The sequence below is a fragment of the Lepisosteus platostomus genome, chromosome 11, assembly GCF_059453375.1.
Source record: "Lepisosteus platostomus isolate fLepPlt1 chromosome 11, fLepPlt1.hap1, whole genome shotgun sequence".
Lineage (NCBI taxonomy): Eukaryota > Metazoa > Chordata > Actinopteri > Semionotiformes > Lepisosteidae > Lepisosteus > Lepisosteus platostomus.
The window spans coordinates 26,672,291-26,812,138 of NC_142621.1; the positions used below are offsets into that span (position 1 = coordinate 26,672,291).

The 139,848-nt window shown below is 39.2% G+C and overlaps 3 protein-coding genes and 6 long non-coding RNA genes across 12 annotated transcripts; 4 read left to right on the forward strand and 5 right to left on the reverse strand.

Moving 5' to 3' along the window:
- Positions 1-7,750: 7,750 nt before the first annotated feature.
- LOC148652304 (uncharacterized) lies at positions 7,751-9,225 on the forward strand. Its single transcript, XR_015925274.1, has 2 exons — positions 7,751-7,830; positions 8,274-9,225. It is a non-coding gene; the product is annotated as an uncharacterized LOC148652304 (long non-coding RNA).
- Positions 9,226-23,028: 13,803 nt separating this feature from the next.
- Positions 23,029-27,361, forward strand: LOC148652305 (fibrous sheath-interacting protein 2-like). The gene is made up of 6 exons (XM_088598949.1): positions 23,029-23,142; positions 23,736-23,897; positions 24,255-24,344; positions 25,791-25,930; positions 26,268-26,355; positions 27,233-27,361. Exons 1-6 carry the CDS (start codon positions 23,029-23,031, stop codon positions 27,353-27,355), a joined length of 717 nt encoding a protein of 238 aa, XP_088455075.1. The 3' UTR covers positions 27,356-27,361.
- A 579-nt stretch (positions 27,362-27,940) lies between these two features.
- On the forward strand, positions 27,941-29,353 carry LOC148652306 (uncharacterized). Its single transcript, XR_015925073.1, has 3 exons — positions 27,941-28,362; positions 28,529-28,603; positions 29,159-29,353. It is a non-coding gene; the product is annotated as an uncharacterized LOC148652306 (long non-coding RNA).
- Positions 29,354-31,562: 2,209 nt separating this feature from the next.
- LOC148652307 (uncharacterized) lies at positions 31,563-107,448 on the forward strand. Of its 4 annotated transcripts, none has more exons than XR_015925290.1 (4): positions 31,563-32,813; positions 35,803-35,968; positions 36,057-36,222; positions 107,064-107,448. It is a non-coding gene; the product is annotated as an uncharacterized LOC148652307 (long non-coding RNA). The 4 variants fall into 4 exon arrangements; XR_015925291.1 differs by lacking the exon at positions 107,064-107,448 and adding an exon at positions 105,888-105,946; XR_015925292.1 differs by lacking the exon at positions 107,064-107,448 and adding an exon at positions 36,843-38,002.
- On the reverse strand, positions 47,297-48,896 carry LOC148652308 (uncharacterized). The gene is made up of 2 exons (XR_015925075.1): positions 48,798-48,896; positions 47,297-47,530 (listed from the first exon to the last, which is right to left on the reverse strand). It is a non-coding gene; the product is annotated as an uncharacterized LOC148652308 (long non-coding RNA).
- Positions 62,061-63,334, reverse strand: LOC148652309 (uncharacterized). The gene is made up of 2 exons (XR_015925076.1): positions 63,266-63,334; positions 62,061-62,273 (listed from the first exon to the last, which is right to left on the reverse strand). It is a non-coding gene; the product is annotated as an uncharacterized LOC148652309 (long non-coding RNA).
- On the reverse strand, positions 79,568-89,231 carry LOC148652310 (fibrous sheath-interacting protein 2-like). Its single transcript, XM_088598952.1, has 6 exons — positions 89,118-89,231; positions 88,361-88,522; positions 87,914-88,003; positions 81,047-81,186; positions 80,622-80,709; positions 79,568-79,741 (listed from the first exon to the last, which is right to left on the reverse strand). Exons 1-6 carry the CDS (start codon positions 89,229-89,231, stop codon positions 79,619-79,621), a joined length of 717 nt encoding a protein of 238 aa, XP_088455078.1. The 3' UTR covers positions 79,568-79,618.
- On the reverse strand, positions 101,630-104,192 carry LOC148652311 (uncharacterized). The gene is made up of 2 exons (XR_015925286.1): positions 104,110-104,192; positions 101,630-103,767 (listed from the first exon to the last, which is right to left on the reverse strand). It is a non-coding gene; the product is annotated as an uncharacterized LOC148652311 (long non-coding RNA).
- A 7,697-nt stretch (positions 107,449-115,145) lies between the features above and the next one.
- Positions 115,146-120,270, reverse strand: LOC148652312 (uncharacterized). Its single transcript, XM_088598951.1, has 4 exons — positions 117,748-120,270; positions 116,706-117,137; positions 116,338-116,404; positions 115,146-115,358 (listed from the first exon to the last, which is right to left on the reverse strand). The coding sequence occupies exons 1-4, from the start codon at positions 120,151-120,153 to the stop codon at positions 115,267-115,269; spliced, it is 2,997 nt and encodes a 998-aa protein (XP_088455077.1). The 5' UTR covers positions 120,154-120,270; the 3' UTR covers positions 115,146-115,266.
- Positions 120,271-139,848: the final 19,578 nt, after the last annotated feature.

A 139,848-nucleotide genomic window follows, 5' to 3' on the forward strand; every position in this document is an offset into this window, starting at 1 on the left:
TTAGATATGCGATTCCATATTCTATTCCCTATTGATCAAATTCTAAAAGTATGCTTTTGTTTACTCAGATAACGAGCTTATTCGCAGAAAAGGTTAAAACGATCAATTTTCACAAAGTATATAAAACTACAATAATATGGTCAGAAGCAGCACATAAAACCGTTTCTGAAATAACCACATGTAAGACTTTGATGCTTAAAATGTTTAGGGAGAAATGGAATACTGGTGTGTATTTGTTCTTTAAACTACCAAGACCAGTCATATACAGTATAGTTTACATACAGTGATCTGTTTATGTTCCTAAATTAGTATCTTTTATGAGCACGTGAAAGGCATAGTGAATCGGTGATTCTCAAGACTTTGTATGATTGAAAACGAATGTGTGATCGGATCAACGAAATGCTGTGGTGCTACTTTTTGTCAATGAAAAAATAAAGTCTTTTCGTTTACAAAGACGATTACAAAGAATGTGGACCAGGGTAATACTTTGAGTTTAAAGCTTGTCCGAAGTCATTCATTATTAATACTATTAGTAATATCTTGGTAAAGACTTTGATTAATAAAATATTTCTGCATAATTAAAATAATTTATTATAAAGGTGGTAGGCTGCGTACTCTTGTCCAACTGACCAATCTTGCTTTCATAAAATATACCAACTTTTTAATGTCTAATGATTAACATGCTGTAATACACAGTTTATATTTGAAAGTCTAAAGAGTATACAACTTAAATTCTTAACTGAGTAAAGATTGTCCTTCAGCAGTGAGCAGGATTCGAAGCCAGTTTTTTTCTGGTGACAACTCAAATGCTGTACATGAAAGTTTTATTAGCTCCACCTGCCAGTTTTACAAGGTGATTCTGGATACTATTAACATATTATAATTTGCATACGGTAAAGGGCGGTATGACGCGAAATGACGTGTTATGACGGTATTTGATGCGATATGCCTACCGCGTTGTACCGCAGCGTACCCCGCTCATTTTGAATGGCTGCATCTGTAGTTATATAAATCACCTTTTGTCATGTGCCATAGTCCATTAGGATTGTATTGCCTTTTGAGCACTATTTAATTTTGTTTTACAAAAAGGAACAATAAAAACAAAAAAAAGTTCTGGAGCTCAGTTTTAAAAAAGCAAAAAGTTCTATTCTATGAGAACCAATGTAGACAAAAAATATACAAATTAGTCACATTGTGCAATGAAGTTCAGATTGCACTTAGTGATATACTGTATACTGCACATCAAAAGACAAATATGATAAATTGCATGTTTTAGAAAAAGTGTATAGAATTTGGATATTGAATAAATCTTTTGTATTATCGACTTCAGTGATCATGAGTAACCGTGAACACAGTTGAATCATGGTGACTGCTGCATAACCATTAAGTTGTCTCTATCTGAAAAAAACATATATAAAAGAACCACTGTGTCTAGCTTATGAAATTTATTGACAAGCTGGGCATAATGCCGAAGTACAGAGGCACCTTTGTGTCAGCAGTATTATGGGAGATGGATTAAGTAAGTGCATTTTAAACTGTAAGTAAACAAAAGGTATCTAACCTGGCAAGATCTTACAGTGAAATGAAGTCCATACAGTGATAGGCTACCATCATGCAGACTACGAGTCACACATCTTGCCAAGAGTTGCTCATCACTATCAACTGTGCTGGTCTGGAGAGGAGTGTCTAGTCACTACAGAACTCCACTTGTAGGAACTGATGCCAGCTTGACTACATGGACATGATACAGCATTGATGAAGTCCTGGCATCACACTTGCTTCCCCTCCAGTGACCTCAATCTGATGCGATCTGTTGTCCTGCTGGAATGTCATGTCCTCGTGCTGCTCAGGGAGCGTCTGTTTTCTCAAGTGCTGGGAATTGGACTGTTATTCTGTGGATGCCTTTCTCCCCAGACCCATGGAGCCCCATGGAACATCTGTGGGATGACTTTAGCATCCAGGGCAACAGAGATCAATGAACGGGCACATGCTTTTCCAGGTATTATGTGAGGAATGGGACAAAATCCCACAACACACCACCAGGAGCTGGAGCAAAGCATTGTCTTCAGCTCATTTTGCTTTCAACAGCACCAACACTCCTGTATCCCGAGGCTTAACAGTAGACACCCTGTTGATCAACCCAATTGGTTACAAATATTAAACAGCATAATTTGTAAATCCATAAATTGTCATTTGACTTAATACAGAATTTTTGCAATAACTTTAACATGAAAGTGTACATTCCAAAAAAATATATACAGTCGTTATCTACAACAAAAGCCATGAACATGACAAATGAATATTACAAAGACAACAACCCAGTGGTGTCAGATTCATTACTGTAGTGGGCTAGATTTGATTGATGTGCTTCAAGCAGGTCACACATACAATACATTAATGAAGTACTAGGTACCATTACATTATATTTGTCATGTTTTGTGGTTTTAGTGTTTATACAATGACATACCCCACCTTTTAAATCCTATTAGACGTCAGTGTTTGTTACATGCTAATTTAGAAAAAGTTACTCATTCTTCAGGTATGAGTAACTGAAGTTTTTTTAGCTTTATTCACTGTAATTATTTTAAATGTTAAAGTCATGATAAAGTTTGGTAATTCAGGAGCCTCATTCACAGTGCTTTAGTGTTGAAGTCAACGGTTTCTGTGACATAAAGACATATATCGTTTCCAGCATTTTTCCTGGAGATGACATGTGGTGAAGATAGATAGATATGACTTTATTGAACCCAAAGGCAAATTGATGTGTTACAGCAGTCCAGCCCAAGACAAGCAAAAACAGACATCAGAATAGTTATAAAACAAAAGACAACAAAATCAATAAATAAAAAATAAATACATAGGTGTGTGCAAAATGTGATGATCATAGTCACTGTAAAAACAATAAAATATGTGCAAAATGTGCATAGGTTTATACAGACTGATTGTCCAAAAAGTACAATGGAGCAAACATGCTGTCCATAGACGAGCAAATGAAGGGCTAACAGTCCTAGCCTAGGGCAGCGTTATACACCCTGACAGCCGCCGACCTGCGGAAACTTTCCCTTGAACACCGTAGCTGGAGCAGTCTGTTGCTAAAAGTACTCCGCTTTTAATAACAGTCCCATGAAGCGGATGAGAGGCGTCGTTCATGATGGCTGTGAGCTTGGTCAGCATTCTCCTCTCAGCCACCACCTCCATGGGGTCAAGGCTCATCCCCAACACAGAGCCAGCCTTCTTGATAAGTTGATAAGATCAAGTCAGTTGTGCCTCTTGATGTTATAACTCTACACTGAAGCTCAACCAGGCATATTGTGAGTAATGGTGTAGTGCTAGGGTGCACAACTACTAGCTGGAGATCCACAGTCCACCTGTTCTTTTTCAGTAGGTCTCTTTAAATCACCACCGAAACACCTGGGCACAGGGGTTAATCTGGTTTGTTTAGGCAAATAATTATGGCAATTTGCTAGTTGGGAAATGAAAGCCTTTAGACATTTCAAACCTTCAAGGCTGGAATTGTGCTACCCTGGCACAGAAACTTAAGTGTTATAAGGAGAAAATGAAAAGCATTTTGAAAAACAAAAAAGGGTCCCTCTTATTTGGATTAATAGTTTCAAATACAAATGTTTTACCTTTGTAGTTTTTAGCCTGATTGAAAACTAGATATTTAGGAAAACATGAGACGTGTTACTGGAGTGCTGGGAATACTCTTTCTCTGGAACAGGCTGCCCTGCCAGATTAATGAGGCTGCTAAGCAAATAAATGCTCTGGGTGGGCCAAATGATTTCCTCATATTCGTGACTTTCCTTACATTGTCCAGAACCTGATGAAAACCATTAACATTTCCTAGGTGCCCAATTCAAAATCTTATTAGCCTGGAGTAAAGCATTCTGCATTTAAAAGAGAGAATAGAAGAAAACGTTTTAGCCCAAGAGTCAATACATGTATTACAATGTATTTTTTTAATCAAAGGGTTGCTATAAGAAGAGATCTGTCACAATAGTAAGGTTCTTAAATAACAGTAGGTTTTACATAGTCCTGAATATAGGGATCTATCCTCTTTCTCTATCACAAGTGTGTGTGCAGCCTGGGCATTTTTGTTCCTTTCCATTCCCTAGTCCTTGTTGATGCAGATCCTTAATTCTTTAAGCAGTGAGTTAAAGAGTTAATCACTGGTCAGCTAAGTAAATCAAACAGGATGCAGTTGTTCATCCTTGCTATAGGAAGGAGGGGCACAATAGCTGCAAACCACAGTGATGCTGATAAGTCTTTAACACCTAGTCTTATTGTTAATGAGACCAAAATACCTGTAAATGTAACAAGAACCCACAAAAGAATGCATTAAACAGAAAGGTCTCCAGTTAAAAATGATTTTGCATCAGGTGGTTTCACCCTCAAATGACAGCTTGGAATCACTGGGCTTTGGAGGATCCCTTGGTGGTCTGTGATTAAAACAAAACACAACCACCCAAAACAACAGTCACAAGTGTGCTCTTTACATACCAAACTGCCCCCTGCATGGGCTGATGGGATTTCATGGCTCATCAGCCCTCCAGTCAGAGAGAGATCCTTTGTGGTGAAGCTCCCTCCCACCCTCTGGGAACCCCTGACCACCTGCAAACACAGCCCACTCCCCTGACACCAGGCTGCCTCCTGACTCCCTTTGCCACTGAACGCAATTAACACTCTCCTAATCTCCTGCCTGCTGTATGATTGTGCCTGTCGAACACAATTAGCATCTACAGGTCTTTGTCCTGACCAGAGCTATAAGGCTGGGGGCTTGCTGACAGAGTGTTGTGCTGTCAGGTCGCAGGGACGGTACACATTTCCTCCCCAGCAGATCAGAACCTGGCCGTTTTTCTTCTTGACCTGTTAACAGATTGACGTTATCTGTAGAGGCCCAAACAGAGGAAAAGGTGTAAATGCATTGTGCAGGTTCAGTAATTCACCTGTTAAATCTCAACGAAGTTCACCTTGGCGGATTTATTGTGGTTTTTGCACTTGCACTTTGGTTTTAAATCGTTTTGCTTCTGTTTCCTGTGGTTCTGACAAGGTTTCACAGTGCTTTATTATATTGGTCCATGGTATTACTACAGAGCACATTCCTTAAAAAAGTATACTGTAGCATGGTATTCCCATAGTTCTGTGTAGGAAAGCACCATTCCGCATATTAAAACTACTCCAAAACTATAGTGAAGCCATTATTCTATTACAGCCTCTCTCATTTAATGCTAACCCTCCGCATTATGTCTGAACAATATTTCTTAAAATCAAAGTTTTAGTGAGAACTAATTAACCTTGTTTAATGGCTGCTTTTCTCAGCACTAGGCTCACACAGAAGTCAGGAATATTCCTGACAGGAATACACTATTAGGCATAAAATGTATATTGATGGAGTTGTGTTGACGTTGACAGAGCTATGAAAATGAGTGTCCACATGTTGCATCACATATTGTTTAATCCACTATGCAGTATAGATATAAAAACATGAATGGAAACAGATACCATTGTGAAATAACTTATGTTAATGTAAGATTGTTTATTATACTTTATAAATTAGAGAATAACATTGCTGGAGGTGGAAGGGAACGATGATAATGTGAATGACGGTGACTGGGTGTCTATCTTTCTCTGGCATATAGATGACAGTTGCTAGGGGAAAATTGTATTTGTTTAAAAGTTAGCTGTGTTAAGCCTAGGACACAACCTGTTATTTTCTGTACCGTCGTGCTGGCACAAAAAAATGGATGCAGTCTCTTTCTCTGTCTGAGGATGCATACTCGAAGTTATTTATCAAGAAGTCCCAATAACGATGTCTCTGAAGTGCTGACTTGTAGAGTAGAAGCAGGGTAGTTCAGATTTTGATCCAGAGGAAGATGAGGGAACATCAGTAAGCCGTGAAGTTAAAACCTTTTCTGGATTCTCCCTTTGCTTGAGGGCTAACCCCCACATTTGTAAATGGTAATATATGAATCTGTGGTGCCCAAAATGTGGGTCGGTCCTTGGTTTAAAGTCTCATCCAAAATACGGCTTCTTCTGCAGCGTTGTACCTTGTAAATCTGTGAAGAAAAGGGTTTGGAATTTCTGAACCAGAAGAGTGCATCACACCATCAGCAGTGGTGGATCGATCCCAGTATTGTCTAGTTGGATCCTTGCTTGCTTTAAGAGATCTGAGGATATCTGGCTCTATAACAGAATAAGCTGATGACTACTGTAGTTGTGTGTGATGTCTCCAGGTACACGCATGGTAGAAACATGCCACTGAAACCCCCTCTGTGTGCGATTATGAAGGTTTTGAGGAAGTGCTTTGAGTCTCCTTCTTTCAGTTGTGTTGAGCAACTGCCTTGTTGTCATGCATGCTTGGGCTTGCTTTCATTTAGAGCTTTGCTTTGAAATCATTTATCCGGTAAATAATTCACCATTATTATAACAGCTTCTCACCTGAGACTGGCGATACAGTAACAGCTGACAATTATACAGTTACAGGAAAGGAGCAGAGGCTCAGAAAATAAAGAATGACGCTTTGCTTCTCGTTTTCCATTCCAGCCGCCAGAGTGGGTGCTTTTGTGAACAGTGGGCCACAGACACAATAGACTGAATTTCACTGCCATTGTGCTTGTGTTGTGTTTCTTTGGTGTTATTGAGGTGTAAAGTTGTAAATGGGTATTTTTGGAATGCCACATGAGGGATATGGAAATAGGGTCTGAAAACAAAGATCTAATTTCAGATCGCTGACTGCTATAGCAATGGATTTGTTTGGATTTTTGCCCCAGAAAAGTAGAGGGGAATTTTCCCCTAGAAAGATACAGTTCCAGGCTCAACTTTATAAGATCACAGTGTCCTTACCACCACATCATGTCGTCCATTTTTGTCTTTTAACAGTTTTTCAGTTATGCCTTTGTGCTATGTTCAGTGAACTGAATTTGAGATAATGATGTCAATATAAATATACTCAACATAATGAATGCATAATGTTATTTTAATTTGTTAATTTAAAAAAAGGTGTATTGAAACACCTCTTATTCATATTCATTAATGAAACCCTATACTGACTTTAGAAGACCTTGCCACTCATTTCAGGATATTGTTAAGAAATGCATTTATTTGCATCCCAGCCTGAAGTGGTGAATGGACATTGATGTAAAGCATTTAGACATAATGCCAAAAACAATTGAAGACTTAAGTACTGTATCTAAGTCCTACTGTCATCTGAACTGTGCCATGCTTCTAAGCCTGCAAAACTTTTCATGGGTATGGTAGTTCAGGCTTTGACTCTGTCTGCATTACCTTTGGAATACATCATTCCTGTGAATTTCAATTTCTATGCTGCCCAAGAATGCATTGATCTAATTTGGTGCATTATATTATGCATTATATGCACCAAATAATGATACATGTTCTTCCAACAGTCCTGTTTGTTGTGGTAATTTACAGGCAATGATTGGCAATCCACCCTGAAGCTTTTTCTATGTATTATTTCGCTTATATATTAGATATAAGCAGTTAGTCCGTTACAGTCAGTGCTAATTAGTGCTTATTTTCACAGATAGAAGCATAAACATCTGAAGTTGTAAACTAGGGCTCAGATTAAGTGAAAGCATTATGTTTGAGACTTGGTGGTCCTAAATTTGTTGTAATCTGCACTCAGTGGTGCACAAAATCACTAGACGTAGTTTTAACTAACATTTAAAATTGGCATCCCTTAATGTGACCTTTACCGTTGCTGGCGCAACGTTTTATTTCCACTTCTACCAGCAGGTGGCAGTAGCCATAACAGACAGGAGTGAGATCTGCAGATACCAACTGCAAGGATTCATTGTACCAAGGCAACAGGTATTTCTTTTTTCTGTGTTGTTGTTGTTGTGTGTTCCTTGTGGATACCTATATTTTTGCTCCTTTATCTACATTTATAGTGATGCTATCCTTTTTGTAATTGTGAGTAGCTATCGGAGTAATTCTGCATTTTTGACGAGCTGACTTTTTTGTCCGTAGTTGCATTGTTTACACGTTTAGGAGTCCCAAAAAAGGAATTATTAGTCTTTGGGCATAATGTAAACGTTCTTCCCTTGTGCTGACCTCAAACTGCGCCTCTTCAGACGTTTTATCTGTACAGCTGATGATTTCCTGCGGTCTCTGTACCGTCCATCTCTATTTTTGGAATACGTGTGTGTGGTATTAGTTGAAATGTACAGCTCCAGCATTCAGGTCTAAGCACTAGTGTTAAAAGTCCCTAGAAATAGGGTTTCATTCTTCCTTTTCTTTTCTCCTTTCTTCAGCCTGGACAACGGCTTCCACGTTTTCTCGCAGAGCTGCACACTATGGAACATCCTGTGGTCTACATCGTCGTTGGGAAACACAATTCCGGGATGTTTTAGGACGTTTATGCACTGGTCACACCTGCACTTTACATGAAATCTGTGTTTTTATTTATGTTTTGCATGTATTGCTGCTCGATTTCGTTACGTTTTCTGTGACAATGGAATCTATTTGCACACTTCTGTGTTAATTGTTCTTTCACAAATGACGGACTGATGACTTTGCAAGCTTTTCATTTTGCTTGCCTTTTGGAAGTTTCTATCTGTGATACATCGAGAAAGACCTTTATTTTTTAACATAAACCAGGAATCTTGTATGCCTACTAAATTCTGTCTCTAATAATTTCTTCCAACGACAGATTCGTTTACAGTGGTTTTCAGGTTTACTGTGTGCAGATAGGTAATGCTCTCCGCCTTCTTTCAGCGTTTATTAAACTTGTCATGTTCATGTACTGTAACATTGTGTTTTACTCACAAGGCGTTGAAAGGCCTTTAATTCATTGTCATACCTTTGTTTTATTTTTCTTCAGACAATATGAGTTTATGCAGGATACAGGAGCATTACCCTTCGTGATGTGAATAATGTTGGTGTGCGTGGAACCTGTTAACCATGCCTGTTGCAATTCTAAATCCTCTAAAGCTCAGAAAAATTAAGACTGCCCAAAAAGATATGCTCCTTTTCATTTGTTTTGTATGTTATGACAGTTTATTAATGCCACTAACCTGCAGGTTTGCAGGAATCCTTTATTTTGTATTTAGTTTCAGTATAATTTAGTTTCAGGCTTTATCCTTTGTGGTGTGTTTAATTTTCTCCTCTGGCTCCTCTTCTTCTTGCCATATTTTACCTATGTAATTTTACTGACCTTGCCTCTGCTAATTAAATGGCAACCATCTTCAGCATTCTCTCATACAACTGTTGGTCAGGCTTGTATTTTAGAGGTGCTGACATTCAAATTCAAAGTAACAGGGAAATGTTAATTCCATCAAGAAAGGTAAAGAAAAGAAACACAAGGTTTCAGCTGTGGAGCCTTCTTAAGATGTGAGGGAGAGAGGGAAAGTAGCAGATAAATGAGGCGCAGGAGAAAACAAGACAGAGTAGGCACAAAGGGGTAGACAGCTGAGGGAAAATGAGCACAAAGCAGGTGAAAAACAGTGTCCAAACTCAGGTATAACAAGAGGAGATGTGTGGAAAGCCAAAATCTGCAAATTAATAATTTTGGTTTTGGGTATCTTTCTGCAATAGAAGTTCTAAAACATAAAACTGAAAGATTGTGTCTTTGATACTCACAGCTCTGACATGTTCCTTAAATGTATTAAAATTCAGACTCTTATTGAAATAACCTATGGATTACAGTATTGCCAAAGCATTAATATTTAACTAAACATCGACAAATCTAGTACAATAAATCTACTAAACTAAACTATTTGGAGGTTTATTCCCCAGTAGGATTGATAGCTGTTCTGATTTTGGGGAAGTACTGTAAGTTTCTCTCCATCTCTGCTTCTCTCTGCCAGCAGTGGGAGCACTAAACATCTTCTTGCACTACGGCTACAATTAACCATTTTATTGCATCTCAATACACAATACAAGAAAAGTCAACCATGCAGGACTCAGACAGGGTGCATGGCTCCATTTAGCATGTTGTGGAAGGAATATTACTGAATGAAAATCCATTGTTTTGCCTCATAATTCATTCATAATATAGACAAAAGCAGGCTATTTCTGGTTAACCTTACCAGATTTTACAGTACAATAAGGGTTTTTCCTTTGTAAATGCATAATTATCTCATCTGATTGGTACTGTACACGTGTACAAATTATTTATTTTATTAGCCTATTTAAAGTAAAAAAAAAGTTATGAAACTATTTTTTACAGAGAATGATGACAATGTTATGTAATGTATTTTTATTTAATCTTTTATATCAAGCCACAAAAATGTCGTTTGTTTTAAGGCAATAAATGCCTTAGAAAGACAGTTATATGTTTTTAAATGTTTTTTTTCCTGTTAACTGATTACAAATTCTTTGCACAGTATGTAAAATAAACTTTCAGATGATACTTCAAAGTTGTTCTTTTCTATTTCTCTGTGCATATCCTGCTTCTATATGTGATTATATCTAATTTCTTTGTAGCCTGAGGGATGTTACATTTACCAAAAGGATTTTTGACACTTAATAAAAATGTAAACATATTATATACACCATATTGATCTAAATTTTTGAAAACCTACACCTATATTGAGCAGTAGTGCTTCATAAAATATTGAGTTCCAACATTTTAACATTGGACTCCTTTAAGCGATACACGTAAAAATGAAATATTCCAAAAAGCTGAAAGGTTTAACTACTAAAATAGAATTGTCCAATATGCACATCATAGTATTAATATTCAAATATTTTTTCCATGCTGAAAACATCCAGCATCTACACTCATTTTTTGTATCAAGACTGATTTTGCTGGACATTGCAGTTAAATACAAGCAAAGTTAATATTGTGTGAAATCTAAGGTATAGTAACATAATGTTACTTTTTACTCCACTGTGTAATTTGAGCTTTAGAATTCTGAATCCTGCAGTTTTTAGATATTCTAAGTATTGCAGTATGGTTTTAGCTTCACGTGAATTTAATAGTACTGTACTATTTATTATGAATAGTTATGCATTAAGCCTAATTAATACAGCTTCTAAACAGCTTAAACAGCTTCCTTATTGGGTATTAATAGTTGAAAGCAAATTTACAAATATGACAAAAAAAAAATAGAATTCAGCAGAACTCAGCTAACCTGTGATTAAGACCTTGGGTTCTTCCAGGACAAGGGAAGACAACCACTCTATTTAGTCAGCTATTGCTGTGCTTTTATATTTGCTGAATATCAGTAGAAGGAAAGAACTCTTGTACTATTTGGATTATGTTCTGGGAAAAGCAGCAGTTTGAGACTCTAGGAAAACCAATCCAACACTGTGAAAAGCCACAACCTTTTTAATCATACACAGTACCAGTGTAATTAAAAGCAGCACCAAATTGCCTCTTTCAAACTGCTTAATCCATCTAATTAAAATCTGCTTTGAATTTCTCTTGCTTTTAGTCTGCCATGTCTTATATTTTGTATACCTGTAATTACTGTTTTCATTATAGTAGGATATTAACACTCTCCATAAAGAGGCAGCAGGTTGCAGTTGTTGATGTGGACTAAAGGAGTGCCGGTCAGATTGAGAGAACCTTCCTCGCTCACAGACATCACTCTTCATCTGTTCATCAAGGCAGTGTTCTTGCACAGACCTGAAGCTATGCGGGGTGGTGCCACTACTCCACTGAGCCCATCACAGTATCCATTCTGGTAGTGATGAGCCCAACTAAGCTTGTGAGAGTCCTGTAGCTACTATATATTCGGCCCAATTACAGAAATATGAACACTTTTAAAAGGTTGAGGTGCACAACTCTAGTCATTAGGAACCACAATGCAACACATTTTCCAGGCATTCTTAAATCAACAGCTGGAGACCTTGCTGGAGCAGTTATTATCCGAATGTTGAATCCTGCATCATATTTTGAGATGTCTAAAGTCAGAGCATGTTTTGAAGTTGAGAAGGGAAGGGAGTTACACAGTACTAAGATGAAATAATACATCTTGCATACATTAAAATAATCCACTTTATTGAACTTTACCTCTTTTAGAACTGTGTCCATGACAGTATCTTCTTGAAGGTTAAAAGAAAAACAAGGCAGTGAAACAGTGTAATAACCACAGTACGTAACGGAAAGGAAAATAAAAACATTTGAGCTTACGATATTTTACACGCTAGTAATATCTTTCAAGGAATCATTCAAATATATTGAGCACACAAAAATATACCATTTCAAAGAATTTCACATCTGATGTTCTATTATTTGGTACATTAGCATGTTCTTGCGAATATCCTTACTGAAAAAGGCCACTTAGAAAAATGCACGTCTTTCAAGTTGAGGCCACAAAACTCATTTCATATTCTGAGGCCCTCTAATAAATATAACAGTTCAAAAAAGGCATATTCACACCAGGTCATTATCTTGTCACTACTATGCCCTAGTTTGAACAGCATATTTTTTGGTCCTGTGCACTTTGTCTTGAGCTTCACAGTTGCATGATGCTGCACAACGCCTAGCTCTATGTTCAGATAAAGGTTCTTGAGACACAAACTACATGAGCCCCCAGCAATCCCCACCCTCTTGGTGGGCAGAAGCTTACTTGCAACTGAAACTGTGAAAATGGGAAGGTAGTCAGAAACTGAGACAGCACTGCATGCTGCAACTGCTTGATATGAACAGAAAAATGAAGATGTGTAGAACAAGCGAAGTTCCAAGTCCTTTTCACTTTTCAATGATAACAAAGCCGCAAAAGAATGAACTGTTCTTGACCCACTGCATGTTGCTTTTGCACCCAAGAGCATCTATTAAGGCCTTGTCATGTACAAGCTTAAGAGGCCACACCACTTTTTCTGTACATCATTCTGACTTTTAATAAAGTCTGTCTTGGGTCAAAAGAGGAAAAGAGGTAAAGCTCTTAATGGGCTGAGTGTTCTCTAGTGAACCGATTGCACTTCAACCCATATTATCACACCTCTTCAAAGCAGGATGACTGACAAACACACTGTGTTCAGTAACATTCCAGTTCTACAAGGCACAAGTCCCTGGGTAAGCCATGCCGATGTAGAATTTATGACAAAAATGTATAAAAAATCCTCTCTAACTATATTGAATTCAATAAATAGAGCTATTGCAATAGTGCCTTTGGACAATTTTTAAATATATTACAAAATGGTACTCTTAACACTCGTGTTGAATTTCCATTACCTGGCATCTCCATAAATAAATAAAAAATGGCAGAATGATGTATCTAGAAACCGCCTGAGAAGCAACAGCGGTCATACGTTGCTGTCTTGTAAGAGTGGCTCCTTGGCCTCCCCAGGTGCCTGGGGGCTGTGGGGGTGGCTGTGGGCTGACAGATGCTTCTTCCAGGTGCTGCTCCGCGGGGCCATGTTAGTGTGCTCAGGGATGAACAGCGCCACCAGCAGGGCGAGCAGCACAGCACATGCCCCAAACAGGAACGGAGGACCAGGGATTATTGAACTCTGCGTGGACAGAAATAAATCACAAAGGGACGGTAATTAAAAAGTGCAGAATGAAGCCCGCCAAACCCAGGATTTTTAGGGGTATTATATATCTTAATCTTGAGACATTCAATGTGCTATGTGAAATGAAATATCCCCTGAAGACGTCTCAGCAGCTGAAATGTTGGATTTACCCCTATTTTTCAGGCTGGGATTAACCAATACATGTCTCCTTGCAGCTAACACATACCAACGCAGCTACTCACTTGACCACAGTTTAGGTAAGACTGCACAGGGGGACCATGAGAGTGTGACCTGTACCCATACACTCCACAGACATCACATTTATAACTCCTGATACCAGCTATTAGTTGGCCAACATCAACTGCAAAAAAATGTTAGTGCCTCACTAAAAGTATCTGAAGATCAACAGCAAAATCTGCATCCAAGTGTGTTAACCTAACCATTCTTACAATGTACTGCAAGTCATGAAAGACTCCTCTGGGATACTGGCATGACAGGTAACATGTCCTGCGAAGAATGATATTCCCTTTTATAAGATAGAGACAAGTTCTATGGTTACATAGAAACTGAACATCAAAATCCTACCTGTCTGGTTTCATATTTGTTTCACCATCTCATACCATTTTGACTACATTTCACATTCCAGAGCATAATTCTGAGAGACTGACAATTTCAATGACGAGTTTCAATGACAATTCCATGAAGCTGGACACTGTACGTTACCTGATGATTGTGTTGAGAGTGATGTGATGATTCAGACTCAGCTCCCAGGCCACTGTTACTCACTGGGAGTTCATTAAGCTCCACATGGAATATGTAGAAAATTAACCCGTACAGCGCCGGTCCCAGGCCATTACACAGCCCTCGAATCCCAGTGATCATCCCCTGAACCACACCTATAAGAGAACGAGACCGTCAGCCTTCCACACACCATTCACAAGAAGACTTAGGTAAGCAGAAATCTAGCAGGATCACATGAAGATACGTACAGGACAAACATGTAGGGTACATTTTAGTTTATTTTAAAAAGTCTTAACCCCCAATGCTGGCATTTAGCACAGGACAAGACATGGAACAGCCCCCTGACTAAAACTGCACCTAACCTCACTGACTGACTGCAAACATGTTGTGCTTCTCTTCACTGTCTCACCAGTTCTAATGAGCAGGGAGAGCTAAGAACGCACAAGCACAGCACAAACATTAGATTAGCTAGTGCAACGATCAAGACAAGATCTTCTGCTCCAGCTCTCAAGGCCAAAAAGATTTCTGGGTTTTAGATCCCTAAAACTCCTAGTTACTGTACTTAACAACTAATTACTAGCTTAAACTAATTTAATTAGTTTCACAGGCCAATCTTATGACAATCAAGAACCGTACTGGATGCCCTCTAATCTAGCCATTACACTTAAGACTACTGAGCTCTCTCTTAGTGGATGGAGCATTGGATATTTATGAGCTTTTCAAACAGAACTGTCAAACCAAATGGGTGAAAGAATAGATCTGTCTGACTTCACGACACAGCTTTGTGGCATAACAGAGAAGTTGCAAGATTACAAGTACAAGAAATACATAGTGCTTTCATTTTCAGATGGATGACAGAAACCAACAGCTGAGTTTCTGTACAAAGCGACTTTTTTCTTGCCCTGGGTACCTTGCTGGTCTGCTTCAGCTGTCCTGGATACAAGAGCACTGACTGCTGGGAAGGTATAGCTGCATAGCTGCAACTGCACCAGCAGCCCACATCATCCTGGGGAGAAACCAAGAAGGAAAACTAGTATCAAACTAGAAATATGCATAAAACAGCGACTGTATTTCAGGTTTATAAGATTAAATGTTTGGTTTAATAGTGACAGTACCTGCTTAATAATTTTAAATAACTCAGAATAGGACTGATATTAAAGGTTCACAAATTATGCTTGATGATCTGTGACCTACAGTGTCTGTTAGGAAAAGCTCCTGGGTTTTCTACTCCTACAGAATACAAGGCACATACCAGGGTTCTGATCCAAAGCTGTACCAAGCAAGTTGCAGAATCTGGAAGCCCAGGCCAAGTAAAATAGTGTTCTTGTTCCCAATGGACCGCATCAGTAAACTCAAGACTACAGTCTGTGAAGATAAAGAGGCAAGAAATCAATACTTTTTTACCTTGTTGAGCCACATGTTTGCAGAGAAAACCTCATGTTTTACCTGTGTTTCAGTGTTACTGCTCTGTGAGGAATGCTAAACTGAAGCCATGATTTCATTAAAGGGAACCTCTTATTGCATCCACCCCTGAGAGGGGGGAGAAATACACATTCACTTGTTCTCAGTTTCAGTTTGACGTTTTGGTAGCTACTGTAGTGCACTTCCTGTTTTTGGTTGGGTAGAAAGTGTGCCTGGGACAGATTCTAACATGGAACCTGTGACACTGTTCCATTTCAGATCTCTATTCAGGTTTGCTGGTTAACTATTTAGGAGACGACTTCTTTGCCAAAAGCTGGGGGAAGCTTCATCAGCCTCTGCCGTCAAATTGCTCTGTGGCGCACAAGGTGTACAACGTGAAGACTATGCAGCTGCCAGAGGCCAGGCCTTTCAGCATCATGGTGGACCACTCCAAGTGGTGTGTGACGAAGGGTGGGGGTCAGCACTGGACCTGCATCGCGGACACGAACCGAGAGATCGGTCAAACGAGAAGAGGAGGCGGGGCTGTGTGCACAAGCAGGCCTGGAGTGTGGAAGGCCTTCCTCACAGTAGTTGACACATTTGAGGACTGCCAGTAACACGTGGCTGGCAGAAATAGACAAAGGGCTGTTTTTCAAAAGATACTGCATAGTTTTTCCTAGTCAAAGCAAATGGTGGTAAGTAATATGTAAGAAAACTCTGCAGTTGCTCAAGTAGGTAGTGCGTCAACACGCATAGGCTGCAGAGGAACAAGTAAAGGTTTATTCCATGCTGAAAAGAGAAGAAAAGAAACTCAATGTTTCAGCTGTAGAGTCTTCTTCAGGTGTCAGTTCTTGTTTCTTTTCGTCTCTTTTCAGCATGGAATAAACCTTTACTTGTTCTTAAACTATTCAGTACTGACCTTAATAGCAAAAGTGAAATGTATTTAGAAAGGATATTTATCATGAGAAAGTCATGCATCTAAAAAAACATTTTTTAAATGAAGTACTGAATATATGACCCTCACTGTTGCTTAAGATCCAAAAGTCAGGAAACAACTTTGAACCTATACAGTCAAAGCCTAAAGTGGAGGGGGGGAAAAAAGTCAAATTATTTTTGCTGAGGCGATATACAATTATTTCAAATCATAAAAGTACATTCTGTTTGTGTTTCTTTAAAGGCTTGTTTGTAATAAAAGTGCTGGATCTGACCTGCCTTCAATTATTCCTGTGGCCCCATTAGGCAGTTCGTATCAAGCACATTATATTGATACTAGTATTCCTGTTCGGCACATATCTGCGACTTCTGTTTCTGTGGATGCGGCTAAAGGGTTTGTTTATCAGGAGTACTGACATCGCGCAGTTTAATAATGGAATGGTTATGCTGTATTTTGATTTTATGACTCAAATCCGACTCCTTGGAGTTAACAGTATACACCCATGGATAGGTATATCCAACTACACGTGTGTATTAGCTTTCAACGCTACACTTTTCTCAAAATATGGCAAATCCAAGTGATCTCCAGTGTCTTTTAAACATAATCATTCAGTTTGTTTTCACAGCAGTTTTGTAATAAATTAATAGTGTAATGCTGACAGCACTTTACACAGAAACCACGCAATGGATGAATATTAAATATATATTTTTACTAGCTAAATCAATAACACCACAGACTACGTATTCCAAAACACAAGACAACCTATGCTTTTCAGAACAGGTGGTTAAGGTTAAATAAAAACAATCACCACATCTTCATATACAGTACAGTTACTACATTATTGATCAACTTGAAGCATTGGATTTTATGACTGTTTACTCTGTGGAGCTGTCCACTTTGACTGGCTTTGTAATAGGCCTGTACAGTTTAAAAGAGAGAGTTTATGGTCACATTTCTATAAAGAATAAGGTTACAGTGCCATGCTGGTGTTTCGATCTGGTAAGAATATCTTAATTCTATTAAACCTTCCAGCATTCCTTAACGATTTACTGATTTTTAAGTCAAAGGCCATACGCCTAGCTGAAGTTAAAAAATATCTGAGGAACTTAAACCATTATCAAGATGGCACTTGAAAAAATAGGAATGTCTCTAATGTTGGGTAGTATTGAGTTTCCCCTTGAAGTCTTGATTTTCTGACCTGCTCAATGCCTATGACCTCACAGTGATGTCACTCACAGTCGTGTTCTTCTCCAGTGGGTTATCTCTCTTTTATAAGCTCAAAGCATGTCAAGAGGGGAAAGACTCTCTCTCATGAGCATGTCAGAGGAGTTTGTGCACATTTCCTCACCCTGTTTCAATTGTGTCATTTTAACCTTTGCTAATCCGATAGGTAAATATTAACGCACATATAAGCCGTGCCCGGGAATGTAGACAGTGGAAACTGAAAAATGAACTTTTCATGGCACAATTTACCAATTTAGACTATTTTAGACAATAGTCTAGTTTTTATATAAATAAAGGTAAATGTAAAGGTGCTTTTTTTTCCTGCACGAAACTGTCTTTCATAATGTAATATTATGCTGTGGATTAAAAACAAAAGATTCTTTAAGTATAAGTTGTTATAATTAAATGCCATTGTATGCTATATTCGTTTATAGCAGTGCAGATGGGTAGCTGTGTCAGCATGCGTAGTCTGTAAAGGAACAATAGGTTTATCCCATGCTGAAAAGAGAACCGAGAAAACACAAAGTTTCGGCTGTGAAGCCTTCTTCAGGTGTGTCTCACAGACCTTAAGAAGGCTTCACAGTCGAAACATCATATTAGTTTATAGCTGTATATTTAATTTGTAAAAAGACGTTTTTGAGCAAAAAATATGTATTTCTAATATCACACTTAAAGAGGGAGTAGAAACTCCATTGAAACAGATGCCCACAGCCACAATTTAACGGCAGCTGATTGTCAGAGCCACCTGAGAAGTGACTTAGAAAAGCCTAATTTCGCAGGGAAATGGTTGTTCTCTTTGAAAGATTCAATTGAATATATGGAATTAATATTCTGTTTGAATGTATCTCATGAATGCTGTTAAATGATAGTACCTACACAGTACTAACTACATGCTTCAAGACTAACATTGAGCAAATTAAATTCTAGAGGCTAAATACTGTATGCAGTACAGTGGGAAATATTGAATTGTTTTGGGAAATAAAAGACAAATTATATTTACAGTGACTACTGTTCAGGGGATAAAGTGAGCTCCTGAAGTGATTATCCAGAAATAACTAATTTATATACCATAAATATAGTGTTGCCAAAGCAGGACAGTTTAGTCCAAAAACCTACTGTTCCCCCTAGTGGAAATATAATGTTTGTACCGCTTCCCTTGTGCTACAAGAATATTTGCCAGTATTAAATGATCATAATGTATCTCTTCCAGGCTAAAATAAGGTCACTAGTCACTAGTCAGCTAGTAATAATAATAATTAATAATTGCTTACACTTATATAGTGCTTTTCTGGACACTCCACTCAAAGCACTTTAAAGGTAATAGGGACTCCCTTTCACCACCACCAATGTGCAGTATACACCTGGATGATGCGACAGCAGCCATAGTGCGCCAAAACGCTCACCACACATCAGCGGGGAGGAGAGCAGAGTAATGAAGCCATTTCATAGATGGGGATTATTAGGAGGCCATGATTGGTAAGGGCCAATGGGAACTTTGGCCAGGACGCCAGGGTTACACCCCTACTCTTTTCGAGAAACGCCCTGGGATTTTTAATGACCAGAGAGAGTCAGGACCTCGGTTTTATGTCTCATCCGAAGGACGGCGCCTGTTTACAGTATAGTGTCCCTGCTTAGCTTCAGTGGGTTGCCAGTTGTGAGTTGCAGAGTGATAAAATGGATTGTATGCTCTTTATTTACTAGGGATGTGAATTTGAAGGACTGTATCCACATCTTATTGCACCCAGCCTGACCGTGTGGCTCTGCAGATCAATCAGTGAACACACATTTAGTTAGCAAATTTGATCCCTCTGTCATCCACTGAGTCTTTTTCAGACGTTCCAATCTTTGGCATTTGTATGATGTAATCTTGGTCACAAATCCGAATGCAGATTATGTCCAAAAGAAAGGATAATCCTCTTGCAACTAAACAGATAAGCAGTATAATTGTTGATGACTGTAATTTTCTTTGCTCTCACACTGCAACAGAAATGAAGAAACTGACCTCTGGTAATTGCAGAGCCCTTCTCCACAGCATTGAATTGGATCAAGTGATTAGACAATGGATGGATAATATTCCATGTGGCATGCTGCTGTGACTGAGAATATTGAGGACAACACCTGTATAACTATAAATGGCTACAATACCATAATTTACCATGATTAAAATTGCATTTCTACACTTCTTTTCCATCCCAAAGGATCCCAAAGTCTGTCACGCATTGTTCACCATTATACCAGCAGATCCTCGGAGCTACAGATGAAAAGTGGTTGAAAAGTGAGAAATTTCTTTACCAATTATTTTAAGGAAAAATTTAAGGTAGGCCAGATTAAGAATTCCTGAGTGAAATCTAGCCAGAATATAGAGGGGTTAACACACCTATTCATATAAACGAGGATCTTAAATAACCAAGTATGAAATTTAAAGCACGGCATTGCTACCGTACAAATACCTTCAGCCAAACCGAAAACAACCAGAACACATCTCGAGACTGAGGAATTAAGAACCTCGTGAAATGGCCGTTCCGCTGTGACGTCATCCTACCGTCGCACCCAAAATGATGTCTGTACGTTTTCAATCCCTTTCTGCAGCTACCCAGCTACAGATACCATCTTTCCAATTTAACAGCTTCTTCCTGCATATTAGGTGTCGTTTTAGACATATCTAGAAAAGACACATACAGACACATCAACCGCCAAAAAGCAAGACTGGGCAGAGAGAGGGTGTTTTCATCCTTATTTCACCGGTGAAGCCCAACTGAAAGGAACTAGGAGACAGCAGAGTGCAAGAGTAGCATTATAAAACGCTTTAAAAAAAGGGTTTATAAGACTATAAAACCTACTGTATATACAATATACTTCTATAGGAAATTAAGTCTGAAGGTGAACCGGACCCCTCGTCACATTACGAACACTACAAAAAGTAGTTATTTTTAGGATATTTTCTTCAGCAGCTCCACTTGCTTTCTATAACAAAGTTAGGAAATGGAAGGGCACATCGCAGTAGTCACTGAAAACTAGGTCTTGATATACAGAAAAAATATATAGTTTTTAAATATAGTACAGTTGGAGATTTCCGTATGTACTGTGGCCACTGTCTTGTTATGTTGCTCTGTACAAATGACTAATCAGTCCGCGCTTTTAAAACAAGTGTTTATTACTTTGTATTATTATTATTATTATTATTATTATTATTATTATTATTGTTATTATTATTATTATAGGTGTAAATTATTAAAAGGCAAACCGTGTGTTATATTTTGGGGTCTCTAGGCTCCACTGGCAGAGCCAGACTGTTTGGGACGTGTGACCACACAGGTTTGATACCGTGAAGGCTTTGAGTTAGAATGGCGACATTCAAATTAAACATTAAATCGGACATCGCCTTTTTGTCTGGATTTTCTAATTAAAACCTAATTATAAATATATATAAAAAAACAAGTCCGTCCTGGGACGAATACTGTAGCTTCCCTGCTGCAGCTTTTAATGACGTCTTTACTTAACTTGTACACGCTGGATACGTCAGATAAGGCAACTGCTTTGCAGATCTGACGTTATAATAGACAACATTTTGGTTATACAGTGGTTTATGCTCAAGTCCGAATAATACAAAATAAAGTCTAAACGCTCACGAACACGACGGAATTGTTTTCTCAAAATAGATTAATTGATTAATGGATTAATGGAACGAGATCAGGGTTAAAATGGAGAGAAAGAAACCGGGATCTGGAGCTGTGAGTGTATTATCCATACTTTTAAATATTTGAACTTTTAGGTAGTGAATCGTAAAAAAATCAGCATTAGTTTAGCTTTAAAATGTAAGGGTTAGTAAAACAGTTAAAACATACACCTCGTAGTAATATTTCTAATACTGTTTTAAATGCTCTAGAAGGTAAAATAAATGGAACGTGATTTTAAAAATTCCAGCTATGTGTTCTGTATTTTATGGGAATATACGTACTGTACTTTTCTTTTGTTGTCTTAAAATGTCTCGGGTGAGAATATGCCTTCCCAATCTAAAACTCTAAACAGACTTAGAGAATCAACTCGTTTGTGCAGAAGAAAAAAAAAAGAATGTTATGAACTGATTTAGCCCTCTGAACACCCTAGGGTAACTCTTCTTACCTATCTATAAAAAGATATGTCAGGAACCGTGGCCCTTAAATGCAGGGACTGCTTTTAAAAGTTAGTTTTGTAGCTGATTATGCCACCTAGCAATTCTAAAGACCTTTTCCCCCAGCAACAAGTTCTTTTTATCTTCCAGAACCACTAGTGCATCCACAGACCAGAGAACACAGTCATCCTACATCATTTCCATTTTTATTACAGTACTTTGCAATTCCAGTATCTATTATAGCCTAATCCACAGAACACAGATTACAACTTATCCACTAGAGGTACTTACATACTCACAGAACACATTGCAGACCAGCTCAAGAGCCCCATTTGACCCCAGTTACCAAAACCAGAGTTCCAAAGGAAAAGTCCAGCTGCAAATATTCTCCCAAACCCAGCCCCAGTTGGAGACCTGGTGTGCCTGCTTCTGTCATAGCAAAGAAACTCTGTGTAGTCTTAGGGATCCTCCTCAGTCCTGGCTGAGTCCGTTTTTTAATATGCCCCCCCCATTTGTCTCTGAGTCAATTTTTTGAGTAGAGAGGGGAGGAAGACAATGCCTTCCTCCCTTGCTCACTGTAGAGAGTCCCTGGTGTCCAAACCCTCTCCTGGGTGCTGTGGTACAAATTGGTTATTCCTTTTTCTTCTGTTTCTGTGTGCTCTGGCTCTGTCACTGGGGTTATTAAAGCCCCCCTACCTTTCTTTGGGGGGGGGGGTTGATAGTTTTGGGTGTAAGCAGAGCTAACTTCTTGGGGCTCATTGATCAAATGGCTATATACAGATGGCCAGGTGTAAGATTGCTCTAGAACATTCTAGATTTTCTAGAATTGTTATGTTCTAGATCCACCTCCTCAGTCTGAGGCTCGGCTAGGCCAGTTTTGACATGCCATGTGTCTTCTCTGAACTGTGTGGTAATTAACAATGTTTGCAATAGCATCTTTATCAGTAGGAAGCCCCAGAACAAAGAAAGACACATATTACCACCCTCATTGAAGTCACTGGTCATTCTATACAAACTTCTATGCAAAGTCAACATTGTCCTTGATACCTGCTGTTGCCCCCACACCCATTTTATTTCACTCTGTGACAGATGAAATCATTTCTGCCATCAGCTCTGCTTGTTTTTTCTGGCGTTTTGGCTGTGGTTCTGTGAGGTACGATAGCTATGTTCTGTGTTTCAGGGCTGCTATACCATGCTGTATGCACTGCAGGGAGAGCAGCAGCTGTTGGAGAGACCCATCGGCACTAAACTGCCGTTAATCCCAGGGTCTAAACCTCAATTTTGCAGGACTGCTCTTTCGGAGAAAGTAAGTGTAACCTAAAATGAAAAGCATGAATACATTTATTCTTATTTAAATCCAAACATTTAAATTGTAAAAAATGACATGTTTATTCATGGTTTTCTTTCTTTTTAAGGGTAAACCAACATGTAAAATTGTATAATATGAAATGATACCTGGGACACATTAACACATTTCTGTGTGTGTTAGTATAATGTGGTTGCTGTAATGATAAAACTGTAAGCAAACTGTCTTCCCTTGACATCTTTGTGCATATAACATCAGGAGTAAGGTTATATATTTTTCTAGACGCAGTATATTGATCACATTATTGAAATTCAGCTGTACTGTATGCCTTAAAGCTTATTGTGCTTACTGTCTTTTTGCAATGTAGTCATTTTTAGTTGGCTACAATGACTGAGAAATTGGAATTTGATTTTCAAGAACATAGAAAAAAATGATAACAGCGATTCTGGAGTAGTCTTCCAAGAAACTGGCGACAGCCTTCGGAGGGGGGAGAAAAAAAACATTCTCATTTTTATGTTCAGAAACATAGGGGGATACATATCTGTTTACCTGTACATATCATGTTTTAATAAAATACTTACCTTCTATTTCAGCTGCACCAGCCATCTCCTGACTTCACTCTGACTGATCCCCACGGTTTCCTTTTGGATTCGAAGTACAACAGCCTCCATGACCCCCACCTGCGCACCTATTACCATCGCAAGGGCATGCAGGAGTCTCTGCAGAACAGAGGCTTAATCAATGAGCAGGAGAAAGTAAGGCTGTTTGGAGTTTGTGCAAAGAATGAGGCTTTTTTGGTATGGTGAAGGAGTGAGGTGTTGTAAAAAAAAATAGACCAGGTTCTAGCTCATTTAGCTGTAATAGTTTCCAGTAGCGTGATTTAACTCATGTCTGCACTCCAGCATAGATGTATTCGGTGGGCAGGGCTTTGGTTGTAATCAAAGCATGTAATAGTAGATGTAATCAAAGCAGGCCTATGGTTTGTGCTAAAGTCCTTATGCTCAATAAATATTCAAACACAGAGTACTTGACTGTGCTCTAGATTTGTAAAATAAAAATAAAAACATTTAACCTCCTAGACAGTACTTGAAACATGTTTTGTCTGTTTTCAGGTCCTCTGCTCTTTGAAAGAATACAATCAATATCATAACTACCTTAGCAATGTGAAGTTGCAGTATGACAAAAATTATGTGACTAAACAGGTAAGTGTGATGTTTTTAAACAACCGTCCATCTGATTCTGACTCTTCATCATAGACTTCTGCCTTTATCCAGCCCGCAATCAGTAACGTTTCTAGATGAAGGCTTCCATAAGATCTCTCCATTATGCACTTTTGAATATACTGCTGTCATCATGTCATCTTCAAGGAAGTCTCTACCTTGACTGTGTTTGTATTCTAAGGATCAATTTCAATGTTTTCTTTCAGTTTCTTCTCTAATTGCTATGAAGCTCATTTCTGTTTTAGTGTTTTGACGCTGATGATGTTGTTGCTTATGTTTGTCACTGCTCTAGCCTATTTTAGCTTCTTCTTGTTAGTTCAGCCATACTGTACATCTTTTCATGATACTTTGTGTTGTTTATAGCCCATATAGTCCTTTCAGCATGCAGGATATGGGTTTCATATCATAAGAAAAGTTACGAATGAGAGGAAGCTCTTAAGCCTGTTTGGTAATTACTTGTTAATTGGTCTGTGAGTCTCATCCAGCTGTTTCTTGAAAGAAGTCAGCGTTCAACAAGCAGACTTGACTGTGAGGATTTTGAATATTTGAAACAGGTCGCCTTGTAGTCTTCTCTGTTCACGATAACAGAGTTAAAAAAAGATAGTTTTTTTTATTCATTGAGGCTGGGCAATATATCTGGATGTTTTTCTTTGTGGTAAACCACTAATTGTACCACCCGAATCGGAGCATTCACTGCTTATCTGTACTGCGCTGTAGACTTTAATCCATTTTCAGTGCAAACAAATGTATTTTTCCAAACACATGTTAATACAGGCAGCTTTTGTGTGTAGTCCAAAACAGAATTTATAAGTCTTCTTTGCCAGACAAGGCTGAAAAACGACTTGAACTTCCATCCATCCCTTTCCATCCACGTCATCTAATCTAACCGCATAATCTAAGGGCTGCAGGGAGCAGGGGCCTATCCCAGAAAGCAACGGGCTTAAGGCGATATACACCCTTGACCAGAATTAAGTCCATTGCAAGACACACACAGACACAAATTCACTCTAGAACCAATTAGACACCTTTTTTTCTACCAGTATAGTATGGCTTTGGACTGTGGGAGCAAACCAGAGCAAACCGTGAAAAACCCATGTGAATATGGGGAGACCATACAAACTCCACACAGACAAATCACCTCAGGCTCAGAATAGAGCCCCTGGCCCCAGTGTTGCGAGATAACAAGGTTAACCACTGTATCCAAGATATACATCTTAAATTGAAATGTTTAGATCAACAAACTACAGTAGCTCAGCCTTCACTCTTATACATTTGCAAACACATTCTATCGGTGTGAGTTCAAATTAAAAATCTAATGGAAAAAGTCAGTGTTGGTTTTGAAGTGCACACTCGGCTATAATAGTGCTTAGGAGAACCTTGCAATGAAGGGAGTGTGGCACTCTAGTAAAAGGCTGTGCTGGCTTTCAGAAAACAATAGTGAAGAAGTTCTTGGAGCTCCAGGAGCAGAACGAGATTCCCAGGGATATCAGCTTCACCGATGTGAGGGAATGGCTCCTTGAGGAAGGATCCAAGAATATTTCAGACCAGTTTATGGCTAACAGAGACAGGTAATAACATATGGAAGCTCCTCACTCTTTAACAGCAAGTTCCTGCCTTTTGGATTCCTGATTTGTTGTATTTGTATCACATTTTTTTTTTGTTTCGCTGTAAATATGTGTAAATATTTTACTGTTATGCTTAAACATTAGATGTCAAGAATACAACTGTAAGTAAAGGTTTGCCTTAAGTTAATTAATTGTGCAAGCAAGTGGAAGTCTTGACTGAGTCAAAGTTTTCCAAAAGATGAACATTTGCTCTACGGAAATACCACATTCACAAATTCCTCTGCTGCTGTCTGACATTGCCTTGTGGATTAAGCTTTCTTTTCTGTTGTTGTTTATGAAGGCACCAGGCAGGAGCTCCGAAAACAGAGGAGATATGCAGTGGTGAAATACAGCATATGAGAGGTCTGCAGTACAGCAGACAGGATGAGGTATGAGAATACAGTTTGATTTATTTTGACCCAGGGCTGCTCCCGGTCATCACCTGGATGACAGATCTTTAATAGCTGGTTTCCTTCTGCATCTTAAACTGATTAGAGACATTTATATCAACTCTGGCAAGTGACCTTGTGACACCTCTGTAAATACAGCATGATTGGGGAGCAAGCAAAAGATAACAGGATCTCTAGCATAACTGTTTTAAAAGATGTTCTCTTTCTGACAAGTAATTAAGCATTTTATGTTGCAAAATGCGAATTAAAAAAATTCTCTCACCTTATACTTTATACGCCTCTTCCAGCCGAACAGATTTCTGCAGAGTGGATACCCTTAGTGAATCATGTTACTGTATCGTCACACTTAGACTTCAGACACTTTTTATATGCTTTTATGAATCTTACATTCCACACTGTAGCTTAACTCACTTTTAAAACACATAGTTTATTCACCCCTTTCATTGATTTATCAGCTTTCAAATCACCAGCATTATCAATATATAGTATTTAGCCTCATCGGTTTTCTACATCAGTTTAATCATGTTTCTTGTTTTTTTTCACATTTTCACTGTACATTGCTGTATGGTATGTTATTTTCCCAGTTATTTTGTCTTTGGGCTTCCCAGACCACATTCAGCTGCTGAATGCTCCTAATATGCTGAAAAATGCCCAAAGGCCTCAATTGCTAGATTGTAAAAAGGGGAGAGATTCAGCTCCACATGATCTAACAGAATCCTCAATAATTAATGTACCACCTATAAGCAGGTGACATATATAAATATAAATGTCTAGTAGCGTAGCTGTTTTGTGCTCAACACAATCTAGCTTTCTGCTGTTTCTCATCTGCTTTGCCTTTTCACTGACGGCTCTACAGATGTGGAAAATCAGAGAAAGGGCTTTACAGATGAGGATAGAGGAAGATGCCCGGAGGGAGGTGCGACAGGCCCAGCTGAAGAAACAGACCAGAGCTAGAAGGCACAAAAAGGTACTGGAGTAATGGATGTTTGGATTCATCCTCTTAAGGTGAACTTTTCTTCATGCAAATTCCGGACTTGACACTGACCTTGCAGGTATATTTTGTTGTATTTCCAAGATGACCACCTATAGGTTTAAATTAATAACCTAAACGAATACTTTTTGGATCCTCAGTGACCACAATGAGCATGGTATGTTGGCACCTCATTCAATTCATGGTTATAGCACTGCATCTCCAAAGCCCATGGTTTATCTCCAGCCTTGGGCACCTGCCTGTGGGGCATTTATTCTGCGTGTTGTGGATTTTAATTCCATGTAATATCCCAGAGACATGCTGCTTTGCATAATTGGCTGTTCTAAAGTATCCCTCAGGGGTATCTCCCCAAGAGGATCCAAGAGGGTGGTTGATGATCTCTCCTCTTCATTACCTAAGCATTAGAGGAGAGACATTGCTGCTTCAATCTCTTATACCCAGCCTGCAAGGTTCTGAACTACACACAGAGTCTTTCATCCAAGTAATGTTGGACCCAGCCTTTCTTCTTCTGAGCTCTGACCAGACCCAGCTTCCCAGCTTCAAGGTGCTGTAGATTGAGATGAGATTGGAGTCTCCTGTAGTTTTTACTTGAGCTGGAATTTCAGTGGTGCCCAACAGCTTCTGTCTGATACTAAATTAAAATGTGACCTTATGGACGGGAAGTTTTCTACTAGCAACATGTTGGGTTGCAAGCTAGTTCATTTGTCATTAAATACTAGAGTAATGGAAAAACATGTGCTTTTTAATACAAGATGTTCAACAATGAGATGGACCTTTTCATCTTTTGTTGAGAGGCTTTCCTTTTTCTTTAAAGAATAGCCACTTGTGAAAGGTTTTCTGTCATTCTCAGGCATTTGAATTATATGAAAGGAAGGTTGCTCTCCTGCAGCAAAAGCTAAATGAGAGTTTACAGGAAAGGAAGGATTTTGAGAGAGAAATGCAAGACAGTATTAAAAGGCAATATTTTAAAGAAGTACTTCAGTCTGGAAAATAGGGTAAGCTTCTAGATCCAATATTTTGCAGTGGTACAACTGAGATTTAGTTCACAATTTAATGTGTTTTAGTTTGTTGGCCAGAGGGAATGATGCAGGTTGACAACATATTGATCTAAACTATCTGAAAGGACTATTCAACTAAAAGGATGTTTTCTCTGTGGCACAGCTTCTACTGAGATCGTTAGCACGGAGAAAAGAGATGTTACCGTTGCTAATGAGAAGAGTTCTAAAATCACCAAAGGTCAGTATTTTAATTTGTTTCTAGAAAAAATAAAGGTTTTGAAAAACGTTATGTTTTGACAAATTTTCCAATGCAGCTGCAGAGAAATTAAGTGGGTGCTGATATTGGGTGAAAGATATTGTGAAAGACAATGGAACATATAATCCAAAAAATCAGTTTAATTAAATTCAGTTTTATTTGTATAGCTTACTCAGATAAAAACATGTCAATTGTTTTGTGTCATTTAATCAATATTAAATGATTAATGCACAAGTGTTGGGTTTTGAAAGCTTGGTAACATCTACTGTTAAGGTTGAGGAAGGTTCCAATTAAGTCTGGGGATCTCTGGGCAGCCATTGTGCCACAGTCTGGTGCAGTAAAATTGTTGTGAGCTAAGGTGTGAAAATTATTTAAATTATATGGGTAAACAGATAAATAAATCCTAATCAGCATCCTAATTTTATCTATGAATAAATACATGTTTTCTGCCTTTTTTGGATGTTAATTGGATTGATCACTTTTTTATGCATGCCATGAGAATTCTAATGCGGCAATAATTATTTTCTCTTGGGTCAGTTCATATTTCACCTGACTCCACTGAAGAGGTGACTACTGATTCCAACTGGTTTCATGAAGTCCCTCTGATCAGTCAGCTGTCTGATGGGTAAGTCCTACATGCTGCAGTTGTGGTATGTTAAGCATCAGTGCGTACAGAAAGTTTTTATTTTAATCATTTTAGTATGGTGATGTTTAAATGTTTAAAGAGGAACTGTTTTCTATTTTTAACTCACTTCCCCAGCTGCGTTCGTTAAATTGCTTTTTCTCTCTTTGCAAATGCATGAATCAGTCTGTTAACAGTACAGTACATGTGCACATTTTCGTGTTAGCTCATGTGCATTTTTCCAAATCCTAGATATAGTTTACCATAGACTGGCTTTGTTGTAATGACTAGAACATTGACTTTGAATATTGATATTGACAATGACTAGAGCAGCAGTCAAAATACACTAACTGAACCTTCGCAAAAATAAACTGTTGTATTGTACTTATGTATAACTCTGATCATACTGCATTACAACAATAATATATTAGTCATATTAAAACACATTTCTATCATAATAACTAACAATATGTTGTGGCACCAGTATAAAATGTGAAATTTAGCTGAAGTATTGACAGTGGGAGAAATGTCTGGTCGTGTTTGAATGGATGTTATGTTTCAATCAACAACCACCAGAGGGCAGTAACAACTAAGTAACACTTAGTCATCAAATGTGTTGAAAACGCATTTTGGGCTTTGTCCTGAATGATGCAGCAGCAACATACAGTTGTATGCAAAAGTTTGGGCACCTCTGGTCAAAGTGCATGTTTCACAGAATCTTTAAATTCTCTAAGGTCTAATTTCTATGAAGTTAACAGGGTACAAACATAAACATGACATATTTCTGCACATTTCAATGAAGAATTACTATTTATTTTCTGAATTTAACTGTATTTGTTATGTGTCAATTATGCAGTACCCAGTATGAAACTGGTTAGATACATTGCGCCTGACCAAGTAGTTGTTGTTGAAAACACAATGATGTAAAATACCAGTGATCTTGCTTCACATAGGAACACAATTGTACCATACTCGCTAAAGTGTTATGGAACAGTTGCAGATTGAAGTTTAAGATTTATAATTTCCAATGTGCTATTTTGTTGCGGTGATTTTTATTTTATAAGCCTCTCATATTAAAGTTAAAAACCTAAGCAAGTTTTAGACATTCAGTAGGTAAATTGAAAAAGTACGAACACAATCGTGGTTAGGAGGCCATCTTTTTTACACAGGAATATGCTTTAAAATAGATTAATTGTTCTGCCACTAGAAAAGATGCCTATATATTTTTAATTAGTCACCATTTTTTAATATTGCAAAATAAAGTTAGTATTTTGTCCATGTAGTAGCAATGTCACACTAATTATTTTTTATCATAATGTTTTTTAATTAAAAATTTACAATAACAATAACAATAACAATTTATATGGACAGGTAAGGTACACTGCTTGTAATGTCTGAATGTAATGGATGCATTTTATTTTTCCAGATAGCTTCTTGAGGTTAAAATGCACAGTGTCATAACTAAAGAACAAATGTAAAGAAATATGTTAATTTGTTCCTTCAGTACAGTAAATCCTGAATTTTAGTCCTAGCTGTTGCTTAGTGGTTCCTTCCCTGACATGTTCAGATCAGCTCCCACTAGGTTTTGATTGAGAGAATATTAAGCTGTCCAGGTTCCAAGGGGGTGACTTCACTTTCTACCATAGACTCGATGCCAAAAGAACCCTTTGACACTGCCTCCTCTGGAATGAAACAGGGGTCTGCACACTTAATTATTTATAAATTAAGGGATCCACTTAAAATATGCAATACTGACCATTCTATTTCTTTGGTTAGACTGGTATTCTGTTGTTCTTGCTTCATTTATATATTAGAAATACTGTACTGTATATATTTTTCTATACATACAACCTATATCTATAATAGATTTTTACTATACTGTATAGACAACAGTATATTTGTATTAGTTGCATCTGTGCTGGCATTCAAAATTTGGTTGCAAATTTCTAAATGTTAACATGGGAAACAACGAACCCTGACAAGTAAGTAAAAATAGGTCTTATATTGATAGGTGATAAATGTTTTGTTGGCACTGAATTGTATTGAAACAAATAAATATCTGCAAGAATCCAATAAAAATGTTGCTGCTGCTCCTCAAACTTCTAGAGGCAGCACAGAAACAGGATCCATTGATCGTACTTTTGACTTGAGTTCAGTTGCAAAAGGCATTGTAAGGACTTTATTTGGAAAGCTCAAATCTTTACTCACCCAGACTGAAGAAGATGTATCTTGTTCCAGTTCTCCTGCTCAAAGCAATGCAAAGAGCTCAAGTGTCAGCTCTTCACCAACAAATTCAGTGTTTTCTGATTCTGTGTCAGATATTTCAGATTTGTGCACCTATACAGTAGAAACTGCTGGAGCCATTTGTGAAGCAATGAAAAAAGAGTTAGACCAGGAGGTTTATTGCACAACAGTGGCAAAGAAGGCTTCAGATGAAAGCCTTCTGGCTAGAGAGGTTGTTACTTCAGTTTTGGAGTACCTTGAAGAGCAATATATTTTAGACACCATTATAAGCCCTTCACCATATCCTGAAGACTGGGAGAGATAGCTTTCACTGCATCTGTTCGACCAATAACAGGTGAAGGTTCTAACTGGTCCATTTTGGTGCACATGAGCTGCTCGGTGCTCCGGGTTTCCATATCATTGTCAGCTTGAGGAGCATCTGAAGACTCAATATCTGAATGTTGGAACTTCATAATTTCTCTCCCAAGAGAATTAACTATCTTTTTGGCCAGGTTCTCACTCTTGGCTGCTACTGCTTGCTGTAAGTTGTCTTTGGAACCAGCACTCTGCAGCAGTTCTCTGTAAATACAGCTGGCCACTTGTTTGACAGAAACCAGCTCACATTGGATATTGCTTCCCATTGTTGGATTACATTCTGAGGTATCTGGGGCTGTAAATAGTTTCTTCAGCACATTGTCAATAATGCCCACAGCAAATTCACTAAGCTCCCAACAAGATAAACTTTCCATAATCTGTTCTTGTTTCTCCTCCCCCCTTTGGAGAAATAGGATGAATTCTTAAGAGCAGCTTAGTTAAAATTTGTTTCACAATATCTGAATATGGTAGCTGAGTATAGTGAGTAGACATCGCGAGACAACGGAACGGGAGAGTAGAAGGCGGGAATATATGGTGTAAGGGAGTGATCTGTGTAGTTAATAAAATAGTTAAAATAATATAAGAACGACTCTTTATTAAGATACACAACATTTATTGCGACGAGAGATGAGTGCTTGGCGAACTCAAAGCGAGCAGAACACTGCAGATTTTAGTTCTCGTGCTGGTTGAAACGAACTTTTGAATTTTCGGACTGTTCGTTAAGCTTGCGCCATGGAAGATACGGCCGCCGCGCCGAGAAGTTTTGCTTATGCCCAGCTTTCTCCACCGCTTCCACTGAACCTCGGAGCTCCGGATTTGTATACGGAATACAAGACATGGATGAAGTCGTACAGATGTTTTGAAATAGCCAGTGGATCTACAGAAGCTCCGGATGCCTGAGACGGGCTGCATTACTGCACTGCATCGGGGCGCCCCTGCAGCGGATTTTCGCCAACCTCGCTGGAGAAAAAGGTACATATGAACAGACTAGCTGCCTTAGACGCTTACTTTACACCGCGGAGAAATGTGGTTTTGGTACGGCATAAATGTAGGAATTCGTCTCAGGACGAATCTGTTGATGCTTTTGTGAATTCACTAAGAGAACTGGCTAAATCGTGTGACTTGGGAGTATTGGAAGCTGACATGTTAAGAGATCAACTTGTGGGAAAATGTGCACATAAGAGACTGCGTGATAAATTGTTGTAGGAGGGCTGACTTTAGAAAGAGCTCTTACAGTCGCTTACAATTCATGAAGCTGCTCAAGCAGAATCAAGAAATGCTTTCTGACCACAGTGACAAAGCCAGAGAGAGTCATGTTTACTTCACAAGAAACAGTGAACGGGGCGCTCGTTCAAACTTTACAAACAAAAGCCGAGCAGCCGGACGCAGTCAAGCTAGAGATATAGAAGAACAGGGCACGGCTGACATATAATCATATAATCTCCAGGCTTCTCTCGGGTCCCAGAAGCTAACAAGGTGTCACACCAACAGCTGATGAGCAGGGCTTATCCATAGTGTCTTCTGGCTGGAAACTGTTTTCAAAACCACTTGGGAGTGTTGGAGAAAAGCCTTTTGGAGACTTTGTCATAGAAGACTGTCGTTTTTTTACTTCTGACTGTTCGACCAATAACAGGTGAAGGTTCTAACTGGTCCATGTTGGTGCACATGAGCTGCTCAGTGCTCCGGGTTTCCATATCAATGGCAGCTTGAGGAGTACTGGACTCAGGGCTGGAACAGTTTAGCTGGATGTTCTTTAGCAGATTATCTGTGACTCCATGTACTATTTCAGAAGAAACAAGAGAAACTTCAGAAGACAGAGCACTGGGTGTTGCCTCTTTGCTGTGCTCACTAGTTATTTTAATATCACCCATCACCTCATCAATGATCTCACTTGCTTCTCTGCTAATACTGGTCTCTGGTGAAAGGGATGAACATCGGGAAGCTGAATGTGTCAGCTTGGAAATGTTGGTCACCATAGAACTGATTATGGTTTTGACCACTGTCTCATTTCTGGTGGCTACAACTTTCTGTAGAACCTGTTGGGATCCAGTTTGACACAGCAATTCATTGTGAACAGAGCTGGCAACCTGCTGAATCTTGTGTGGTTCATGAAACACATCATTATCCTGTTTCACAACTGTTATCTCCTGGTTTTCGGACGAGTCCTGCAACACACTGTCAAAGAGGTCCACAGCTATCTGACTCAACAAAGACACTCCTCCTCTTTTATCAAAGTCGGGTATATCTGCAGTAGCAGGGTTTGGTTTTGCATAAGGGGCTATGCTAATTGGAGGAATTTGAGAGAGTTTTTGGGTTGTATTACAAATACTTCGTACAAGATATTGAGATTTGTTGTTTTGTTGAGATTTAACTCCACAAGTCTGAGTTCTTGTGTCCGTCCTATCCGAGCCCGAAAGTATTACAATATGTATCTTTATAGCAGGTGGTGTACAGCTTTTTAGTATAGATTACACTTTTCTAAAAAGTATTTAAAAAATAAATGCGATTACAATCTAATCTTTCCACGTTTGATCCCAAGAAAAATAAATCTAAACGGGGAGAAAGCTATGCTGAAAGTTTATTAAGATACTTAGTTGACAAAGATATCAATTTATGTTGCATTTGTCTGATTGTGAATAAAAAAACACATATATTTAAACCCGCGTTTGCGATTTAAATCAATATAAATGTTTATATTGTAACGCATAGGTGACTATTCATTGTTATTAAAATTACTTAAATTCGATCAGAGTGGGAGTCAGGAACCTAACCCACAGCGCCACCGGCAAGGTCATATGCAGAGTGCTGAAAAAGCACTACAGAAACATTATCAACAGACAATGTACAGCGTGTACTATTCTTGTGTTGCGGTACATGAATATAATGATATCGTTATTAATTTCTTTAGATACGCAATTCCATATTATATTCCCTTTTAATCAAATTCTAAAAGTATGCTTGTTGACTCCGGTATCACGTTAGTTAAAGACTTCGAAGCTTAAAATGTTTAGGGAGAAATAAAATACTGGTGTGTATTTTTTAGTACCGAGACCAGCCATATACTGTATGTTTATGTTCCAAAATTAATATCATTTATGGCCTTCACACATGTTACAGTATGCTTCTATTCTTTTTATGCTCAGCTACTAAGATTTCCCTTCAGTGGTAAAATTCCATATAAATATTCAATACTTAAACGGGCACAGTAAAGACATTTAAATCTTTCTACGACCGATCAACGCACCACGATTGCCCCTGTCGGTCAACCAATCACGCACCGCGGTATTTTGCATCATCTCGCGTCACGATGCGTGATGACGTAGCCAATTACCCCCGGTACGTGCCTGTGCCGCGCACTTTGAATGGCTGCATCTGTAAATCCAGGGTACAGTGTCTATGATTTTTTTTTGTCATAAAGAAATTACTATTGGATTTAAAAGTTTTTTTTCCTTTCAATAGTTCGTTTTGAAACGATTCACCAGAATGTATTCTTGAGGAGAGTAATGTTTGTGAGATGCTTGCCTTGCCTCGCTTCTTTTAGTCAACTGTTGACTTTTTGTCAACTGCTGCAGTTCAGTTCTACAGAGCTCTGCTGGTTTAAAATGCAGAAAATGAGCTCTAATCGCATAAGATTATTCCAGTTTTGCCACAATGCTCATGTCAAACATGGGCGACCCCTAAAAACAAGAGCTATTTTTGCTTTGTAGGCCACTACATCACCTAGAAATGATCAAGGCTGCTTGACCCTTCTTCTCTTGCCACAGGTTCTGTTCATCTCCCAGAAGCACCAGTGCACCCACAGACTGGCAACAGACACTAGTATTGTTTAAGTGCCCTTTTTATTTTCTAGTGATCTCAACAGTTAACACTGTCCAACACCCAGGACACATTGTACAGTGTCACAGTTCTAGAGCAGTATACAGGATGTGATACTCTTTTATGTGTTTTTGGAATCATACAGGTTTATTCTGTATAAGCTGCCAGACCACGATGAAGGAAGAGGTCTGCGATACCTCTACATGGATGACCATACCAATGGCTGGGTATATGGGAAGAAATTGGTGAATGACTCCAAGAGTGCAGTGGGGCAGACTTTGCAGCCTTTTTTGTCCTACATTCATTAAAAGGTAAGAAACCTTTATTTATTATTTGTGTCATCTCCCAGAAAGTGAGGTCAGGATATACATTGTCTTTTCGATTTGTTTATTTTCACAGGTTTCTCTTATAATTCAAAAGCCTTTTGTGCAATACAAATACAAACTTTGTTTTGGGATTTTTTATATTCCTTCCTAAAAGACTGTGGACATTGGGTATCTTCTATACAACGATCAACCTCCAAAGTCATTTAAACCTGCTCCTTCATCTTTTGGACACAGCAAAGGTAAGTAACATTTTATAATGTACAAGACAGAAGGACACAGAAAATGGGGGGGAAAAAAACATCATAGACAACACAACAAACAATAGAATTGTATCTGCAAAGGAACAAGTAATAGGTTTATTCCATGCTGAAAAAAAGAAGAAAGAGAACACAACGTTTCGGCCGTGGAGCCTTCTTCAGGTGTGACACGGATGCTAAAACGGGCACAGTAAAGACATTTACTGTAAATCTTTCTACGACCGACCAATGGACCACGAGTGCCCCTTTCGGTCAACCATTCAAGTACCGATGATGTTTTTTTGCGTCATCGATGCGCGACACCGTAGCCAATTACCTCCGGTACGTGTCTGTGCCGCGCACTTTGAATGGCTGCATCTGTATGGCTACTGAATATATGGCTTTATTCACTCATTCTCTCATTCATAGTCATGGCCTACACTATCTTGGTCTACATACATCAAAAACTTTTTAAAGATACAACAGATAGAAAATCAAGGTACTGTATATTTATATACAGTCACTACATTTTTTAACTTGTACTTCATAGCAACTAAAATGTTTATAGACTATTAAATGATTTGATTTGATTTCCTTCATAACTTGATTTTCACTGTCTTCAGGCTTCGTTGATAAATCACACGCAGCAGACAAAACATCCATGACAGACTTTACAAGCAAGCTGGAAAGCTGATTAATTGCATCATGGTACATCTGTGAACTGGGCACTGATGGTTCAGTACTTTTCTGTGGTCTGTGATCCTTGGCAGTCAGAGACATTTTCTCTGAAATCTTTTGGGAGACTTCAATTCCGTATTTGTATCACAGTCTTGAAAAAGTGAAACATCCTTCTCATTTGTGTCAAACATTGGAGAATCGGGAAAACTGAGGCACTGCTTCAACAGCCTTTTCACTGATTTCTCAGTAAATGAATACAACAACTGCATAGAAAGCTCTGAGGACTTTGGATGGGATAAATCCTGAACTACTAGACAGCTCTTTAAAGTTGGATCTGAATTAGATTTGTGAGCTGTGCCCAATTGTACTGTAATTCCTGATTTCAAAATTAAATGGAAAACATTTTTGACAAGTTCTTCTGAAAATACACGCAGAGATCCACTCGAGACAAGTTGTTCCACTTTCCTTTCAATAGGACTCATTGTAGAACTTTCTGTGGAGGTCATGACTTGGTCCTTAGGCTCTTCTGAAACCCTTGTCTGCAGTGGGGAGAGATTATGCTTTGCTGTGGCTCCTTGTACTTGAGATGCACAGGGCGCCTCTTCAGCTGAAAGGTTTTCAATGTTCAAATTAACATTATTGGAATGGGTTTGAAATGCTATATTCTCATTGACGAGACCAGCAGCACACCAAACATGGGACCGGGGAACTTAATTGCTTTTACATGTCAATTGATTTTCTTGTTCTGCTGTAGTGTAGGTTGATCCTGAAGCTTTGATGAAGCATCAGTCAGGACTCTATAGGGAGCGTCCCGACTCATGACTTCTGTGTCATCTGTATAAGAATCAATCAACATCCCAGGCACATTTGAACAGAATATTCTTTACGGTTACTTTTAGTGTACTCTTTATGGACAGTGTCTTCTCCACTAGACATCCTGTCTTTCCCATATTGTTCACCAGAGAGGTGCATTGTTTCATAATCTGGCGAGTTTGTTACTGACATGCTTTTCTTAGTCAAGTGTGGTTCACTAAAGCTCAGGTGTGAAACCTGGACTGAAGGAGGAAACATCTCAAGTGAATCTGCTGATCTCTGCTCTTTAGCAGATAAAACTTTCCTTGCTTTGAGCAAAGACAGGCTCTTCTGATTCCAAAAGTGTTTCAGTTTGTTCTTCACAGTTTTGAAGAGTTCCTCAGTCATTGTCCTAAGGTGCTCAGCTGTTCTAGTATCAGTTTTAATTTCTGATGTTCCTGGTAACAGGGCTGTATCACAACTTTCTCATTTAACTTTGTAGTCTGTTGAGAAAGAAATCTTCAAAATGCATGTAGCGTAATGTAGTCTTTCTTAAACATCAACAACAATATCTGAAGCCAGTTCAGTGGTTTGCACATGAGAAGAAGAGTCTGAGGACATTGCTTCTTGATCATGTTTTGTTGCATCCGGTGTTTTACATACATCATCAGCTGTACTGTTTGGTTGCTCTGGGAGATGGGCAAGTCCAGAAGATATACATTTTGCAGCTGCTTTTTCAATCATTTCACTTATTATCCTTGTTGCTGTACTATGGAATACAGAGCTGGAGGTCCTCAGCATCTTCTCTGACCCTTCACTTTCTGCATCTGATATGATGCTCTGTCCAGAAGAGGAAACACTTAAATTGTCCTCAACCAAGTTCATGTCCATTTTCCCAATTTGCTGTTTTGAAGAAATGTTTTCAGATAACACCACCTTTGGAGGATATCTACAAATCTCCATTGTAATTTGATTAGGGACTTGTCCTGTTGCCTTATCAATATCAGATAATATGATTTCTTCAACAGGAGATATCTGGGATTTTGATTGATCTGGAATATTCTCCTCTCTTATAAATGTAGAAGCATCTCTCTCCCAGTCTTTAGGATATGGTGAAGGGCTTTTAATGGTGTCTAAAATATATTGCTCTTCAAGGTACTCCAAAACTGAAGTAACAACCTCTCTAGCCAGAAGGCTTTCATCTGAAGCCTTCTTTGCCACTGTTGTGCAATAAATCTCCTGGTCTAACTCTTTTTTCATTGCTTCACAAATGGCCCCAGCAGTTTCTACTGTATAGGTGCACAAATCTGAAATATCTGACACAGAATCAGAAAACACTGAATTTGTTGGTGAAGAGCAGACACTTGAGCTCTTTGCATTGCTTTGAGCAGGAGAACTGGAACTAGATACATCTTCTTCAGTCTGGGTGAGTAAAGATTTGAGCTTTCCAAATATAGTCCTTACGATGCCTTTTGCAACTGAACTAAAGTCAAAGGTATGATCAATGGATCCTGTTTCTGTGCTGCCTCTAGAAGTTTGAGGAGCAGCAGCAACATTTTTTTTTATTATTTTATTTTTAGAGAACAAAACCAAACCATTTTATATATGAACATCCATTATTCAGCCTTACATTGCAGGCACAAATTCCTGTTTGTTCCCCTAATTTTTACAGTTACATAACTTTTTAACAAAACTATATACATTCAAAAGAAGGAAGATGTATACATTTATGAATATGAAAAGGAAGTAGACTATATAAATCTTATTACATTTCAGTTATTCTGTATCTCAACAAAATCTGACCTTAAAGGTTTAATGTGCTGAACCCATCTAAACCAATATTTGACCATTTTTTTCATTTGTAATTTTAGAGAAAATGTTATTTTTTCCATTAGATATATTTCTTTTATTAATTCAATCCAATCATTCATTGTTGGTAGAGCTGTGAGAAGCCACTTTCTTGTTATAGCTTTCTTCCCTGCTGATATAAGGACTCCAAACAAATATTCATCTGTTCCCCTCCAATCAAAATCCAGTTTACCAAAATATAAAGCCTCAAATGTAAAGGGTACATTCCTTTCAAATATAGTTTCCAGGGCCTCATGTAATTCATTCCAGAAAAGCCTTATTTTAGGGCAGTTCCAGAATATATGCCAATGATTACCTTGGTTTCCGCACTGTCTCCAACACTTAGAGTTTTCCTCAGTATGGTGCGCCTTCTGACCCGGAGTAATGAAAAATCGAACAATGTTTTCCCAGCAAAACTCTCTCCATAAATGCGAGTTAGTACATCTCCATTGAAATTCACAAATTTTAAGCCACTCTTCATTCGAAATTCTAACTTCACTTTCTTTCACCCATTTATCTTTTATATTCTCTGTAGAATATGATTTCTTTTCCATAAAACTTTTATATAATCTAGATTTAATACCTTTGCCTAATTCTGATTTGTAGGCTTCTATAACTATTTTCACTACTCCATCATTAACAATATCTAAATCTCCCCTTATAATCTCCTTATTAAAATAATGGCTACAAACTGAAAACTTTGTAGCTGATTCTTATCCATTATATTACAAAATGCAGTTATTCCTTTTGTAATCCATAATTTAAATCTATTATCCAATTTATTTGGTTTAAACTCTGTATCATAGGCGCACCATCTGAGTATCTTTATTGCCTCACCTAAATTATACTCTTTTGTGATCATATTCCATGTCCTTAATTGAAACTTTATCCATGGATTGAATATTTTTTCAGTAATTTTGTCTAAATTTCTATTACCTAATAGTGTCTGAATTGGGGGGCTATTTACAAGGGACAATTCAATATCTTTCCATCTGTCTTGATATTCTGGATTACAGGAATTAATGAGAGGTTTAACCTGAGATGCATAATAATAATCTTTTAAATTTGGTAAAGCCATACCCCCTTTATCTTTTGAAAGTTGCAATGTTTTGAAACTAATTCTAGATTTTCTCCCCTCCCAAATAAACCTAGAAATCATCTTATCCCATTCCGAAAATTGTTTTGTAGAGAGTTTTACAGGGAGAGCTTGAAATAGAAAGAGTAACCGAGGCAGCAGATTCATTTTTACAGATTCAATTATAATACCGAAATATCTTTTGGTAAATAGACTCCTAAATATCTCATTGAACTTTGGGTCCCACTTAAGGTGGTATTTGCCTTTTAAAAAATCAGGAGGGTTGTAATTAAAAGTTAGAATTTGTGTTTTTTGAACATTTAACTTATAGCCTGCCAGCAAGCCAAAGCTATCTAAGAGTTTCATTACTTCTAGAAATGAACTAGTGGGATCTTCCAGATATAATAAAACGTCATCTGCCTACGGTGCTATCTTTTGCTCATTACCTTGTATAGAAATACCTTTTATTTTGTTATTTTGTCGTATCCACTGGGCTTGTGGCTCTATATATAGAGCAAAAAGGAATGGAGATAAAGGGCAGCCTTGTCTAGTCCCTCTTTCTAAAGTTATTCTATCGGATAAATAACCATTTATTTTAATTTGTGCTGTTGGCTATCATATAAAGTTTGAATACCTTTAATAATATTTTCACAAAACCCAAACCTACCTAAAACCCTATAAAGGTATTTCCAACTAACAGAGTCAAAAGCTTTCTCAGCATCTAGGCTCATCAAAGAAGCTTCTAAATTATGTTGCTGAATATGGTTCATGATATGCAATGTGCGTCGAATGTTATCATGGGTTTGTCTATTTTGAATATACCCTGTTTGATCATAGTGTATCAAATGAGGGAGAATCTTTTCAATTCTTTTAGCCAGTATTGCTGTATACATTTTATAATCCACATTAAGGACTGAGATTGGTCTGAACGATCCACAATCCAATCTATCTTTCCCCTCCTTAGGGATAACTGAGATGATAGCCTCTCTCCATGATGGGGGCATTTTCCCATCAATTAATACCGAATTACAAGCAGAAAGAAGATTTGATATCAATTCAGCTCTGAAGGTTTTATACCATTCTGAATTAAAACCATGAGTTCCAGGTGATTTATTAGCTCTGAGGCTCGTAATCACTGAATTCAGTTCTTCTCGTGTTATAGTCGTTTTTAATATATTATTTGGATCTTCCGTAAGAGTTGGTAAACTGAGAGATTCCAGAAAAGTATCCATCTTTTCTTCACTTTCTGAATGGGGTTGTGTATATAATTTTCTGTAAAAATGTGTTAAAGTGTTTTGAATTTCTTCCCATTTATATAATACACCATTACAGTTCTGGTCCCTTATTTTATATATTGTATTATCGGTCTGTTGTTTTTTTAATTTTTTTTCCAACAGCTTTAGGGATTTTGACCCTGATTCATAACATTTTTGTCTAGTAAATATATATTTTTTTCAATTTCCTGTGTATGTAAGACATCTATTTTGTTTCTAAGCTTCTTTATTTCTTTCATGATTTGTGAATCCTGTTTTTCTTGATGTTTTTTCTCCAACTCTTTTAACTTTATAGTCAGATGATATAATTGTAGTTGCTTTACCTTCTTCTTATGACTGCTCAGAGCAATAATTTTCCCCCTTATAACTGCCTTTAATGTATCCCATATCATCTCTGGTCTCACTTCCCCATTATCATTCTCCTCCAAAAATTGTTTTATTTCTTGTTTTATCTGTTCTTTACATTGTGGATTGTTCAACAGACTTGAGTTCATCCTCCATGTTGTATTTTCCCAATTATTACTTAATCGTATGGACAATGACATAGGAGCATGGTCTGAAAAATTACTTCTACCAATATCACAATCTTGGATCCTATGTCTATCTCTCTTGTGTATAAAAAAATAATCAATCCTTGAATATTCCAAATGAGGGAAGGAATAGTGAGTGTAATCCCACCCACTTGGATAGAAATCTCTCCAAAGATGTATTATTCCCATTTCCCCCATCAGTACATTAATCTTTTTATACAGTGACTAATCTCTCTGAGAAGATATATTTGTAGAATCAAGCCTGGGGTTAAGACGCACATTCCAATCACCCCCACAAATCAGTATTCCTTGTGCATTAACCATCAAATCGACCATTTTTTAATAAAAATTAAAATCACTACCAGGTGGAGCATATACATTAAGTAATGTTAGTAATTCCCCTTCAATTTTTCCCAATACTAATACATATCTCCCCTCCTTATCTTTAACGTCTGTAAGCAACTCAAATTGAACCTTTTGAGATATCAGTATAGCCACTCCTCTCCTATGGCCAGATTTATATGAGGAGAAATAGATTTTTGAGAAACCCATTCTCCTTAATTTCTCATGTTCCAATACACTCAAATGTGTTTCTTGTAAAAAAGCAATATGAGCCCCTTCTTTCTTCATTTTAGACAAAATTTTACTCCTCTTAAGAGGGTTAAGTACTCCATTAACATTAAATGTAACTATTATAAGGTCTTGCTTGGACATATTTTATGTAAATGGTAAAACTTTCGAAATCTCTCCCATACAACATATGTTTCATATTGTTAAACATCCTCTTCCTATCATTTTTTTCTAATAATGCACCACAATCAAAAAACACAATAGACAAAGACATTAACCAAACAATCTTAAACAAAACTGTATCCATCTCCATCTCTTTCAGAGTACTTTCTTCCAACTGTGCGGTTCTTTTCAAACGAACCCTATGTGGGCTTCTCTCCTTTTTTTTCTTAAAAAAAAAAGGGGGAAGTCGATTAGGGAAATCCTCCTTCTCCTCTGGAGGAGGGCCTTTAAGTAGGGGGCAGTGGCAAATCCGAACTTATATTATAAAGAGAAAAAAAAAGGTGTGTAACCAGAAAAATAAAAAGTCACTCTGGTCGTAATCACCAAGTATCTGTCCCGACATGTACAAATTCTCTTAAAACATCGCAGGAAACTTATTTAAAAAATAAAAACCATTAACTATTAAATCACGACCAACTCACTGTATCAAATTTCATCAATCTTGCGAGGGGGGTCTTCTCCTGAAATTCTGTAATTTCTCCTGATATTGCTGTTTTGAGGATTGGTCTTTCCCAGGACTAATCCGTCTTCCAGCCTTCTGCCAAGTAAACAGTCGCTTGATGCTGCTGAATGGTATAGGCAGGTGCCGTCTTCGTAAAACACCCTCAACCTCGCTGGAAATGGAGTCTGAAATTTTATTTTCGGCGATTTCAGCTCCTTTTTTACTTCAGAATATTCCATACGTTTTTTTAGTACTGTTGGGGGGTAATCATTATTACCATAAAAGCGTTTGTTATTGTGGAATAGTTCTTTCTTTTGCCAAGCTTTACGCAACACTTCCTCTTTTATCTTGTAGCTTAAAAACGTGGCGACAATGGAGCGCGGTTTGGCGTCAGGGCCTTTAGGTCTCGGCGCTAACTGTCTATGCGGCCTTTCAATTCCCAGTTCCACGTCCTTCGGTAAATCAAGTTCCCCCCTTAGCAGATTTTCAAGGAAGGTGACCATGCAGCGACCCTCCGATTCTTCGGGGATTCCGTAAATCCGAATGTTTTCTCTGCGCGATCTTCCTTGCTGGTCTGTTAATTTAGTTTCTAAAGTAATTTGTCGTTGCAAGAGTTTCTTTATCGCAGTTTCTGTTGTTAAGACCCTTGTTTCCACTTCTTCGATCCGTCCCTCTGCTTTATCCAGTCTCTTATTAACCTTGCTCAGCTCCTGTTTAATATCCATAAGCTGCTCTTTATTATCCCATCTGAAGTCTCTAAGTTCGTATAATATTTTCTGAAGACTGGCGTCTGCGCCATCTTGTTCAGAGTCCGTTGAGCTACTTCGATTATGGTCCGAAATTGCAATTTCGACATTTTCCACGGTCGTTAGTTTTCTCCTGCTTCTCCTGACAGCCCCTTCAGCCATAGTTATTATTTTTTCAAACGTAACGTAGAAAAAACCCTTTTTCAAAAAACACTTTTTCAGGGCTTTTTTACAATGTTGCCGGGCGATCCGTATTTATGCTGCCTTTCCCGTCCGCATTCTAACCGGAAGTCAGCAGCAACATTTTTATTGGATTCTTGCAGATATTTATTTGTTTCAATACAATTCAGTGCAAACAAAACATTTTCAAAAACAGAATTTACAATGTCCTTGGCAATAACAGTGACCCTATTGTTGGGAATCTGAGATTTTGGACTTCTTTTTTCCAAAATGGAGATTTCTGCAGCTTCTGGGAGCAATAATGACTCTTTTGAGTTACTCTCATGTAAATTGTTACCCACAGGGGTGAAATCCCACTTTGTTTTTTCAATGATCTGAGATACTATCTGCTCAGCAATTTCAATGATTTTGGCTTTAGAGATCCCAAAAGCAATATCACTGTTTGCTCTTTCCATTCCCACACTTGATTCCGAGGAGTGAGACTTTAATTTGAAAGATGGGGGGCTACTGCCATTTGTTCTTTTCTTAGTCACTTTTGCCTCATCTCTCTCATTCTGCAGGGCATCAGGACTCTGAAGAAGGTAGTTCTCCTCCACAGATAAGCTGGAGGAGGGTGAAATCGTTTCTAAATTTTTCAGAATTGCTGACACAAAGTCACTCATTGACTGGTTATCCCCTGAAGGTGTTTCCTTCATGTCACTCATCTTATTTTCAGTATTTGCTTTGCAGAATTCACTCTTGACTTCTTGTAAGACAGTACTGATTATTTCTGTTGCCGTGACAGCTAACTCCGCCTCATCATATTGTTCTGAGTGGAGTCTCTGGGATTGTCCTATTACATGTAGGCCACCACCATGGCCACCCAGGAGTCTACAGGTTGACCCTGACTCAACAGCGCTTGTGAAAAAAGGCTGGAGTCTTCCAGAGACAACTTGTATAATCTCACTGGCAACCTCTGAGGCTACAGAGTCTGTCTGTGCTTCTAGATTAACACGCACAGTCTTTGGGGTGGGAATTCTTTGCTTATTTTCTGACAAAGCAGAGTTGACACGTTCAAGAACACCATCCACAAGTTCAGTGGCAAGGTTATTCGATCTGCAGCGGTAATCAAGACACCTAACGCAGAACACTGGGGTTCCATCAGCTGAGCAGGAAGCTGTGCTTCAATGAGGGCTCTGCTAAAGACATCTTGTACTATACGTTCTGCTTTTGTAATTATACTTGACTTAGCGATTCCAAAAAGGTCCTTCAAAGGTTCTGAGAGGGGCTTTCCAGCATCTTCTCCTCCATCAGCAACCACAATCTCCTTCGAGGGTGTTCTGGATTTTAATCTGCAGGGTGTATTTTTCCCTGTTTCTTCTCCTGAACTACCCGAGGACGAGAGGGGTGAAGGGAAGGGAGTGGAGATCCTGCATCTCGTTGACAAGAAGCTACTGCTCCTACTCTGGGACTGCCATGTGGACCCTGACTCAGTACCAAGCAGAGAATGAGAACTCAGGGTGGCCTCCTCACTACTGCTGAAGTAAACCGGGGACTCAAAGGAGCAGTGAGACACGCTCCTGCTCCTCTCTTCATTGTAAAGGGAGATGGCTGGAAGCAGCACTCTGATAATGGACGCTGCCACCCACGCCACTATATTCTCCGCCGTGTCATTAAGCTCTTCCATTGTTATCTGTTTTAAAGCAATAGTACAAAAGTAACCACAGAGCACTAAAATAGTTCAATATACAGTACACCTATCAATATAAGACCTACTTTTACTTACTTGTCAGGGTTCATTGTTTCCCATGTTAACATTTAGAAATTTGCAACCAAATTTTGAATGCCAGCACAGACGCAACTAATACAAATATACTGTTGTCCATACAGTATAGTAAAAATCTATTATGGATATACTGTTGTTATGTATAGAAAAATATATACAGTACAGTATTTCTGATATATAAATGAAGCAAGAACAACAAGATACCAGTCTAACCAAAGAAATAGAATGGTCAGTATTGCATATTTTGCAAATGGATCCCTTAATTTATAAATAATTAAATGTGCAGACCCCTGTTTCATTCCAGAGGAGGCAGTGTCAAAGGGTTCTTTTGGCATCGAGTCTATGGTAGAAAGTGAAGTCACCCCCTTGGAACCTGGACAGCTTAATATTCTCTGGCAAAGAGGCACAGACCTTTGGCATAGTGGAATATCTCTGCTCTGAGGAGTGGCTATGTGGCTCTGACGACAGGGCAGCCACAATCAAATCCTAGTGGGAGCTGAGCTGAACATGTCAGGGAAGGAACCACTAAGCAACAGCTAGGTGGACTACATTTCAGGATTTACTGTACTGAAGGAACAAATTAACATATTTCTTTACATTTGTTCTTTAGTTATGACACTGTGCATTTTAACCTCAAGGAGCTATCTGGAAAAATAAATGCATCCATTACATTCAGACAAGCAGTGTACCTTACCTGTCCATATAAACTCTTCTCAATCACCTTTCTTTCACTAAAAAACATTATGATAAAAATTAGTGTGACATTGTTACTACATGGCCAAAATACTAACTAGATTTTGCAATATTAAACAATGGTGACTAATTAACAATATATAGGCAACTTTTCTAGTGGCAGAACAATTAATCTATTTTAAAGCACATTCCTGTGTAAAAAAGATGGCCTCCTAACCATGATGTTGTGGGAAATCCTTCAACCAAGGAGCAGGACACAGTCTTTGTGGATTCAGTTGTTTTATTGAGCTCAGTAATGACATGAATGCGCGTTGGGTCTGCCCCGCAGGACAGACGAACCGCAAGGGTTTCCCAGCTCTTATATACAGTATGATCTCAGGAAGTTTTGTTTCATAGCTTCATGTGTATTCGTCTTGCCCTTTGATATGTAGCATGAGTTGACCGGTTGGTCCTGTCTGAAGTCCTGTCCTTTGATGTGTAGCTGTAATTGTTGGAGCTGCTTAAGAAATGTTAAAACAGCCGACATATTACACAATGTGCCTGAACCAACACTGTAGTGTTGAATACAGATAAATTATATATATTTTCCATCTATGATATATATATAAGTGTTTTTCTACTTCAATGATTATGTTCGTACTTTTTCAATTTACCTACTGGATGTCTAAAACTTGCTTAGGTTTTTAACTTTAATATGAGAGGCTTATAAAATAAAAATCACCACAACAAAATAGCACATTGGAAATGATAAATCTTAAACTTCAAACTGCAACTGTTCCATAACACTTTAGCGAGTATGGTACAATCGTGTTCCTATGTGAAGCAAGATCACTGGTAATTTACATCATTGTGTTTTCAACAACAACTACTTAAACATGCGCAATGTATCTAACCAGTTTCATACTGGGTACCTCATAATTGACACATGACAAATACAGTTAAATTCAGAAAATAAATAGTAATTCTGCATTGAAATGTGCAGAAATATGTCATGTTTATGTTTGTACCCTGTTAACTTCACAGAGATTAGACCTTAGAGAATTTAAAGATTCTGTGAAACATGCAGTTTGACCAGAGATGCCCAAACCTTTGCATACAACTGTATGTTGCTGCTGCATCATTCAGGACAAAGCCCAAAATGCGTTTCCAATACATTTGATGACTTAGTGTTACTTAGTTGTTACTGCCCTCTGGTGGTTGTTGATTGAAACATAACATCCATTCAAACACGACCAGACATTTCTCCCATTGTCAATACTTCAGCAAAACTTCACATTTTATACCGGTGCCACAACATATTGTTAGTTATTATGATAGAAATTTGTTTTAATATGACTAAAATATTATTGTTGTAATGCAGTATAATCAGGGTTATACATAAGTTCAATACAACAGTTTATTTTTGCGAAGGTTCAGTTAGTGTATTTTGACTGCTGCTCTAGTCATCGTCAATATCAATATTCAAAGTCAATGTTCTAGGCATTACAACAAAGCCAGTTTATGGTAAACTATATCTAGGATTTGGAAAAATGCACATGAGCTAACACAAAAATGTGCACATGTACTGTACTGTTAACAGACTGATTCATGCATTCGCAAAGAGAGAAAAAGCAATTTCATGAACTCAGCTGGTGAAGTGAGCTCAAAATAGAAAACAGTTCCTCTTTAAACATTTACATATCACCATACTAAAACGATTAAAATAAAAACTTTATGTTCGCACTGATGCTTAACATACCACAACTGCAGCATGTTGGATTTACCCATCAGACAGCTGACTGATCAGAGGGACTTCATGAAACCAGTTGGAATCAGTAGTCACCTCTTCAGTGGAGTCAGGTGAAATATGAACTGACCCAAGAGAAAAGAATTATTGCAGCATTAGAATTCTTATGGCATGCATAAAAAAGTGATCAATCCAATTAACATCCAAAATAGACAGAAAACATGTATTTATTCATAGATAAAATTAGGATGTTACTTGGAATTAAATCCCACAACACGCAGAATAAATGCCACACAGGTAGGTGCCCAAGGCTGGAGATAAACCATGGGCTTTGGAGATGCAGTGCTATAACCATGAATTGGAGGCACAAAACGCTAACAGAATCTGGTGCTTTGGCACCTCTATAGCATATCTTGGCATAGCCACCCTAGAGTAGACACACAATATAAGAGGTGCCAACATACCTTGCTCATTGTGGTCACTGAGGATCCAAAAAGTATTAGTTTAGGTTATTAATTTAAACCTATAGGTGGTCATCTTGGAAATACAACAAAATATAGCTGCAAGGTCAGTGTCAGGTCCGGAATTTGCATGAAGAAAAGTTCACCTTAAGAGGATGAATCCAAACATCCATTACTCCAGTACCTTTTTGTGCCTTCTAGCTCTGATCTCTTTCTTCAGCTGGGCCTGTCGCACCTCCCTCTGGGCATCTTCCTCTATCCTCATCTGTAAAGCTCTCTCTCTGATTTTCCACATCTGTAGAGCCGTCAGTGAAAAGGCAAAGCAGATGACAAACAGCAGAAAGCTAGATTGTGTTGAGCACAAAACAGCTACGCTACAAGACATTTATATTTATATATGTCACCTGCTTATAGGTGGTACATTAAATATTAAGGATTCTGTTAGATCATGTGGAGCTGAATCTCTCCCCTTTTTACAATCTAGCAATTGAGGCCTTTGGGCATTTTTCAGCATATTACAGTAGGAGCATTCAGCAGCTGAATGTGGTCTGGGAAGCCCAAAGACAAAATAACTGGGAAAATAACATACCATACAGCAATGTACAGTGAGAATGTGAGAAAAAAAAACAAGAAACATGATTAAGCTGATGTAGAAAACGATGAGGCTAAATACTATATATTGATAATGCTGTTGATTTGAAAGCTGATAAATTAATGAAAGGGGTGAATAAACTATGTGTTTTAAAAGTGAGTTAAGCTACAGTGTGGAATGTGAAATGGAAATCTAATAAGTAAATTGATTCTTAAAATGTAGAGAGCCTTGCAAAAAATATATGTTGGTGCTTTTAGAAAATATATTTCAAGGATGTGACCGCTACGGGCAGAATTTTAGAAAAAAGTGCATCAACAAAGTGCACCCTGTTTAGGTTACTTTAGAAGACAATGTACCAAAACAATATATGCTGTCTGGGTCATTAGATTAGCCGAAAGTAACTGATAAGCTTTGAAAAAGGGCGGAGCGGTGGCTCTGTGGCTAAGGATCTGCGCCTGTGGCTGGAAGGTTGCCCGCAGCCGGCAGAGGAATCCTACTCCGTTGGGCTCCTGAGCAAGGCCCTTAACCCCAACTGCTCTAGGGGCGCTGTACTATGGCAGACCCTGTGCTCTGACCCCATGCTCTCTCCCTGTCTGTGTGTCTGTGTGTCTCATGGAGAGCAAGCTGGGGTATGCGAAAAGATAATTCCTAATGCAAGAAATTGTAAAGGGTTAATAAAGTAATGTTATATATATATAATAAAACAAATCTAGTGGTGCTTCTTCTTTTGTTTAAGATGTAATCTGTTTTGTCTTAGGGAAAGGGGAAGTGTTGAAGGGACAAAGTGCTGAGCTTTCTCTTACAGCGCAACATCTTATTAAACCCTGTACTGCTTGTAACAAATTGAGTCTCTGATGCACTTTGCAGAGTGGCAACAGGGCTCCCAATATTGCAATATTGAAATAAAGACCTTACTCAGGTGAGAACTCTCTCTTGTGGCTTCCTTGAAAATTAATATTTCCATGACAATTTGGGGGCTTGTCCAGGATCACAAACCTGAGTGCGGACGGCTGCTGAAACTCCATCTGGACCCGGACAATTTTAGCAATTTGGACTAACCCAGGGGGATAAACTGTTTATCCTTCCAGAGATGCGTCTGGAGAATTGGCAGCTGTCTGACGTCAGTAAGTGATCCTTAAAAAGTTAATAGTTTGAAAAGCGAGCCACAGGGGTGTTCTCTTCGATAAGTCAGGGACTTACAGTATAACGGGTCTGGGACCCGGCGAGTCTGGGACTCGTGAAATGAACATATCTTAACACAGACGTGTGGTTTTTGCTCTGCGGAGTAGTTAATGTGATAAGGTTCTAAGTAAGGCACCGATCGGTAAAAATGGGGAATGAAAATTCAAAGACGAAAATGGGACCGAGCAGTCCAGCAAAAGTACATGTACGACAAATTCAGAGACGCAGGAATAGGTGTAAACGATTATAGCCCGGGTTAGAGTCCCGGCAGAAGGAAAAATGTGTATCTTCATGAACTGTAAAGCTAGGGTAATAGGTGTAAGGGAACTTGCACATAAATTATATATGATAATTAGGGGCACATAACTATGAAGGATCTTTGTAAGTGAATCAGAATGGACAGAGGAAAGTGGAATTAGGAAAAAGAAGTTTCCTGAAGAACAGGAAAATTAGAAGAGAAGTAGAAGAAAGGAAAGAAAGTGAATTGGAAATCTCCACCGAAATTAGAAAGCGGTCCGGAGCCAAAGCCTTTTCACTTGTTCGTGAAATGCCAATGTGCACTTTTCCAGGTCCAGAAGGAACTCCAGCATATGTACATTGACCTTGGTCTCCTAGTGAATTATTTGCATTAGTCAAGTCTTTTCCTAAATTGCCTGATGATCATAAAGAATTTAAAAGAAAGGCAAGCCTTGTTCTTGATTGTCTTAAGCCTAATTACAGTGACATAACCTTGTTGGTAGATCACATTGTTCCTAAAGGTTTACAATGTCCTCTAACAAGGAGGAGGCAGATTGGCGGATACATGACCCAAATGATGAAGAAGTATCCATCTAAATTAAACCACACGGAAATGGAGAGGAAAAGTTAGGCGGCTGCTTCTGAAAAGAGGTAAGGACTCCTCTTTTCTAAAAAGTCCCTTGTCCTCTCCATGTTGCTGTGGTGGGTTCAGGGTTTTTCTGAAGCTGAAGCGAGTACAACAGAAAAGTGAGTTTATGGTGTATGTGTTTGTAGATGCCTGTTTTGTGAAGGTGGGGTAGAAAAAGAGGGATGGCTGAAGGAATAGCGTCTCGCCCTGCCTGTGCGAAAAAATCCAGGTGCTGCATCCTGGTACATGACTGCAGTATGGCTGAAGGTAGTAACTAGAACTGTACTCGCAGAAGAACATGGTTGTGTGTTTAAAGCCAGGATTTGGAACCTGGTCCGTGTTCCCGAATTGTGAGAGTTCGTCAGTTTGTCTCGACTGGGGGATTCCTCGGGGCGCGTGGGAGACGTGAAAATGGTTTGGTGTGAAGAAAAAAAATTAGATTAATGCAAAGTGAAACTTAAAAAGAAATATGGACTATCAGACGGAATTTAGCGCTGCAAATGGGAGGTAAAAAGACTCCCAAGGAGGAGAAAAAGGAGCCGCCAGTTTGTCGCAATTATTGTGCGACTTTAATATTATACCAAGAAATAAGACCCCTTCAAGAAAATAACGTGGACTGGGATAAATCCCCTGATTGGGTATATCCAGATGGGGGGTGAGTTAACTAGCCCTGGGGGAAAGGGGGGCAAGACCCCAAAGACAAAACTACGAACAAGCTGGTGTGCAGTTACTAAAAAAAAGGGTGTTTTTTGGAGAAATTGTAAGAAAGAGGCTTGATTTCACAATTAAAGAACATGTCAGAAGCTGAAACGAGAGCCATGCGTGAACTAACAGATTTAATCTAGTAAACCCCTTTGTAGCCTTCCTAAATGTATCTCAGGGTTTAAATAAAAGTGAAATAATCTTACAGTGTGCGGGAACTGGGGGAGACAGGAGCACAGCTGTCCTGTTTTTAGACTAAAACAGCATAAAGATGTGATATAAAGTTTTCTAACGGGTAGCAGGAGGCTACAGGAGAAGGGGGGGCAAGGGTTGTGTTTAAAGCAGATACAAGCTGTCACAGTTTGCCTGGCAAAAGATGTACAGTTTCAACTACTGATGTGGGTGGGGGACACCCCAGACCTATTGGGCTGGGATGTCCTGCAGCATTTATAAGGAATTCCTGTATGAAATAGCATTTATGTAAACTAACTCAATAGAGTTATGTGATATTGTGATTGTTTTACCTAATGAGGGAATCCATAAGGCCGGGCTACTCCAAGTATTAGATCTTCAGACGAAAAAAAGGAGTATAAAACCAACTACATGATAAAGCCAGGGTGAATGCCCTCTCAGAACGAGCTCGTCTGGTGACGCATTGGCTTTAGGGGGTTAGTGCAGTGTAAAGACAAAATTGCCTTGACCCCTGTAGCAGAAACCGTTTTTAATGTTTTGAAACAAGCTCTTGCAGGCACTGGCCCTGGACTGGATTCCCTCAGACGGATCATCTGTATGTAATCTGTATGTAAGTGAAAGAAATGGGTTGTGAGCTGTTGTGCTGGTACAGGAGCATGGAGATAGGCATCGTCTGGTGGGTTATTATTATTCAGGACCCCTTGATGCAGTGGCCAAGGGGCCGTGTTTATGTGTTGTGCAGGCTACCTGCCTGGCTGTATAAACTGAATAATCTGGTGTAAAACTAGCAGACCGAATGAAAAGATTTAATTGAAACTTGTAAATATGCGAAATGGAAAATTGTAGCGATTTATATAGACTCTATTTTTCTATTGTTCCACACTGCTGACCCTTGATTGTTCTCCCTTCCCCATTGGCCCACCATCACTCCACTGTTTCAGTATGATGTCATCATTAATTAGCTCTCAGCCAATCAGAACACATCTTGTTCACTATTTAACATGGAGGCTTTCAGGAAGAGGGGGCCTTTTGTTTGACTTTGGTCCTGTTTCGCTTCGCTTCGCTTCGCTTCAGGTTATTGCTTCGGCTTCGTTTGTTGGTTTGTTTTTCTTTGTATGTGTGTGTATTTTCGTATAGCTTCGGCTTTGTTGTTTTGTTGGTTTTTTGTTAGTTTCTTTGTACTTTCGTTTGTGTGTTCATCCTTGTTTTGTCATTTCCTTGCCCCAGTGTTACATGTTCAACTTTTGTGTTCTTTTGTACCCTGCTCCTGTTTATTACTCTTGTTCTCCCTTATTTGTCTTCCTGGTTCACTTGTGTTTTTGTGTGAACTTTTGTATATAATGTTAGTTTAGGTTGTTGGGTACACTTTACACACTTAGTTGATTTTGTATTATTACACTAGGTTAGTACGGGTGAGTGCCATTTGTCTGGTATGGTTTTGGGTAGTCAGTGCAGGTTAGCTAGGGTGTTGAAGACGCCGAAGACCGTGTGTTTCGGGTTTTCTTTTGTAGTCAGATTAGCTTTCCCTCACTGTCCTAGCCAGCTCCATTTTGTTTGTTATTTTCTTTCCTTTGGCACCACTCTAGTTTCTTACCCTTGTTATCACGCTTCCTAGTCCCTCACCAGAATCCCCCTGCTTCCAAAAGAATTATCCTAAATGTTACACCCCTTTACCCCTAGACACTTGGGGTTGTAACAATATACATTTGGTGTATGCCACAATATTGGATGGCGGTGAAGGAATAGGGATTTCCTCTACACGGCAGGGACTCCAGTTAAGAATGCTGGGTTTGTCTCTGAACTGTTAGAAGCTTTGCAGCTACTGACTGAAGTAGCTGTGGTAAAGTGTAAATCACATAATAAAGAAATGTTTCCAGTAACTCGAGGGAACAACTTTGCAGATGCAGCTGTCAGGTGAGCAGTACTTGTAGAACAGGAGTCTGAGACCCCTGTGAAACCTCTGTTAGTGAAAAGGGGACAGCTACATAAAAATATTCAGGCTCTGAAGCAGAGAAAAGGACATGGTTAGAAAAGAATGTGGTGCTCCCAGCACACTGGACGCCCTGCATGCCCTCACAGCCTAATGCCTTTTGTAGCTCGACAAATGCACTCTGTCGGGCACCTGGGTGTGAGAAATGGTGTGCCGGTTACCCAAAACTGGGTGAGAACCGGGTTTGAAGCAGTAGCCACTTATGTGGTATCTCAAAGTGACGCTTATCAAAGGAACTCAACTCAACAGTTCAGGTGCGGGTGCTACATCTCAAAAGACCTGCTCCTGAGGAACCTTTCATGCACTGGCAAATTGACAATTGTAAAGGGAAACCTTGGCTCTTATAATCTGTTCGGTGTGAGATGGACTGAGATCACCCTCAGTCTGCTGGAACAGTGGAATGAAGGAACAAAACTCTGAAAGATCGACTAGACATCAGACTGAAGGAACGCCATGGGATGCGGGCTGGATCAAACAGAACTGTGTAACAGAGCCTGTTTGATATCATCACGGGCCAATCAACGAAACTTCCTGGAGGGACGAATTTGGCTAATGGGATGTTGAATTTGCTGATTCTCTATTGTAGTATTGTAGGTTGTTAATTGAAGTGGTGGACAGGTGCTGGACGCTTGGAGACCTCCAGTAGAGGGAAGATATGACCTGATACCTGGCGAGTGGGTGTGGGTGAGGATGATATACCCTGCCAGATGTTGCAACCCCGCTGGGGAGGGACCATATCAAGTGCAACTGACTACCGACTCTGCCATCTGAGTGACAGGATGAGATCGCTGGATCTACGCGTTGCACTGACACCGAACCACTGCACCAGAGACTGAGTGAACATTAATTATTATATTGTTACTGTTTCTGTGTTTGTCGAGCTTCCTGAGGGGGGGCGACAGTGTGGGTATTAAGTAAAAGGAGTTTTACTTTGATATATGGGGATATGGAATCAATACTTTATCAGTAAAACACAAATAATAATCAGAGCTCATGTTGGGTTTGTATTGCTATAAAAGATGCTCATGGAAGTAATCCCCTTTGATAGAGGTGATTATTTATGTTTATTGGCATGGGTAACTCAAATGTATTAGAATGGAACGAACTGTATGCTCCTCGCTATAATCACAGTTCTAGGCCATTCTCTATTAGGGTGATTTAGGTGAGCAAAGACTAAACGGTAATATTTGTACTAATTGTATTCTAGACAATTATGAGCAAATTAATGACTTAGCAAAGCACATCTATGATGAAGAAAAAATATAAATCATAATTATAATCCAGATGATTGGGGCATTGGTGCATGGCTACAGTCTGTGCTAGGAACATGGAGAGGGTCTCTGGTTCAATACGTATTTGTGGGTCTGGTATTATTCGTTATGATCATATTGCTAATGTCCTGCTTGAAAAACATCTGGACTTAAGCTGCTGCTTCTGTGCTAATTGTATGCCCTGAAGGGATCATGAAGGTCAAAAAATGATTTCATGGGAAAGGTTCTCTTATCTAGTGGCAGAACCTGATGGGTAGAACAATATAGTTTTAAGGGGGGTTACCCTTGGGTGTGATTCCCTCAGATGCAAATGATTATTGTGGTTTGTTTGTTCATAATAAGATGTTTTGCAGGAACGGAACAAAGAGAAATTTTACAACTTCAGCTAGAATTGTTCTGCAAAACGGCACAGCTGAGGCAGGGGAACAATGTGTAGATTTTTCTAAGAGTTATTACCCAGTTGTTGACCAATCTTGTAAAAAATCCTAAGATTATGCTGGGCTCCAGCCCACAAGGATTTACCTGTGCTGTAAGAACTAATGAGTGAATAAGGAGACTGGATTCTGGTGAAAGACTTCAGGAAAAAGAAACCGTACCAGGTGCTGCTGACCACTGCCACTGCTGTGAAGGTCATGGAAAGGATGCCCTGGATTCATGCTTCCCACTGTAAAAAGGTCACAAACGAACTGAGCAAAGCGCAGGAGTGATGTCTCCACAAGGACAGATGGGGATCACCTGCTTGGGACTGATGTGCACAGCCTTTTTCCTTTTTATGTGGAAGCCTGTCACCACCCCAAAAGAGGAAGAATCTAAATGCAAAGCCTCTTTGTATACAAACTGGCTGAATGAAACTGATAATGAGGGGGATATGAGTAATTTGTGGTATAAATTTATAAATCATACTGTAAAGTTAAAGAAATGTAATGCATCTTGTTATGTATGTGCTTTAATGCCTCATTCTACAGCCTCACCCATGTGACTTTTCCCCCCGACCAGTTGGTAGTCACATTTCTGAATGTATAAGTCTAGTGGCAGGATTTCCAAAGCCAGACCCTAGATCTTTTCCCACCTTTACCATAACATATTTAACCTACTCAAAGGGGAGTTAGATTAATGGCACTCCAGAACAGGTTCATGCTGGACCTTCAAAATGCAGCATCTGGAGGAGTCTGTGCTTTAGTAGGAGACTCCTGCTGTACATATATTCCAGCTAATGACGATGATTACAGAAATATTACGCTCGCTATTCAGCATTTGAAAGAACTAAAAGACTAGGTGAATAAAGAGAGAGGCATTAAAGATACACCGGCTTTTCTCTCCTGGTTAGAATCACTGTTTGGGCCAGGGGGATTGTTTTTCTTTAAGTTACTAACACCGATTATACGGGCTGTGATACTTGTCTTCCTGTTTTAATGTTGCTGTATGACATGTATTATTCCAATCCTTCGAAATATGGTAATGAATATGTTTACGCATCAGTATATTCTGATAAGAACGCAAGAATCCGACGTATGGGAGCCTCCTGGGAATACGTATGAAGAATCTAACTTGTAAACATTTTAAGAATAAAAAGGAGGGAATTGAAATGGAAATCTAATAAGTAAATTGATTCTTAAAATGTAGAGAGCTTTGCAAAAAATATATATTGGTGCTGTTAGAAAATACATTTCAAGGATGTGACCGCTACGGGCAGAATTTTAGAAAACAGTGCATCAACAAAGTACGCCTTGTTTAGGTTACTTTAGAAGACAGTGTACCAAAACAATATATGCTGTCTGGGTCATTAGATTAGCTGAAAGTAACTGATAAATTTTGAAAAACAAATCTAGTGGTGCTTCTTCTTTCGTTTTATGATGTAATCTGTTTTGCCTTAGGGAAAGGGGAAGTGTTAGAAGGGACAAAGTGCTGAGCTTTCTCTTACAGCGCAACATCTTATTAAAACCCTGTACTGCTTGTAACAAATTGAGTCTCTGATGCACTTTGCAGAGTGGCAACAGGGCTCCCAATATTGCAATTACTTGTCAGAAAGACATCTTTTAAAATAGTTATGCTAGAGATCCTGTTATCTTTTGCTTGCTCCCCAATCATGCTGTATTTACAGAGGTGTCACAAAGTCACTTGCCAGAGTTGATATAAATGTCTCTAATCAGTTTAAGATGCAGAAGGAAACCAGCTATTAAAGATCTGTCATCCAGGTGATGACCAGGAGCAGCCCTGGGTCAAAATAAATCAAACTGTATTCTCATACCTCATCCTGTCTGCTGTACTGCAGACCTTTCATACGCTGTATTTCACCACTGCATATCCCCTCTGTTTTCTGAGCTCCTGCCTGGTGCCTTCATAAACAACAACAGCAAAGAAAGCTTAATCCACAAGGCAAGGTCAAAATGTCAGACAGCAGCAGAGGAATTTGTGAATGTGGTTTTTCCGTAGAGCAAATGTTTATCTTTTGGAAAACTTTGACTCAGTCAAGACTTTCACTTGCTTGCACAATTAATTAACTTAAGGCAAACCTTTACTTACAGTTGTATTCTTGACATCCAATGTTTTAACATAACAGTAATATTTACAGCGAAACGAAAAAAAAAAAACAAATCAGGGAATCTAAAAAGCAGGAACTTGCTGTTAAAGAGTGAGGAGCTTCCGTATGTCATTACCTGTCTCTGTTAGCCATAAACTGGTCTGAAATATTCTTGGATCCTTCCTCCAGGAGCCATTCCCTCACATCGGTGAAGCTGATATCCCTGGGAATCTCGTTCTGCTCCTGGAGCTCCAAGAACTTCTTCACTATTGTTTTCTGAAAGCCAGCACAGCCTTTTACTAGAGTGTCACACTCCCTTCATTGCAAAGTTCTCCTAAGCACTATTATAGCTGAGTGTGCACTTCAAAACCAACACTGACTTTTTCCATTAGATTTTTAATTTGAGCTCACAACGATAGAATGTGTTTGTACAGTATATGTATAAGAGTGAAGGCTGAGCTACTGTAGTTTGTTGATCTAAACATTTCAATTTAAGAAGTGCATCTTGGATACTAATTTGAATGTCGCCATTCTAACTCAAAGCCTTCACGGTATCAAACCTGTGTGGTCACACGTCCCAAACAGTCTGGCTCTGCCAGTGGAGCCTGGAGACCCCAAAAATATAACACACGGTTTGCCTTTTAATAATTTACACCTCTAATAATAATAATAATAATAATACAAAGTAATAAACACCTTGTTTGAAAAGCGCGGACTGATTAGTAATTTGTACAGAGCAACATAACAAAACAGTGGCCACAGTACATACGGAAATTTCCAACTATACTATTTTTAAAAACACCTGTACTATTTTTGACACCTGAAGAAGGCTCCACGGCCGAAACGTTGTGTTCTCTTTCTTCTTTTTTTCAGCATGGAATAAACCTATTACTTGTATTTTTAAAAACTATGTCTTTTTTCTGTATATCAAGACCTAGTTTCCAGTGACTACCGCGATGCGCCCTTCCATTTCCTAACTGTGTTATAGAAAGCAAGTGGCGCTGCTAAAGAAAATATCCTAAAAATAACTACTTTTTGTAGTGTCCGTAATGTGACTAGGGGTCCGGTTCACCTTCAGACTTAATTTCTTATAGAAGTATATTGTATATACAGTAGGTTTTATAGTCTTATAAAACCCTTTTTTTAAGCGTTTTATAATGCTACTCTTGCACTCTGCTGTCTCCTAGTTCCTTTCAGTTGGGCTTCACCGGTGAAATAAGGATGAAAACGTCCTCTCTGCCCAGTCTTGCTTTTTGGCGGTTGATGTGTCTGTATGTGTCTTTTCTAGATATGTCTAAAACGACACCTAATATGCAGGAAGAAGCTGTTAAATTGGTAAGCTGGTATCTGTAGCTGGGTAGCTGCAGAAAAGGATTAAAAACGTACAGACAGAAACTTTTTAAAAACAAATCTGGGTGCGGCGGTAGGATGAGGTCACAACGGAACAGCCATTTCACGAGGTTCCTAATTCCTCAGCCTCGAGATGCGTTCTGGTTGTTTGCGGTTTGGCTGAAGGTATTTGTACGGTAGCAATGCCGTGCTTTAAATTTCATACTTGGTTATTTAAGATCCCTGTTTATATGAATAGGTGTGTTAACCCCTCTGTATTCTGGCTAGATTTCACTCTGGAATTCTTAATCTGGCCTTCCTAAAGTTTTTCCTTAAAACAATTGGTGAAGACATTTCTCACTTTTTAACCACTTTTCATCTGTAGCTCCGAGGAACTGCTGGTATAGTGGTGGACAATGCGTGCTGGATTTTGGGATCCTTTGGGATGGAAAAGAAGTGTAGAAATGCAATTTTAATTATGGTCAATTCTGGTATTGTATCCATTTATAGTTATACAGGTGTTGTCCTCAATATTCTCAGTCACAGCAGCATGACACATGGAATATTATCCATCCATTGTCTAATCACTTGATCCAATTCAATGCTGTGGAGAAGGGCTCTGCAATTACCAGAGGTCAGTTTCTTCATTTCGGTTGCAGTGTGAGATCAAAGAAAATTACAGTCATCAACAATTATACTGCTTATCTGTTTAGTTGCAAGATATTATCCTTTCTTTTGGAAAGAATCTGTATTCGGATTTGTGACCAAGATTACATAATACAAATGCCAAAGCTTGGAACGTCTGAAAAAGACTCAGCGGATGACAGAGGGATCAAATTTACTAACTAAATGTGTGTTCACTGATTGATCTGCAGAGCCACACGGTCAGGCTGGGTGCAATAAGATGTGGATACAGTCCTTCAAATTCACATCCCTAGTAAAAAAAGAGAATACAATCCATATAGACATTCCAGTGAACTGAACAAGCATGTGTTGAAGATGGAAGATGGAGGGAATCACCCAAAGAAAGATTATGTGAAAGCAGGGAGAACACGCAAACCCCCTACATAAGGTGCACATGTCTGGAATCAAATTAAATGACCCCCAAACACGTTCACCAATTTTATTTCTAAAAAGATAACTTTCTGCATTATGATAAATGATGAACGCACCTTCGTTTTTTATTAAAATATAATTCAAAATGATTTTAGAAAATTGTGTTATTTTTATGTAAGAACTGTTTCAATCAAACGCACTTAAAAAAACCCCCAATATTTTAGGAAATGTTGGAAAAGGAAAAGATGGTTGAAAAGTATGGAAGCCCGTTTCCGCCAGGGAGTAAAAAAAAAAATGCGCTATGGTATCTCAGAATTCCGATTTAGTATCTCAGAATTGCGACTTAGTAACTCAGAATTCCGACTTAGTATCTCACATTTGCGACTTCGAAATAGCCCATATTTCATTGTCTGTCCTTTTGATTTGTAACGGATTTGGGTTCTAGGGCTTGTGCCCTCGCCGCTGTCGCAAATGTGAGATATAAAGTTGCAATTCTGAGTTGCTAAGTTGCAATTCTGAGATACTAAGTCGCAATTCTGAGTTACTAAGTCGCAATTCTGAGATACTAAGTCGCAAATCTGAGATACCATAGCGAGTTTTTTTTTCTATAGAAAAGCCTGGAATGCAAGTGTAATCCTCACTTAAGGGGAGCCGGGTTTTAGAACTGGCTATAGTTGCTCACGGACATAGCGTTGGCTTTGTGAACTACAACTCCCATAACGCACTACTCAAGTCCCTATTCTGCCTGGCTGTGGTGACCTCTAGTGGGTCCCTCTCAGTTCTGGCAGCTTTACCGTTGATCTTGTGCACTCACCGGCGTGCGCAAGAGGAACTCGCACACAGACTTTTGGAACTCGGATCGGAACAGTTCGTGCTGCACTACTAAATCTTATAAAGTGCACTACTGTGGGTCAGTAGCTTTGAGGATTTTGAATACTTAGAGTAAATCAGGTCTTGCTATAACTATGAATAGAATTATGAAGGCTAAGACTGTTTTTTTTTTAATGGTGTAGTACACCAATAAGACATTTACAGACAACATTAAAACTAACAAACCATTTTGTGATTTAGTTGAGTGTCTGGTCATGGATGTGGTAGTGTGCTCACCTATTTGAATAACACAACTTTATACAAAAACATGAATGCAATTATTTTTATTTCAGAAACAGTAGTTCCCATCATTAAAACTCCTTTTTTGATTTTGCATTGCAAGGAGTTTCCCCTCCATGTGAAACATGTTTGATGGTGGCAGATGGATTATTACAGGAAGGCTCTGGATAAAGCAGTCGACATCTTCGACAGCAAAGATGTTTTTTTAGGCATCTTCCTGGAGTTTGGAATTACAGGGATCCCTGGAAACACAGAGTGGTTTGACATGTCACTGTTCCAGTTTCTTTATTCCATGGCAGCAGGTCAGATAGACTTTGGATACAGTTCTACCCAGAGGCATCTTAATGTCAGGTTTATTCAATAAGAAGCTATTTGATTAAAGGTGTGTGATAATTTGGCTATTAGACAACTGTTTTTCAGTCATTTCAATCACATTCATAACTATTATTCCTGTCATCTTCTATTGGACTATTCACCCCTGATCTGTACTATTACCTGTCCCTTAACCAGTTCAATACATGAATTTCCCTAAATGCCTATTGCCTTTAATTTAAGAAGAACATTATCAAAAGCATCTTTAAAATCTAATCATATCATTTTGTACGTTCTGTGTGTGTTTACTGCTGTGACTTGTTTGAAGAATTTTAACAAGATGGTAAAGGAAGAATGACCTTTTCTAAAACCATATTGACTACTGCTAGGGTCTTATTTTCATATGAGCGATTCTGTTGTTTAGTTCTAAAGTGGTTTTCATAACTTTACTTGTAAAAGAAGGAAGACGTATTAGCTTATATCTTATATCTATCATATAAGTCACATTTAGTCATATTTACTATACCGAGAGATACTATAGAAGGGAATGAGGGAGGACACTGAAAATGGAGAAAATAGAGTACTGTTGAAGAGGACTTCCAAAGATTGATGCACTGGACAATGGACTATTTAGAAGAAGAGAGATCAGGGAAGAGTAGAGGTGCACAGTTGACCACTTGATCAGAGTGGAGTTTAGAGTTCTGCCTCACCATTCCTATGGAGGTAGCAGAGTCAATAAAACTTGACGTTTGCAGAACACTAAGGCCAATTTGTATACAAATCAGTTTGTTTTTTAAAGGATTCTAAATTTAGGATGAATTCCCCCATTCTACATAAATTCCATCCAATGTCTAATTCTGAACCACACTTGTCACTAATGTGCTACACAAAATAAAATCACAGTCACAAACTAAATACTCACCATCTGGAGTGTTCTGAGGCTTGTTCCTACTGAATCTGTCCAAACTAAAAACTTCTTTTTTGAAGAACTATGAGCACACAAAGAAAACAATTTAGGAATATTTCTTCCACAGGTATTAAACTTGAACTGTTACGTACTGTATTGATCTTGATAAATTTGTAGTCATTATTCATACAGAACATTCAGCATTGGCCACCATAGCAGTTGCTATTCTTGTTGTTTGCAATTAATAGGAATGTCTTCTAGAATGTTATTTGATGTACAAATGAGCATTCTATTCAAATTATTTCTGTAGTGCTAATATTAAAAATACAATAATGCCCAAATTAATTAATAATTAAAGTTTGGGTATCTAATCAATACCTTGTGTTTTTGAGGCTCATTGTACTCATCAGGCACTTTAAATGGTCCAAAGCTTTCACAGCTCCCGCGTCCACTGGATGTTCCCTGGGCTCTTAAGTTTTCCAAAGATGGATTTGTTTCATTCTGAATTCTGACGTCTTTTGACCTATTACCCATGATCTTATGCTTTATCATGGAGCCAAACTTTTTCAAAGGATGTTTCTTGACTTTCTGGCTCACATTCACATCTCCATCCGGCGTATTAACTGCAAAGGGGATGTTGCTGTGCGAGAGAAGCCCTTCGCTCTCAGATGTTTTGGTCAGTTGCATTGGGGTCATGTAATGTTTTGCTATGTCAATGCGCAGACCACTCTTGCTTTGGGCTGGACTGAGATTTTTGTCCTTATTAAGGCTGGGAGTGTACACATACCAAGATGAGTGTCCGGGCAACTCCTGTCACAAAAAAACAAAAAGTTACAGTTCAGTGACTGTTGTTTCATTTTTAAAAGTAAATCAAAACAAGTAACACTTCTCTTACGGAGAAGAAGATAAGGATTATGGGGTGTGTATATGTTTAGCACTGACGTTAACACTAGAATAAAGGCAGACAATGGAATATAAAATAAGAAATCAATGTGAATGTTTACAATTGCATGTATAGAAAATAATGCATCTCAGTTTTTTTATGATGCAGATATCAGTTTGGAAATGTAGACGATACTGTGAGCAAGTCTCTCTATAGTAGCATTAACTCACCTGATTGCTCTTGTACTAATTGAGTGATAAAGCTGACATCCACAGACAGGTGAGTTTAGTACGTATGCTATGAACTGACAATAGGGATATTTCTGAGATGTTATACAGTATTAGGGAAAACAAATCTGGATTTGTAGTTTTATTGTAAAGGAAAATGCACATCACAACTATCATCATATTTACAAAATAAGAGTTCCATTTTCCAGTACTTTCTACACAAATGTCTGTTAATTACAGTAGGTACAGAACAGGTCCATCCTAATTTGATAAGAGACATTTTTACAGGTTTGGAACTGTTGGTCAATAACAATAACAATTTATATGGACAGGTAAGGTACACTGCTTGTAATGTCTGAATGTAATGGATGCATTTTATTTTTCCAGATAGCTTCTTGAGGTTAAAATGCACAGTGTCATAACTAAAGAACAAATGTAAAGAAATATGTTAATTTGTTCCTTCAGTACAGTAAATCCTGAATTTTAGTCCACCTAGCTGTTGCTTAGTGGTTCCTTCCCTGACATGTTCAGATCAGCTCCCACTAGGTTTTGATTGAGAGAATATTAAGCTGTCCAGGTTCCAAGGGGGTGACTTCACTTTCTACCATAGACTCGATGCCAAAAGAACCCTTTGATACTGCCTCCTCTGGAATGAAACAGGGGTCTGCACACTTAATTATTTATAAATTAAGGGATCCACTTAAAATATGCAATACTGACCATTCTATTTCTTTGGTTAGACTGGTATTCTGTTGTTCTTGCTTCATTTATATATTAGAAATACTGTACTGTATATATTTTTCTATACATACAACCCATATCTATAATAGATTTTTACTATACTGTATAGACAACAGTATATTTGTATTAGTTGCATCTGTGCTGGCATTCAAAATTTGGTTGCAAATTTCTAAATGTTAACATGGGAAACAACGAACCCTGACAAGTAAGTAAAAATAGGTCTTATATTGATAGGTGATAAATGTTTTGTTTGCACTGAATTGTATTGAAACAAATAAATATCTGCAAGAATCCAATAAAAATGTTGCTGCTGCTCCTCAAACTTCTAGAGGCAGCACAGAAACAGGATCCATTGATCGTACTTTTGACTTGAGTTCAGTTGCAAAAGGCATTGTAAGGACTTTATTTGGAAAGCTCAAATCTTTACTCACCCAGACTGAAGAAGATGTATCTAGTTCCAGTTCTCCTGCTCAAAGCAATGCAAAGAGCTCAAGTGTCAGCTCTTCACCAACAAATTCAGTGTTTTCTGATTCTGTGTCAGATATTTCAGATTTGTGCACCTATACAGTAGAAACTGCTGGAACCATTTGTGAAGCAATGAAAAAAGAGTTAGACCAGGAGGTTTATTGCACAACAGTGGCAAAGAAGGCTTCAGATGAAAGCCTTCTGGCTAGAGAGGTTGTTACTTCAGTTTTGGAGTACCTTGAAGAGCAATATATTTTAGACACCATTAAAAGCCCTTCACCATATCCTAAAGACTGGGAGAGATATCTTTCACTGCATCTGTTCGACCAATAACAGGTGAAGGTTCTAACTGGTCCATTTTGGTGCACATGAGCTGCTCGGTGCTCCGGGTTTCCATATCATTGTCAGCTTGAGGAGCGTCTGAAGACTCGATATCTGAATGTTGGAACTTCATAATTTCTCTCACAAGAGAATCAACTATCTTTTGGGCCAGGGCCTCACTCTTGGCTGCTACTGCTTGTTGTAAGTTGTCTTTGGAACCAGCACTCTGCAGCAGTTCTCTGTAAATACAGCTGGCCACTTGTTTGACAGAAACCAGCTCACATTGGATATTGCTTCCCATTGTTGGATTACATTCTGAGGTATCTGGGGCTGTAAATAGTGTAGCGGCGAGGCTTAATAATAAGGCAGAATTAAGTGTTTCTGAGCTTCCCAAATGAGGCCCCATTTCTCTGTTCATCTCTGTGGTGCAGTCACAGAGAAACTATTCATGCAAGATGTTTTCTTCTGATAAGGACAGCTCCCACAGGGGGATGCACTTAGCTAAGCCTGGCTATCATGATCAATGGTCATCCATTGGCGCCTATCTGTTTAGGGAGTGCCAGTTGGACATCTGGACTGCATTACTAAGTGTCAGGAGTAAGTGACTCATATCTCGCCTTGATCAACCAATCAGGGACTGGTAGGGCCGAGTAACCCACGTGGGACTCTGATGCCCATGGAACTTTCAGCCAATCAGTGAGCTGAAGTTCCTCCAGGTAAAAACAGGCAACACAGAGAGCCTGTGAGATTCAGATTCAACAAGATCCAGATTCAGATTCAGATTCAACAATTCTAAAGGGAATTCAAAGGAGAATCCCAAGGGCAGGACATTCTCGCAGCGCGCCTCCTGACCATCCTGAGACTCAGCCCGGACAACCACGGAACGGCCAGTGTGTCCGAGTGCCAGAACTTTCCTTTGTTCTAAGAGTCTAGAGTGGAGGTTGCCAGAGAGTAACCAGCAGCAGGCCTCGTGAACAGGTCGGAACTGTTGACAGCTGAATCACTATTCAGAACTAGCTCTTCATCAGGAACGAACCGGTCCTCTTCCTGACTTGCTGGGACCCACAGTCATCTTTTCTCCTGTGCACAAACTTTGCTAGTTAAAGCCAACAATGAGCATCAGCAGCGCACCGTCGCAAGCCGCACAGCACAGCCTGGCACCGAGCCAGAGAGCGCGGATTGGACAGCAACAGCCTGCAACTGTTTCTTTGTGCCCGCAGGAGATCTGAATCCCCAAAGATTGGATGAGTATTCAACTTCAATGCATTACAGCTCGAGAATTCAATTGTTATCCCAACCAGTTGATATCAATTTAATTCCTAAGAGTTATGTACTTGTTTGAGTATCTAATGTAGAAGTTGTAACCAAGTTCACTTTACGAAACGGTCTTAATGAATGATATACTGAATGTATGTCCTCTTGATATGTGTAACACTTTGTAACTGATTGAATATATATCTTTTGTATTCTGATAACCCTCACGATAAGATTGGTTAGATTTACATGCATATTCTATGTATTAATAAATGTATCCTCGTGTATTAGTACCTGTGTGTGCGCGTTGTTTGAGTTATGTCGCATGGTTGGATTCTAAAGCCATCAAAAGAATCAACTTTGTGATTTACTGCTACAATTAATAATTGTCTCAGTAAATGCCCAAACCCTACAGAACTGGTGCCTTCAGAGAGCCACTATGATTACATATTTGGCGTCCCTGAACCGGCTTAATCTACAATAGTTTCTTCAGCACATTTTCAATAATGCCCACAGCAAATTCACTGAGCTCCCAACAAGATAAACTATCCATAATCTGTTCTTGTTTCTTCTCCCTCTTTGGAGAAATAGGATGAATTCTTAAGAGCAGCTTAGTTACAATTTTTTTCACAATATCTGAATATGGTAGGGGAATATCAGAAAGTGGTTGAATATCAGAAGGGGGCTCTGGAGGTGACATTCCCTTTTCTTGGCAACCAAGATTAAAGGTGTCATTTTCACTGCTGTTCACATCATGAGTGGCTTCGTTTGTAATGGAGGAAGGAGAAGGATCTAAGGCTGAAGACTCAGCTGTTGAAAAGTAGAGCTTTGAGAGCTCTTTAACCAAAGATACAATAATGGCATTGGACACTTCCTGATTTTTGGACATTATTGCATCGTATAATGCAATAAGGGAGCCACTTTCTTGCAGCAAGTCATTGTACACTTTTTCAATCATTTGGTCTGCATCCGAAGGCTGAATAAAGATGCATTTGTCATGGTCAGGTGTGCCTATAGTAATTCCTGGAACAGCTGATAACTGCATGATCACAGATTCAGTAATACTTATAACCATTTCACTCAGGGTTTGCAGAGGTCTCTTCAGATCTTCAGCACTGGACTCAGGGCTGGAACAGTTTAGCTGAATTTTCTTTAGCAGATTATCTGTGACTCCATGTACTATTTCAGAAAATACAAGAGAAATTTGAGAAGACTGTGCTATGGGTGTTGCCTCTTTGTTGTGCTCACTAGTGATTCTAATATCACTCATCACCTCATCAACCTTCACATCATGCAAAGAGGACTCCAGAGGTTTTGTTTTCATACAGTCTGGGATTGAGGAGCTCTTCTTAGTCTTCTTAACTGTCTTCCCTGAAGATTTACACTGCTGTACACCTTCTAGACCCTGGACTCTTTGAACCAGATAATCTCCAGGCTTCTCTGGGGTCTCAGAAGCTAAGCAATCTTTTTTCTTATTAGAACAAGGTGTCACACCATCAGCTTCTCCTAGGGAACGTGATGAGCAGGGCTTATCCATAGTGTCTTCTGGCTGGAAACTGTTTTCAAACCCACTTGGAACTGTTGGAGAAAAGCCTTTTGGAGACTTTGTCATAGGAGACTGCAGTTTTTTACTTCTGACTGTTCGACCAATAACAGGTGAAGGTTCTAACTGGTCCATTTTGGCGCACTGGAGCTGTTCAGTCCTCCGGGTTTCCATATCAATGGCAGCTTGAGGAGTACTGGACTCAGGGCTGGAACAGTTTAGCTGAATTTTCTTTAGCAGACTATCTGTGACTCCATGTACTATTTCAGAAGAAACAAGGGAAACTTCAGAAGACTGAGCACTGGGTGTTGCCTCTTTGTTGTGCTCACTAGCGATTCTAATATCACTCATCAGCTCATCAACCTTCACATCATGTGAAGAGGACTCCATAGGTTGTGTTTTCATACAGTCTGGGCTTGAGGAGCTCTTCTTAGTCTTCTTAACTGTCTTCCCTGAAGCCTTACACTGCTGTACTCCTTCTAGACCCTGGACTATTTGAACCAGATAATCTCCAGGCTTCTCTGGGGTCTCAGAAGCTAAGCAATCTTTTCTCTTATTAGAACAAGGTGTCACACCAACAGCTTCTCCTAGGGAACGTGATGAGCAGGGCTTATCCATAGTGTCTTCTGGCTGGAAACTGATTTTAAAACCACTTGGGACTGTTGGAGAAAAGTCTTTTGGAGACTTTGTCATAGAAGACTGCAGTTTCTTTCTTCTGACTGTTCGACCAATAACAGGTGAAGGTTCTAACTGGTCCATTTTGGTGCACATGAGCTGCCCAGTGCTCCGGGTTTCCATGTCAATGGTAGCTTGAGGAGTACTGGACTCAGGGCTGGAACAGTTTAGCTGAATTTTCTTTAGCAGATTATCTGTGACTCCATGTACTATTTCAGAAGAAACAAGAGAAACTTCAGAAGACTGAGCACTGGGTGTTGCCTCTTTGTTGTGCTCACTAGTTATTTTAATATCACCCATCACCTCATCAACGATCTCACTTGCTTCTCTGCTAATACTGGTCTCTGGTGAAACGGATGAATATCGGGCAGCTAAATGTGTCAGCTTGGAAATGTTGGTCACCATAGAACTGATTATGGTTTTGACCACTGTCTCATTTCTGGTGGCTACAGCTTTCTGTAGAACCTGTTGGGATCCAGTTTGACATAGCAATTCATTGTGAACAGAGCTGGCAACCTGCTGAATCTTGTGTGATTCATGAAACACATCATTATCCTGTTTCACAACTGTTATCTCCTGGTTTTTGGACATGTCCTGCAACACACTGTCAAAGAGGTCCACAGCTATCTGACTCAGCAAAGACACAGACATCTTCCCTGGGATTTCTGTAGACGTTTCCTCTTTTATCAAAGTAGGGTATATCTGCAATAGCAGCTGTGTTATGATGTTTTCCACAGTCTCAGTACACACTAAAGTCATATTAAGTGATTCTGTTGATTTAGCCATAGAAATTTCCTGGAGCCCAACTGAGGAAACCGGTTCAATATTCAACATTTCTACAGGGACACTGAGTGGTTTGATTTCAGAACTGTTTTCAAGGTGGGAGTCTCTTTTCAGTTCCTCAGAAGAACTCTTCTCAATTTCTGATGTCACCCTGGCTGCTGGTATATTACCTATGTTAACAAAGAGCTTTTCATTTAATGATAGTAAAGCAAAATATCAGAAAGCATGAAACAAAAACTAAATTATATTGAGAAGTAACGAATGACAGGCATCACAAAATATTTGAGTATAAAGCTTCATGTTCCTGTAAAACTATTACATCTTGGAGCTCAGGTAACTACAAACAAAGAAGCAGCCATATTCACAGATACGTTATATATGGCTACTGAATATATGGCTATATTCACTCATTCTCTCATTCATAGTCATGGCCTACACTATATTGGTCTAAATACATCAAAAACTTTTAAAGATACAACAGATAGAAAATCAAGGTACTGTATATTTACATACAGTCACTACATGTTTTAACTTGTACTTCATAGCAACTAAAATGTTAATACACTTTTAAATGATTTGATTTGATTTCCTTCTTACCTTGATTTTCACTCTCTTCAGGTTCCATTGATAAATCACATGCAGCAGACAAAACATCCATGACAGACTTTACAAGCAAGCTGGAAAGCTGATTAATTGCATCATGGTACATCTGTGAACTAGGCACTGATGGTTCAGAACTTTTCTGTAGTCTGTGATCCTTGACAGTCAGAGACACTTTCTCTGAAATCCTTTGGGAAGACTTCAATTCCGTATTTGTATCACAGTCTTGAAAAAGTGAAACATCCTTCTCATTTGTGTCAAACGTTGGAGAATCGGGAAAACTGAGGCACTGCTTCAACAGTCTTTTCACTGATTTCTCAGTAAATGAATACAACAACTGCATAGAAAGCTCTGAGGACTTTGAATGGGATAAATCCTGAACTACTAGGGGGCTCTTTAAAATTGGATCTGCATTAGATTTGTGAGCTGTGCCCAATTGTACTGCAATTCCTGATTTCAAAATTAAATGGAAAACATTTTTGACAAGTTCTTCTGAAAATACACGCAGAGATCCACTCGAGACAAGTTGTTCCACTTTCCTTTCAATAGGACTCATTGTAGGACTCTCTGTGGAGGTCCTGACTTGGTCCTTAGGCTCTTCTGAAACCCTTGTCTGCAGTGGGGGGAGATTGTGCTTTGCTGTGGCTCCTGGTACTTGAGATGCCCAGGACGCCTCTTCAGCTGAAAGCTTTTCAATGTTCAAATTAACATTATTGGAGTGGGTTTGAAATGCTATATTCTCAGTGATGAGACCAGCAGCACACTCCGATTTCTTTTGGCTTGCTCTAGACTTGCTTTTTGTATCTGAGGCCACCGTTACATCAAGTTTGCCCATAATAATGTCAACAATACCCATGGCAACAATTTCAATGTCAGACACTGCAGACTCTGCACGGGCTATGTGTTCTGCTGAGAAGTCATGCTTTGGTGAAATGAGAGGGCTTGGCTGGTCTCCTTCCTCAACATTGTCAACTGTTGTTTTCTCTGAGCCTCTCTTTTGTTCTGCAGCTTTTAAGCTGTTTTGAGCTGTAAATGAATCTTCTATCACATTGCTTCTGCAAGGAAGTTCCATGAACTCTTGTTCACCTAGTCCCATGTCATTTGCAGTAAAGGGTTTCTTCCAAACACGGGACCGGGGAACTCGATTGCTTTTACATGTCAATTCATTTTCTTGTTCTGCTGTAGGTGTAGGTTGATCCTGAAGCTTTGGTGAAGCATCAGTCAAGGCTCTATAGGGAGTGTCCCAAGTCATGACTTCTGTGTCATCTGTATAAGAATCAATCACCATCCCAGGCACATTTATGGGTGGGAAACGTTGAACAGAATATTCTCTACGGTTACTTTTAGTGTATTCTTTATGGACAGTGTCTTCTGCACTAGACATCCTGTCTTTCCCATATTGTTCACCAGAGAGGTGCATTGTTTCATAATCTGGCTTTAAGACCACATCTGAAACTTTAAGATTTTCAAATGTAGATAAAACAGAATCCACCAGTTCACTTGCTTGAAGGGTTTCTTCTGAGGGTTTTGCTTTTGCTCCTGAGCAACATCCTTTGTCGTCACCCCGATTTATTTCACTCCTGATTGTTTGCAATATCTGACTGCCAACATCCTTGGCACAGATGATTAAATTTGCCTGATTTTCCTGAGTAGTCCTGCTTTGCCTTGAGAAATCAACGTTCATTAACACACCTAAAGGTTCTGAATCTTCACTAAGATGCTTACGGGGTGCCGAGTTTGTTACTGACATGCTTTTCTTAGTCAAGTGTGGTTTACTAAAGCTCAGGTGTGAAACCTGGACTGAAGGAGGAAACATCTCAAGTGAATCTGCTGATCTCTGCTCTTTAGCAGATAAAACTTTCCTTGCTTTGAACAAAGACAGGCTCTTCTGATTCCAAAAGTGTTTCAGTTTGTTCTTCACAGTTTTGAAGAGTTCCTCAGTCATTGTCCTAATGTGCTCAGCTCTTCTAGTATCAGTTTTAATTTCTGATGTTCCTGGTAACAGGGCTGTATCAGAACTTTCTAATTTATGTTTGTAGTCTGTTGAGAAAGAAATCTTCTCAAAGCATGTAGCGTAATGTAGTTTTTCTAAAACATCAACAACAATATCTGAAGCCAGTTCAGTGGTTTGCACATGAGAAGAAGAGTCTGAGGACATTGCTTCTTGAGCATGTTTTGTTGCATCCGGTGTTTTACATACATCATCAGCTGTACTGTTTGGTTGCTCTGGGAGATGGGCAAGTCCAGAAGATATAAATTTTGCAGCTGCTTTTTCAATAATTTCACTTATTATCCTCGTTGCTGTACGATGGAATACAGAGCTGGAGGTCCTCGGCATCTTCTCTGATCCTTCACTTTCTCCATCTGATATGATGCTCTCTCCAGAAGAGGAAACACTCAAATTGTCCTCAACCAAGTTCATGTCCATTTGCCCAATTTGCTGTTTTGAAGAAATGTTCTCAGATGACACCACCTTTGGAGGATATCTACAAATCTCCATTGTAATTTGATTAGGGACTTGTCCTGTTGCCTTATCAATATCAGATAATATGATTTCTTCAACAGGAGATATCTGGGATTTTGATCGATCTTGAATACTCTCCTCTCTTATAAATGTAGAAGCATCTCTCTCCCAGTCTTTAGGATATGGTGAAGGGCTTTTAATGGTGTCTAAAATATATTGCTCTTCAAGGTACTCCAAAACTGAAGTAACAACCTCTCTAGCCAGAAGGCTTTCATCTGAAGCCTTCTTTGCCACTGTTGTGCAATAAATCTCCTGGTCTAACTCTTTTTTCATTGCTTCACAAATGGCTCCAGCAGTTTCTACTGTATAGGTGCACAAATCTGAAATATCTGACACAGAATCAGAAAACACTGAAGTTTTTGGTGAAGAGCTGACACTTGAGCTCTTTGCATTGCTTTGAGCAGGAGAACTGGAACTAGATACATCTTCTTTAGTCTGGGTGAGTAAAGATTTGAGCTTTCCAAATATAGTCCTTACGATGCCTTTTGCAACTGAACTAAAGTCAAAAGTATGATCAATGGATCCTGTTTCTGTGCTGCCTCTAGAAGTTTGAGGAGCAGCAGCAACATTTTTATTGGATTCTTGCAGATATTTATTTGTTTCAATACAATTCAGTGCAAACAAAACATTTTCAAAAACAGAATTTACAATGTCCTTGGCAATAACAGTGACCCTATTGTTGGGAATCTGAGATTTTGGACTTATTTTTTCCAAAATGGAGATTTCTGCAGCTTCTGGGAGCAATAATGACTCTTTTGAGTTACTCTCATGTAAATTGTTACCCACAGGGGTGAAATCCCACTTTGTTTTTTCAATGATCTGAGATACTATCTGCTCAGCAATTTCAATGATTTTGGCTTTAGAGATCCCAAAAGCAATATCACTGTTTGCTCTTTTCATTCCCACACTTGATTCCGAGGAGTGAGACTTTAATTTGAAAGATGGGGGGCTACTGCCATTTGTTCTTTTCTTAGTCACTTTTGCCTCATCTCTCTCATTCTGCAGGGCATCAGGTCTCTGAAGAAGGTAGTTCTTCTCCACAGATAAGCTGGAGGAGGGTGAAATCGTTTCTAAATTTTTCAGAATTGCTGACACAAAGTCACTCATTGATTGGTTATCGCCTGAATATGTTTCTTTCACGTCACTCGTCTTATTTTCAGTATTTGCTTTGCAGAATTCACTCTTGACTTCTTGTAAGACAGTACTGATTATTTCTGTTGCCGTGACAGCTAACTCCGCCTCATCATATTGTTCTGAGTGGAGTCTCTGGGATTGTCCTATTACATGTAGGTCACCACCATGGCCACCCAGGAGTCTACAGGTTGACCCTGACTCAACAGCGCTTGTGAAAAAAGGCTGGAGTCTTCCAGAGACAACTTGTATAATCTCACTTGCAACCTCTGTGGCTACAGATTCTGTCTTTGCTTCTAGATTAACACACACAGTCTTAGGGTTGGGAATTCTTTGCTTATTTTCTGACAAGGCAGAGATGACAAGTCCAAGAACACCATCCACAAGTTCAGTGGCAAGGTTATTCGATCTGCAGCGGGTGATCAAGACACCTAACGCACAACACTGGGGTTCCATCAGCTGAGCAGGAAGCTGTGCTTCAGTGAGGGCTCTGCTAAGGACATCCTGTACTATATGTTCTGCTTTTGTAATTATACTTGACTTAGTGATTCCAAAAAGGTCCTTCAAAGGTTCTGAGAGGGGCTTTCCAGCATCTTCTCCTCCATCAGCAACCACAATCTCCTTCGAGGGTGTTCTGGATTTTAAGCCGGGTGTATTTTTCCCTGTTTCTTCTCCTGAACTACCCGAGGACGAGAGGGGTGAAGGGAAGGGAGTGGAGATCCTGCATCTCGTTGACAAGAAGCTACTGCTCCTACTCTGGGACTGCCATGTGGACCCTGACTCAGTACCAAGCAGAGAATGAGAACTCAGGGTGGCCTCCTCAATACTGCTGAAGTAAACCGGGGACTCAAAGGAGCAGTGAGACACGCTCCTGCTCCTCTCTTCACTGTAAAGCGAGACGGCTGGAAGCAGCACTCTGATGATAGACGCTGCCATCCACACCACTATATTCTCCGCCATTTCGTTAAGCTCTTCCGTTGTTATCTGTTTTAAAGCAATAGTACAAAAGTAACCACAGAGCACGAAAAATGTTCAATATACAGTACACCTATCAATATAAGACCTACTTTTACTTACTTGTCAGGGTTCATTGTTTCCCATGTTAACATTTAGAAATTTGCAACCCAATTTTGAGTGCCAGCACAGACGCAACTAATACAAATATACTGTTGTCTATACAGTATAGTAAAAATCTATTATAGATATACTGTTGTATGTCTAGAAAAATATATACAGTACAGTATTTCTAATATATAAATGAAGCAAGAACAACAGAATACCAGTCTAACCAAAGAAATAGAATGGTCAGTATTGCAGATTTTGCAAATGGATCCCTTAATTTATAAATAATTAAATGTGCAGACCCCTGTTTCATTCCAGAGGAGGCAGTGTCAAAGGGTTCTTTTGGCATCGAGTCTATGGTAGAAAGTGAAGTCACCCCCTTGGAACCTGGACAGCTTAATATTCTCTGGCAAAGAGGCGCAGACCTTTGGCATAGTGAAATATCTCTGCTCTGAGGAGTGGCTATGTGGCTCTGACACCAGGGCAGCCACAATCAAAACATAGTGGGAGCTGAGCTGAACATGTCAGGGAAGGAACCACTAAGCAACAGCTAGGTGGACTAAATTTCAGGATTTACTGTACTGAAGGAACAAATTAACATATTTCTTTACATTTGTTCTTTAGTTATGACACTGTGCATTTTAACCTCAAGGAGCTATCTGGAAAAATAAAATGCACCCATTACATTCAGATAAGCAGTGTACCTTACCTGTCCATATAAACTGTTCTCAATCACCTTCCTTTCACTAAAAAACATTATGATAAAAATTAATTAGTGTGACATTGCTACTACATGGACAAAATACGAACTATATTTTGCAATATTAAAAAATGGTGACTAATTAACAATATATAGGCATCTTTTCTAGTGGCAGAACAATTAATCTATTTTAAAGCATATTCTTGTGTAAAAAAGATGGCCTCCTAACCACAATTGTGTTCGTACTTTTTCAATTTACCTACTGGATGTCTAAAACTTGCTTAGGTTTTTAACTTTAATATGAGAGGCTTATAAAATAAAAATCACCACAACAAAATAGTACATTGGAAATGATAAATCTTAAACTTCAAACTGCAACTGTTCCATAACACTTTAGCGAGTATGGTACAATCGTGTTCCTATGTGAAGCAAGATCACTTGTAATTTACATCATTGTGTTTTCAACAACAACTACTTAAACAGGCGCAATGTATCTAACCAGTTTCATACTGGGTACCTCATAATTGACACATGACAAATACAGTTAAATTCAGAAAATAAATAGTAATTCTGCATTGAAATGTGAAGAAATATGTCATGTTTATGTTTGTACCCTGTTAACTTCATAGAGATTAGATCTTAGAGAATTTAAAGATTCTGTGAAACAGGCAGTTTGACCAGAGGTGCCCAGACGTTTGCATACAACTGTATGTTGCTGCTGCATCATTCAGGACAAAGCCCAAAATGCGTTTCCAACGCATTTGATGACTTAGTGTTACTTAGTTGTTACTGCCCTCTGGTGGTTGTTGATTGAAACATAACATCCGTTCAAACACGACCAGACATTTCTCCCACTGTCAATACTTCAGCAAAACTTCACATTTTATACTGGTGCCACAACATATTGTTAGTTATTATGATAGAAATGTGTTTTAATATGACTAATATATTATTGTTGTAATGCAGTATGATCAGAGTTATACATAAGTTCAATACAACAGTTTATTTTTGCGAAGGTTCAGTTAGTGTATTTTGACTGCTGCTCTAGTCATTGTCAATATCAATATTCAAAGTCAATGTTCTAGTCATTACAACAAAGCCAGTCTATGGTAAACTATATCTAGGATTTTGAAAAGTGCACATGAGCTAACACAACAATATGCACATGTTCTGTACTGTTAACAGACTGATTCATGCATTCGCAAAGAGAGAAAAAGCAATTTCACGAACTCAGCTGGGGAAGTGAGCTCAAAATAGAAAACAGTTGCTCTTTAAACATTTACGTATCACCATACTTAAAATGCTTAAAATAAAAACTTTATGTAAGCACTGATGCTTAACATACCACAACTGCAGAATGTAGGACTTACCCATCAGACAGCTGACTGATCAGAGGGACTTCATGAAACCAGTTGGAATCAGTAGTCACCTCTTCAGTGGAGTCAGGTGAAATATGAACTGACCCAAGAGAAAAGAATTATTGTCGCATTAGAATTCTCATGGCATGCATAAAAAAGTGATCAATCCAATTAACAACCAAAAAAGGCAGAAAAGATGTATTTATTCATAGATACAATTAGGATGCTGATTAAGATTTATTTATCGGTTTACCCATATAATTTAAATCATTTTCACACCTTAGCTCACAACACTTTTACTGCACCAGACTGTGGCACAATGGCTGCCCAGAGATCCCCAGACTTATTTGGAACCTTCTTCAGCCTTAACAGTAGATGTTACCAAGCTTTCAAAACCCAACACTTGTGCATTAATCATTGACATGTTTTTATCTGAATAAGCTATACAAATAAAACTGAATTGAACTAAACTGATTTTTTGGATTATATGTTCCATTGTCTTTCACAATATCTTTCAGTATCTCAGCACCCACTGAATTTCTCTGCAGCTGCATTGGAAAATTTGTCAAAACATAACTTTTTTCAAAACCTTTATTTTTTCTAGAAACAAATGAAAATACTGACCTTTGGTGATTTTAGAACTTTTCTCATTAGCAATGGTAACGTCTCTATTCTCCGTGCTAATGATCTCAGTAGAAGCTGTGCCACAAAGAAAACATCATTTTAGTTGAATAGTTATTTCAGATAGTTTAGATCAATAGATACTGTAAATGTGGATTACAGAAATGTTGAATATAATGTATGTACATGTTGTGGCTGGAAATTAAACAATCTGAAGATAATGAAGGATTCCTTCTTAATGTATTATTTTATGATACCTGCAACTTATTGCGTGTTTCCCTTTAAAAAGTTTTGATCTCAGTACATACATATTATTCTTTTCATACAGACATATGATTGAAAAGCTTTGGAATTTTGTAATTGTAGGTGTTTATTAAACAAATTCTACAGTTCTGTAATCAGTAGTAAACCTGAAGATGTTGTCAACCTGCATCTTTCCTTCTAGCCAACAAACTAAAACACATTAAATTGTGAACTAAGTCATAGTTGTACCACTGCAAATTATTGGATCTAGAACCTTACCCTGTTTTCCAGACTGAAGAATCTCATTAAAATATTGCGTTTTTATTCTGTCTTGCATTTCTCTTTCAAAATCCTTCCTTTCCTGTAAACTCTCATTTAGCTTTTGCTGCTGGAGAGCAACCTTCCTTTTATAATATTCAAATGCCTGAGAATGACAGAAAACCTTTCACAAGTGGCTATTCTTTAATGAAAAAGGAAAGCCTCTCAACAAAAGATGAAAAGGTCCATCTCATTGTTGAACATCTTGTTGCTAGTAGAAAACTTCCCGTCCATAAGGTCACTACAGGAGACTCCAATCTCATCTCAATCTACAGCACCCTGAAGCTGGGAAGCTGGGTCTGGTCAGAGCTCAGAAGAAGAAAGGCTGGGTCCGACATTACTTGGATGAAATACTCTGTGTGTAGTTCAGAACCTTGCAGGCTGGGTATAAGAGATTGAAGCAGCAATGTCTCTCCTCTAATGCCTAGGTAATGAAGAGGAGAGATCATCAACCACCCTCTTGGATCCTCTTGGGGAGATACCCCTGAGGGATACTTTAGAACAGCCAATTATGCAAAGCAGCATGTCTCTGGGATGTTACTTGGAATTAAAACCCACAACACGCAGAATAAATGCCACACAGGGAGGTGCCCAAGGCTGGAGATAAACCATGGGCTTTGGAGATGCAGTGCTATAACCATGAATTGGAGGCACCAAACACTACCAGAATATGGTGTTTTGGCACCTCTGTAGCATATCTTGGCATAACCACCCTAGAGTAGATGCACAATATAAGAGGTGCCAACATACCATGCTCATTGTGGTCACCGAGGATCCAAAAGGTATTAGTTTAGGTTATTAATTTAAACCTATAGGTGCTCATCTTGGAAATACAACAAAATATAGCTGCAAGGTCAGTGTCAAGTCCGGAATTTGCATGAAGAAAAGTTCACCTTAAGAGGATGAATCCAAACATTCATTACTCCAGTACCTTTTTGTGCCTTCTAGCTCTGGTCTGTTTCTTCAGCTGGGCCTGTCGCACCTCCCTCCGGGCATCTTCCTCTATCCTCATCTGTAAAGCCCTCTCTCTGATTTTCCACATCTGTAGAGCCATCAGTGAAAAGGCAAAGCCGATGAGAAACATCAGAAAGCTAGATTGTGTTGAGCACAGAACAGCTACGCTACTAGACATTTATATTTATATATGTCACCTGCTTATAGGTGGTACAGTAAATATTGAGGAATCTGTTAGATCATGTGGAGCTGAATCTCTCCCCTTTTTACAATCTAGCAAATGAGGCCTTTGGGCATTTTTCAGCATATTAGGAGCATTCAGCAGCTGAATGTGGTCTGGGAAGCCCAAAGACAAAATAACTGGGAAAATAACATACCATACAGCAATGTACAGTGAGAATGTGAAAAAAAAAAAACAAGAAACATGATTAAGCTGATGTAGAAAACCGATGAGGCTATATACTGTATATTGATAATGCTGGTGATTTGAAAGCTGATAAATCAATGAGAGGGGTGAATAAACTTTGTGTTTCAAAAGTGAGTTAAGCTACAGTGTGGAATGTAAGATTCATAAAAGCGTATGAAAAGTGTCTGAAGTCTAAGTGTGACGATACAGTAACATGATTCACTAAGGGTATCCACTCTGCAGAAATCTGTTCGGCTGGTAGAGGCATATACAGTATAAGGTGAGATAAATTTTTTAATGAGCATTTTGTAACATTAATGCTTAATTACTTGTCAGAAACACAACATCTTTTAAAACAGTTATGCTAGAGATCCTGTTATCTTTTGGTTGCTCCCCAATCAAGCTGTATTTACAGAGGTGTCACAGGGTCACTTGCCAGAGTGGATATAAATGTCTCTTATCAGTTTAAGATGCAGAAGGAAACCAGCTATTAAAGATCTCCCATCCAGGTGATGACCAGGAGCAGCCTTGGGTCAAAATAAATCAAACTGTATTCTCATACCTCATCCTGTCTGCTGTACTGCAGACCTTTCATACGCTGTATTTCACCACTGCATATCTCCTCTGTTTTCGGAGCTCCTGCCTGGTGCCTTCATAAACAACAACAGCAAAGAAAGCTTAATCCACAAGGCAATGTCAGACAGCAGCAGAGGAATTTGTGAATGTGGTATTTCCGTAGAGCAAATGTTCATCTTTTGGAAAACTTTGACTCAGTCAAAACTTCCACTTGCTTGCACAATTAATTAACTTAAGGCAAACCTTTACTTACAGTTGTATTCTTGACATCTAATGTTTAAACATAACAGTAAAATATTTACACATATTTACAGCGAAACAAAAAAAAAATGTGATACAAATACAACCAATCAGGAATCCAAAAGGCAGGAACTTGCTGTTAAAGAGTGAGGAGCTCCCGTATGTTATTACCTGTCTCTGTTAGCCATAAACTGGTCTGAAATATTCTTGGATCCTTCCTCAAGGAGCCATTCCCTCACATCGGTGAAGCTGATATCCCTGGGAATCTTGTTCTGCTCCTGGAGCTCCAAGAAATTCTTCACTATTGTTTTCTGAAAGCCAGCACAGCCTTTTAATAGAGTGCCACACTCCCTTCATTGCAAGGTTCTCCTAAGCACTATTATAGCCGAGTGTGCACTTCAAAACCAACACTGACTTTTTCCATTAGATTTTTAATTTGAACTCACACCGATAGAATGTGTTTGTATATGTATAAGAGTGAAGGCTGAGCTAGTGTAGTTTGTTGATCTAAACATTTCAATTTAAGATGTACATCTTGGATACAGTGGTTAACCTTGTTATCTCGCAACACTGGTGCCAGGGGCTCTATTCTGAGCCTGAGGTGATTTGTCTGTGTGGAGTTTGTATGGTCTCCCCATATTCACATGGGTTTTTCACGGTTTGCTCTGGTTTGCTCCCACAGTCCAAAGCCATACTATACTGGTAGAAAAAAAGGTTTCTAGGAAAATTGGTTCTAGAGTGAATTTGTGTCTGTGTGTGTCTTGCAATGGACTAAATTCTGGTCAAGGGTGTATATCGCCTTAAGCCCGTTGCTTTCTGGGATAGGCCCCGGCTCCCTGCAGCCCTTAGATGAGGCGGTTAGATTAGATGACGTGGATGGAAAGGGATGGATGGAAGTTCAAGTCATTTTTCAGCCTTGTCTGGCAAAGAAGACTTATAAATTCTGTTTTGGACTACACACAAAAGCTGCCTGTATTAACACGTGTTTGGAAAAATACATTTGTTTGCACTGAAAATGGATTAAAGTCTACAGAGCAGTACAGATAAGCAGTGAATGCTCCGATTCGGGTGGTACAATTAGTGGTTTACCACAAAGAAAAACATCCAGATATATTGCCCAGCCTCAATGAATAAAAAAACTATCTTTTTTTAACTCTGTTATCGTGAACAGAGAAGACTACAAGGCGACCTGTTTCAAATATTCAAAATCCTCACAGTCAAGTCTGCTTGTTGAACACTGACTTCTTTCAAGAAACAGCTGGATGAGACTCACAGACCAATTAACAAGTAATTACCAAACAGGCTTAAGAGCTTCCTCTCATTCGTAACTTTTCTTATGATATGAAACCCATATCCTGCATGCAGAAAGGACTATATGGGCTATAAACAACACAAAGTAGCATGAAAAGATGTACAGTATGGCTGAACTAACAAGAAGAAGCTAAAATAGGCTAGAGCAGTGACAAACATAAGCAACAACATCATCAGCGTCAAAACACTAAAACAGAAATGAGATTCATAGAAATTAGAGAAGAAACTGAAAGAAAACATTGAAATTGATCCTTAGAATACAAACACAGTCAAGGTAGAGACTTCCTTGAAGATGACATGATGACAGCAGTATATTCAAAAGTGCATAATGGAGAGATCTTATGTGTTACGAGTTCGGTAATAGGGACCGAACTAGTGAGTGAACCCACTTGCAGGAGCGAACAAAGCCAAGTCGTAAACCAAAAGCAAACCGTAATCGTAGGAACGAGCCGAGAGTCCAGGGGGAGCAAGATATCCGAAAGGGAACGTGTACCGAAGCCGAAGTGTGATCCGAAGTCGTAGTCCGTAGAGCAATCCGAGAATCCAGAGGTAGCCAGTAATCCAAGACAGAGCGAAAGTACCAATCCAAGTCGAGATCCGAAAAGCCGAAGTCCAAAGGGAAAAACCGTAAGCCGAAATCCAAGACAAACACAGAGTAGAAGAAACGCAACCAGGAAGCTCGATAGGGAAAACCAATACTGAGCAACGAGGTAGGGAAGGACAGGTGTTTAAGTAGGATGAGACGGGAGTGTGGTGGTGAATGGGAAAACTGATAGGTGAACTGATGGATAGGGGCTACACCTACTTCTGCCTCCTCCGTTGCCGAGAGGCAGGGATCGTAACATTACTCCCCCCTCTACGGGCGGCTCCTGACGCCCTAACGGGACGATCCGGAAGTTAAGGTGGAAGTCTTTGATGAGATTGGGGTCCAGAATATCCTTCTCCGAAACCCACGAGCGCTCCTCCGGACCGTAGCCTTCCCAGTCGACGAGATATTGTAGGGCTCCACGAGACCATCGGGAATCCAGGATTTTATTGACCGTGTAAGCAGGGAGTCCATCAATCACTCGAGGCGGTGGGGGTTTTTGTTGTGGTTTAGACAGGGTGGATCTGTGAAAGGGTTTAAGGAGGGAAACATGGAAAGTAGGATGGATCCGAAGGGTAGGAGGCAAGGCCAGTCTGTAAATTACAGGGGTAATCTGGGCGAGGACACGAAAAGGACCAATGTACCTGGGAGCAAGCTTGCCAGAAGGTTGCTTAAGAGGAAGGTTACGAGTGGATAACCAAACAAACTGACCGCGTCGAAGTCTGGGTGGGATCCGACGGCGCCGATCAGTTACCTTCTTCTGCTGAGCTGAGGTGCGAAGAAGGGTGGCTTTGGCCTTCCTCCAGAAGGTCTTCAGGTTAGAGATATAGTCCTGAACCGAAGGGACCTCTGTGTTGGGGTGGGAGTCAGGGATCAGAGGAGGCTGATAACCTAAGGCACACTTAAAGGGAGACATGCCAGTAGAAGTAGTATACAATGAGTTGTGTGCATACTCAGCCCATGGGAGCAAGGACACCCAATTATCATGGGTAGAGGAGATATAAGTTCGTAAATGGGTCAGCAGTTCCTGATTTATGCGTTCTGTCTGACCGTTGGCCTGAGGGTGGTAAGCCGAGGTAAGTGAGACTGAGGCGCCCAGTGACTTACAGAAGGCCCTCCAAAACCGGGAGACAAACTGAGGGCCCCTATCTGAAACAATATCCTTAGGGATGCCATGCAATCGGAAGATATGCTGTACAAACAATTCTGCTAGTTCTCGAGCTGTAGGTAAAGATGGTAGGGGAATAAAATGAGCAGATTTGGAGAAACGGTCTACCACTACCATAATAGTTGTGTGTCCATGGCTGGGTGGAAGGTCAGTAACAAAATCTACTGAGAGGTGGGTCCAAGGACGATCCGGGATGGGTAAGGGTTGAAGTAGACCCGCTGCCTTCATTCGGGAAGACTTCATTTGGGAACAGATAGCGCAGGCCTGGACATACTCCTTGGTATCCTTAGCCATAGTTGGCCACCAGAAGTCTCTGGAGATGAAATCCAAGGTACGGTGGACTCCAGGGTGTCCAGCGAAGCGGGAGTCATGACCCCATTGTAAAACTGCCGATCGGACGGGATGAGAGACAAATAACTTGTCCTGAGGACACTGAGGAGGTACCGTCTGCCCAACCAAGGCTCGTCGGACAATCACCTCAATGTCCCATCTTACCGCAGCCAGGAACTTACCAGATGGAATGATGGGTTCTAGGGTCAATTCGGCCTCAGGGGGGTCATGGATCCGCGAGAGGGCGTCTGCTTTGACGTTCTTAGAACCTGGAGTATAGGTGATCAAAAAATTAAACCTGGAAAAAAAAAGGGACCACCTAGCCTGGCGAGGACAAAAACGTTTGGCCGACTGCAGGTACTCCAGGTTTTTGTGATCTGTGTAAATCAAAAAAGGGTGATGAGCACCCTCTAACCAGTGCCTCCATTCCTCCAATGCCAGCTTAATGGCCAAGAGCTCACGGTTACCCACATCATAGTTCATTTGGGCAGGGGATAACTTCTTGGAGAAGAAGGCGCAGGGGTGAAGAATCTGTTTTTCTCCATGACGCTGAGAGAGAACAGCCCCCACACAATGGCCAGAGGCATCCACTTCGACTACAAAAGGCAAAGTTGGATCAGGGTGTTTTAGGATGGGGGCTGTTGTGAACAGGTGTTTCAGACGCTGAAATGCTTCTTCGGCTTGAGGGGTCCATTTGCCTTGTCTTGGTCCTTTACGGGTCAAGGAGGTTATGGGAGTGACCACCGAGCTGAAGTTTCGAATAAACTTCCTGTAAAAATTAGCAAAGCCGTGAAATCGTTGAATGTGTTTGAGGTTCTTGGGTGTGGGCCAATCAGTAATCTCCGAGACTTTACTCGAATCCATTTCCACACCCTCTGGAGAGATGACATAACCTAAAAAATGAATCCTTGAAGCATGGAAGGTACACTTCTCCAGTTTGACATATAGTTTATTCTTGATGAGCCGGGAGAGTACTTCTCTGACGTGGAGAACATGATCCTGGAAGGAATCAGAAAAAATTAGAATGTCATCTAGATAGACCAAGACAAATCTTTGTAGTAGATCACGAAAGATGTCATTAATAAAAGACTGAAACACCGCTGGGGCATTAACCAAACCAAAGGGCATGACCAAATATTCGTAATGTCCATGGGTAGTCATAAAGGCCGTCTTCCACTCATCCCCTTCCCGAATGCGGATTAGATTATAGGCCTCTCGTAAATCCAGTTTGGTGAAGACTTTGGCTCCATGCACCGACTCAAGTGCTGCTGGAATTAGAGGCAAAGGGTACCGATTCTTGATTGTGATCTCATTGAGACCACGATAGTCGATGCAGGGACGAAGCCCACCATCCTTCTTTTCCACGAAAAAAAAACTGGCACATGCTGGTGAAGTGGATGGACGTATAAGTCCAGCTTTCAGAGAATCCTGTATGTAGACTTTCAGGGCCTGAGACTCAGAACTGGAGAGCGGAAAAATACGACCTTTAGGAGGGATAGTACCTGGCAGAAGGTCAATGGCACAATCATAAGGTCGATGAGGTGGGAGGGTCAAGGCCTCCTGCTCATTAAAGGCTTCCTGTAGATCGGAATATTGAGGGGGTATGGTAGGAACCCCTGAAGGGGATGCCGCCGTGAGTGCAATTCGTACTGGTAGACGACAGCAGTCTTTAATACATCTGGGTCCCCAAGCTAAAATTTCTTTTCGGGACCAAGAAATGTTAGGGTCATGCTGTTGTAGCCAAGGAAAGCCCAACACCAGAGGATGTGTTGGGGTCTCAAGGAGATAAAACCAGATGTCTTCCACATGGGTGGCGCCAATCTGCAAATTTATAATTTCAGTTTGCCATCTAATGAGTCCTGGAGATACGGGGGAGCCGTCGATCGATTGAACACGAAGTGGTGTAGTCACCGGGGTCAAGGGTAATTTCCACGTTTGAGCGATGGAGGCATCAATAAAGTTTCCTGCCGCCCCTGAGTCTATAAAAGCTAGAAGAGGTCTCCTTTCATTACCCCAGAATAGTGTAGAACGAATAAAAAATCCAGAGGAAAACTGAGGGGATTGAGAAATCTCACTCACCTTAGGAACTTGAGAAGGTGGGCTGCGCCTCAAGGACGAGTATGAGGCAGGGCAGGCCGCTTTAAAGTGTCCTAATTTCCCACAGTACATGCAGCGACCCTCTCGTTGGCGCCTCTCTCGTTCTTCAGGGGTTAACTGGGTTCGGGCTACTTCCCTAGGTTGATCTGAGTCGAAAGATCTGATAGAAGAAAGCCGAGGAGCCTTTAATATTGAGGTCCGAGATCTTTCAGCACTCCTTTGACGAATTCTGATATCCAATTCCAATACTCGTGAAATTACTTCTTCCAAGGTACTGCCCAATTGCGGCATATTTACCAGATGATCCTTTATTTCTTCACTGAGTCCTTGACGGAAAAAAAAAAATTAGGACCTCGTTGTTCCAGTGAGTCTCCGCTGCTGCTACTTGAAAATCTATAGGATAGTCTTGTACAGCCCGGCAGCCCTGGCGGATGGAGGAGAGGCGGAAGGCAGAGTCTTGACCAACTACAGGATAACAAAAAACCCCCTTAAATTTTCCTAAAAAGAGATCATAATCCTGAATTTCAGGAGCCTTGTGATCAAGCAGAGCAGTAGCCCATTCCAAAGCGCGGCCGGTTAGCAGTGAAACTATGAAGGCGATCTTGTCCTGAGGAGAAAAAAAGGTTTCCGGATGGAGCCTGAAAACCAGCGCACACTGTGCTAAGAAGCCCCGACATTTCGTAGGGTTGCCGTCAAACCTGTCAGGTGGAGTTAGTGGAAGAGGCCGAGGGGCAGGTGTAGCAGCTGGCGGGGGTGGAGCCGAAGCGGCAGCCCCAGCGTTGCTTCCTAGATTGCCGATGGGCGGCATTGCAGACAGGTGCGCAGAGATCTGTTGGACAGAAGCCTGGAGCTGGAGTAAGGCTTGTCCGTGCTGATCCAAAGCCGTGCGAATCTCCTGTTGCTCCGCTGGGTCCATGTTAAATGGCTCAGTATTCTGTTACGAGTTCGGTAATAGGGACCGAACTAGTGAGTGAACCCACTTGCAGGAGCGAACAAAGCCAAGTCGTAAACCAAAAGCAAACCGTAATCGTAGGAACGAGCCGAGAGTCCAGGGGGAGCAAGATATCCGAAAGGGAACGTGTACCGAAGCCGGAGTGTGATCCGAAGTTGTAGTCCGTAGAGCAATCCGAGAATCCAGAGGTAGCCAGTAATCCAAGACAGAGCAAAAGTACCAATCCAAGTCGAGATCCGAAAAGCCGAAGTCCAAAGGGAAAAACCGTAAGCCGAAATCCAAGACAAACACAGAGTAGAAGAAGCGCAACCAGGAAGCTCGATAGGGAAAACCAATACTGAGCAACGAGGTAGGGAAGGACAGGTGTTTAAGTAGGATGAGACGGGGGTGTGGTGGTGAATGGGAAAACTGATAGGTGAACTGATGGATAGGGGCTACACCTACTTCTGCCTCCTCCGTTGCCGAGAGGCAGGGATCGTAACATTATGGAAGCCTTCATCCAGAAACGTTACTGATTGCGGGCTGGATAAAGGCAGACGTCTATGATGAAGAGTCAGAATCAGATGGACGGTTGTTTAAAAACATCACACTTACCTGTTTAGTCACATAATTTTTGTCATACTGCAACTTCACATTGCTAAGGTAGTTATGATATTGATTGTATTCTTTCAAAGAGCAGAAGACCTGAAAACAGACAAAACATGTTTCAAGTACTGTCTAGGAGGTTAAATGTTTTTATTTTTATTTTACAAATCTAGAGCACAGTCAAGTACTCTGTGTTTGAATATTTATTGAGCATAAGGACTTTAGCACAAACCATAGGCCTGCTTTGATTACATCTACTATTACATGCTTTGATTACAACCAAAGGCCTGCCCACCGAATACATCTATGCTGGAGTGCAGACATGAGTTAAATCACGCTACTGGAAACTATTACAGCTAAATGAGCTAGAACCTGGTCTATTTTTTTTGACAACACCTCACTCCTTCACCGTACCAAAAAAGCCTCATTCTTTGCACAAACTCCAAACAGCCTTACTTTCTTCTGCTCATTGATTAAGCCTCTGTTCAGCAGAGACTCCTGCATGCCCTTGCGATGGTAATAGGTGCGCAGGTGGGGGTCATGGAGGCTGTTGTACTTCGAATCCAAAAGGAAACCACGGGGATCAGTCAGAGTGAAGTCAGGAGATGGCTGGTGCAGCTGAAATAGAAGGTAAGTATTTTATTAAAACATGATATGTATAGGTAAACACAGATATGTATCCCCCTATGTTTCTGAACATAAAAATGAGAATGTTTTTTTTCTCCCCCCTCCGAAGGCTGTCGCCAGTTTCTTGGAAGACTACTCCAGAATCGCTGTTATCATTTTTTTCTACGTTCTTGAAAATCAAATTCCAATTTCTCAGTCATTGTAGCCAACTAAAAATGACTACATTGCAAAAAGACAGTAAGCACAATAAGCTTTAAGGCATACAGTACAGCTGAATTTCAATAATGTGATCAATATACTGCGTCCAGAAAAATATATAACCTTACTCCTGATGTTATATGCACAAAGATGTCAAGGGAAGACAGTTTGCTTACAGTTTAATCATTACAGCAACCACATTATACTAACACACACAGAAATGTGTTAATGTGTCCCAGGTATCATTTCATATTATACAATTTTACATGTTGGTTTACCCCTAAAAAGAAAGAAAACCATGAATAAACATGTCATTTTTTACAATTTAAATGTTTGGATTTAAATAAGAATAAATGTATTCATGCTTTTCATTTTAGGTTGCACTTACTTTCTCCGAAAGAGCAGTCCTGCAAAATTGAGGTTTAGACCCTGGGATTAACGGCAGTTTAGTGCCGAAGGGTCTCTCCAACAGCTGCTGCTCTCCCTGCAGTGCATACAGCATGGTGTAGCAGCCCTGAAACACAGAACATAGCTATCGTACCTCACAGAACCACAGCCAAAACGCCAGAAAAAACAAGCAGAGCTGATGGCAGAAATGATTTCATCTGTCACAGAGTGAAATAAAATGGGTGTGGGGGCAACAGCAGGTATCAAGGACAATGTTGACTTTGCATAGAAGTTTGTATAGAATGACCAGTGACTTCAATGAGGGTGGTAATATGTGTCTTTCTTTGTTCTGGGGCTTCCTACTGATCAAAGATGCTATTGCAAACATTGTTAATTACCACACAGTTCAGAGAAGACACATGGAATGTCAAAACTGGCCTAGCCGAGCCTCAGACTGAGGAGGTGGATCTAGAACATAACAATTCTAGAAAATCTAGAATGTTCTAGAGCAATCTTACACCTGGCCATCTGTATATAGCCATTTGATCAATGAGCCCCAAGAAAGGTAGGGGGGCTTTAATAACCCCAGTGACAGAGCACACAAAAACAGAAGAAACAGGAATAACCAATTTGTACCACAGCACCCAGGAGAGGGTTTGGACACCAGGGACTCTCTACAGTGAGCAAGGGAGGAAGGCTTTAGCATTTTCTTCCTCCCCTCTCTACTCAAAAAATTGACTCAGAGACAAATGGGGGGGGCATATTAAAAAACAGACTCAGCCAGGACTGAGGAGGATCCCTAAGACTACACAGAGTTTCTTTGCTATGACAGAAGCAGGCACACCAGGTCTCCAACTGGGGCTGGGTTTGGGAGAATATTTGCAGCTGGACTTTTCCTTTGGAACTCTGGTTTTGGTAACTGGGGTCAAATGGGGCTCTTGAGCTGCTCTGCAATGTGTTCTGTGAGTATGTAAGTACCTCTAGTGGATAAATTGTAATCTGTGTTCTGTGGATTAGGCTATAATAGATACTGGAATTGCAAAGTACTGTAATAAAAATGGAAATGATGTAGGATGACTGTGTTCTCTGGTCTGTGGATGCACTAGTGGTTCTGGAAGATAAAAAGAACTTGTTGCTGGGGGAAAAGGTCTTTAGAATTGCTAGGTGGCATAATCAGCTACAAAACTAACTTTTAAAAGCAGTCCCTGCATTTAAGGGCCACGGTTCCTGACATATCTTTTTATAGATAGGTAAGAAGAGTTACCCTAGGGTGTTCAGAGGGCTAAAGCAGTTCATAACATTCTTTTTTTTTTCTTCTGCACAAACGAGTTGATTCTAAAGTCTGTTTAGAGTTTTAGATTGGGAAGGCATATTCTCACCCAAGACATTTTAAGACAACAAAAGAAAAGTACAGTACGTATATTCCCATAAAATACAGAACACATAGCTGGAATTTTTAAAATCACGTTCCATTTATTTTACCTTCTAGAGCTTTTAAAACAGTATTAGAAATATTACTACGAGGTGTACGTTTTAACTGTTTTACTAAACCTTACATTTTAAAGCTAAACTAATGCTGATTTTTTTACGATCCACTACCTAAAAGTTCAAATATTTAAAAGTATGGATAATACACTCACAGCTCCAGATCCCGGTTTCTTTCTCTCCATTTTAACCCTGATCTCGTTCCATTAATCCATTAATCAATTAATCTATTTTGAGAAAACAATTCCGTCGTGTTCGTGAGCGTTTAGACTTTATTTTGTATAATTCGGACTTGAGCATAAACCACTGTATAACCAAAATGTTGTCTATGATAACGTCAGATCTGCAAAGCAGTTGCCTTATCTGACGTATCCAGCGTGTACAAGTTAAGTAAAAACGTCATTAAAAGCTGCAGCAGGGAAGCTACAGTATTCGTCCCAGGACGGACTTGTTTTTTTATATATATTTATAATTAGAAAATCCAGACAAAAAGGCGATGTCCGATTTAAAGTTTAATTTGAATGTCACCATTCTAACTCAAAGCCTTCACGGTATCAAACCTGTGTGGTCACACGTCCCAAACAGTCTGGCTCTGCCAGTGGAGCCTAGAGACCCCAAAAATATAACACACGGTTTGCCTTTTAATAATTTACACCTATAATAATAATAATAATAATAATAATAATAATACAAAGTAATAAACACTTGTTTGAAAAGCGCGGACTGATTAGTCATTTGTACAGAGCAACAGTTTTTGTACTGTGTTGTTCTGTACAAATGACAGTGGCCACAGTACATACGGAAATCTCCAACTGTACTATATTTAAAAACTATATCTTTTTTCTGTATATCAAGACCTAGTTTTCAGTGACTACTGCGATGTGCCCTTCCATTTCCTAACTTTGTTATAGAAAGCAAGTGGAGCTGCTGAAGAAAATATCCTAAAAATAACTACTTTTTGTAGTGTTCGTAATGTGACGAGGGGTCCGGTTCACCTTCAGACTTAATTTCCTATAGAAGTATATTGTATATACAGTAGGTTTTATAGTCTCATAAACCCTTTTTTTAAAGCGTTTTATAATGCTACTCTTGCACTCTGCTGTCTCCTAGTTCCTTTCAGTTGGGCTTCACCGGTGAAATAAGGATGAAAACATCCTCTCTCTGCCCAGTCTTGCTTTTTGGCGGTTTATGTGTCTGTATGTGTCTTTTCTAGATATGTCTAAAATGACACCTAATATGCAGGAAGAAGCTGTTAAATTGGTAAGATGGTATCTGTAGCTGGGTAGCTGCAGAAAGGGATTGAAAACGTACAGACATCATTTTGGGTGCGACGGTAGGATGACGTCACAGCGGAACGGCCATTTCACGAGGTTCTTAATTCCTCAGTCTCGAGATGCGTTCTGGTTGTTTTCGGTTTGGCTGAAGGTATTTGTACGGTAGCAATGCCGTGCTTTAAATTTCATACTTGGTTATTTAAGATCCTCGTTTATATGAATACACTATATTTATGGTATATAAATTAGTTATTTCTGGATAATCACTTCAGGAGCTCACTTTATCCCCTGAACAGTAGTCACTGTAAATATAATTTGTCTTTTATTTCCCAAAACAATTCAATATTTCCCACTGTACTGCATACAGTATTTAGCTTTAAGTTTTTCCTTAAAATAATTGGTAAAGAAATTTCTCACTTTTCAACCACTTTTCATCTGTAGCTCCGAGGAACTGCTGGTATAATGGTGAACAATGCGTGACGGACTTTGGGATCCTTTGGGATGGAAAAGAAGTGTAGAAATGCAATTTTAATCATGGTAAATTATGGTATTGTAGCCATTTATAGTTATACAGGTGTTGTCCTCAATATTCTCAGTCACAGCAGCATGACACATGGAATATTATCCATCCATTGTCTAATCACTTGATCCAATTCAATGCTGTGGAGACGGGCTCTGCAATTACCAGAGGTCAGTTTCTTCATTTCTGTTGCAGTGTGAGAGCAAAGAAAATTACAGTCATCAACAATTATACTGCTTATCTGTTTAGTTGCAAGAGGATTATCCTTACTTTTGGACAGAATCTGCATTCGGATTTGTGACCCAAAACCGAGGTCCTGACTCTCTCTGGTCATTAAAAATCCCAGGGCGTTTCTCGAAAAGAGTAGGGGTGTAACCCTGGCGTCCTGGCCAAAGTTCCCATTGGCCCTTACCAGTCATGGCCTCCTAATAAATCCCCATCTATGAAATGGCTTCATTACTCTGCTCTCCTCCCCGCTGATGTGTGGTGAGCGTTTTGGCACACTATGGCTGCTGTCGCATCATCCAGGTGTATACTGCACATTGGTGGTGGTGGAGGGGAGTCCCTATTACCTGTAAAGTGCTTTGAGTGGAGTGTCCAGAAAAGCACTATATAAGTGTAAGCAATTATTAATTATTATTATTACTAGCTGACTAGTGACTAGTGACCTTATTTTAGCCTGGAAGAGATACATTATGATCATTTAATACTGGCAAATATTCTTGTAGCACAAGGGAAGCGGTACAAACATTATATTTCCACTAGGGGGAACAGTAGGTTTTTGGACTAAACTGTCCTGCTTTGGCAACACTATATTTATGGTATATAAATTAGTTATTTCTGGATAATCACTTCAGGAGCTCACTTTATCCCCTGAACAGTAGTCACTGTAAATATAATTTTTCTTTTATTTCCCAAAACAATTCAATATTTCCCACTGTACTGCATACAGTATTTAGCCTCTAGAATTTAATTTGCTCAATGTTAGTCTTGAAGCATGTAGTTAGTACTGTGTAGGTACTATCATTTAACAGCATTCATGAGATACATTCAAACAGAATATTAATTCCATATATTCAATTGAATCTTTCAAAGAGAACAACCATTTCCCTGCGAAATTAGGCTTTTCTCTGTCACTTCTCAGGTGGCTCTGACAATCAGCTGCCGTTAAATTGTGGCTGTGGGCATCTGTTTCAATGGAGTTTCTACTCCCTCTTTAAGTGTGATATTAGAAATACATATTTTTTTGCTCAAAAACGTCTTTTTACAAATTAAATATACAGCTATAAACTAATATGATGTTTTGACTGTGAAACCTTCTTAAGGTCTGTGAGACACACCTGAAGAAGGCTTCACAGCCGAAACTTTGTGTTTTCTCTCTTCTCTTTTCAGCATGGGATAAACCTATTGTTCCTTTACAGACTACGCATGCTGACACAGCTACACATCTGCACTGCTATAAACGAATATAGCATACAATGGCATCTAATTATAACAACTTATACTTAAAGAATCTTTTGTTTTTAATCCACAGCATAATATTACATTATGAAAGACAGTTTCGTGCAGGAAAAAAAGCACCTTTACATTTACCTTTATTTATATAAAAACTAGACTATTGTCTAAAATAGTCTAGAATGGTAAATTGTGCCATGAAAAGTTTCCACTGTCTACATTCCGGGGCACAGTTATATGTGCGTTAATATTTACCTATCGGATTAGCAAAGGTTAAAATGACACAATTGAAACAGGGTGAGGAAATGTGCACACACTCCTCTGGCATACTCATGAGAGAGTCTTTTCCCACTTGACATGCTTTGAGCTTATAAAGAGAGATTACCCACTGGAGAAGAACACGACTGTGAGTGACATCACTGTGAGGTCATAGGCATTGAGCAGGTCAGAAAATCAAGACTTCAAGGGGAAACTCAATACTACCCAACATTAGAGACATTCCTATTTTTTCAAGTGCCATCTTGATAATGGTTTAAGTTCCTCAGATATTTTTTAACTTCAGCTAGGCGTATGGCCTTTGACTTAAAAATCAGTAAATCATTAAGGAATGCTGGAAGGTTTAATAGAATTAAGATATTCTTACCAGATCGAAACACCAGCATGGCACTGTAACCTTATTCTTTATAAAAATGTGACCATAAACTCTCTCTTTTAAACTGTACAGGCCTATTACAAAGCCAGTCAAAGTGGACAGCTCCACAGAGTAAACAGTCATAAAATCCAATGCTCAAGTTGATCAATAATGTAGTAACTGTACTGTATATGAAGATGTGGTGATTGTTTTTATTTAACCTTAACCACCTGTTCTGAAAAGCATAGGTTGTCTTGTGTTTTGGAATACGTAGTCTGTGGTGTTATTGATTTAGCTAGTAAAAATATATATTTAATATTCATCCATTGCGTGGTTTCTGTGTAAAGTGCTGTCAGCATTACACTATTAATTTATTACAAAACTGCTGTGAAAACAAACGAAATGATTATGTTTAAGAGACACTGGAGATCACTTGGATTTGCCATATTTTGAGAAAAGTGTAGCGTTGAAAGCTAATACACACGTGTAGTTGGATATACCTATCCATGGGTGTATACTGTTAACTCCAAGGAGTCGGATTTGAGTCATAAAATCAAAATACAGCATAACCATTCCATTATTAAACTGCGCGATGTCAGTACTCCTGATAAACAAACCCTTTAGCCGCATCCACAGAAACAGAAGTCGCAGATATGTGCCGAACAGGAATACTAGTATCAATATAATGTGCTTGATACGAACTGCCTAATGGGGCCACAGGAATAATTGAAGGCAGGTCAGATCCAGCACTTTTATTACAAACAAGCCTCTAAAGAAACACAAACAGAATGTACTTTTATGATTTGAAATAATTGTATATCGCCTCAGCAAAAATAATTTGACTTTTTTCCCCCCCTCCACTTTAGGCTTTGACTGTATAGGTTCAAAGTTGTTTCCTGACTTTTGGATCTTAAGCAACAGTGAGGGTCATATATTCAGTACTTCATTTAAAAAATGTTTTTTTAGATGCATGACTTTCTCATGATAAATATCCTTTCTAAATACATTTCACTTTTGCTATTAAGGTCAGTACTGAATAGTTTAAGAACAAGTAAAGGTTTATTCCATGCTGAAAAGAGACGAAAAGAAACAAGAACTGACACCTGAAGAAGACTCTACAGCTGAAACATTGAGTTTCTTTTCTTCTCTTTTCAGCATGGAATAAACCTTTACTTGTTCCTCTGCAGCCTACGCGTGTTGACGCACTACCTACTTGAGCTACTGCAGAGTTTTCTTACATATTACTTACCACCATTTGCTTTGACTTGGAAAAACTATGCAGTATCTTTTGAAAACAGCCCTTTGTCTATTTGTGCCAGCCACGTGTTACTGGCAGTCCTCAAATGTGTCAACTACTGTGAGGAAGGCCTTCCACACTCCAGGCCTGCTTGTGCACACAGCCCCGCCTCCTCTTCTCGTTTGACCGATCTCTCGGTTCGTGTCCGCGATGCAGGTCCAGTGCTGACCCCCACCCTTCGTCACACACTTGGAGTGGTCCACCATGATGCGGAAAGGCCTGGCCTCTGGCAGCTGCATAGTCTTCACGTTGTACACCTTGTGCGCCACAGAGCAATTTGACGGCAGAGGCCGATGAAGCTTCCCCCAGCTTTTGGCAAAGAAGTCGTCTCCTAAATAGTTAACCAGCAAACCTGAGTAGAGATCTGAAATGGAACAGTGTCACAGGTTCTATGTTAGAATCTGTCCCAGGCACACTTTCTACCCAACCAAAAACAGGAAGTGCACTACAGTAGCTACCAAAACGTCAAACTGAAACTGAGAACAAGTGAATGTGTATTTCTCCCCCCTCTCAGGGGTGGATGCAATAAGAGGTTCCCTTTAATGAAATCATGGCTTCAGTTTAGCATTCCTCACAGAGCAGTAACAGTGAAACACAGGTAAAACATGAGGTTTTCTCTGCAAACATGTGGCTCAACAAGGTAAAAAAGTATTGATTTCTTGCCTCTTTATCTTCACAGACTGTAGTCTTGAGTTTACTGATGCGGTCCATTGGGAACAAGAACACTATTTTACTTGGCCTGGGCTTCCAGATTCTGCAACTTGCTTGGTACGGCTTTGGATCAGAACCCTGGTATGTGCCTTGTATTCTGTAGGAGTAGAAAACCCAGGAGCTTTTCCTAACAGACACTGTAGGTCACAGATCATCAAGCATAATTTGTGAACCTTTAATATCAGTCCTATTATGAGTTATTTAAAATTATTAAGCAGGTACTGTCACTATTAAACCATACATTTAATCTTATATACCTGAAATACAGTCGCTGTTTTATGCATATTTCTAGTTTGATACTAGTTTTCCTTCTTGGTTTCTCCTCAGGATGATGTGGGCTGCTGGTGCAGTTGCAGCTATGCAGCTATACCTTCCCAGCAGTCAGTGCTCTTGTATCCAGGACAGCTGAAGCAGACCAGCAAGGTACCCAGGGCAAGAAAAAAGTCGCTTTGTACAGAAACTCAGCTGTTGGTTTCTGTCATCCATCTGAAAATGAAAGCACTATGTATTTCTTGTACTTGTAATCTTGCAACTTCTCTGTTATGCCACAAAGCTGTGTCGTGAAGTCAGACAGATCTATTCTTTCACCCATTTGGTTTGACAGTTCTGTTTGAAAAGCTCATAAATATCCAATGCTCCATCCACTAAGAGAGAGCTCAGTAGTCTTAAGTGTAATGGCTAGATTAGAGGGCATCCAGTATGGTTCTTGATTGTCAAAAGATTGGCCTGTGAAACTAATTAAATTAGTTTAAGCTAGTAATTAGTTGTTAAGTACAGTAACTAGGAGTTTTAGGGATCTAAAACCCAGAAATCTTTTTGGCCTTGAGAGCTGGAGCAGAAGATCTTGTCTTGATCGTTGCACTAGCTAATCTAATGTTTGTGCTGTGCTTGTGCGTTCTTAGCTCTCCCTGCTCATTAGAACTGGCGAGACAGTGAAGAGAAGCACAACATGTTTGCAGTCAGTCAGTGAGGTTAGGTGCAGTTTTAGTCAGGGGGCTGTTCCATGTCTTGTCCTGTGCTAAATGCCAGCATTGGGGGTTAAGACTTTTTAAAATAAACTAAAATGTACCCTACATGTTTGTCCTGTAAGTATCTTCATGTGATCCTGCTAGATTTCTGCTTACCTAAGTCTTCTTGTGAATGGTGTGTGGAAGGCTGACGGTCTCGTTCTCTTATAGGTGTGGTTCAGGGGATGATCACTGGGATTCGAGGGCTGTGTAATGGCCTGGGACCGGCGCTGTACTGGTTAATTTTCTACATATTCCATGTGGAGCTTAATGAACTCCCAGTGAGTAACAGTGGCCTGGGAGCCGAGTCTGAATCATCACATCACTCTCAACACAATCATCAGGTAACGTACAGTGTCCAGCTTCATGGAATTGTCATTGAAACTCGTCATTGAAATTGTCAGTCTCTCAGAATTATGCTCTGGAATGTGAAATGTAGTCAAAATGGTATGAGATGGTGAAACAAATATGAAACCAGACAGGTAGGATTTTGATGTTCAGTTTCTATGTAACCATAGAACTTGTCTCTATCTTATAAAAGGGAATATCATTCTTCGCAGGACATGTTACCTGTCATGCCAGTATCCCAGAGGAGTCTTTCATGACTTGCAGTACATTGTAAGAATGGTTAGGTTAACACACTTGGATGCAGATTTTGCTGTTGATCTTCAGATACTTTTAGTGAGGCACTAACATTTTTTTGCAGTTGATGTTGGCCAACTAATAGCTGGTATCAGGAGTTATAAATGTGATGTCTGTGGAGTGTATGGGTACAGGTCACACTCTCATGGTCCCCCTGTGCAGTCTTACCTAAACTGTGGTCAAGTGAGTAGCTGCGTTGGTATGTGTTAGCTGCAAGGAGACATGTATTGGTTAATCCCAGCCTGAAAAACAGGGGTAAATCCAACATTTCAGCTGCTTAGACGTCATCAGGGGATATTTCATTTCACATAGCACATTGAATGTCTCAAGATTAAGATATATAATACCCCTAAAAATCCTGGGTTTGGCGGGCTTCATTCTGCACTTTTTAATTACCGTCCCTTTGTGATTTATTTCTGTCCACGCAGAGTTCAATAATCCCTGGTCCTCCGTTCCTGTTTGGGGCATGTGCTGTGCTGCTCGCCCTGCTGGTGGCGCTGTTCATCCCTGAGCACACTAACATGGCCCCGCGGAGCAGCACCTGGAAGAAGCATCTGTCAGCCCACAGCCACCCCCACAGCCCCCAGGCACCTGGGGAGGCCAAGGAGCCACTCTTACAAGACAGCAACGTATGACCGCTGTTGCTTCTCAGGCGGTTTCTAGATACATCATTCTGCCATTTTTTATTTATTTATGGAGATGCCAGGTAATGGAAATTCAACACGAGTGTTAAGAGTACCATTTTGTAATATATTTAAAAATTGTCCAAAGGCACTATTGCAATAGCTCTATTTATTGAATTCAATATAGTTAGAGAGGATTTTTTATACATTAAATATATTTATACATAAATTCTACATCGGCATGGCTTACCCAGGGACTTGTGCCTTGTAGAACTGGAATGTTACTGAAGACAGTGTGTTTGTCAGTCATCCTGCTTTGAAGAGGTGTGATAATATGGGTTGAAGTGCAATCGGTTCACTAGAGAACACTCAGCCCATTAAGAGCTTTACCTCTTTTTCTCTTTTGACCCAAGACAGACTTTATTAAAAGTCAGAATGATGTACAGAAAAAGTGGTGTGGCCTCTTAAGCTTGTACATGACAAGGCCTTAATAGATGCTCTTGGGTGCCAAAGCAACATGCAGTGGGTCAAGAACAGTTCATTCTTTTGCGGCTTTGTTATCATTGAAAAGTGAAAAGGACTTGGAACTTCGCTTGTTCTACACATCTTCATTTTTCTGTTCATATCAAGCAGTTGCAGCATGCAGTGCTGTCTCAGTTTCTGACTACCTTCCCATTTTCACAGTTTCAGTTGCAAGTAAGCTTCTGCCCACCAAGAGGGTGGGGATTGCTGGGGGCTCATGTAGTTTGTGTCTCAAGAACCTTTATCTGAACATAGAGCTAGGCGTTGTGCAGCATCATGCAACTGTGAAGCTCAAGACAAAGTGCACAGGACCAAAAAATATGCTGTTCAAACTAGGGCATAGTAGTGACAAGATAATGACCTGGTGTGAATATGCCTTTTTTGAACTGTTATATTTATTAGAGGGCCTCAGAATATGAAATGAGTTTTGTGGCCTCAACTTGAAAGACGTGCATTTTTCTAAGTGGCCTTTTTCAGTAAGGATATTCGCAAGAACATGCTAATGTACCAAATAATAGAACATCAGATGTGAAATTCTCTGAAATATTTTTGTGTGCTCAATATATTTGAATGATTCCTTGAAAGATATTACTAGCGTGTAAAATATCGTAAGCTCAAATGTTTTTATTTTCCTTTCCGTTACGTACTGTGGTTATTACACTGCTTCACTGGCATGTTTTTCTTTTAACCTTCAAGAAGATACTGTCATGGACACAGTTCTAAGTGTTGTAAATATAAAAGAGGTAAAGTTCAATAAAGTGGATTATTTTAAATTATGCAAGATGTATTATTTCATCTTAGTACTGTGTAACTCCCTTCCCTTCTTAACTTCAAAACATGCTCTGACTTTAGACATCTCAAAATATGATGCAGGATTCAACATTCGGATAATAACTGCTCCAGCAAGGTCTCCAGCTGTTGATTTAAGAATGCCTGGAAAATCTGTTGCATTGTGGTTCCTGATGACTAGAGTTGTGCACCTCAACCTTTTAAAAGTGTTCATATTTCTGTAATTGAGCCGAATATATAGTAGCTACAGGACTCTCACAACCTTAGTTGGGCTCATCACTACCAGAATGGATACTGTGATGGGCTCAGTGGAGTAGTGGCACCACCCCGCATAGCTTCAGGTCTGTGCAAGAACACTGCCTTGATGAACAGATGAAGAGTGATGTCTGTGAGCGAGGAAGGTTCTCTCAATCTGACCGGCACTCCTTTAGTCCACATCAACAACTGCAACCTGCTGCCTCTTTATGGAGAGTGTTAATATCCTACTATAATGAAAACAGTAATTACAGGTATACAAAATATAAGACATGGCAGACTAAAAGCAAGAGAAATTCAAAGCAGATTTTAATTAGATGGATTAAGCAGTTTGAAAGAGGCAATTTGGTGCTGCTTTTAATTACACTGGTACTGTGTATGATTAAAAAGGTTGTGGCTTTTCACAGTGTTGGATTGGTTTTCCTAGAGTCTCAAACTGCTGCTTTTCCCAGAACATAATCCAAATAGTACAAGAGTTCTTTCCTTCTACTGATATTCAGCAAATATAAAAGCACAGCAATAGCTGACTAAATAGAGTGGTTGTCTTCCCTTGTCCTGGAAGAACCCAAGGTCTTAATCACAGGTTAGCTGAGTTCTGCTGAATTCTATTTTTTTGTGTCATATTTGTAAATTTGCTTTCAACTATTAATACCCAATAAGGAAGCTGTTTAAGCTGTTTAGAAGCTGTATTAATTAGTAGTTAGAAGCTGTATTAATAAATAGTACAGTACTATTAAATTCACATGAAGCTAAAACCATACTGCAATACTTAGAATATCTAAAAACTGCAGGATTCAGAATTCTAAAGCTCAAATTACACAGTGGAGTAAAAAGTTACATTATGTTACTATACCTTAGATTTCACACAATATTAACTTTGCTTGTATTTAACTGCAATGTCCAGCAAAATCAGTCTTGATACAAAAAATGAGTGTAGATGCTGGATGTTTTCAGCGTGGAAAAAATATTTGAATATTAATACTATGATGTGCATATTGGACAATTCTATTTTAGTAGTTAAACCTTTCAGCTTTTTGGAATATTTCATTTTTACGTGTATCGCTTAAAGGAGTCCAATGTTTAAATGTTGGAACTCAATATTTTATGAAGCACTACTGCTCAATATAGGTGTAGGTTTTCAAAAATGTAGATCAATATGGTGTATATAATATGTTTCCATTTTTATTAAGTGTCAAAAATCCTTTTGGTAAATGTAAGATCCCTCAGGCTACAAAGAAATTAGATATAATCACATATAGAAGCAGGATATGCACAGAGAAATAGAAAAGAACAACTTTGAAGTATCATCTGAAAGTTTATTTTACATACTGTGCAAAGAATTTGTAATCAGTTAACAGGAAAAAAAAACATTTAAAAACATATAACTGTCTTTCTAAGGCATTTATTGCCTTAAAACAAATGACATTTTTGTGGCTTGATATAAAAGATTAAATAAAAATACATAACATTGTCATCATTCTCTGTAAAAAATAGTTTCATAACTTTTTTTAACTTTAAATAGGCTAATAAAATAAATAATTTGTACACATGTGTACAGTACCAATCAGATGAGATAATTATGCATTTACAAAGTATGATGCAAAAGTTAAGGAAAAACCCTTATTGTACTGTAAAATCTGGTAAGGTTAACCAGAAATAGCCTGCTTTTGTCTATATTATGAATGAATTATGAGGCAAAACAATGGATTTTCATTCAGTAATATTCCTTCCACAACATGCTAAATGGAGCCATGCACCCTGTCTGAGTCCTGCATGGTTGACTTTTCTTGTATTGTGTATTGAGATGCAATAAAATGGTTAATTGTAGCCGTAGTGCAAGAAGATGTTTAGTGCTCCCACTGCTGGCAGAGAGAAGCAGAGATGGAGAGAAACTTGCTGCTACACTGGTAGAGAAACATACAGTACTTCCCCAAAATCAGAACAGCTATCAATCCTACTGGGGAATAAACCTCCAAATAGTTTAGTTTAGTAGATTTATTGTACTAGATTTGTCGATGTTTAGTTAAATATTAATGCTTTGGCAATACTGTAATCCATAGGTTATTTCAATAAGAGTCTGAATTTTAATACATTTAAGGAACATGTCAGAGCTGTGAGTATCAAAGACACAATCTTTCAGTTTTATGTTTTAGAACTTCTATTGCAGAAAGATACCCAAAACCAAAATTATTCATTTGCAGATTTTGGCTTTCCACACATCTCCTCTTGTTATACCTGAGTTTGGACACTGTTTTTCACCTGCTTTGTGCTCATTTTCCCTCAGCTGTCTACCCCTTTGTGCCTACTCTGTCTTGTTTTCTCCTGCGCCTCATTTATCTGCTACTTTCCCTCTCTCCCTCACATTTTAAGAAGGCTCCACAGCTGAAACCTTGTGTTTCTTTTCTTTACCTTTCTTGATGGAATTAACATTTCCCTGTTACTTTGAATTTGAATGTCAGCACCTCTAAAATACAAGCCTGACCAACAGTTGTATGAGAGAATGCTGAAGATGGTTGCCATTTAATTAGCAGAGGCAAGGTCAGCAAAATTACATAGGTAAAATATGGCAAGAAGAAGAGGAGCCAGAGGAGAAAATTAAACACACCACAAAGGATAAAGCCTGAAACTAAATTATACTGAAACTAAATACAAAATAAAGGATTCCTGCAAACCTGCAGGTTAGTGGCATTAATAAACTGTCATAACATACAAAACAAATGAAAAGGAGCATATCTTTTTGGGCAGTCTTAATTTTTCTGAGCTTTAGAGGATTTAGAATTGCAACAGGCATGGTTAACAGGTTCCACGCACACCAACATTATTCACATCACGAAGGGTAATGCTCCTGTATCCTGCATAAACTCATATTGTCTGAAGAAAAATAAAACAAAGGTATGACAATGAATTAAAGGCCTTTCAACGCCTTGTGAGTAAAACACAATGTTACAGTACATGAACATGACAAGTTTAATAAACGCTGAAAGAAGGCGGAGAGCATTACCTATCTGCACACAGTAAACCTGAAAACCACTGTAAACGAATCTGTCGTTGGAAGAAATTATTAGAGACAGAATTTAGTAGGCATACAAGATTCCTGGTTTATGTTAAAAAATAAAGGTCTTTCTCGATGTATCACAGATAGAAACTTCCAAAAGGCAAGCAAAATGAAAAGCTTGCAAAGTCATCAGTCCGTCATTTGTGAAAGAACAATTAACACAGAAGTGTGCAAATAGATTCCATTGTCACAGAAAACGTAACGAAATCGAGCAGCAATACATGCAAAACATAAATAAAAACACAGATTTCATGTAAAGTGCAGGTGTGACCAGTGCATAAACGTCCTAAAACATCCCGGAATTGTGTTTCCCAACGACGATGTAGACCACAGGATGTTCCATAGTGTGCAGCTCTGCGAGAAAACGTGGAAGCCGTTGTCCAGGCTGAAGAAAGGAGAAAAGAAAAGGAAGAATGAAACCCTATTTCTAGGGATTTTTAACACTAGTGCTTAGACCTGAATGCTGGAGCTGTACATTTCAACTAATACCACACACACGTATTCCAAAAATAGAGATGGACGGTACAGAGACCGCAGGAAATCATCAGCTGTACAGATAAAACGTCTGAAGAGGCGCAGTTTGAGGTCAGCACACAGGAAAGAACGTTTACACTATGCCCAAAGACTAATAATTCCTTTTTTGGGACTCCTAAACGTGTAAACAATGCAACTACGGACAAAAAAGTCAGCTCGTCAAAAATGCAGAATTACTCCGATAGCTACTCACAATTACAAAAAGGATAGCATCACTATAAATGTAGATAAAGGAGCAAAAATATAGGTATCCACAAGGAACACACAACAACAACACAGAAAAAAGAAATACCAGCAACGGTAAAGGTCACATTAAGGGATGTCAATTTTAAATGTTAGTTAAAACTACGTCTAGTGATTTTGTGCACCACTGAGTGCAGATTACAACAAATTTAGGACCACCAAGTCTCAAACATAATGCTTTCACTTAATCTGAGCCCTAGTTTACAACTTCAGATGTTTATGCTTCTATCTGTGAAAATAAGCACTAATTAGCACTGACTGTAACGGACTAACTGCTTATATCTAATATATAAGCGAAATAATACATAGAAAAAGCTTCAGGGTGGATTGCCAATCATTGCCTGTAAATTACCACAACAAACAGGACTGTTGGAAGAACATGTATCATTATTTGGTGCATATAATGCATAATATAATGCACCAAATTAGATCAATGCATTCTTGGGCAGCATAGAAATTGAAATTCACAGGAATGATGTATTCCAAAGGTAATGCAGACAGAGTCAAAGCCTGAACTACCATACCCATGAAAAGTTTTGCAGGCTTAGAAGCATGGCACAGTTCAGATGACAGTAGGACTTAGATACAGTACTTAAGTCTTCAATTGTTTTTGGCATTATGTCTAAATGCTTTACATCAATGTCCATTCACCACTTCAGGCTGGGATGCAAATAAATGCATTTCTTAACAATATCCTGAAATGAGTGGCAAGGTCTTCTAAAGTCAGTATAGGGTTTCATTAATGAATATGAATAAGAGGTGTTTCAATACACCTTTTTTTAAATTAACAAATTAAAATAACATTATGCATTCATTATGTTGAGTATATTTATATTGACATCATTATCTCAAATTCAGTTCACTGAACATAGCACAAAGGCATAACTGAAAAACTGTTAAAAGACAAAAATGGACGACATGATGTGGTGGTAAGGACACTGTGATCTTATAAAGTTGAGCCTGGAACTGTATCTTTCTAGGGGAAAATTCCCCTCTACTTTTCTGGGGCAAAAATCAAAACAAATCCATTGCTATAGCAGTCAGCGATCTGAAATTAGATCTTTGTTTTCAGACCCTATTTCCATATCCCTCATGTGGCATTCCAAATATACCCATTTACAACTTTACACCTCAATAACACCAAAGAAACACAACACAAGCACAATGGCAGTGAAATTCAGTCTATTGTGTCTGTGGCCCACTGTTCACAAAAGCACCCACTCTGGCGGCTGGAATGGAAAACGAGAAGCAAAGCGTCATTCTTTATTTTCTGAGCCTCTGCTCCTTTCCTGTAACTGTATAATTGTCAGCTGTTACTGTATCGCCAGTCTCAGCTGAGAAGCTGTTATAATAATGGTGAATTATTTACCGGATAAATGATTTCAAAGCAAAGCTCTAAATGAAAGCAAGCCCAAGCATGCATGACAACAAGGCAGTTGCTCAACACAACTGAAAGAAAGAGACTCAAAGCACTTCCTCAAAACCTTCAGAATCGCACACAGAGGGGGTTTCAGTGGCATGTTTCTACCATGCGTGTACCTGGAGACATCACACACAACTACAGTAGTCATCAGCTTATTCTGTTATAGAGCCAGATATCCTCAGATCTCTTAAAGCAAGCAAGGATCCAACTAGACAATACTGGGATCGATCCACCACTGCTGATGGTGTGATGCACTGTGTGATGCACTCTTCTGGTTCAGAAATTCCAAACCCTTTTCTTCACAGATTTACAAGGTACAACGCTGCAGAAGAAGCCGTATTTTGGATGAGACTTTAAACCAAGGATCGACCCACATTTTGGGCACCACAAATTCATATATTACGATTTACAAATGTGGGGGTTAGCCCTCAAGCAAAGGGAGAATCCAGAAAAGGTTTTAACTTCACGGCTTACTGATGTTCCCTCATCTTCCTCTGGATCAAAATCTGAACTACCCTGCTTCTACTCTACAAGTCAGCACTTCAGAGACATCGTTATTGGGACTTCTTGATAAATAACTTCGAGTATGCATCCTCAGACAGAGAAAGAGACTGCATCCATTTTTTTTTACTCTGTGCCAGCACGACGGTACAGAAAATAACAGGTTGTGTCCTAGGCTTAACACAGCTAACTTTTAAACAAATACAATTTTCCCCTAGCAACTGTCATCTATATACCAGAGAAAGATAGACACCCAGTCACCGTCATTCACATTATCATCGTTCCCTTCCACCTCCAGCAATGTTATTCTCTAATTTATAAAGTATAATAAACAATCTTACATTAACATAAGTTATTTCACAATGGTATCTGTTTCCATTCATGTTTTTATATCTATACTGCATAGTGGATTAAACAATATGTGATGCAACATGTGGACACTAATTTTCATAGTTCTGTCAACGTCAACACAACTCCATCAATATACATTTTATGCCTAATAGTGTATTCCTGTCAGGAATATTCCTGACTTCTGTGTGAGCCTAGTGCTGAGAAAAGCAGCCATTAAACAAGGTTAATTAGTTCTCACTAAAACTTTGATTTTAAGAAATATTGTTCAGACATAATGCGGAGGGTTAGCATTAAATGAGAGAGGCTGTAATACAATAATGGCTTCACTATAGTTTTGGAGTAGTTTTAATATGCGGAATGGTGCTTTCCTACACAGAACTATGGGAATACCATGCTACAGTATACTTTTTTAAGGAATGTGCTCTGTAGTAATACCATGGACCAATATAATAAAGCACTGTGAAACCTTGTCAGAACCACAGGAAACAGAAGCAAAATGATTTAAAACCAAAGTGCAAGTGCAAAAACCACAATAAATCCGCCAAGGTGAACTTCGTTGAGATTTAACAGGTGAATTACTGAACCTGCACAATGCATTTACACCTTTTCCTCTGTTTGGGCCTCTACAGATAACGTCAGATAACAGGTCAAGAAGAAAAACGGCCAGGTTCTGATCTGCTGGGGAGGAAATGTGTACCATCCCTGCGACCTGACAGCACAACACTCTGTCAGCAAGCCCCCAGCCTTATAGCTCTGGTCAGGACAAAGACCTGTAGATGCTAATTGTGTTCGACAGGCACAATCATACAGCAGGCAGGAGATTAGGAGAGTGTTAATTGCGTTCAGTGGCAAAGGGAGTCAGGAGGCAGCCTGGTGTCAGGGGAGTGGGCTGTGTTTGCAGGTGGTCAGGGGTTCCCAGAGGGTGGGAGGGAGCTTCACCACAAAGGATCTCTCTCTGACAGGAGGGCTGATGAGCCATGAAATCCCATCAGCCCATGCAGGGGGCAGTTTGGTATGTAAAGTGCACACTTGTGACTGTTGTTTTGGGTGGTTGTGTTTTGTTTTAATCACAGACCACCAAGGGATCCTCCAAAGCCCAGTGATTCCAAGCTGTCATTTGAGGGTGAAACCACCTGATGCAAAATCATTTTTAACTGGAGACCTTTCTGTTTAATGCATTCTTTTGTGGGTTCTTGTTACATTTACAGGTATTTTGGTCTCATTAACAATAAGACTAGGTGTTAAAGACTTATCAGCATCACTGTGGTTTGCAGCTATTGTGCCCCTCCTTCCTATAGCAAGGATGAACAACTGCATCCTGTTTGATTTACTTAGCTGACCATTGATTAACTCTTTAACTCACTGCTTAAAGAATTAAGGATCTGCATCAACAAGGACTAGGGAATGGAAAGGAACAAAAATGCCCAGGCTGCACACACACTTGTGATAGAGAAAGAGGATAGATCCCTATATTCAGGACTATGTAAAACCTACTGTTATTTAAGAACCTTACTATTGTGACAGATCTCTTCTTATAGCAACCCTTTGATTAAAAAAATACATTGTAATACATGTATTGACTCTTGGGCTAAAACGTTTTCTTCAATTCTCTCTTTTAAATGCAGAATGCTTTACTCCAGGCTAATAAGATTTTGAATTGGGCACCTAGGAAATGTTAATGGTTTTCATCAGGTTCTGGACAATGTAAGGAAAGTCACGAATATGAGGAAATCATTTGGCCCACCCAGAGCATTTATTTGCTTAGCAGCCTCATTAATCTGGCAGGGCAGCCTGTTCCAGAGAAAGAGTATTCCCAGCACTCCAGTAACACGTCTCATGTTTTCCTAAATATCTAGTTTTCAATCAGGCTAAAAACTACAGAGGTAAAACATTTGTATTTGAAACTATTAATCCAAATAAGAGGGACCCTTTTTTGTTTTTCAAAATGCTTGTTTTCATTTTCTCCTTGTCACTTAAGTTTCTGTGCCAGGGGAGCACAATTCCAGCCTTGAAGGTTTGAAATGTCTAAAGGCTTTCATTTCCTAACTAGCAAATTGCCATAATTATTTGCCTAAACAAACCAGATTAACCCCTGTGCCCAGGTGTTTCGGTGGTGATTTAAAGAGACCTACTGAAAAAGAACAGGTGGACTGTGGATCTCCAGCTAGTAGTTGTGCACCCTAGCACTACACCTTTACTCACAATATGCCTGGTTGAGCTTCAGTGTAGAGTTATAACATCAAGAGGCACAACTGACTTGATCTTATCAACTTATCAAGAAGGCTGGCTCTGTGTTGGGGATGAGCCTTGACCCCATGGAGGTGGTGGCTGAGAGGAGAATGCTGACCAAGCTCACAGCCATCATGAACGACGCCTCTCATCAGCTTCATGGGACTGTTATTAAAAGCGGAGTACTTTTAGCAACAGGCTGCTCCAGCTACGGTGTTCAAGGGAACGTTTCCGCAGGTCGGCGGCTGTCAGGGTGTATAACGCTGCCCTAGGCTAGGACTGTTAGCCCTTCATTTGCTCGTCTATGGACAGCATGTTTGCTCCATTGTACTTTTTGGACAATCAGTCTGTATAAACCTATGCACATTTTGCACATATTTTATTGTTTTTACAGTGACTATGATCATCACATTTTGCACACACCTATGTATTTATTTTTTATTTATTGATTTTGTTGTCTTTTGTTTTATAACTATTCTGATGTCTGTTTTTGCTTGTCTTGGGCTGGACTGCTGTAACACATCAATTTGCCTTTGGGTTCAATAAAGTCATATCTATCTATCTTCACCACATGTCATCTCCAGGAAAAATGCTGGAAACGACAAACCTCTCTATATGTCTTCATGTCACAGAAACCGTTGACTTCAACACTAAAGCACTGTGAATGAGGCTCCTGAATTACCAAACTTTATCATGACTTTAACATTTAAAATAATTACAGTGAATAAAGCTAAAAAAACTTCAGTTACTCATACCTGAAGAATGAGTAACTTTTTCTAAATTAGCATGTAACAAACACTGACGTCTAATAGGATTTAAAAGGTGGGTATGTCATTGTATAAACACTAAAACCACAAAACATGACAAATATAATGTAATGGTACCTAGTACTTCATTATTGTATTGTATGTGTGACCTGCTTGAAGCACATCAATCAAATCTAGCCCACTACAGTAATGAATCTGACACCACTGGGTTGTTGTCTTTGTAATGTTCATTTGTCATGTTCATGGCTTTTGTTGTAGATAACGACTGTATATATTTTTTTGGAATGTACACTTTCATGTTAAAGTTATTGCAAAAATTCTGTATTAAGTAAAATGACAATTTATGGATTTACAAATTATGCTGTTTAATATTTGTAACCAATTGGGTTGATCAACAGGGTGTCTACTGTTAAGCCTCGGGATACAGGAGTGTTGGTGCTGTTGAAAGCAAAATGAGCTGAAGACAATGCTTTGCTCCAGCTCCTGGTGGTGTGTTGTGGGATTTTGTCCCATTCCTCACATAATACCTGGAAAAGCATGTGCCCGTTCATTGATCTCTGTTGCCCTGGATGCTAAAGTCATCCCACAGATGTTCCATGGGGCTCCATGGGTCTGGGGAGAAAGGCATCCACAGAATAACAGTCCAATTCCCAGCACTTGAGAAAACAGACGCTCCCTGAGCAGCACGAGGACATGACATTCCAGCAGGACAACAGATCGCATCAGATTGAGGTCACTGGAGGGGAAGCAAGTGTGATGCCAGGACTTCATCAATGCTGTATCATGTCCATGTAGTCAAGCTGGCATCAGTTCCTACAAGTGGAGTTCTGTAGTGACTAGACACTCCTCTCCAGACCAGCACAGTTGATAGTGATGAGCAACTCTTGGCAAGATGTGTGACTCGTAGTCTGCATGATGGTAGCCTATCACTGTATGGACTTCATTTCACTGTAAGATCTTGCCAGGTTAGATACCTTTTGTTTACTTACAGTTTAAAATGCACTTACTTAATCCATCTCCCAATATACTGCTGACACAAAGGTGCCTCTGTACTTCGGCATTATGCCCAGCTTGTCAATAAATTTCATAAGCTAGACACAGTGGTCCTTTTATATATGTTTTTTTCAGATAGAGACAACTTAATGGTTATGCAGCAGTCACCATGATTCAACTGTGTTCACGGTTACTCATGATCACTGAAGTCGATAATACAAAAGATTTATTCAATATCCAAATTCTATACACTTTTTCTAAAACATGCAATTTATCATATTTGTGTTTTGTTGTGCAGTATACAGTATATCACTAAGTGCAATCTGAACTTCATTGCACAATGTGACTAATTTGTATATTTTTTGTCTACATTGGTTCTCATAGAATAGAACTTTTTGCTTTTTTAAAACTGAGCTCCAGAACTTTTTTTTGTTTTTATTGTTCCTTTTTGTAAAACAAAATTAAATAGTGCTCAAAAGGCAATACAATCCTAATGGACTATGGCACATGACAAAAGGTGATTTATATAACTACAGATGCAGCCATTCAAAATGAGCGGGGTACGCTGCGGTACAACGCGGTAGGCATATCGCATCAAATACCGTCATAACACGTCATTTCGCGTCATACCGCCCTTTACTGTATGCAAATTATATTATGTTAATAGTATCCAGAATCACCTTGTAAAACTGGCAGGTGGAGCTAATAAAACTTTCATGTACAGCATTTGAGTTGTCACCAGAAAAAAACTGGTTTCGAATCCTGCTCACTGCTGAAGGACAATCTTTACTCAGTTAAGAATTTAAGTTGTATACTCTTTAGACTTTCAAATATAAACTGTGTATTACAGCATGTTAATCATTAGACATTAAAAAGTTGGTATATTTTATGAAAGCAAGATTGGTCAGTTGGACAAGAGTACGCAGTCTACCACCTTTATAATAAATATTTTAATTATGCAGAAATATTTTATTAATCAAAGTCTTTACCAAGATATTACTAATAGTAATAATGAATGACTTCGGACAAACTTTAAACTCAAAGTATTACCCTGGTCCACATTCTTTGTAATCGTCTTTGTAAACGAAAAGACTTTATTTTTTCATTGACAAAAAGTAACACCACAGCATTTCGTTGATCCGATCACACATTTGTTTTCAATCATACAAAGTCTTGAGAATCACCGATTCACTATGCCTTTCACGTGCTCATAAAAGATACTAATTTAGGAACATAAACAGATCACTGTATGTAAACTATACTGTATATGGCTGGTCTTGGTATTTTAAAGAACAAATACACACCAGTATTCCATTTCTCCCTAAACATTTTAAGCATCAAAGTCTTACATGTGGTTATTTCAGAAACGGTTTTATGTGCTGCTTCTGACCATATTATTGTAGTTTTATATACTTTGTGAAAATTGATCGTTTTAACCTTTTCTGCGAATAAGCTCGTTATCTGAGTAAACAAAAGCATACTTTTAGAATTTGATCAATAGGGAATAGAATATGGAATCGCATATCTAAATAAATTAATAACGATATAATTATATTAATGTACTGTTGCACAAAAAGTAGTATAAGACTTTCCATTGATATCTGTATTGCTGTTACACTGCATGACCTGTCACTTTCTGTGGTGTGATGGCTTAAGTGACTGACTTATAAGGCTGAGGTTGGAGGTATGATCCCAGCTGTCAACATGAATTTTCTTTTAACAAATAAACATTTCTTTGGAAAACTAAAATAGCAAATATTATTGTCATTATATTGAAATTTTTTATATTTCTAAATATCACAACATGTTCATACTGTACAGTATGTACACAGTGGTACTGCAGGGTGTAGAAACAAACCCACGTAATTTTAAAGACCTCTACTTGTGAAACTTTTCACAGCCTGTACATAAAGCTATATACACAATACTGCTGACAGCAGGAAAATTCCTATTCTTTACTCAGCAGCTTATTAAAAACAGCACCCACGTTGTTCAAGACGATTTTTTTTTACACAGAAGACTGACAGAGGTTCACGTTGTGATCTATTTTTCTAAGAAAACATGTGTCAGTCTGTCCGTGGGGGGAAAGTGGACTGTCTTTCATTGGAAGACTTGCCCTATTCTACCTTGAAAATGAATAAGTTGAAAAAGGCTTGTGAAACCAGTTTGTTAACAAACAATGTAGACACAGAGACTCAGACTGTGGATTGAAATTTGGCACAGCCAGCACAGAAAGACAGACAGAGATAGAGACAGAGACAATATAGTGCCCATAATATTTGATATTTTAGTTTTTCATAAATGTTTATTTGTTAAAAGAAAATTCACAGCAACGGCTGGATTTGAACACTCACCCTCAGGCTTATAAGCCAGTCATTTCAGCCATCACGCAACAGAAACAGACACGTATCACGTACTGAAACAGCCATACACATATCAATAGAAAGTCTTATACTACTGTTTGTGCAACAGTACATGAATATAGTTATATTATTATTAATTTCTTTAGCTAGCTATCCGATTTCATATTATATTCCCTATTAATCAAATTCTAAAAGTATGCTTTTGTTTACTCCGAAACGAGCGTATTCTCAGAAAAGGTTAAAACAATCCATTTTCACAAAGTACATAAACACACAGCAATATGGTCAGAAGGAGGACGTAAAAACATTTCCGAAATAACCACATGTAAGACTTTGATGCTTAAAATGTTTAGGGAGAAATGGAATACTGGTGTGTATTTTTTCTTTAAACTACCAATACCAGCAATATACAGTTTACATAATATGTTTATGTTACTAAATTAATATTGTTTATGACATTCAGATGCGTTATGCTCCTATTCTTTTTATGCTCAGCTACTAAAATTTCCCTTTAGTTGTAAAATTCCATATAAATATTCAATACTAAGCGGATTGAAACGTGCACAGTAAAGAGATTTAATGATTAAATCTTTTCACTACCGACCAATGCACACGAGTGCCCCTGTCATCATTTTGGCCAGCCAATCACGTACCGCGGTACGGCGCGGGGGCTTGTGCATAGTTGCGTGCGGTATGGGGTTTGTACCGCGAACTTTGAATGGCTGCATCTGTATTCAATTAGTTTTTCATTTTGAAATGTAAAATTGTTACTTTGAAATTAAGACACCAGCCAAATGAAGTCAAATCACATCATGGGTCTCAGAGAATCTAAGCAATAGTTTTAAATCTTTCTGTCATTACTATCGTTAATGTGTTTTGCTGTAGTTAAACATTGTTTTCATGTCTTGTGACTTACTGCCACCTGCTGGCAAAACCTGCGCTGGAAAGGTTGGATCTTCCCCACTCAGCCAGGTTCACTCCTGTTGTGTGATACAGCTCAGGCATTTTTAGAGATCTCTTTAAATCAACTAAAATAAACTAAATTGAACTAAAAATGAATGAAATATTGAAATTGAATTAAACTAGAAATAATTAGTTCAATTAAGCATGTTTCATTTGGCTATTATGATTATTGTATTGTTCAGAAAAAGTCTATGAAAGTAGCTGTCCTGTCATTTGCTAATGTTACTGTTAAAATGGAAGTTAATGCCATTTCAGGGAGCCTTGCTCTTAGGTACAAAAATGAACATTTAATTTCACTGAAAAACAAAAATTCACGGAGGAGACATTCCACATAAAGTGATCATCTTTTTCTTTTCTCATTCACTGGAGGGAAAAAGGCACTATATACATAAACCGTTAAATAAACATGATTTTATTTTCTAAAGAAAGATTTTTGTGCATACAGTAATGTACTGGAAGTAGTTCAGGTGGGAAACTGCGTCAGCATGCGTAGGCTGCAAAGGAACAAGTAATAGGTTTATTCCATGCTGAAAAGAGAAGAAAGAAAACAACATTTTGGCCGTGGAGCCTTCTTCAGGTGCTACCTGCTCACACCTGAAGTCACACCTAAAGAAGGCTTCAGGGTCGAAATGTTGTTTTCTGTCTTCTCTTTTCAGCATGGAATAAACCTATTACTTGTCCCAGTAATGCACTTGTTCATTACGGAAACCAATTTGATTTCTGTCTCTTACTTAATCACAGATGGGAAATTTGCTTTGCAGGCTGGTAAAGACATAACACATAATACATTTATAGACACAACACATTACCCAAGACATTTAAACACTATATATTTAACTGATGTACGGTGAGAAAGAAAACCAATATACAGTGTAGTTCATAAGTATTTGGACAGTGACACACTTTTTGCTGTTTTGGCTCTTTTCCAGCACATTGGATTTGAAATGAAACAATAACTATGAGGTTATAACCCTTTCTTTGAGGACGTCAGGATATCGGCGTCCACATCATAGTTGGGATGTTTGTTCCAGGCCCCAAACCCTTTGAATAAAAATATGCATTTCCCTGTTTGGTAGATTATTTAAACCTCTTATATTTTTTTAAAAATCCAAATAGTTTTCCTAGTTCGTGTTTCACTACTCAATCTTATGAAGTGCACTAGGTCAGTAGCTTTGAGGATTTTGAATGCTTACAGTAAATCAGGTCTTGCTATAACTATGAATAGAATAATGAAGGCTAAGAATGTCTTATTTTTTTAATGGTGTAGTACACCAATAAGATATTTACAGACAACATTAAAACTAACATACCATTTTGTGATTTAGTTGAAAAGTGTCTGGTCATGGATGTGGTAGTGTGCTCACCTATTTGAATAACACAACTTTATACAAAAACATGAATGCAATTATTTTTATTTCAGAAACAGTAGTTCCCATCATTAAAACTCCTTTTTTGATTTTGCATTGCAAGGAGTTTCCCCTCCATGTTAAACATGTTTGATGGTGGCAGATGGATTATTACAGAAAGGCTCTGGATAAAGCAGTCGACATCTTCGACAGCAAAGATGGTTTTTTTGGCATCTTCCTGGAGTTTGGAATTCCAGGGATCCCTGGAAACACAGAGTGGTTTGACATGTCACTGTTCCAGTTTCTTTATTCCATGGCAGCAGGTCAGATAGACTTTGGATACAGTTCTACCCAGAGGCATCTTAACGTCAGGTTTATTCAATAAGAAGCTATTTGATTAAAGGTGTGTGATAATTTGGCTATTAGACAACTGTTTTTCAGTCATTTCAATCACATTCATAACTATTATTCCTGTCATCTTCTATTGGACTATTCACCCCTGATCTGTACTATTACCTGTCCCTTAACCAGTTCAATACATGAATTTCCCTAAATGCCTATTGCCTTTAATTTAAGAAGAACATTACCAAAAGCATCTTTAAAATCTAATCATATCATTTTGTACGTTCTGTGTGTTTAGTGCTGTGACTTGTTTGAAGAATTTTAACAAGTTGGTAAAGGAAGAATGACCTTTTCTAAAACCATATTGACTACTGCTAGGGTCTTATTTTCATATGAGCGATCCTGTTGTTTAGTTCTAAAGTGGTTTTCATAACTTTACTTGTAAAAGAAGATGTATTAGCTTATATCTTGTCATATAAGTCACATTTAGTCATATTTACTAAACCGAGAGATACTGTAGAAGGGAATGAGGGAGGGCACTGAAAATGGAGAAAATAGAGTACCGTTGAAGAGGACTGCCAAAGATTGATGCACTGGACAATGGACTATTTAGAAGAAGAGAGATCAGGGAAGAGTAGAGGTGCACAGTTAACCACTTGATCAGAGTGGAGTTTGGAGTTCTGCCTCACCATTCCTATGGAGGTAGCAGTGTCAATAAAAAGTGACGTTTGCAGAAGTTTAAGGCCAATTTGTATAAAAATCAGTTTGTTTTTTAAAGGATTCTAAATTTAGATGAATTCCCCCATTCTACATAAATTCCATCCAATGTCTAATTCTGAACCACACTTGTCACTAATGTGCTACACAAAATAAAATCACAGTCACAAACTAAATACTCACCATCTGGAGTGTTCTGAGGCTTGTTCCTACTGAATCTGTCCAAACTAAAAACTTCTTTTTTGAAGAACTACAGTATGAGCACACAAAGAAAACAATTTAGGAATATTTCTTCCACAGGTATTATACTTGAACTGTTACGTACTGTATTGATCTTGATAAATTTGTAGTCATTATTCACACAGAACATTCAGCATTGGCCACCATAGCAGTTGCTATTCTTGTTTATTGCAATTAATAGGAATGTCTTCTAGAATGTTATTTGATGTACAAATGAGCATTCTATTCAAATAATTTCTGTAGTGTTAATATTAAAAATACAATAATGCCCAAATTAATTAATAATTTAAGTTTGGGTATCTAATCCATACCTTGTGTTTTTGAGGCTCGGTGTACTCATCAGGCACTTTAAATGGTCCAAAGCTTTCACAGCTCCCGCGTCCACTGGATGTTCCCTGGGCTCTTAAGTTTTCCAAAGATGGATTTGTTTCATTCTGAATTCTGACGTCTTTTGACCTATTACCCATGATCTTATGCTTTAGCATGGAGCCAAACTTTTTCAAAGGATGTTTCTTGACTTTCTGGCTCACATTCACATCTTCATCCGGCGTATTAACTGCAAAGGGGATGTTGCTGTGCGAGAGAAGCCCTTTGCTCTCAGATGTTTTGGTCAGTTGCACTGGGGTCATGTAATGTTTTGCTATGTCAATGCGCAGACCACTCTTGCTTTGGGCTGGACTGAGATTTTTGTCCTTATTAAGGCTGGGATTGTACACATACCAAGATGAGTGTCCGGGCAACTCCTGTCACAAAAAAAAACAAAAAGTTACAGTTCAGTGATTGTTGTTTCATTTTTAAAAGTAAATCAAAACAAGTAACACTTCTCTTAAGGAAAAGAAGATAAGGATTATGGGGTGTGTATATGTTTTTAGCACTGACGTTAACACTAGAATAAAGGCAGACAATGAAATATAAAATAAGAAATCAATGTGAATGTTTAAAATTGCATGTATAGAAAATAATGCATCTCAATTTTTTTTTATGAAGCAGATATCAGTTTGGAAATGTAGACAATACTGTGAGCAAGTCTCTCCATAGTAGCATTAACTCACCTGATTGCTCTTGTACTAATTGAGTGATAAAGCTGACATCCACAGACAGGTGAGTTTAGTACGTATGCTATGAACTGACAATAGGGATATTTCTGAGATGTTATACAGTATTAGGGAAAACAAATCTGGATTTGTAGTTTTATTGTAAAGGAAAATGCACAACAAAACTATCATCATATTTACAAAATAAGAGTTCCATTTTCCAGTACTTTCTACACAAATGTCTGTTAATTAGGTACAGAACAGGTCCATCCTACTTTGATAAGAGACATTTTTACAGGTTTGGAACTGTTGGTCATACCTCATCAACCACATCATGCGAAGACGACTCCAGAAGTCGTGTTTTCATACAGTCTGGCCTCGAGGAGCTCTTCATAGTTTTCTTAACTGTCTTCCCTGAAGCCTTACACTGCTGTACTCCTTCTACATCCTGGACTCCTTGAGCCAAATAATCTCCAGGCTTCTCTGGGGTCTCAGAAGCAGAACAACCTTTTTTCTTATTAGAACAAGGTGTCACACCAACAGCTTCTCCTATGGAACGTGATGAGCAGGGCTTATCCATAGTGTCTTCTGGCTGGAAACTGTTTTCAAACCCACTTGGAACTGTTGGAGAAAAGCCCTTTGGAGACTTTTTCATAGAAGACTGTAGTTTTTTACTTCTGACTGTAGTTACGTTTGTGTCCACAATTTTGTCCTGTGTGGACTTACTGGTTTTCTGAGAAATGAGAGATTGTGAAGATGGAATTGAACACCCGCTTCGTAAACCATAATTTGCAATAGTTTCTTTAGCCACACAACAGGCCATTTCCTTGATCATTTCTGGATTCTGTGAGGCAATTCCTACTTGTAATACTTTCTTGCTGCCAATGGATTCCATCAGTTTGCTGTAAACAGAGCTAACGGTTTTCTTGATGGCTTGCTGTAATGGAAGATGTTCTTCAGCCTTTGGTTCACTGATGGTTAGAGTGGAAACCTTTGTCAATTCCTTCAGCGCATCTTTGGTGAGTTTCAGTGCCAGGTCCCTGACCTGAGACTCGGACAGCTCTTCCAGTTCCCCAGAATAATTTTCTGGGTTGGGGAATCCAGGGCGAATTTTCAAAAGCAGTTTTGCCATGATATTTTTCACTGCATCTGTTTGACACATAACAGGTGAAGGTTCTAACTGGTCCATTTTGGTGCACATGAGCTGCTCAGTGCTCAGGGTTTCCATATCAATGGCAGCTTGAGGAGCATCTGAAGACTCGATATCTGAATGTTGGAACTTCATAATTTCTCTCACAAGAGAATCAACTATCTTTTGGGCCAGGGCCTCACTCTTGGCTGCTACTGCTTGTTGTAAGTTGTCTTTGGAACCAGCACTCTGCAGCAGTTCTCTGTAAATACAGCTGGCCACTTGTTTGACAGAAACCAGCTCACATTGGATATTGCTTCCCATTGTTGGATTACATTCTGAGGTATCTGGGGCTGTAAATAGTTTCTTCAGCACATTGTCAATAATGCCCACAGCAAATTCACTGAGCTCCCAACAAGATAAACTATCCATAATCTGTTCTTGTTTCTTCTCCCTCTTTGGAGAAATAGGATGAATTCTTAAGAGCAGTTTAGTTACAATTTTTTTCACAATATCTGAATATGGTAGGGGAATATCAGAAAGTGGTTGAATATCAGAAGCGGGCTCTGGAGGTGACATTCCCTTTTCTTGGCAACCAAGGTTAAAGGTGTCATTTTCACTGCTGTTCACATCATTAGTGGCTTCGTTTGTAATGAAGGAAGGAGAAGGATCTAAGGCTGAAGACTCAGCTGTTGAAAAGTAGAGCTTTGAGAGCTCTTTAACCAAAGATACAATAATGGCTTTGGACACTTCCTGATTTTTGGACATTATTGCATCGTATAATGCAATAAGGGAGCCACTTTCTTGCAGCAAGTCATTGTACACTTTTTCAATCATTTGGTCTGCATCCAAAGGCTGAATAAAGATGCATCTGTCATGGTCAGGTGTGCCTATAGTAATTCCTGGAACAGCTGATAACTGCATGATCACAGATTCAGTAATACTTATAACCATTTCACTCAGGGTTTGCAGAGGTCTTTTCAAATCTTCAGCACTGGACTCAGGGCAGGAACAGTTAAGCTGAATTTTCTTTAGCAGATTATCTGTGACTCCATGTACTATTTCAGAAGAAACAAGGGAAACTTCAGAAGACTGTGCTATGGGTGTTGCCTCTTTGTTGTGCTCACTACCGATTCTAATATCACTCATCAGCTCATCAACCTTCACATCATGCGAAGAGGACTCCAGAGGTTGTGTTTTCATACAGTCTGGGCTTGAGGAGCTCTTCTTAGTCTTCTTAACTGTCTTCCCTGATGCCTTACACTGCTGTACTCCTTCTAGACCCTGGACTCTTTGAACCAGATAATCTCCAGGCTTCTCTGGGGTCTCAGAAGCTAAGCAATCTTTTTTCTTATTAGAACAAGGTGTCACACCAACAGCTTCTCCTAGGGAACGTGATGAGCAGGGCTTATCCATAGTGTCTTCTGGCTGGAAACTGTTTTCAAACCCACTTGGAACTGTTGGAGAAAAGCCTTTTGGAGACTTTGTCATAGGAGACTGCAGTTTTTTACTTCTGACTGTTCGACCAATAACAGGTGAAGGTTCTAACTGGTCCATTTTGGTGCACATGAGCTGCTCAGTGCTCCGGGTTTCCATATCAATGGCAGCTTGAGGAGTACTGGACTCAGGGCTGGAACAGTTTAGCTGAATTTTCTTTAGCAGATTATCTGTGACTCCATGTACTATTTCAGAAGAAACAAGAGAAACTTCAGAAGACTGAGCTCTGGGTGTTGCCTTTTTGTTGTGCTCACTAGCGATTCTAATATCACTCATCAGCTCATCAACCTTCACATCATGCGACGAGGACTCCAGAAGTTGTGTTTTCATACAGTCTGGGCTTGAGGAGCTCTTCTTAGTCTTCTTTACTGTCTTCCCTGAAGCCTTACAATGCTGTACTCCTTCTAGACCCTGGACTCTTTGAACCAGATAATCTCCAGGCTTCTCAGGGGTCTCAGAAGCTAAGCAATCTTTTCTCTTATTAGAACAAGGTGTCACACCAACAGCTTCTCCTAGGGAACGTGATGAGCAGGGCTTATCCATAGTGTCTTCTGGCTGGAAACTGTTATCAAACCCACTTGGAACTGTTGGAAAAAATCCTTTTGGAGACTTTGTCATAGAAGACTGCAGTTTTTTACTTCTGACTGTTCGACCAATAACAGGTGAAGATTCTAACTGGTCCATTTTGGTGCACATGAGCTGCTCAGTGCTCCGGGATTCCATATCAATGGCAGCTTGAGGAGTACTGGACTCAGGGCTGGAACAGTTTAGCTGAATTTTCTTTAGCAGACTATCTGTGACTCCATGTACTATTTCAGAAGAAACAAGGGAAACTTCAGAAGACTGAGCTCTGGGTGTTGCCTCTTTGTTGTGCTCACTACCGATTCTAATATAACTCATCAGCTCATCAACCTTCACATCATGCGTAGAGGACTCCAGAGGTTGTGTTTTCATACAGTCTGGGCTTGAGGAGCTCTTCTTAGTCTTCTTAAATGTCTTCCCTGAAGCCTTACAATGCTGTACTCCTTCTAGACCCTGGACTCTTTGAACCAGATAATCTCCAGGCTTCTCTGGGGTCTCAGAAGCTAAGCAATCTTTTTTCTTATTAGAACAAGGTGTCACATCAACAGCTTCTCCTAGGGAACGTGATGAGCAGGGCTTATCCATAGTGTATTCTGGCTGGAAACTGTTTTCAAACCCACTTGGAACTGTTGGAGAAAAGCCTTTTGGAGACTTTGTCATAGGAGACTGCAGTTTTTTACTTCTGACTGTTCGACCAATAACAGGTGAAGGTTCTAACTGGTCCATTTTGGTGCACATGAGCTGCTCAGTGCTCCGGGATTCCATATCAATGGCAGCTTGAGGAGTACTGGACTCAGGGCTGGAACAGTTTAGCTGAATTTTCTTTAGCAGATTATCTGTGACTCCATGTACTATTTCAGAAGAAACAAGGGAAACTTCAGAAGACTGAGCACTGGGTGTTGCCTCTTTGTTGTGCTCTCTAGCAATTCTAATATCACTCATCAGCTCATCAACCTTCACATCATGCGAAGAGGACTTCAGAGGTTGTGTTTTCATACAGTCTGGGCTTGAGGAGCTCTTCTTAGTCTTCTTAACTGTCTTCCCTGAAGCCTTACAATGCTGTACTCCTTCTAGACCCTGGACTCTTTGAACCAGATAATCTCCAGGCTTCTCTGGGGTCTCAGAAGCTAAGCAATCTTTTTTCTTATTAGAACAAGGTGTCACACCAACAGCTTCTCCTAGGGAACGTGATGAGCAGGGCTTATCCATAGTGTCTTCTGGCTGGAAACTGCTTTCAAACCCACTTGGAACTGTTGGAGAAAAGCCTTTTGGAGACTTTGTCATAGGAGACTGCAGTTTTTTATTTCTGACTGTTCGACCAATAACAGGTGAAGGTTCTAACTGGTCCATTTTGGTGCACATGAGCTGCCCAGTGCTCCGGGTTTCCATATCAATGGCAGCTTGAGGAGTACTGGACTCAGTGCTGGAACAGTTTAGCTGAATTTTCTTTAGCAGATTATCTGTGACTCCATGTACTATTTCAGAAGAAACAAGAGAAACTTCAGAAGACTGAGCACTGGGTGTTGCCTCTTTGTTAAGCTCACTAGCAATTCTAATATCACTCATCAGTTCATCAACCTTCACATCATGCGAAGAGGACTCCAGAGGTTGTGTTTTCATACAGTCTGGGCTTGAGGAGCTCTTCTTAGTCTTCTTAACTGTCTTCCCTGAAGCCTTACACTGCTGTACTCCTTCTAGACCCTGGACTCTTTGAACCAGATAATCTCCAGGTTTCTCTGGGGTCTCAGAAGCTAAGCAATCTTTTTTCTTATTAGAACACTGAATTTTCTTTAGCAGATTATCTGTGACTCCATGTACTATTTCAGAAGAAACAAGAGAAATTTCAGAAGACTGAGCACTGGGTGTTGCCTTTTTGTTGTGCTCACTAGTTATTTTAATATCACCCATCACCCTATCAATGATCTCACTTGCTTCTCTGCTAATACTGGTCTCTGGTGAAAGGGATGAACATTGGGAAGCTGAATGTGTCAGCTTGGAAATGTTGGTCACCATAGAACTGATTATGGTTTTGACCACTGTCTCATTTCTGGTGGCTACAGCTTTCTGTAGAACCTGTTGGGATCCAGTTTGGCACAGCAAATCATTGTGAACAGAGCTGGCAACCTGCTGAATCTTGTGTGGTTCATGAAACACATCATTATCCTGTTTCACAACTGTTATCTCCTGGTTTTTGGACAAGTCCTGCAACACACTGTCAAAGAGGTCCACAGCTATCTGACTCAGCAAAGACACAGACATCTTCCCTGGGATTTCTGTAGAAGTTTCCTCTTTTATCAAAGTAGGGTATATCTGCAATAGCAGCTGTGTTATGATGTTTTCCACAGTCTCAGTACACACTAAAGTCATATTAAGTGATTCTGTTGATTTAGCCATAGAAATTTCCTGGAGCCCAACTGAGGAAACCGGTTCAATATTCAACATTTCTACAGGGAGTGGTTTGATTTCAGAATTGTTTTCAAGGTGGGAGTCTCTTTTCAGTTCCTCAGAAGAACTCTTCTCAATTTCTGATGTCACCCTGGCTGCTGGTATATTACCTATGTTAACAAAGAGCTTTTCATTTAATGATAGTGAAGCAAAATATCAGAAAGCATGAAACAAAAACTAAATTATATTGAGAAGTAACGAATGACAGGCATCACAAATTATTTGAGTATAAAGCTTCATGTTCCTGTAAAACTATTTCATCTTGGAGCTCAGATAACTACAAACAAAGAAGCAGCCATATTCACAGATACGTTATATATGGCTTCTGAATATATGGCTATATTCACTCATTCTCTCATTCATAGTCATGGCCTACACTATATTGGTCTAAATACGTCAAAAACTTTTAAAAGATACAACAGATAGAAAATCAAGGTACTGTATATTTATATACAGTCACTACAGTTTTTAACTTGTACTTCATAGCAACTAAAATGTTAATACACTTTTAAATGATTTGATTTGATTTCCTTCTTACCTTGATTTTCACTCTCTTCAGGCTCCATTGATAAATCACATGCAGCAGACAAAACATCCATGACAGACTTTACAAGCAAGCTGGAAAGCTGATTAATTGCATCATGGTACATCTGTGAACTGGGCACTGATGGTTCAGTACTTTTCTGTGGTCTGTGATCCTTGACAGTCAGAGACACTTTCTCTGAAATCCTTTGGGAAGACTTCAATTCCGTATTTGTATCACAGTCTTGAAAAAGTGAAACATCCTTCTCATTTGTGTCAAACGTTGGAGAATCGGGAAAACTGAGGCACTGCTTCAACAGCCTTTTCACTGATTTCTCAGTAAATGAATACAACAACTGCACAGAAAGCTCCGGGGACTTTGGATGGGATAAATCCTGAACTACTAGGGGGCTCTTTAAAATTGGATCTGAATGAGATTTGTGAGCTGTGCCCAATTGTACTGCAATTCCCGATTTCAAAATTAAATGGAAAACATTTTTGACAAGTTCTTCTGAAAATACACGCAGAGATCCACTCGAGACAAGTTGTTCCACTTTTCTTTCAATAGGACTCATTGTAGGACTCTCTGCGGAGGTCCTGACTTGGTCCTTAGGCTCGTCTGAAACCCTTGTCTGCAGTGGGGGGAGATTGTGCTTTGCTGTGGCTCCTGGTACTTGAGATGCCCAGGACGCCTCTTCAGCTGAAAGCTTTTCAATGTTCAAATTAACATTATTGGAGTGGGTTTGAAATGCTATATTCTCAGTGACGAGACCAGCAGCACACTCCGATTTCTTTTGGCTTGCTCTAGACTTGCTTTTTGTATCTGAGGCCACCGTTACATCAAGTTTGCCCATAATAATGTCAACAATACCCATGGCAACAATTTCAATGTCAGACACTGCACACTCTGCACGGGCTATGTGTTCTGCTGAGAAGTCAAGCTTTGGTGAAATGAGAGGGCTTGGCTGGTCTCCTTCCTCAACATTGTCAACTGTTGTTTTCTCTGAGCCTCTCTTTTGTTCTGCAGCATTTAAGCTGTTTTGAGCTGTAAATGAATCATCTATCACATTGCTTCTGCAAGGAAGTTCCATGAACTCTTGTTCACCTAGTCCCATGTCATTTGCAGTAGAGGGTTTCTTCCAAACACGGGACCGGGGAACTCGATTGCTTTTACATGTCAATTCATTTTCTTGTTCTGCTGTAGGTGTAGGTTGATCCTGAAGCTTTGATGAAGCATCAGTCAAGGGTCTATAGGGAGTGTCCCGAGTCATGACTTCTGTGTCATCTGTATAAGAATCAATCACCATCCCAGGCACATTTATGGGTGGGAAACGTTGAACAGAATATTCTCTACGGTTACTTTTAGTGTATTCTTTATGGACAGTGTCTTCTGCACTAGACATCCTGTCTTTCCCATATTGTTCACCAGAGAGGTGCATTGTTTCATAATCTGGCTTTAAGACCACATCTGAAACTTTAAGATTTTCAAATGTAGATAAAACAGAATCCACCAGTTCACTTGCTTGAAGGGTTTCTTCTGAGGGTTTTGCTCTTGCTCCTGAGCAACATCCTTTGTCATCACCCCTATTTATTTCACTCCTGATTGTTTGCAATATCTGACTGCCAACATCCTTGGCACAGATGATTAAATTTGCCTGATTTTCCTGAGTAGTCCTGCTTTGCCTTGAGAAATCAACGTTCATTAACACACCTAAAGGTTCTGAATCTTCACTAAGATGCTTACGGGGTGCCGAGTTTGTTACTGACATGCTTTTCTTAGTCAAGTGTGGTTCACTAAAGCTCAGGTGTGAAACCTGGACTGAAGGAGGAAACATCTCAAGTGAATCTGCTGATCTCTGCTCTTTAGCAGATAAAACTTTCCTTGCTTTGAACAAAGACAGGCTCTTCTGATTCCAAAAGTGTTTCAGTTTGTTCTTCACAGTTTTGAAGAGTTCCTCAGTCATTGTCCTAAGGTGCTCAGCTCTTCTAGTATCAGTTTTAATTTCTGATGTTCCTGGTAACAGGGCTGTATCAGAACTTTCTAATTTATCTTTGTAGTCTGTTGAGAAAGAAATCTTCTCAAAGCATGTAGCGTAATGTAGTTTTTCTAAAACATCAACAACAATATCTGAAGCCAGTTCAGTGGTTTGCACATGAGAAGAAGAGTCTGAGGACATTGCTTCTTGAGCATGTTTTGTTGCATCCAATGTTTTACATACATCATCAGCTGTACTGTTTGGTTGCTCTGGGAGATGGGCAAGTCCAGAACATATAAATTTTGCAGCTGCTTTTTCAATAATTTCACTTATTATCCTTGTTGCTGTACGATGGAATACAGAGCTGGAGGTCCTCGGCATCTTCTCTGATCCTTCACCTTCTCCATCTGATATGATGCTCTCTCCAGAAGAGGAAACACTCAAATTGTCCTCAACCAAGTTCATGTCCATTTGCCCAATTTGCTGTTTTGAAGAAATGTTCTCAGATGACACCACCTTTGGAGGATATCTACAAATCTCCATTGTAATTTGATTAGGGACTTGTCCTGTTGCCTTATCAATATCAGATAATATGATTTCTTCAAAAGGAGATATCTGGGATTTTGATTGATCTTGAATACTCTCCTCTCTTATAAATGTAGAAGCATCTCTCTCCCAGTCTTTAGGATATGGTGAAGGGCTTTTAATGGTGTCTAAAATATATTGCTCTTCAAGGTACTCCAAAACTGAAGTAACAACCTCTCTAGCCAGAAGGCTTTCATCTGAAGCCTTCTTTGCCACTGTTGTGCAATAAATCTCCTGGTCTAACTCTTTTTTCATTGCGTCACAAATGGCTCCAGCAGTTTCTACTGTATAGGTGCACAAATCTGAAATATCTGACACAGAATCAGAAAACACTGAAGTTTTTGTTGAAGAGCTGACGCTTGAGCTCTTTGCATTGATTTGAGCAGGAGAACTGGAACTAGATACATCTTCTTTAGTCTGGGTGAGTAAAGATTTGAGCTTTCCAAATATAGTCCTTACGATGCCTTTTGCAACTGAACTAAAGTCAAAAGTATGATCAATGGATCCTCTTTCTGTGCTGCCTCTAGAAGTTTGAGGAGCAGCAGGAACATTTTTATTGGATTCTTGCAGATATTTATTTGTTTCAATACAATTCAGTGCAAACAAAACATTTTCAAAAACAGAATTTACAATGTCCTTGGCAATAACAGTGACCCTATTGTTGGGAATCTGAGATTTTGGACTTCTTTTTTCCAAAATGGAGATTTCTGCAGCTTCTGGGAGCAATAATGACTCTTTTGAGTTACTCTCATGTAAATTGTTACCCACAGGGGTGAAATCCCACTTTGTTTTTTCAATGATCTGAGATACTATCTGCTCAGCAATTTCAATGATTTTGGCTTTAGAGATCCCAAAAGCAATATCACTGTTTGCTCTTTTCATTCCCACACTTGATTCCGAGGAGTGAGACTTTAATTTGAAAGATGGGGGGCTACTGCCATTTGTTCTTTTCTTAGTCACTTTTGCCTCATCTCTCTCATTCTGCTGGGCATCAGGACTCTGAAGAAGGTAGTTCTTCTCCACAGATAAGCTGGAGGAGGGTGAAATCGTTTCTAAATTTTTCAGAATTGCTGACACAAAGTCACTCATTGATTGGTTATCGCCTGAATATGTTTCTTTCACGTCACTCATCTTATTTTCAGTATTTGCTTTGCAGAATTCACTCTTGACTTCTTGTAAGACAGTACTGATTATTTCTGTTGCCGTGACAGCTAACTCCGCCTCATCATATTGTTCTGAGTGGAGTCTCTGGGATTGTCCTATGGCATGTAGGTCACCACCATGGCCACCCAGGAGTCTACAGGTTGACCCTGACTCAACAGCGCTTGTGAAAAAAGGCTGGAGTCTTCCAGAGACAACTTGTATAATCTCACTGGCAACCTCTGAGGCTACAGATTCTGTCTGTGCTTCTAGATTAACACGCACAGTCTTAGGGGTGGGAATTCTTTGCTTATTTTCTGACAAGGCAGAGATGACAAGTCCAAGAACACCATCCACAAGTTCAGTGGCAAGGTTATTCGATCTGCAGCGGGTAATCAAGACACCTAACGCACAACACTGGGGTTCCATCAGCTGAGCAGGAAGCTGTGCTTCAGTGAGGGCTCTGCTAAGGACATCCTGTACTATACGTTCTGCTTTTGTAATTATACTTGACTTAGTGATTCCAAAAAGGTCCTTCAAAGGTTCTGAGAGGGGCTTTCCAGCATCTTCTCCTCCATCAGCAACCACAATCTCCTTCGAGGGTGTTCTGGATTTAAAGCAGGGTGTATTTTTCCCTGTTTCTTCTCCTGAACTACCCGAGGACGAGAGGGGTGAAGGGAAGGGAGTGGAGATCCTGCATCTCGTTGACCAGAAGCTACTGCTCCTACTCTGGGACTGCCATGTGGACCCTGACTCAGTACCAAGCAGAGAATGAGAACTCAGGGTGGCCTCCTCACTACTGCTGAAGTAAACCGGGGACTCAAAGGAGCAGTGAGACACGCTCCTGCTCCTCTCTTCACTGTAAAGCGAGATGGCTGGAAGCAGCACTCTGATGATAGACGCTGCCACCCACACCACTATATTCTCCGCCATTTCGTTAAGCTCTTCCGTTGTTATCTGTTTTAAAGCAATAGTACAAAAGTAACCACAGAGCACGAAAAATGTTCAGTATACAGTACACCTATCAATATAAGACCTACTTTTACTTACTTGTCAGGGTTCATTGTTTCCCATGTTAACATTTAGAAATTTGCAACCAAATTTTAAATGCCAGCACAGATGCAACTAATACAAATATACTGTTGTCTATACAGTATAGTAAAAATCTATTATAGATATACTGTTGTATGTCTAGAAAAATATATACAGTACAGTATTTCTAATATATAAATGAAGCAAGAACAACAGAATACCAGTCTAACCAAAGAAATAGAATGGTCAGTATTGCACATTTTAAGTGGATACCTTAATTTATAAATAATTAAATGTGCAGACCCCTGTTTCATTCCAGAGGAGGCAGTGTCAAAGGGTTCTTTTGGCATCGAGTCTATGGTAGAAAGTGAAGTCACCCCCTTGGAACCTTGACAGCTTAATATTCTCTGGCAAAGAGGCGCAGACCTTTGGCATAGTGGAATATCTCTGCTCTGAGGAGTGGCTATGTGGCTCTAACGCCAGGGCAGCCACAATCAAAACCTAGTGGGAGCTGAGCTGAACATGTCAGGGAAGGAACCACTAAGCAACAGCTAGGTGGACTAAATTTCAGGATTTACTGTACTGAAGGAACAAATTAACATATTTCTTTACATTTGTTCATTAGTTATGACACTGTGCATTTTAACCTCAAGGAGCTATCTGGAAAAATAAAATGCATCCATTACATTCAGATAAGCAGTGTACCTTACCTGTCCATATAAACTTTTCTCAATCACCTTCCTTTCACTAAAAAACATTATGATAAAAATTAATTAGTGTGACATTGCTACTACATGGACAAAATACGAACTATATTTTGCAATAATAAAAAATGGTGACTAATTAACAATATATAGGCATCTTTTCTAGTGGCAGAACAATTAATCTATTTTAAAGCATATTCCTGTGTAAAAAAGATGGCCTCCTAACCACGATTGTGTTCGTACTTTTTCAATTTACCTACTGGATGTCTAAAACTTGCTTAGGTTTTTACTTTAATATGAGAGGCTTATAAAATAAAAATCACCACAACAAAATAGCACATTGGAAATGATAAATCTTAAACTTCAAACTGCAACTGTTCCATAACACTTTAGCGAGTATGGTACAATCGTGTTCCTATGTGAAGCAAGATCACTGGTAATTTACATCATTGTGTTTTCAACAACAACTACTTGGTCAGGCGCAATGTATCTAACCAGTTTCATACTGGGTACCTCATAATTGACACATGACAAATACAGTTCAATTCAGAAAATAAATAGTAATTCTGCATTGAAATGTGCAGAAATATGTCATGTTTATGTTTGTACCCTGTTAACTTCATAGAGATTAGACCTTAGAGAATTTAAAGATTCTGTGAAACAGGCAGTTTGACCAGAGGTGCCCAAACGTTTGCATACAACTGTATGTTGTTGCTGCATCTTTCAGGACAAGGCCCAAAATGCGTTTCCAACACATTTGATGACTTAGTGTTACTTAGTTGTTACTGCCCTCTGGTGGTTGTTGATTGAAACATAACATCCATTCAAACACGACCAGACATTTCTCCCACTGTCAATACTTCAGCAAAACTTCACATTTTATACCGGTGCCACAACAAATTGTTATTATGCTAGAAATTTGTTTTAATATGACTAATATATTATTGTTGTAATGCAGTATGATCAGAGTTATACATAAGTACAATACAACAGTTTATTTTTGCGAAGGTTCAGTGTTCAATGTCAATGTTCTAGTCATTACAACAAAGTCAGTCTATGGTAAACTATATCTAGGATTTGGAAAAATGCACATGAGCTAACACAACAATATGCACATGTTCTGTACTGTTAACAGACTGATTCATGCATTCGCAAAGAGAGAAAAAGCAATTTCACGAACTCAGCTGGGGAAGTGAGCTCAAAATAGAAAACAGTTGCTCTTTAAACATTTACGTATCACCATACTTAAAATGCTTAAAATAAAAACTTTATGTAAGCACTGATGCTTAACATACCACAACTGCAGAATGTAGGACTTACCCATCAGACAGCTGACTGATCAGAGGGACTTCATGAAACCATTTGGAATCAGTAGTCACCTCTTCAGTGGAGAGAAAAGAATTATTGTCGCATTAGAATTCTCATGGCATGCATAAAAAAGTGATCAATCCAATCAACATCCAAAAAAGGCAAAAAACATGTATTTATTCATAGATACAATTAGGATGCTGATTAAGATTTATTTATCTGTTTACCCATATAATTTAAATCATTTTCACACCTTAGCTCACAACACTTTTACTGCACCAGACTGTGGCACAATGGCTGCCCAGAGATCCCCAGACTTAATTGGAACCTTTTTCAGCCTTAACAGTAGATGTTACCAAAGCTTTCAAAACCCAACACTTGTGAATTAATCATTGACATGTTTTTATCTGAATTAGCTATACAAATAAAACTGAATTGAACTAAACTGATTTTTTGGATTATATGTTCCATTGTCTTTCACAATATCTTTCAGTATCTCAGCACCCACTGAATTTCTCTGCAGCTGCTTTGGAAAATTTGTCAAAACATAACTTTTTTCAAAACCTTTATTTTTTCTAGAAACAAATGAAAATACTGACCTTTGGTGATTTTAGAACTTTTCTCATTAGCAATGGTAACATCTCTATTCTCCGTGCTAATGATCTCAGTAGAAGCTGTGCCACAAAGAAAACATCCTTTTAGTTGAATAGTTATTTCAGATAGTTTAGATCAATAGATACTGTAAATGTTTTTAAACAAAATGTGGATTACAGAAATGTTGAATATAATGTATGTACATGTTGTGGCTGGAAATTAAACAATCTGAAGATAATGAAGGATTCCTTCTTAATGTATTATTTTATGATACCTGCAACTTATTGCGTGTTTCCCTTTAAAAAGTTTTGATCTCAGTACATACATATTATTCTTTTCATACAGCCATATGACTGAAAAGCTTTGGAATTTTGTAATTGTAGGTGTTTATTAAACAAATTCTACAGTTCTGTAATCAGTAGTAAACCTGAAGATGGTCAACCTGCATCATTCCTTCTAGCCAACAAACTAAAACACATTAAATTGTGAACTTAATCATAGTTGCACCACTGCAAATTATTGGATCTAGAAGCTTACCCTGTTTTCCAGGCTGAAGTATTTCATTAAAATATTGCCTTTTAATACGGTCTTGCATTTCTCTCTCAAAATCCTTCCTTTCCTGTAAACTCTCATTTAGCTTTTGCTGCTGGAGAGCAACCTTCCTTTTATAATATTCAAATGCCTGAGAATGACAGAAAACCTTTCACAAGTGGCTATTGTTTAATGAAAAAGGAAAGCCTCTCAACAAAAGATGAAAAGGTCCATCTCATTGTTGAACATCTTGTTAGCAGTAGAAAACTTCCCATCCATAAGGTCACTACAGGAGACTCCAATCTCATCTCAATCTACAGCACCCTGAAGCTGGGAAGCTGGGTCTGGTCAGAGCTCAGAAGAAGAAAGGCTGGGTCCGACATTACTTGGATGAAAGACTCTGTGTGTAGTTCAGAACCTTGCAGGCTGGATATAAGAGATTGAAGCAGCAATGTCTCTCCTCTAATGCTTAGGTAATGAAGAGGAGAGATCATCAACCACCCTCTTGGATCCTCTTGGGGAGATACCCCTGAGGGATACTTTAGAACAGCCAATTATGCAAAGCAGCATGTCTCTGGGATGTTACTTGGAATTAAAACCCACAACACGCAGAATAAATGCCACACAGGGAGGTGCCCAAGGCTGGAGATAAACCATGGGCTTTGGAGATGCAGTGCTATAACCATGAATTGGAGGCACCAAACACTACCAGAATATGGTGTTTTGGCACCTCTGTAGCATATCTTGGTATAACCACCCTAGAGTAGATGCACAATATAAGAGGTGCCAACATACCATGATTATTGTGGTCACCGAGGATCCAAAGGTATTAGTTTAGGTTATTAATTTAAACCTATAGGTGCTCATCTTGGAAATACAACAAAATATAGCTGCAAGGTCAGTGTCAAGTCCGGAATTTGCATGAAGAAAAGTTCACCTTAAGAGGATGAATCCAAACATTCATTACTCCAGTACCTTTTTGTGCCTTCTAGCTCTGGTCTGATTCTTCAGCTGGGCCTGTCGCACCTCCCTCCGGGCATCTTCCTCTATTCTCATATGTAAAGCCCTTTCTCTGATTTTCCACATCTGTAGAGCCGTCAGTGAAAAGGCAAAGCCGATGAGAAACAGCAGAAAGCTAGATTGTGTTGAGCACAGAACAGCTACGCTACTAGATATTTATATTTATATGTCACCTGCTTATAGGTGGTACATTAAATATTGAGGAATCTGTTAGATCATGTGGAGCTGAATCTCTCCCCTTTTTACAATTTAGCAAATGAGGCCTTTGGGCATTTTTCAGCATATTAGGAGCATTCAGCAGCTGAATGTGGTCTGGGAAGCCCAAAGACAAAATAACTGGGAAAATAACATACCATACAGCAATGTACAGTGAGAATGTGAAAAAAAAACAAGAAACATGATTAAGCTGATGTAGAAAACCGATGAGGCTAAATACTGTATATTGATAATGCCGGTGATCTGAAAGCTGATAAATCAATGAAAGGGGTGAATAAACTATGTGTTTCAAAAGTGAGTTAAGCTACAGTGTGAAATGTAGGATTCATAAAAGCGTATGAAAAGTGTCTGAAGTCTAAGTGTGACAATACAGTAACATGATTCACTAAGGGTATCCACTCTGCAGAAATCTGTTCGGCTGGAAGAGGCGTATACACTATAAGGTGAGATAATTTTTTTAATGAGCATTTTGCAACATAAATGCTTAATTACTTGTCAGAAACACAACATCTTTTAAAACAGTTATGCTAGAGATCCTGTTATCTTTTGCTTGCTCCCCAATCATGCTGTATTTACAGAGGTGTCACAAGGTCACTTGCCAGAGTGGATATAAATGTCTCTAATCAGTTTAAGATGCAGAAGGAAACCAGCTATTAAAGATCTCCCATCCAGGTGATGACCAGGAGCAGCCCTGGGTCAAAATAAATCAAACTGTATTCTCATACCTCAGCCTGTCTGCATATCTCCTCTGTTTTCAGAGCTCCTGCCTGGTGCCTTCATAAACAACAACAGCAAAGAAAGCTTCATCCACAAGGCAATGTCAGACAGCAGCAGAGGAATTTGTGAATGTGGTATTTCCGTAGAGCAGATGTTCATCTTTTGGAAAACTTTGACTCAGTCAAGACTTCCACTTGCTTGCACAATTAATTAACTTAAGGCAAACCTTTACTTACAGTTGTATTCTTGACATCTAATGTTTAAACATAACAGTAAAATATTTACACATATTTACAGCGAAACAAAAAAAAATGTGATACAAATACAACAAATCAGGAATCCAAAAGGCAGGAACTTGCTGTTAAAGAGTGAGGAGCTTCCGTATGTTATTACCTGTCTCTGTTAGCCATAAACTGGTCTGAAATATTCTTGGATCCTTCCTCAAGGAGCCATTCCCTCACATCGGTGAAGCTGATATCCCTGGGAATCTCGTTCTGCTCCTGGAGCTCCAAGAACTTCTTCACTATTGTTTTCTGAAAGCCAGCACAGCCTTTTAATAGAGTGCCACACTCCCTTCATTGCAAGGTTCTCCTAAGCACTATTATAGCCGAGTGTTCACTTCAAAACCAACACTGACTTTTTCCATTAGATTTTTAATTTGAACTCACACCGATAGAATGTGTTTGCATATGTATAAGAGTGAAGGCTGAGCTACTGTAGTTTGTTGATCTAAACATTTCAATTTAAGATGTATATCTTGGATACAGTGGTTAACCTTGTTATCTCGCAACACTGGGGCCAGGGGCTCTATTCTGAGCCTGAGGTGATTTGTCTGTGTGGAGTTTGTATGGTCTCCCCATATTCACATTGGTTTTTCACGGTTTGCTCTGGTTTTCTCCCACAGTCAAAAGCCATACTATACTGGTAGAAAAAAAGGTTTCTAGGAAAATTGGTTCTAGAGTGAATTTGTGTCTGTGTGTGTCTTGCAATGGACTTAATTCTGGTCAAGGGTGTATATCGCCTTAAGCCCGTTGCTTTCTGGGATAGGCCCCGGCTCCCTGCAGCCCTTAGATGAGGCGGTTAGATTAGATGACGTGGATGGAAAGGGATGGATGGAAGTTCAAGTCGTTTTTCAGCCTTGTCTGGCAAAGAAGACTTATAAATTCTGTTTTGGACTACACACAAAAGCTGCCTGTATTAACATGTGTTTGGAAAAATACATTTTTTTGCACTGAAAATGGATTAAAGTCTACAGAGCAGTACAGATAAGCAGTGAATGCTCCGATTCGGGTGGTACAATTAGTGGTTTTCCACAAAGAAAAACATCCAGATATATTGCCCAGCCTCAATGAATAAAAAAACTATCTTTTTTTAACTCTGTTATCGTGAACAGAGAAGACTACAAGGCGACCTGTTTCAAATATTCAAAATCCTCACAGTCAAGTCTGCTTGTTGAACGCTGACTTCTTTCAAGAAACAGCTGGATGAGACTCACAGACCAATTAGCAAGTAATTACCAAACAGGCTAAAGAGCTTCCTCTCATTCGTAACTTTTCTTATGATATGAAACCCATATCCTGCATGCAGAAAGGACTATATGGGCTATAAACAACACAAAGTATCATGAAAAGATGTACAGTATGGCTGAACTAACAAGAAGAAGCTAAAATAGGCTAGAGCAGTGACAAACATAAGCAACAACATCGTCAGCGTCAAAACACTAAAACAGAAATGAGCTTCATAGCAATTAGAGAAGAAACTGAAAGAAAACATTGAAATTGATCCTTAGAATACAAACACAGTCAAGGTAGAGACTTCCTTGAAGATGACATGATGACAGCAGTATATTCAAAAGTGCATAATGGAGAGATCTTATGGAAGCCTTCATCTAGAAACGTTACTGATTGAGGGCTGGATAAAGGCAGAAGTCTATGATGAAGAGTCAGAATCAGATGGACGGTTGTTTAAAAACATCACACTTACCTGTTTAGTCACATAATTTTTGTCATACTGCAACTTCACATTGCTAAGGTAGTTATGATATTGATTGTATTCTTTCAAAGAGCAGAGGACCTGAAAACAGACAAAACATGTTTCAAGTACTGTCTAGGAGGTTAAATGTTTTTATTTTTATTTTACAAATCTAGAGCACAGTCAAGTACTCTGTGTTTGAATATCTATTGAGCATAAGGACTTTAGCACAAACCATAGGCCTGCTTTGATTACATCTACTATTACATGCTTTGATTACAACCAAAGGCCTGCCCACCGAATACATCTATGCTGGAGTGCAGACATGAGTTAAATCACGCTACTGGAAACTATTACAGCTAAATGAGCTAGAACCTGGTCTATTTTTTTTGACAACACCTCACTCCTTCACCATACCAAAAAAGCCTCATTCTTTGCACAAACTCCAAACAGCCTTACTTTCTTCTGCTCATTGATTAAGCCTCTGTTCTGCAGAGACTCCTGCATGCCCTTGCGATGGTAATAGGTGCGCAGGTGGGGGTCATGGAGGCTGTTGTACTTCGAATCCAAAAGGAAACCACGGGGATCAGTCAGAGTGAAGTCAGGAGATGGCTGGTGCAGCTGAAATAGAAGGTAAGTATTTTATTAAAACATGATATGTACAGGTAAACACAGATATGTACAGTATCCCCCTATGTTTCTGAACATAAAAATGAGAATGTTTTTTTTCTCCCCCCTCCGAAGGCGGTCGCCAGTTTCTTGGAAGACTACTCCAGAATCGCTGTTATCATTTTTTTCTACGTTCTTGAAAATCAAATTCCAATTTCTCAGTCATTGTAGCCAACTAAAAATATCTACATTGCAAAAAGACAGTAAGCAGAATAAGCTTTAAGGCATACAGTACAGGTGAATTTCAATAATGTGATCAATATACTGCGTCTAGAAAAATATATAACCTTACTCCTGATGTTATATGCACAAAGATGTCAAGGGAAGACAGTTTGCTTACAGTTTAATCATTACAGCAACCACATTATACTAACACACACAGAAATGTGTTAATGTGTCCCAGGTATCATTTCATATTATACAATTTCACATGTTGGTTTACCCCTAAAAAGAAAGAAAACCATGAATAAACATGTCATTTTTTACAATTTAAATGTTTGGATTTAAATAAGAATAAATGTATTCATGCTTTTCATTTTAGGTTACACTTACTTTCTCCGAAAGAGCAGTCCTGCAAAATTGAGGTTTAGACCCTGGGATTAACGGCAGTTTAGTGCCGACGGGTCTCTCCAACAGCTGCTGCTCTCCCTGCAGTGCATACAGCATGGTGTAGCAGCCCTGAAACACAGAACATAGCTATCGTACCTCACAGAACCACAGCCAAAACGCCAGAAAAAACAAGCAGAGCTGATGGCAGAAATGATTTCATCTGTCACAGAGTGAAATAAAATGGGTGTGGGGGCAACAGCAGGTATCAAGGACAATGTTGACTTTGCATAGAAGTTTGTATAGAATGACCAGTGACTTCAATGAGGGTGGTAATATGTGTCTTTCTTTGTTCTGGGGCTTCCTACTGATCAAAGATGCTATTGCAAACATTGTTAATTACCACACAGTTCAGAGAAGACACATGGCATGTCAAAACTGGCCTAGCTGAGCCTCAGACCGAGGAGGTGGATCTAGAACATAACAATTCTAGAAAATCTAGAATGTTCTAGAGCAATCTTACACCTGGCCATCTGTATATAGCCATTTGATCAATGAGCCCCAAGAAGTTAGCTCTGCTTACACCCAAAACTATCAACCCCCCCCCCCCAAGAAAGGTAGGGGGGCTTTAATAACCCCAGTGACAGAGCCAGAGCACACAGAAACAGAAGAAAAAGGAATAACCAATTTGTACCACAGCACCCAGGAGAGGGTTTGGACACCAGGGACTCTCTACAGTGTGCAAGGGAGGAAGGCTTTAGCATTGTCTTCCTCCCCTCTCTACTCAAAAAATTGACTCAGAGACAAATGGGGGGGGCATATTAAAAAACAGACTCAGCCAGGACTGAGGAGGATCCCTAAGACTACACAGAGTTTCTTTGCTATGACAGAAGCAGGCACACCAGGTCTCCAACTGGGGCTGGGTTTGGGAGAATATTTGCAGCTGGACTTTTCCTTTGGAACTCTGGTTTTGGTAACTGGGGTCAAATGGGGCTCTTGAGCTGGTCTGCAATATGTTCTGTGAGTAAGTAAGTACCTCTGGTGGATAAGTTGTAATATTTGTTCTGTGGATTAGGCTATGATAGATACTGGAATTGCAAAGTACTGTAATACAAATGGAAATTGTGTAGGATGACTTCTGGTCTGTGGATGCACTAGTGGTTCTGGAAGATAAAAAGAACTTGTTGCTGGGGGAAAAGGTCTTTAGAATTGCTAGGTGGCATAATCAGCTACAAAACTAACTTTTAAAAGCAGTCCCTGCATTTAAAGGCCACGGTTCCTGACATATCTTTTTATAGATAGGTAAGAAGAGTTACCCTAGGGTGTTCAGAGGGCTAAATCAGTTCATAACATTCTTTTTTTTTTCTTCTGCACAAACGAGTTGATTCTCTAAGTCTGTTTAGAGTTTTAGATTGGGAAGGCATATTCTCACCCAAGACATCTTAAGAGAACAAAAGAAAAGTACAGTACGTATATTCCCATAAAATACAGAAAGGGTTAACAATAAATTATTAACCCACGATTTCAGAAATAGAACACATAGCTGGAATTTTAAAATCATGTTCCATTTATTTTACCTTCTAGAGCTTTTAGAACAGTATTAGAAATATTACTACGAGGTGTACGTTTTTACTGTTTTACTAAACCTTACATTTTAAAGCTAAACTAATGCTGATTTTTTTTTTACATTCACTACCTAAAAGTTCAAATATATAAACGTATGGATAGTACACTCACAGCTCCAGATCCCGGTTTCTTTCTCTCCATTTTTATCCCTGATATCGTTCCATTAATCCATTAATTAATTAATCTATTTTGAAAACAAATCCGTCGTGTTCGTGAGCGGTAAAACTTTATTTTGTATAATACGGACTTGAGCATAAACCACGGTATAACCAAAATGTTGTCTATTACGTCAGATCTGCAAAGCAGTTGCCTTATCTGACGTATCCAGCGTGTACAAGTAAAGACGTCATTAAAAGCTGCAGCAGGGAAGCTACAGTATTCGTCCCTGTACGGACTTGTTTTTTTATATATATATTAATAATTAGGTTTTAATGAGAAAATCCACACAAAAGGGCGATGTCCGATTTAATGTTTAATTTGAATGTCGCCATTCTAACTCAAAGCCTTCACGGTATCAAACCTGTGTGGTCACACGTCCCAAACAGTCTGGCTCTGCCAGTGGAGCCGAGAGACCCCAAAAATATAACACACGGTTTGCCTTTTAATAATTTACACCTCTAATCCTTTGGGATGGAAAAGAAGTGTAGAAATGCAATTTTAATTATGGTCAATTCTGGTATTGTAGCCATATATAGTTATACAGGTCTTGTCCTCAACAACTCAGGAGCTGGGTTCGAGCCAATGCAGTGAGGTACGAACTAGGGTGGGAGCGGCGAGGGCACAAGCCCTAGAACCCGAATCCGTTACAATAACAAAAGGACAGACAATGAAATATGGGCTATTTCGAACTCGCAAATGTGAGATATAAAGAGTTACTAAGTCAGAATTCAGAGTTGCTAAGTTGCAATTCTGAGATACCATAGCGCGTTTTTTTTTACTACCTGGCGGAAACGGGCTTCCATAGAAAAGCCTGGAATGCAAGTGTAATCCTTACTTAAGGGGAGCCGGCTTTTAGAACTGGCTATAGTTGCTCACGGACATAGCGTTGGCTTTATGAACTACAACTCCCATAACGCACTACTCAAGTTTACGTCACAGTCCCTATTCTGCCTGGCTGTGGTGACCTCTAGCGGGTCCCTCTCAGTTCTGGCAGCTTTACCGTTGATCTTGTGCACTCACCGGCGTGCGCAAGAGGAACTCATACACGGCTCCCTTTTTTAAAGTTTATTTTCTAAAAAATAGAAGAAAATAAGGGAGCGTTTCCAGAAATACGTACAAGTCAGGTTTACAGCAGGCTGGTAGCAAGAGTCTGACTCCTACCCTCGTACATGTTGTTTTCCCCTGTTTACTATAACACCATTTAAACGCGACACAACATAACAACTCAACTCACTAAGAAATTAACTCACAACACACAGACAGTTTTCATCTAGCGACTTAACACAGTTAGCTAACGAAGTTCAATTTCGTCTCTGAGAACCCGCAGAGCCCGAATACACTTTTGATACTCTTAAAACAAATATAAACGAGTAAACCTTAAACCGAAACTATGACATCAGTAAACATAAATTTACAGACCTTTTAAAAAAGCCTTATTACTTCAGATCTTA

Bases quoted from the DNA above. Each gene is read 5' to 3' on its own strand.
- LOC148652312 (XM_088598951.1), bottom strand. From the start codon at position 120,153: ATGGAAACCCGGAGCACTGAGCAGCTCATGTGCACCAAAATGGACCAG. The intron at 116,405-116,705 runs GTATGGATTAGA...CTCATACTGTAG, and splicing joins CCGAGCCTCAAAAACACAAG to TTCTTCAAAAAAGAAGTTTT. The intron at 115,359-116,337 runs GTGAGTATTTAG...CTGTGTTTCCAG, and splicing joins GCCTCAGAACACTCCAGATG to GGATCCCTGGAATTCCAAAC.
- LOC148652310 (XM_088598952.1), bottom strand. From the start codon at position 89,231: ATGCTGTATGCACTGCAGGGAGAGCAGCAGCTGTTGGAGAGACCCTTC. The intron at 88,523-89,117 runs GTAAGTGCAACC...CTTCTATTTCAG, and splicing joins GGACTGCTCTTTCGGAGAAA to CTGCACCAGCCATCTCCTGA. The intron at 79,742-80,621 runs GTATGAGAATAC...ATGGCTCTACAG, and splicing joins AGTACAGCAGACAGGATGAG to ATGTGGAAAATCAGAGAGAG.
- LOC148652305 (XM_088598949.1), top strand. From the start codon at position 23,029: ATGCTGTATGCACTGCAGGGAGAGCAGCAGCTGTTGGAGAGACCCATC. The intron at 24,345-25,790 runs GTAAGTGTGATG...GCTGGCTTTCAG, and splicing joins AAAATTATGTGACTAAACAG to AAAACAATAGTGAAGAAGTT. The intron at 26,356-27,232 runs GTATGAGAATAC...ACGGCTCTACAG, and splicing joins AGTACAGCAGACAGGATGAG to ATGTGGAAAATCAGAGAAAG.